We start from the raw sequence: 144,179 nt of genomic DNA, 5'->3' as shown, positions 1-144,179 counted from the left end.
GCTCGCGTGGTGCAGAAATTGTAATTACTATTGCCTGGCAGAGATGCCCTCAATTACAAACAAACTTTAGTGCATACAAATTAAAAAAAGCCGACTGGTGTTCTGGATTTTGCGATACGGATATCGTGGGTTGGTATGTCCCACCCCCTTTTTTTCCCTTTTCCTCTCTTTTGGATATTTATCATTGTACTGTTTTCACACCTTTAGGGGGGCCTACAGCAAAAATGAGCAGTTGACCTTACTGACTTGTTTCTACCTACTCTCTATTGCATATGTAAGTACACACAAGTGCACAACAGGCTACACACAGCAGATTTATTTTATTTTCCCTAAATGTCCAGCAACCAACTAGTCTTTCTGTGCCAACCTGGTCCCAGGTTACATCAGCTTGTGGTAATTTCATTAAACACTCATTAATTTAGCAATATGTACCATGGAAGCAAAAGTAAAAAGCTGATTTTCACAGGGGCCCTTTGCGAGGATATGCCTCATAATATAGTATTTATACATACTTAATTCTAGTGGTATCCACCAATACCAGTTTTTAATTCTATTTTTGTTTTTAATTTTTTAATGATTTTAATATATTTTAATGAAAATAGAAAATAAACATAAATCGATCAATATTACATATAATCCATAAAGAATGTTACTTACTAATTTGTCAGATTTGTTGTTTACCATCTTCATAATAGGGGCGGATGTACAGAGCAGCAATAGGGGGCAGAACCCGGCACCACCATGTGTGTGATGTCATGTTGGATTGTACTATCAGAAAACGTCATCTCCTTTAGGTCTCCCTTTAAAAAGTGGTTGCTAGCAACAATGTGATCTATGTGGCGGAAGAAAAAATATGATTTAAAATAATAATAAATACAACTAGCTCTGGCACCCTTTGCCACCACAAATCATTTTCTAGATCTGCCACTGCCTTCTAGCATGTCAGTGCAACTCTGTCTCCTAGAACTTATAACTCCTGTATAAACATTTGCAATGACGAAGTGATGAAGTGTGCTTTGGGGAACAAATTACAGACCACATTATAAAAAAAAGATAAAATCCTCCTAACATCGGTTAGCTTGTATGGAATAATACTGAATGCAATAGAAAAGACATGAATATTTCGAAAGTTATGGCAAAGCATGACATGATCTGTGTGGAACAAAAAGTAAGCAGTGCAAATAAAAGTTGGATGAAGCAGAGAGCCCATGGGAAGAATGAAGACATGAGATGCTGGACGGTTCTGGTAATTCTAATCAATATAGTCCCTTTAAAGAGATTGTATTTCATCTGAGTGCACTCAATTTAAACACTTAAAACTCTGATTTCTTTATTTCTTTATTTATTATTTATTTCAAGTGTCATTTTTCAATATGTCAGTGGTGGCAATCTCACACACTTTTTTTTTTCTTATTCGTGCAAACTGTCCTCTTAAGGCCAGTTGAGTTTAAGTTGCATTTGTGAACACATGATGCTAATTGCTAATGATAATAATAAAAATGTCTTTATTGAATTAACACTATGTAACTCAAAGTAGTAAATCTGCAGTGCACTACTGCTCAAAAAGAAAGTTAATTGTTCTTTACAAACACATACATATTACTGTTTTTAAAAAAAACCCTCTTGCAATTTCTCTCAGACAAATAGTTTTCTTTATATTTCCTCTCAATAACAAAGTCCCAGCAGAATTCACAAATAAACCCATTTCTTTATGATATGAATTTATTCACTCATTAGGACTGAACTTATTCAGGCAGGATAACCTTAACTGCAACTTTTTTAATTAAGTTCCATCAAACAGTGTTTACATGTCTAATTTAGTCCACTTTGATCTTCTGAGGTTGCTGCGAGAAATGTTCTGCAGTATCACTACAAAAGGAAATCAAAGTAAACAGTGCGATCAGGTGCCGCTATATGTACTGGAAAAGGTGCTCTAGCCTAAACAAATGATAATGAAAATCATTAAAGATTAAAGGCAGGTCCTCTTGAAGTTTGTTTCTGGAGTGGACAAGGAACTTCGGGGCCCCATTAAATGTTCTGTGCGGAGAGAAAATCACACTAATGGACTAACCAGTGTTGTGTTCACCATTGGCCACTGAACCGCCAAACCACAGAAACACCATATGGTCCCAGCTGCCGGTCTAAATCACTGTGCAAGCAGTTTTCAAAGTTTGGTTGACATGAAGGACAATGTGGACAAAGCTAATTCATCAAACCTTGACATCCAGTTAAGCTAGAACTTTTATCATTTCACTTTTTCTCTTCCTGTGTGCCTGATCTTTGGGAACCTGTAATTAAAATTCCAATAGGAACTGTGTTGTCTTAGCATTGCGGGTGCCGACATCCATGAACAAAATCTGAGTGATTTTTTTCTGTCTGGTATTAAGCTACAAGTCCGAACCCAATGAGAAATATTATGGCCATCTGGTACAAAGGGGAAGACTAAATTTCTCTGATTGCACCTTTAATTCAACTCCAATATGTTTTTGGCGTCTGGTTTCAGTCGAGTAGAGGATAGCCCTTGTTTTGATTCATTGGTTGCTAACACGGTGGTCCTAATCATGCACCATGGAGTGTATAATTGACCCCCTTTTGCAATTAGCATTAATTAGCGCCTCTGTTGGTGAATAGCACAGCCGGCAGAATTGCACCATAACCGTCCTGCCGTTTCTGCTGCGCACTGCTGTTGCGGCTTCAGCCAAATAACTGCTGGAACTTAAATCAGTCCCTGAGCCGGCCGGCCCCTTCACAGCTGCTCGTGGGATGACGGAAGCTTCACCCTGCTGGACGACAGAGTCAATCTCATGAGCAGATGCATGGGGCTGTGTTTGGATTATCTTTGTTTGACACTGCACAGTTGGAAGTTATTATAGCTGGTTGCTTTACAGAAACATGATGGCGTCGTGGGTCGCTATCTGTCGAAGAGAAATGCATCAGCTGAAATGTAGAGATTTGAGTAAAAGAGAAGCAACGCTTGTCGAGTACAAACCTATTTAATTGGCTTATGTTACAAATACTGCTCACAAATGATTAGTACTTCTTCACTTTATACACCTCTACTGCTATTTTGCGTTCAAAACCATGTAACAAAGCTGGGAAAATTCTCTGGTTGATCATAATTGGCCTTAATTGCATTGCTTATAATATTGTGTGTCTGCCTATTTAAGGGAACAACACTGTACTTTGGTACACAATAAATGATCACTTTTCTATTTTTATTTTGTTGATAACATTTCACTGTAAAGTACACAATTGAAAAAGGAATCACTATTAGTGAGGGAAAGCAAAGAATGGTAAGTAATGGTGAGGTAATCATGAAATAATGACGCATTACTGAGCGCTGCTCAGTGTGGTGCTCCACTTTACTGGAGGGGACACAAAAAAGTAACTAATAAGGAAGTAATGATTAGTTATTGGTTATGTGCCATTTAGCAGCTGATTCAGGGGTAATCAGGAACAATTCACTAAGGTAGTGGTCAGCATGTGGCTATCTAGGAACTAATCACAGGTTCATTAACATGGTGTGTAGCAGTCTATTCTCAAGTGTGCTTAATGCCTCCTGTATATCCTGCGCGAGCATTTGAGTATTGTTAAAGTAGCATTTTAAATTAGAGTAGAAACATTCTGTATATCACTAAACACATAGGTCAGGCACATGACCTAGACCCACATTGCAGCTTCAGACTGTGATGTACTGTGATGTACTGTGATGTCTTTGGAGTGATCTGTTTGTGCAAAGGTCTTTGCCAGAAAACTGTTTAGAACTGCCTTTTGCTTTTAGTTTAACTTCCTTCTGTGACAGATGGGCGCAGTTTGCTAAGTGGGCCAACGCTTCCAGAGCGAGATAGTTTAGACAAATCAAAGGGAAGTAAATCAAAAAAGTCTCTTCTGCATGGCAACTTATATGGCATTATCTGAATTTAAACAAGAGTAACAGAGCAATAAAAGGCGGCCTACTTGGATGTGTGCGTCTATGCATACAACAAAAGACCATAATGGTTGCTTTGCTGGCGTTGCCAGCGTAACAAGAAAAATGTTTGTACAGTGCTGGCATTCATGGTGCCCAGATGATGGATCCCAGTGTCTTTCACTGCACGACCTTTTTGTTTCACCTTGAGTGAACTCTCTTGGCAACAACTTAATGGATTGCAAGGAAGTTTGTTAAGACATGTCCCCTCAGCAAACATTTCTTTGGTGTTTACTGACTGTTCATCTACTGCGACCATCACTGTCAGATGTTTCATTTCTCTCTGTTACCTGCAAAGGTCGTGGAGTCCTCATCAGCCTTAACTGCATTTTCTGTTTAGTGTAATTAGCAGATGTTGCTGTCAGACTAAACATTAGCATGTTAGCATTATATATGTACCTCAAACCTCAAAGCACTGCTGTATGGTACAGTCCACAGAGCAGTTACAAAGACTGCCAGTCTCTTAGTCCATCCATCAATTCATCATCAATTCATCGACCACTTTCCTGTTAAGGGTCGCAGGGGTGCTGGAGTCTGTCCCAGCCGTCATTGGTTAAGAGGTACCCTGGACCCTGGTTACGCACAGGGTGCCAGTCTATCACAAGACTCTATTAGTCGTGTTCCCTAAAGCTACGAAGGGCCTTGCAGCTTGCCTTATTATTAAATTACAATAAACAAGAAGCTCCAAAACTTACTATGCATTTAGAAACTATTGACATTCTCTGACTGGTTAGACAGGAGAGCCTCGGCCAAAAACGTTTAAAAAAAAATCATAGACAGCTCCTGTCCACTATAGGACCCTATTTATTAATAAAAATATTTGAAAGATGTTGCATTATGTAGCTTTATTATTTAAAAGGGGAGTTTTTATAATTTTCATAGTTCTAATCTGAGAAGAATATGAATGAGGTAAATCCCTCCTTTGCTTTTCATGAACATACTGTATCTATGTGCCTCTATCTCAAATTAAATGCACTAGACAACATGTTCAAGTGTAAATTTTCAGTCCACATAATGTGCTTTGGTTGCTCATACTGTTGAGGCCAATATGCTCTACCAATTCTCCTCCGGATGATGTCATACATTCAGCTATAAACTGATATATTAATATAGGGAAGACAGAAGGCAGTTCAATTTCAAAGTTATAGACAGTGTAAATTGTACAGGTACAGCTGTTTTTACTTATCAGATTTTCTCTTTGAACACAATATTGTAGTGGATCTTAAACTCTTTTCACAGTATTTATGTATATATTGATGTTCACTAGCGTGTAATGTTGTTGATTTAAATCTAATATTCTTTTAACCCAAATGTATTATTCATCCTGTGAGATGTTTTGATGTGGGGAATGAAAGAGTTGGCAGGCTTCTATGTAGAAACCCTGGGGTAGAAAAAAAAAAAACAAAAACAAAAAAAACCTGCAACTAACCTCCCGCTTGGCTCGGTTATAAACGATCAATACCACTAAATTCAAATTCAAATCAAAGCATCTAAATCAAAGTATTCTGTGCATGTGGATGGGAAATAGATATTCTGATTGTCTGTTTCACTCTCTTTCCCTCTCTTGCACATAAACACGCACATGATCATCCACCTAAATGATGTCTCACTAACTCATTTATTTGTAGCATCTTTGCTTTGCACAATGACGCTCACGGTTTCAAGAAGCACATCAACTCCTGGTTGCAAGCTCTCGAGATGCCATCTCTGTTGCTGCCACCTTTGATCGTGATATGCATATTTCATGACCAATGTGATGTCAATGAGTCCTAGACTAATCCACCTCAGAGCCAGAGGGAGCACACCCAATGATAAGGGTGAGTGAACTCAAACAGTCTGAGATAAATATTGTATTTTACAAGAAGGGGAGCGAAAGACAGCGGCAGGGCTGAGGGAGGAAAGAATGAGGCAAAGGAGGATGTGATGGTGGGCAGAAAATGGAAGAGAGGTTGTTGTAGGCCAAGTGTTGCTGTCCAGAGACACTGAGGCCTGCGCGAGATGAGTTTCTGTCAAGTTTAAACTTTCCCCGCTGCGTTGACCCTGACAGCACACTGCATCCAGGTCAACACCACCTTGTTTCAAACACAACTCGAAACCATACATTATTTAAATAAATTAACATTCAACAACTGTTAGTTGATGAAACAGACTGAAAGTTTAAGGATTTTAATCTTTCATAACAGCTGCATGTTTTAATCATTACAAATATGTTCTCACCCCAAGATCATTTATTTTCCAATACAGCAACTGGGAGACGGATCTAAAGACACCCTGGCGAGCTGGCAAATGGCCGATATCTACCACGCAAAGGCAACAGCAGGGGGGTGGGGGGAGTGCAGGAACAGAACCGGCATCTAGATATAAAACACATTCATAGGAAGACTTTTTTTATTTTTATTTCTTCCTCACATTTTCTCCATCTTTCTCCTCCACCCCTCTCATTTCCTCTCTCTCTCTCTAATAGCTTGAGCACTTCACTTATGCATTTCCATGGAAATGTGTTTCACTCATGGAACCTTTTGATGCAGATGATTTTTGCCTCAAAGCGTCTTGTCCCAGCCCCTCTGCACATGCTCTTTGGAAGTGATGTGACACCGGATAAATGATTATGGGGTCCTCCATCGCCCCCGGCAGTGAAGGGAAGAGGTTATGTGTTAATACAGCAAGAGAGGTTGTATTTTATGTCCAATGATTAGCCTTCTTAGACCTAATTATGTCCCTGGGGACGACGGGACTCCTATCTCTCCTCCTCTTCGCTTTCAAACCTTTTTTTTCCTTCTTCTCCTCTTTGCTCTGTTTTACTCCCGCTCTGTTCAACCTCCTCTTTTACTCTACTCAACCACCCAGCCCCTCAGTTTATCCCTTTCTCAGATAATAATCGCTCTAGATTCCCTTCTCTTTCAAGATGAGCAGCATGCACATATTGAACGTTCCCCAAGTAAGCAAAGCCAGTCTGAACCGTCTACAGGTGGTGTGTGAGAGGGAGAGTGAAAAGCGAGCTATGGGGTGGGCAGAGTAGTATAAAACTACATGGACATCACTGATTTTCAGGAGCAACAGAGATGAAGAAAAGAAAAACCAGAGGTGTAGGGTGGGGGGGAAATGATTTCCACTACACTAAAACTCTACACCCTTGATTGGGCATCAATACCTGGCTATCTGTCAGCTGCAGATGTTATTGACGGGAACCCGATTCCACCTCCGTCTGAAATCTGAATAAAACATGCTTTCTGCTTTACAGAGCAAGGCTGCAACAAAAGGCATACAGACCCCAGCGAACCTCTAGAAGTGGGGCTCCTACTTAACGGATGCCAATTTTTTAGTTAGTAGATTTTAGGGATGAGTGTCTCGTTTCCTGTTTCGTTCATACCTAGTCCAGGTTTGTTGATGTAAGGTTTTTAAGGCTGCTTATTTGTTTGGAAAATTTAGAAATTCAACTTGTGTACCAGAAACAAAGTGCCGGATATTGAAAAACGAGGCAGTCATGGAAATAATGTGAAAGACAAATTCTCATGTTGAATCTAACAATTAGCATGGAACTAATAGGCAGCTATTGACTATTACTGCACCTGTAGCGTTACCCAAACCAAAATCTAAAATGTTCACATTTTACTCATGCACATCTTCTAAGAGGGAAGACTTTAAAAACATGACTTCTCAGACATTTGAAAAATCACCCAACTTTCGATTCCAACTGGATTAACAGTTAGCAGCAATAAAAAGGCAAAGACTGGGAAAGTCTAACTAGTCAAACTAAAGAAAAAAAAAATATTGTGAACTCAATGTCACAATCAGCTTTAGCATATAAACTCACGCAAGTAAAGTGTTGGAAATTATTGCATAAGACCATATGAGACCTCGGCTGTAGAGTCTTAGTGTGGAACAGAAACAGCCCACCTGGAAGAGATGTCACTACTTTATTTACTGATAAAATTTGCAATAGTACATCATCATGTATTGTTTGTTAAATCTGTATTAAAATCAAAGTAAAAGAAATGTAACATAAAACTACTCCAGTGAAGTACAACAACATTGAGTATGTATACAGTATGACGTGGAGTAAATACTGACTTTACAAAAGTAAGGTACTTGTGTAAATGTCACAAAATGCTGTGGCTAAACTGCAATATGTGGACAACCATGACCTGGATGTTTGGTTTTTTTTTTCAGCAAAAGCTACTCAATGCATATTGAAACACTGCTAAACATTGGAGCATATTTTTATATCTATGTGAATTCTATTTCATTCATTCTGTGTAAATTGGGTCGAATCTGTGATTGAGTTAAAAACATCTTTGTTTGGGGGTTTTGAAAGAAAAGACACTGCCCGTAAACCAATCATATGGCTTGAACTGGCAGTTTTATTGCTATTTCAAAGAAACAAAATAAATGCCTGCTATACATAGCTGCCTGTATATAAACATGTATGTGTATTCTGTGCACGCAAAGGAAAACATTCCATCATGAGTTCAGCAACTCGTGATTGGCTGTGTGGGTGTCAATTGTGATTACTTTGTTTTTTTGCAACAATGTGATAACGTTAAGCTCTGTGTTTTGTGAGGAAAAGAAACTCTCATGGCAGGGAAATGGACTAAAAGTATACTTTTTCTGGACTGGACTGGATTGTTTGTGACTCTAATCTATGAGGATTCAAATATTAGGCCTGTCTCCAGAATCTGCGTGAGTGTTGTCCAATGACTGTGACGATTTAGAAACAGTCACCATTCACTGCTTTCTGGAGAGTTAGCACAGTGAGTTGAATTAATGTAACAGACGCGAGGCACATGGTGGAGCTAAACCACACCCAGAGGAAAGACATAAATGCCATTTGACTTACTGTAAATGAAACAAATAAGAGTCCAAGTTATTTACTACTCTGTGTAACACTATTATATGTTTGCTCTTTAGCAATCCGATCTTTCTTCAGTAGACTTTGCAGCAACATGCTTTAAATTTGCACAAACATAGGCATGTTTATTTTATTTTATTTTTTATCTGTGTGGATTTCCTGCTGCAGCAGAAGCTCCCATCAACTTCCTTTCATTACTTTACATTTATTTGGTTCAGAATGAATCTGTGACTGAGTGGGCAAAACATTTTAGTTTGTGCATTTTGAAAGGAATTCTCATCTCTAATGGGCTGAATAAAAAGTGAAAGAGAAATGTGGATGACATGAAGCTGTGATAATTGCACTTTGATTGCTTTTTAACAGAAATCTGATGAATCCCGTGATTTGTCCAAAGCTAGGGGGTGGAGGGCGGTGGGGGGAGAAAAGAAAAACAGCAAACACAGATTTCAGACTGGATTACAACATTCATCACTGTGATCACAGTATAAGGGTATGTGACACATAAGAAAGCACATAAGAACCAGTTTAGCTTCACATTTAAATTTTAATTGTGCTCTCCTAGGTCTAAATGGCACACTCTCTCTAAATGCAGCGCTGGGAGTGTGTGGAGGGTGGAAGTACTAACTGATTACTTAGATGACTGCAGAATGTGCCATGAATTGGAGCGTCAGGCAGCAGAGCAGAACTGAAGTGAGCGTCCACTGATTGGCTAAGTATGCAAAGTGCTTCTGTCTCTGCAGTGTGCTGCTCTCCATACACACTACTTTTCAGAACAGCTTCAGATTTTGTGCTGTGTAGAATGCCTTTGTTTATGTGTGTGTATTTTGAAGGTCTACTATGATTTTGTACAGAGCACTATTATTAGAATTGCCAAAGAGTAATAATTTGGAGCAGTGTTTCTGATGAACTTGCATCTGCAGTGGTCATTACCACTTTTTTTTTTCTTGTTCTAGCTTATTATTTTGAATAGGAGGGGACTGTAGGAGATTATTTAAACGGAAAGCTCAATCTTTCAAAACCCCTCTGATATTTCAACCCTGTTTGCATGCTTACTGTGGGAGCATTTCCACCCACCTGTTGTATGAGTATTTTCTTTGTGTATCTGAAAACACCTCAGCTAAAATGAACAAAATTGAAAACAAACCTCAAGATGCTGCAAAAAATATATATTTAAGCTGTAATGATGTAGGATTCAGGAAACTACCACCTCAAATTAATACACACAAAAACACTGAAGTTTACTTTATCCAGTATATTTTATACGTTTGTATATATTTAATGGTACCCAACTAAAAAATAATTTCCATCAACTGTTTATGTCCAAGAACCAACTGTTAATATTCATAAAACATATGTTTCTATACAACCAAACTGAAATGCCAAATATGTTATTTTCAATTATTCCTACCAAAATGATGATACAAATGTTAATTTACATAAATAGCATCTGGGACTCATGCCCCCCGGCCGCCTTCTCGCGGCTTTGTTCTTGTTGTTCCTGAAAATGCAGTACTTGATTCAATAAAGAAAAAAAAAAAAAACACATATTGCATTGACAAATTATCCATCCAGCCATGTTACTGAGGTTGTAGTGTGGTCTTAAAAAACATGGTTGTATTAGCATTAAAATGTTTGTCCAAGAAGCTGTAGTTTGTATTTTGTTAATGTTATTATACTATTTGTTTGCTCACTTTATCCCAACCTACAGTGCAAAATATTTGAAAGATGTACTCAGTATGAACACGAACAATATTATCATTTCAGTGTTGCTACTTCAAATTGACTGTGTTTGCTCATTTTTATAACTTACATAATAATGTCAAATACTCCTGTTACTTTATCTTACCATTGTAAATATACGTAAGTGATAAATAAGTGTAAAATGAAGCCTAGATATAGATACATGATTCTTCTCAATATTGAAAAATGCAGCTTTGCAGCAATAGTCCACACAAAGACACACACACACACACACACACACACACACATTTATATCAATTTTAATGTGATAAAATGTATATACTGTATATATATATAGGATGCTGGATGAAAAAGCAAACACACTAAGCCAGAATTATCCTCACATGATCAATATGTCAAAGCTTTGGCCTTGGGTTTAATGATCAAACTGCGCTAGTATATTAGCTTGATGCATTATAAATCCAATATCTTGGTCCGCCACTGAGTGTCTGCCTTAACAAAAATGATAGCGACATAATAGAGAGCAAGCAGAGTATTTAGTCTTAATTTTCCACAGCATTGTTAAAAAAAAAACTGTGATTATTAATATTCCTGTGTAAGCACACTGTGTACATCTCAATACTTGCTCTCTTTTTCTCTGCCTCTAATTAAATGGGGTAAAACAGCCTTGTGTTTCACTTTTATGTGTTTCAATTTTGTCAGCAAGTTTCCCCACAACGCGCCCATCTGAATTTCAAATGATAAATGAAAATCTTGCTCTTAGTGAAGTAATTCCATTAAAGGTCCACATTATGGAAATAAAGACAAAAAACATACAGTATGTAATTCAATTTTCTGTGTTTGGTTTCTCATAGGGACCACGGTGGATGAGACCATCTATCGAATTTACTAATATTTAAGTGCCTCATCTTCCCTGAAAACCACATTACTCTGTGCATAAATGAAACATTTGCATTGAGTCATTTCTCTAAAATGTGTTTGCTTTTTACTTTACTTAGCCCGCATGAATTACATATTGGGAATTTATTTCCACAATAACCAAATCGCTGTGCCTACTCAACCAAATGCACTCTCTCAGCAAAGTTAAAAGGCTTATCTGGTTCAATGAAGTCAACTTTTGGCAGTTTCAAACTAACAAACAACCTCTCCATTACTCAAACGATTGATGCAGCCCACAGTGCATGTTTGAATAATGCGTAAGACATGACAGAGGCCACTGCCAGGGGTTATTTTCATGCTCCTGCTATGTGTTTGGCTGCAGAGGTGGCAGCCTTAACAGGGATATGGATCCCGGCCTGGGGAGATGTCTCAGCCTTGCTGTGGGATCATTATTCCGATGGACAAAGCGTCAGTTATAAATAGGTTCATGGAGTTCTTGGGCGGCACACTCTTTGTTTTCAGACTGTCCCTATTTGTCTTATTGATCTGGATATGTGTGGCCACAGAACTGCTCTTAGACAAAATGTGTGGAAAGATGTTAGGTGTGGTTTTAACTTTCAGTATGATACAGATACATTTGTTGTGTGTCAAAGTTTAGTTTTCTATTGCATTTTCAGATTTTGACTCAGCAGATAGACCCTGACCTGGTTCTTCAACTATACCTGCACTTAGTGCTTTTGATTTGCTGAACAGAAGCAGAAACATTCTCCATATTAATGCTATTGTTGCTCCATCTTTGCAAAATAGCTATATCAAGAGACATGGTTTATTAATCATGTGAAATTAGTTAAGTCAGTTAAAACAGCAAAAAGATACTGACCAGGTTAGAAAGGTGAGCTATGCTCAATAAACCAGAATACCTCTGCAATTCTGCCAGGATGTTTAATAAGTCACGTTCACACGAGGCTTTGACATCACCTCTCCAGCTTGAGGCGATCTTTGGAGTATACAGTATGTCTATTAAATGACTCTGTAATACAACCCATTTCCCTGACACTAATATAGGGAGCAAGCTCTGTATTTTCAGCTTTTTATGCGGTTCCAAACAACAACAACAACAACAAAAAAAAAACATTAATAATACCTATTATTATTTACACTAGCTACACTAGCAGTGTTCCTTACAAGTTAAATCAAAATCAGTACTTCATAAAATATTTGCTATGTATATTTTAGGTTGTAAAATGTCTCTGGCCACAGTTTTCACCTTGGAATCTTCTTCTTTGCTGCCTTTGATTGTGCTAAATTAATTTTAAAAAAATGAACAGCAGTATTCTCTAGAGAGCAAATAGCAATTTCCCGCCCCACTGTTGTGCCACAACACAAACCAAATGTTGGGCCAGTCTTTCAAACATTGCACAGCAGCAGCACTAGTGATCAGAACATGCTCAGGGCACCTTTAAGTGAGGAAATCCTCTGCTGTGATATAAGAATGTTGCAATTCTGCTAGACATACATTTATATTAAACAGGATTTAATTATCCTCACAGTCTGGTATGTTATCCAGTAACTACAATTTAAACCACTTATTGTGAACAGAAATCAAAAGATGGATGTTACTTTAACAACTGTTCTTTGTAAATCTCGCCTTGAATGAATGCTTATTAGCTAAAATTTGACCTGCTGTACTTCCCATAGTCACGAGTGCTTTGAAAAGGCACTAATAAGGCAATAATATGATCTCAGTAATCCACATGCATATAACCAGCACATTAAAGGGCATGACAAGAGACAGGCAACATGCAGAAGAATGAAGCTATATTTTACAGTGATAGTTTATAACATGGAATTAATTAATTAGTGGAGGTGGATGATGTTGTTAAATGTCGACATCAGGAATTTATTAAGAGAGACACTGTGCATCTGCATTGCTATTATCATTTCAATAGTGCAGCATTGTTTCAGTTTAGTTTTACATATTTGCAGTTTTAAGGATAAATTGGAAAAAGAAACCCTTGGTGGTATTTGTGAAAAATAGACTTATTATTCTAGCCATCCACAAGCGTGTACTAGGGGAGGCTAATTTCTGCTGCGCCACATGCTCTCAGTGAGGGCTGAAATCACAGATGTGCTCTACAGGGCTCCACATTGTTACACCAGCGTCAGCAACTTTCCCTACCACCTAGCATATGTGGAAACTCAGCCTGGAATGCATCCATGAGGAAGAGAGCAAAGGAAGCTTTGCTGACCCCAGACAAAATCAAATGGAGGGAGGTGAGGGATGAAGAGAGGGATGTGGAGAATGGAGAGCGCTGTGTGTGTGTGTGTGTGTGTGTGTGTTCTCAGAGTGGGTGGATGCTTCCATTTTCAGAGGATTAAAATGTGGCAGTAAAACTTTAATGATTCCCTGTCTATTGACAAAACGACCACGTTACTCTCTACTACTTATCCACTCTCCACACATCACACTCTCCCAGAGTTGCATAGTGTGCAGAAGCACAGCTACTGAGAAAATAATATAAACCGGTAAAGCTTCATGGCAACATTTTAACATTATGTGAAAACAATTTTGGGTTTTTGAAATGTATTTTAAATCAGTTCACTTTACAACCACAGATACCTAAATCGCTGTTTGGCATGTACTCGCCACTCATTAAACACTCTGCACACGCGTCGTAAACCTGCAGGCAATTTGAATTATTTTCGTGGAATTATTTAACCTCGTGACTGTGGGGGTGTGTACTGTACATATGTGCTGCACCTGGATAAATTAGACCCTTATCATTGCTGTTTTGGCATTATTTCTGGTCTAACTCTACCAACATTCATCCTGAGCTGTGGGCCGCATCAGCTGTAACCGAATGACCTGGGCTTGGTCATTAAAGGCATCTATACTTGTTTGCTCTCACCATAGGTGTAGGAAACCTCTAAGGCATCAAGCATTTCTAAAATATAAAACCATATTTCTAAAGCAAACATTTTTTGGAGGGGATACATGAGATGATGTCATTCTCATACCTGAATGTTAAAATCTGAAGACGACGCGAGCACTAGGCCTTAGCTGAGCTTAGTTCCTCCCATGACTCCCTCACTCCCCAGTCAGCACTGCATTAGTATCTTTGCTAGCTTCCTACCCTGTGTTCACCATGAAAGTGTTCATAAAAGAGCTAATACTAGCTTCACCCCTACATCTGTTGGTCAGAAGGGTGAGCCTCTCTTAAAAACCTATAGAAGGTATTACCTCTGTACTGCTGCCACTGCTGTTCAATGAGTCTATGTGCCGGGTGCCTTCACACCACCTCTCCACAGTATACTTTAATGTTCATTGCAGTCTTGTCACTTTAGTCTTTCGATGACCACTCTACTGCAGCTTGTTCCTCAGACATTAAGAATAAAAGTTCCATTTCCATGCAGCTTGACCGTTTAGAGGTAACGCTTACAACTAGGTAATGTGAGTCTATATTTGCATTTCTTTACATTTGCTCAGTCTGCCACTAAAAAACCTCCCCACTGTGATGAAATGTAGCTTTTAAGATTACGTCCTCCCCCATCCCCCACCCCACCCTGCATTAAAAGAGAAATGGGTCTCACCGGTCACAGCCAATATTGCCCTTAAGCTTACATCTTTTATAGCAGCCAATGAGCATCATTTTCATTTTCATTTCATGTCCATGACGAGACTGGCCAGGAAATTGTCTTGTGCTCTAATGATGCCATGAAATGAACCAGCGCATTGAAGTTTAACAGATTGTAACAAGAATGCAAAGGAGGGAACTAATAAAAGTGTACAAAAGCGAGCACGGGTCGTGTTTGTGTGTCCTCTTGTTGTGCGCTGTGCGTGTAGTGTGCCTCAGTGCTGCATCTACACGTAGTGAAAAAAAGCATGTTTGTGAGTGTTTTGTTTGTGCGTGCGCTGCGCTTTCTGTGTATGAATGCGAGGGAGCAGTGGGGAGACTGGCTGACCTTTCAGGGGACCTCTTCACTGAAGCTGTCCTGTAGTGGTATTTACATTACCATTTCAATACACTGCCAGGCCTGGCTGGCAATAAAATATTCAGCTGACCTTTAAGGCAAAAAAAGACTTAGTTAGAAACTGTCATATCATTTAACCTTAAGACTGTACAGTGTAAGTGTGAGCTGTGTCTCTGCGTGCCCCTCATTACCGGCCACACTCTGACAGAGCGGTCTCTTTAACTGAAAGCAAGGCCTGTGGCAAAGGAACTAACCTCCTGTTCCCAGTGAGAGCCATTTATTCCATCCCTGCCTCTGAACATTCAGCCGCCAAATTGAAGATTCAACCTTATGTCTTATTGTCATTCATCCGAACACTTCTCTTTTAAGTATTCATCAGATTTATATACACAGAGCACAAGCAGCACTTGTATTTACTCTGTCGACCTTTTCATAGTCGAGTGTTTTTATTTTATTTTTTTCTTCCAGCCTTTAGGTTGCTTTGCCGCAATATTTATTTGTCCTTACCCTCATGTCTCCTCACTCGATTTGAAAGTGATTTAGTCAAATTCAACACTTTCAGAAAAATAAAAATGCATTTATTTCTATATATTTGAAATAATAAGAACGAGAAATAGGTGGTTAAAATGAGCAATGAGAGCATAAATGAACACACTGGATCTGCAGAAACTCAAACTGAGATTTCAAATAAGACATTATCATTGTCTGATTGACAAGTGATCTTTGCAAAATGCAACGCAAAAAAAAAAAGTCACAGCAATGATGTCTGGCTTTGCATTAACAAGGTGGAAACTGAAGGAAAAGCTGTCGTGATGAAGATGCAGAGTAATGGTTTGAGTCTCTGTTGTTGTTGTTCCTGCTCAGGGATCACAAAGAGTGCAAGGGAAGTCAATAACAACTTTCTAATATGGTTGTCAGTCAAACACCCAAGAGATAGGTTCTAAGACAAAATAATAAATTCCAACATGGGCACAAAATAGTAAAGGTAGAGTTATTAGATTTGTATTTGCATTTAAATCCTATCGTTCCACAGAAATGAGTTAAGACATCTTACACATCTGAAAAAACAGCCTGAAAAAAAAAAAAAAAAAGCACAAGCTTCATTTGCGCTCCCACAGTTTACTGTAAATGGATGTAGACACAGTGAACACCTGTTTGTGTATTAAGACGTGTGTCTTCATTGCGGCCATTAGACTTGTCAAAAGCCATACTTTACTCAGTTTAGACGCATTCATGTGCATTTTAACCAAATCTTAAGATATGAAATACTGGATCATGTTTACTTCCATTCTCTGCAGTTGTCTTGTATAAATAACAGGAGTTGATGACATTGACATACACAACGTCAACTCTATACTGAACCGTTGTGCTGTGCATAGAGTTAGAGTTAGAATCAGACACAGTACTCACGAGCCTCCATCAAGTCCCAGCCAGTCACTTGCTGACTAGAGTTGTCCACCATGACATATTTAGTCCACCCTAGCTGTTGAGTGGAGCTTTGCTCTTGTTGCATTGTATAAAAAATGGACACATGCATGCAAACAAATGCAGATGTTGAGGCCGCTAATCTGAACCTGCATCCGTTGGTACACAGCGACACGTGCTAATGTGTGCACACCACAAACACACAACATATGCATAAATAAAGGCACATTTCAACACATGAAGCTAGGACAGTTACACACACACACACTCAGGAAGAGAGAGAACCCATCTGCTTGGAACAAACAAAATGTATGCATGCCCTTTGGGAGTCCTGGCAAATGAATACTGTTGACAGAACAATTAGCATCTTAGAGACAGGATAACCTTTACTCAATACATCATCGTTATTATTCTCGACCTTCATTCTCACTCTATTTCGTGCGAGCTCTGCGCTCGTCCGCGTGTGTGTTTTTCGCGTTTGGGTGCGCGTGCATATTGAGAAACGCGAGACTGTGCATGGCCGATGGTGTGTATGAGCAGTCTTCCGAGGCTGTGGTTACGAGTGTAAAGAACTGTGTGGAGCTGGGACCCTGAGGAACATGTGAAGTGTTTAATGTGGTGAAACAGGTGCAGCGAGACAGAAAGGGCAGCCTAGCCAGAGCTAGTAGGTTAGTCACACGCTGACCCTCACATCACAGAGCTGGCAGCGCTGTGGGCGGAGATGTACAAATTGCTTTTTGCTTCACTTTTTTTTTTCCTCTCATTCTGTCCCTCTGTCTCTGCTCCACTCTCTGTCACTCACACTCACCCATTAGCTGATCATAACCTCTCATGTGGTTCTTCGATCGCAGCAGGGAGGTCTGTTTTTATTGTTATTGCTGTTTGAGAATTTGGAGAATTTTGCTTAATAGCCTTAAAGTAACCTCCAATTTAGGAGAGTTGGGCAAATGCAGACCACTGCCACCTGCCGGTGTGTCGAGCCATCTCAGCTCACAGGCGTTAGTGTTAGTTTGCTACTGGCTGTAGTCTTGGCTTTTTCTGGGCCCAGATGAAGTTAATGTGAGGCAACACAATAGTTCTTCATTGCCACTAGCTGCTTGATGTTGGCTTGGTGTGTCTCTGCCCACTGACATCCTTCTTTTTGTCTGGACCTTTGCTGATTGGAGTCTCGGGTTCTTTATTTAGCCAATTCTGTATCTGTGATGAAACTGCTTTTGTGTCTCTCAGTAAACAAAGCTTGATGCATTGATCTTCTAATGCTGTGATCACTTGTACTCTGCCCGATGATGCTGATTTGACACAAAGTAAGCTCCTCTTCGCTTAGAGTAACAATTTGACTTTGGACACGTTCACTTGCATCTGATGCCTTGTTTGCCACTGTATCACAGTTGCTGGAAACTTAAGGCACATCCACATTTACAACAGGGGAACAATTGCTGCAAGTTGATTCATTTGAACAGTGAGGCCCCCTGATAAGCAGACCAAATCCACTTGAGTGTCATCTGAATGTTTGCTTCAATGGTCAATAAGATTTGACCTTTTGTTCACAGAAGCTAATATTAAACTATAAATGCAACAAACTAGCTTACATTTATTTGTGACTTAGAAATATAACTTCTTCTTTCTGTTAAGAGGCAGTCATCAGTCATGCCCAACTATTTAACATACTGTATTAGTTTACACTTACTTGGGCAGTGAACCATACACTCCCCTCCAAAAGTATTGGAATAGTGAGGCCAATTTCTTTTTTTTTTTGCTGTGGACTGAAAACATGAAAATTAATATGAGACAAAAGATGAATATTTCAGCTTTTAATATCAGGTGTTTACGGTTGGATCTCATAAACAACTTAGAAGATAACACCTTTTATTTGATCCCACCTATTTTTTTACATGTGCAAAACTACTGAAACAGATGGACTTAAACATAGATTAAAGTGAATAAGACTTTATATTTAGTTGGAAATCCTTAGCTCACAATAATCACCTCAATTGTGACTCATTGACATCATCTAACCTTTGCATTGTTCTCCTGTGGTGATTTTCCAGGCTTTCACTGCAGCCTCTTTCACTTGTTGTTGTTTTGGGTGGTTACTCCCTTCAGAATCCTCTTTAGCAGGTAAAATGCTCTAAGTCAGTAGACTGACTTGTCCAGTGTGAAACCTTCCACTTCTTGCCTCTGATGAACTTCTTTGTTGTTATGACAGTGTGTTTTGGGTCATTATCTTTTGCTGCATGATGAAGGATCTCCCAATCAGTTTGTTCACATCAGTCTTTAAATTGCAGACTAAATATTTCAATATATGTCGTTAGCTGCTGTTGTCTTCCTTAGTCAATCTGTTCGACATCTGTTACTTAGTACACCAGTGGTTTCTTCCTTCTTCAGGATTTTCCAAACGGTCGTATTGGCTATGGCCAATGTTTATGCAATGGCTCTGATTGATTTTCCATCTTCTCTCAATTGCTTGTTCTCTGGTTGAACAGACAAAACCCAAATCTGAAACAGAGTGTAGACATTCAGTGCTATTTATTGTTTGAATAATCAATGTGATAGGACACACCTGTCAGTCACATTTTCCAATACCTTAGCTCACGGGTGGGTTCAAACAAAGGGTGCTATCTTAAAAACTGAAATATGGATCTTTTGTCCATTTTGTCCGTATTCATCATTTGATGTTTTTAGTCTACAGCAAAAGTAAAACAACTGTCCTCACTGTTCCAATATTGTTGACGGGGAGTGTATTTGATATCTTGATTATTTATTTTTATAGATTGTTAAGAATTAACAAGCCATTAATCCTAATGCAGCTCCACCTTTGCCTGCAATGCATCCATATGTATTATAACAATAATATAATTTAATATTGCTACATACAATATCATATAAAAAACAATCAATTTTGCATAATTTACATTTGGTACTTTAGGAATTTTGTGGATACAAATAGTTTGCTTAAGGCCTCTGCATTTAGGATTTCTACAGTAATCACATGTGGATATACTGTAAGTCTGCACAACAGCATCAAGCATCAGTGCTTTTATTAGTTAAAAATGAAATAATACTTTGTTAACAAGAACAACAATAATGTAAATACTTTGTAAAGAATTGGAAGTGATACTGTACACAGTAGTGGTTTCTTTGCTTGAGTACTGAGTTTGTGTACACCTGTCACCTCTGGTTATAAGGAAGTTTTCTTGGCTGTCTCGTTGAGACGTAGCCGCGTTGCACCTCTTCAGCTTGTTTAAAACTGATTTCCAAAAGCAAACAGCCATTGTGTGTGTGTGAGTGTACTGTGTAATAGGAGGACTGGTGCTGAATAATCGTATTGCATCAGACCCTCCACTCAGCACCCTACAAAGAAGTATGTGCTACAGATGCAAGCATGTTAGGAAGTACACAAAATGATTCAATTGACGGATCCATCAGGGAGTTATTTGACATTATTCACCAGTTGATTAGTTTTTTCCTTTTATGCAGACTGATCAATCAAGTGAATTGTACATTCACTGCACAACATGGGGTACCCAGAGGAAATTGGGCCTACAATCATTACTTATTGCACTGCATTAATCTAGGAAGTGCAGATGTATGATTTCAATTTTTGAAATTTAGTTTTGTCGAGGAAGAGATAGATACTGTAACAGCCAATGAAATACTTATTGAGCTATCTTTCCTTCAGTGTAATTCTATTGAGGCTTTTTTTTTTTTTTTTGGCTATTTGTCCTTTAAGAATTTGTCCTAACAAGAATGGCTGTAGGGAATACATGTCTTAAAAGCAGTCTCTCAACCTTTGGACACAATTTGCTTGGCAGAAAAACTCTGAGAGACTGGTAATGTGATTCTTCTGAGTATATTGATTTTATCCCCTACTCCGGGCAATTGTTTGATTTACTTGCGAAAGCTTGCCTAGCACCACTGCTTGTATTTATTGGAGCCAGTGATTTACATTTCCTCATGTTAAACCACCCACTGGATGACTTAAGCGTATGAGAGCTGCAAATCGGGTGCCAGTTACACTCAAGATGTTGAATTGGCTATGAAAGCTGAAAGGCATTGTTAAAAACATGAAAAACACTCCCCCGGATGGTTGGAGTGATGAGTGCTCTCGCCACCTTGCATATAAAGTGGAGCTTATAAAAATAGTTAGACTGGTTAAAGTTCAAGGCAGTTTGATTGTGGCTGGCAAAGTCTGAGGGCAGAACAAGCCGATCTAGACTTGGAAATGTGTGTAACTCTTAAAATGGATTGGAACCCAGGAGAAGTTGGCATGTAAGTGGCTCCACTTGTGATGCATACAGGGGACTGCGAGCTCCCCTGACAACTCCATGCCCGACCTATGATGAGATTTAAACGCGGTGCATCCAACCTGTTTATCTACAACTTATCATTGATATAAAAATGTACTTTATAGGATTTGTGGCCTGTTTCGATCACAACTCTCCCTCAGCCTGTTGATAGAGTGGTATATCACTGCCAATAGAGAACTACTTAGTCCATATCTCCTCCTCAGCTGCATCCACACAGAAATGTGGAACCACCCAAACATGAAATGTCATAAACTCATTTGTGATATTTCTCTCTTAAACTGAACATGCAATAAAATACTAAGTAAATACAGTCAGGAGAAATCCAGCTCCTGTAAAGCTGTCCTTTTTTGTGTATTTAATTTCACACACATTTGCACAGGGAAATTACATTTTACTTATCTTATATAGTTGAGGACCACAGGTAAATACCATATTCCTGGATTTTCCCTGGGATATTGAAACATGAACATGACCCGAGACATTTTCTGCCTCCTATTCTTTTCACAGGTCCACTGCTCACACTGACAGAAACAGTAGAAATAAAAAAACCCTGTCTCTTCATATGCTACTCGTTTGCACGAGCAGAATACATGTTCAGAAGAATTATGTGTTTCCTCAACCTATCATACAGCGTTTATTACTATGCTGATGTGTTGATGATATTCTCCAATATATCTCAAAAAGGCAAACAATTTAGGGAAATAATCTACATGAAATAACTAGGTCCTTTTACAGTTGTCCATATTAAGTAACACTAATTAAAATTATTAAGACTCCTCCAAGTGAATCCACTCAGCTCTGCTCAGACCTCCCTGTCCCGGCAGCAGCTCCTCTCCACAATACAGTAATCTGGAACAGATTTCTTGTTAAATACTGAAGCTTTATGTGAAGTGCTGTAATATCCCAAACACAACCATAAAAATATGTTTAATAACACTGTAGACAAACTGGATGTTGTACTTCAAGATTGTGGCAGACTGCCCCTCGCAGTTGTCAGCCACAGCAGGCAGCTGTTTTCAGCACTGCTGAGTGGGTTTGGGACTCTACCCTGCCTGGTAGGACAGCACTATGTGAATGTTAGGAGTCTCACACACTGTTAGAGAGGAGATGGTGAGCAACATCATCATATTTCCTACAGGAAATTCGAAAGATAATTATCACACATTTCTAATAATGAATAGTAGCATATGAGGCTATATACACATATTGTGTTGATGTTTGCCATTTTGGTTCATTTTAAACCTTCAACGTTTCCCATTTATTGTTTTTAAAAGTTCTTTGTAAGAGATTTAGCCATGCATTCATTTTCTTTGAACACTATTCACTCTTTTTTTCCAGCCTGTTGTCCGCAGCAGAATGACAACTTGGCTGGAGAGGAATGTCTCTTCTATTGTCCAGTTATTTGGGGGCCCGGATGTGAAATTGCTTCTATGACAAGGTGTTTATAGGTGGCAGAACGATGCATACGACAGCAGCCCACCATAAACACTGCAGGCTGCGTGACTCGCACAGTGAACGCTCTCCTCCATATGTAGAAGCCAACAGATGCGGGCCGACAGCAGAGCATATGCACAACAACTACTGCGTTAATGATGTATAATAATTGCTGCAGTGGTAAACACAGTAAAATCGGGGTGATCATCACTGTGAATCGCAGCAACGTGAATAAAAATCAATTATACGTGCATTAAAGCTTTACCTGATGATTTTCCCTCTACGGCACAGAGAGTTAGAAGGACAGAGAGGTGTTATCCATTGCTCTCTACTCCTCTGGCCAGTGATGGTTAGAGCACGGACTGACAGCTTTTTGTAAAGCCTTCTTTCTCTAGTTTAGTTTAGGCGAGTGGTTCAACACCTGAACTTTACCTTACCTACTCCAAAAATGTGCAAAATCACAAACCTGTATACAGAAGATTCTCCATTTGGCTGTGTGACTTTCCTCTTTGGTACTCTGGTTTTTGTCCTATAGTCCAGCGACATGGACAATGGACCTGTCCAGGGTGTACACTGCCTCTTGATCTTGATCTGGGTTCACTTCCAGCAGCCTCTCCACCCTTGAAATGAGATGAGCAGTAAAGAAAATGGATGGATGGTGCATTTGATCACACTGCTGTCAACTACATGCAGTAATCATGATCGTACGGTATCATTAAGGAGGAGATGCTACAAACCAATCTGAAGCAAATGCACAGTAACACAGGATTAGGATGGATAGCATATCATCTGCTATTAGATTGTGTTGGTACTGGGCAACCTCCACAGGCATGAATGTATAGTAAGTCATCGTGTGTGGACAGGGTGCTCCTTCCCTCTGCTATCTTTCTTGCTGAAAAACAAAAGACTGTGCAGAATGACATCATTTGCTGGAGTATATCAGGTCAGATGACGTGAGATCAGGTTTCTCATACTACAGAGGATGTAGTCTCCTCCAGATGATCATCTGAACTGAAGAACATCCTTTAAATTTCCCCGTCTAAAGAAAGACATCAGCCAACTTTTTTTTTTTTTGCACAACTTCAAAATGCTAAAGTTGTTCCTTGAGAAGGGGTGTTTATTTTTAAATTATTCATTGACAATGTATTTTTCATGACAAACACAATGACTAAAACTAAAAAAAAAAAAAAAAAAGCCTTCCAGAAGAACTATAAAACAAAATGTGCTCTATTTTGCTTCAGCAAATAAAAACTAAATGCTAATGTGTAAGTCAGAGGAATGGACATGAGGTAATTACCATCTTAATGCAGCCTTATTCAGTGACCTGCAGCATCTGTGGAAGCACCAACTGTAGCTTGTGATAAATAAAACTGTTTCCTCCACCGCCCAAAAGAAGTTGTTCAAAAGTTGATTTATCCACTTGATCTGCTGAACCGCTGTTAATAAGAAGCATCTTACCTTCCATCTGATGTTGCTGGTCATTTATGAATTGAATTCACCTACAGTCCGCAACAAAAACGAGAACAGCATGCTAAAAAATATTGAAACTACAAGAATTGTCTAGAGCTTCCTCTGGATGCTCTCTAAAGAAATATGACCTACAGTAACATGCGAGTGAATCTAGCACTTAAACACTTGCAGTAGACTTGTAACCATGGTTACCATCACTAACAAGGATGGTGACAGCCGTAGCCCGTGAATGCTAAGATGATATAGACATTAAAATGTAGGAGAGAAATTAGAATAAAATGTCACAGAGACTAAAATATCTCTAGTTTTTATCAGAGGCTAATGCTAAAACACATTTTCATTCAAAGACTAATGGCTGCGCTCAGCAGGGCAAATCCAATCTTTTTGCTCCCAAGTGACTTAGATCAGATTTTTCTCACTGTAGTGTGAGCAAACCAAATCATTTTTTTTTTAATCTGTCATATTTTAGTATGTGGTCCTAGATCTGATTGATATATGATCTCTGACAACCAACCTAAACTGGAAGGACTGTACAGTACTGTGCAAAAGTCTTAGGCCACCATTAGATTTGTTGTAATCGTATAACGACCATATACAGAATATATTTACTTCCTAGTCTTTTTATTAGAATATAACTACAACGTATAGGAAATCTGTACACAGTATTAAACACAGAAATATTAGACAAAACAGCTTCAGCAGGTTAAAGTGACTAATACTGAGTGTGAGAGGTCAAGGACAAACCGTAGGATTGAAAGAAGTGTCAACCTCTGATGAGAGGTTTCCAGCAAGGACCTGGCTCAGCATCTGGCAGCTTCATCTGGATGTTAAGTCTGAAGAAGCACGATAAGGAACGGCCTTTGTGGAAGGATAGAAATCAGTTTTTGTGTTTTTAGTTCCCAAGCATGCGTGCCGCAACTGCATTCACAGCAGGTCTTTACCTGAACCATCAACATAGAAAGATCAGATTTGATTTTTTAAAAATGAGCCATTAGGCCTTAGACTAGCTCAAATTAGGTACTAACATTAACATTACTGGCAAACTGCTCTGAATTTAGATTCACCATCTCAGCATTTCAAAAGCTGCAGTATACCCTGCATAGAGCCTGCATCCCATGTCAACCTCTCCCTGGTGCTGTGAGTTTCCTCTGGGTTTGCTTCCATCCCACAGTCTAAAGAAATGCAGGGCTGGTTAACTGGTGGCTCCAAATTGAAGGTGTGAATGTGAGCACAGATGGTTGTCTGTCACCAAGTGTGGCCTTGTGATAGACTGACAAGCTGTCCACGGTGTACCCAGCCTTTCGCCCAATGTCAGCTGAGGTTGGCTGCAGCACCCTGCACACACACACACACACACACACACACACACGGATAGCTACTTCATTGTCTTGGGAAGTTTCTTTTTGAATGTGAGCTGTTGGTGTTAGATGAAAATGGCTTCAGGCCAGTGTTCTTTCACTCCTTTCCAGTCAGTGTTTGGTCCAGTTTCGGTCACATTATCACAGATAGATGATATTGATTTTCTGGTGCTATTTTCCAACTATTATGTGACCAAAGATGTGTCCTGTGATGACACCTGAGTTCCAGTTCTTTAACAGTTTTGTGGAATAGGCGAGGGGATTTAAAACTACTAAATGAACATTCATTTACAGACACTTTATCACAGCACTAAAATACTCCTCAGAGAATAAATGCTACCCACTAAATAATCAGATAAACAGAAAATCCTTTACAGTACATTGCAACGCAATGTAGTGCAAGAGTTTGCTGTTCTAAACACAACTTCTTGTCATTTAAAATTCACTGTCAACATTCAGCACACACAGTACCTCACAGGGCACCACTGACAACAGTCTAAATGGAAATTGCCAAAACCTCAGTGGAATTGTGAGACAACAGGAGCAACAGCAGTCTGATTTGCGACAAAGCGATCACCATTTTTAACAAGCTGCTGATGCCGGCGTTTCCTCTTGCTCATTGGCCAAATGAAAAATGCAACGACCGCCTAGCCGGGGTGCACATGTCGCAGGTTGTAAGGTGCATTTTCTGTTGCTGAAGTCAGCGAGCGGGAGGGAAGAGAACAGAGGAAGTTTTGGAGAAAAGCCACGGGAGGTCCCGCCCTTCCCTGCCGAGAATGTTATGAACTTGTCTGGGAGACGGAGATGTGGGTCCCACGGCTAATGCAATATTTATTATTCTCATTGTAGCAGCTGTAGACACAAACAATGTATAATGGATCAAATATCTTTGCTTAACAGCGCTCTCATAACCTTCACCTTGAGGGTGCACACTATCTGTTCCCTTTCAAGAACTTCCTCACTTGCATCCACATGTCGCCAGGCAGCAGATTGGGGACCACACTGGTCAAAGGTTTTTGGCTGTGACTTTGCAGCGTGTACGAATGCGTGCGTGCACATCTGACAACATGCACATCTCCTCTCCCATACCCACTTTTGCCTCAAGTAAGTGTGCATCTTCAAAGGCATGGAGAACTTGTTTTGAACTACAAGCAGGTTTGCTTTCTCCCATCCTTTGTTCTACAAATCATCCCATGGGCACGCAACGTCCATAACAAAGGATGGAACAACAAGCCGCTATCTTGAGAGAAAACAGGAAAGTAGATCCCCATTGTGCATAATTTAGCTCTGCTCCCATTTCTATTCACCAGTCGTTCAGAGGGAATCAGCCTGTACGCAGTGAAGAAGGGAGAATGGGAGACAGGGGGTTTGGAGGGTGCAGGGGGTGCAGAATGTTGCTTTTTTTTTTTTTTGTACAGCAGAATAGATAAGCCAATTTTGGTGGTATGTCCGCTTTGCCAAAGCCTCAAGCTTCATGTCATCATCAGTTACTAGAAAGTGAAGCTGCTGGGCTGAAGTAAGGATGCTAAAAGATTTAACAGGGCAAATACAAAACACATCAAGTGATTTCATACTGTGGAGGCAGATTTTTGCTTTGCGGAAATCCATGCAGATTCTTTAGGCATGTCGTGGTGTTTTTTGGAAGGCTGGGCCGCTTCAGATAAGCTTGTTCTAACAGTTTCACGTCTGTGTGTGTGTGTGTGTGTGTGTGTGTGTGTGTGTGTGTGTGTGTGTGTGTGCGTATGCACGTGTGTGTGAGGGAGAGAAAGCGATTAAGAATAAGAAGAAAAGGCGTCGGTACCGGTGCAAGTGAAAGAGATTGAGTCAGACTTGGCTTACCTATGGCAGATCGCTGCACATTGACTTACTGGGAGGGTAAAGCAGCAGCTCTCAGCCACTAAGCCAGACACCAGCTGCTTCACCCACAAACCTACACACACACACACACACCACTGCCAACTCCTTCCCCCCAAAAAAACCCCACACCAAGGACAGCTCTGAGCTTTTCCAAGGATTCTGAGCTGGGCAAGACGCCGCTGAGATGTCAAAAGGAAAAAGTCTGTAAGAAGACACCGCTCACATGCAAAGGCTCACACTGTGTACAGCACATACAGTATATGGTACACACACTGGAACACATATGCACACATAAATAAACCTGTACCCAACAGCATGTATACCTCCTCCATACTTCCTGTTCCCACAGTGTGGCGTTCAGTAAACCACAGACAGACGGCAGCAACTCAAAGTTAAATGTATAAAACTGTTGTTGTTTATTTCCTTTTTCTTTATCTATAAGAGGACATTCTGAAAAATGTCTAAAATTAACAGGTGACATTTATGTTTTTTTTACATATTCAGTCCAACACTGTGCTACAGCCGAGCAAAGAATAGTTTTACTTTTTTCCCCTCTCACTAAATAAAGGTTGAACTAAATTAAATACAGATTTTTGTAATGTCTATGACAGTCTTAGTCCCCGTTCTGATGCTGCGGCAGATTTTAGCCTCATTTTACTTGAAATGTCACTGCTGTTTGTTTGTGAAAGCAACAGATCTGTCTCTGTTCCACCTGATCGATTGAATTGAAAATAAGGACCAGTATAATGCAAATACATGAAACACAAAACATTTTCTCCCCTGTAACGCGGCAGTTCGAGTCAGTCGGCTCGAACAAAAGTTCGCCACTGAAACTCGCCTTTGCCAGAGTAGCAATTTGATACCTCCCTTTCAATTGAACTCTCAATGTCAAGGCATTGCCGTTTTGGGTTGTAAATAGTGACAGGATTCTAATAAACAATCTGCCACGCTTCATCCTGTGTTAATAACCAACTTTCATCTGGTGTCAATCTTAATATAAAACTCCAATTATCCAAGTCTTTATTGGAGTGGAAAGAATTGGCTTCTCCATCCTCGCTGGATAAGTAGAACAACACCAATCTACATTTGCACTGAGCTGAAATCATTTGACTGCTCTCTACTTACTCCACTCCACTAAAACTACCTTCTTTGCTATCACAATCGCACCTCTGCATGGCTACATTATTTTGGATGCTGGTTTTGATATTTTTTTTTTATCTGTTGTTATTGTCACAATGCTAATTATCACAATAACATGTCTCACGGCTGATTTCATAACTGTTTTTTGGAAACTGCCGGTTAAATGTGGCACAGAATACATTTCTTGGACAGTCTAAGTTTAAACCCATCCGCTTCCTTCATCCATGGAAGATGGTGTCTCCCTGCTTCAGAAATGATCGCTTGGCGCTTGTGAAATTTGCTTTGGCAGTCGGACTCGTAGACTTTGGAAAGACTTGCAAGTGCTCTTCTTCTGTTCAACTACTAACTGTCCAGGGCTGAATATTAAAACACTGCAGAGGTGTGATTACCATGTACAGTATGTGGGTTTATTTTAATTACTGACATTTATTTTTACTTTTGGTCTAACTTTAAATAAATAGTATATAGCACAAAAAATAGCAATAATTCCACTGTACCACTGCATTTACCGTCTAAAGCTGTTAATGCTTTGAATCAGAGTAAAGTCTGTGCAATAGACTATACAAGTGGCCTATACCTGCATGTTTATACTTACTCACTGGCAGGTCTGCGTTGCTCTGCAATCACACCACTTTTCTTTTGTGCACTACAAACAATGGTAAGTGAAATGGAGCACATCATGTTGGAGTTGGACTTAATTTTTCAACTTCTTGCTGAAAGTCCTGCAAGGCAGAAAAGAGAGGAAAGCTCAAAAACACAGAATGGATGGAGGCATAAGTAGGCTTAATATTCAAGGCTTGTCCAAGATGCCCAACTGTTTCATTTTTGAGGCGGTACTCGTCAGGCTGTAACAGGCTGTTAGTACGGCGTAGCCATGCCACATCTATAATGCAGACTTGATGCAGAAGCATTTTGCCCTTATTTTGTACATATAACTCAAAGAAAAAAAAAAAAAAACAACTACACAAAAGTGTACAGCATAAATTACAACTTAATAACTTAAAAACAGGCACAAAATCACTCATGGATACACGACTGATCCCTCGTTAAGTTATTTAAACTTTAATATAATATATATTTCTGCTCATTTTTATTTCAGTGGGCAAGAAATTAAATCGTAGTGTATTGATCACCCCAACAGAAAAAGATACCTCGCTGCTCCTCAAATGTTGTATTACAGAGTCAGTAAACAGTTTCACCTTATTAGAAAATATAAAGTAACAATCTAAACATGTTTAAATTCCTAAAACTATCCCTCACACATACAAATCATTTGTGTTGGATGTAGATTTTCCACAGAAAAGCTCAGTTATGTTGTATAAAATACTAAAATTATATCTAATCTTTCTTTCTCGTGTATACATTCAGAATTTATAAATATGAAATGAAAACTTTCCACCTCTTTGAAGGCACACACGTCATTCTTGGCCATAAAGCTCATATATCATGGTCACAACAAAAGAAAAAAACAAGTTTCTTCATTGGTGTGAGTGGTAAGACCAAGCAGCATCTGCTTACTCTTTATATTTATACGCACAAGAATATTTTATCATTATTGTTTTGTAAATCTTAGCCTACATATTTAATTAAGTAGATATAGCTGTTGTGATGGGTTTTAAAAAAAAAGTTGCTACTAAAAAAGGTTAAGTGAATTACTTTTCATAAGAGAATATAACTCAAAAACAAAACAAAACAACAGGAAAGACAAATATTTGTGGTTAAGAGGAAAAAAATCACACGCACCTTTAGTTAGTAATCCTTTATCTTATTGGTCATTCGCTGGTCAATCAAGAATACCTGCTGTTATTGGCAGCAGGTGAGGACAAGTGATGGAGAACAGCAACCATTAATAGTTAAAGTTCATTTGTGCCCTGCTGTTCTGTTCTCTACCTTTTTTCACTCACCCTAACCGGTCGAGGCAGATGGTCGCCCACCCTGAGCCTGGTTCTGCTGGAGGCCTCTTCTGTTAAAGGGAGTTTTTCCTCTCCACTGTTATCTAGTGCTGCTCAAGTGAGACTTGGGTTTTCTATGTAAGTCTGTACCTTAAGATGATGTTTATTGTCATTGGGCTCTATAAATAATATCAAATTGAATTGGAAAATTGGAAATTTAACAGATTAATTGACTAAACAGGTGAGAAACACTAGTTTGAGTAGAAGACGCTTAAAAGCAATTGTCCATCTTAGCTCCTTGGCATAACGTTCGGAGCTTCTGTGTCTGTGTGGGAGAGTTTGCAAAGTTGATAAGTTGATGAGCCATTACCTGCTAAGATAGTGGACAAAACAATGCTAACAAATTATCCACAAGCTGCTAGTTGCATGTTTTAGCTAGTAACATCGACTCAAGGTCAGACAGACCACACAGGGCCCCGGACAGCTGTGTGGGTCCTTTGATAAAGACAAGAGACACAATGGAGGGCTCAGGCTCAGACCGGAAACTCTGACAAAGATCCAGGAATCTGTTGCTGTTTTCTGCTCTTGTCCGACATGTGGCATCTTTCCAAGACTGGGACCGAACAGATAGTCAACTTCCTCCTCTTTGACTTTGTGTGGACGAAGAGAGTTGTAGCAGTAGCACTGCTTCTGAGCCAAATAGAGGCCAACTATGTTTGGTATTCTGAGGACATGTGAGTGTAGATGGACCCTTGTTATTTGTAGGAATAAACAGTGGCCTTAAGTAATGATCCACGTTATTTTTATAATTTATGTCTATTTAGTTTTAAAGTTGGCAGGCAGTTGCAGTTGTACATTTAATTTACTAATTGCTGCATTGCTGAATCCAATTGTTTTTGTTATTTTCTTCTGCATTTTTAAAAGGGGCAATTCTAAAGAGACTTAAGCTGCATTATTGTTAGTACTATTGTCTGTTTAATTATGGATGAATATAAATATTGTTTTTCTTGTTACACAGTCTGGGGCTAGTGATTTCAGCAGGTAAAGGGTTGAGTGGAATTTCCTGAGATTAAACATGTATTTGCAGTGAACAGGTAAAAACAACTTCAGTCTCAACAGGTGTCTCAACAGGTGAGACTTCATAGTAGCTACTTTGAAATAAAAACCATTAAAGTACGAGGAAAAAAAAAGCAGGATTTTAAAAGTTCTACTAAACAAATGTGTCCCAGCTGCTAAAAAGAAGCACTCTTGGATGAAACAGTACCACAATGTGTTTAGCATCTCAAGGTTTCCCTCTTTTACTCCATGTGAGTAATTAGCAGCGTACAAAGAACTGCAGTGAACCTGCAAGGCTGAATTTCAGTGCCACAAGTGGCTTCCCAGCCATTGGTATCATGAGCGGGCAAACGGTTTCCACCATTTAAAAGGAAATCCTGTGAATGTAGCTTTGTGAATAAAATGTCTCCAAAGAACTGTCTGAGATGCATGCTCCTTAAAGTATAATGTATAATGTAATAAAGGGTAATTGACAAAGTGTCCTCTTTTTGTGCAACATATGTTTTATTCAGATAACAATAAAAAGCGATATATGGTTATGAGAAAAGATCCACTGCGTGTTGGCGTTCCTGGAAACAGTTCAAATAAAATCCTTTTTATTTTGTCCTTTTTTGTGACTTTGTTGATGCATGACCTTGCAGATTGTTTGTAAAAAAAAAAAAAAAAAAAGTCAGAAAATAAAGAAACCACCTCCCTTGTCCCACATGGAAGATTGTAAGGCTTTGGGCTGTTTTCTGGCTTCCTGCTGTTGTCGTTGCAATGGCGCATCTGCCACCTGAGATATTCCACACGACATTTATCCAGGGGAGGGCATTGACAGATGCTTCAAAGCAGCTTTGTGGCACGGCCAAGAAAGGCCCCTCGTCACATTAGATAAGGCAGAGGACTATCATATTAACCTGCGTGCGGCGATGCCATGTTGAACCAGTCAGTGCATGCCAGCCTTGCAAGCAAGCCGCCTCACGGCACACGGCACCCTGACAAGGAAGGAAAAGAATAAACAGGTTGACAAAATGCTCATTGCCATGTGCATTCATGTGTTTACATGGACAGCTTGGTTTTTACTGTCCCACTAACGTGTGCTACAGGCTGACAGGCTGTAGTCTCTGAGGTCTGGGTGAAGTGTTCAACCTTGATGATGCATAGTTTCTTTGCAGTGTTTACAATGTTCTGTACAATACAGTGCAGCCACCCTCTTTTACATGTGGCCTCATATGCCATTAGCAGCTCCCGGTTCTGTCTGTGATAAACCAAATCAAATCCAAGGATGTGCTGTTGAGTCATGTCATACAGATGTGGACGAAAGCTCTGGCAAATCACATCAGCTCTATGTTCACGAATGTAAAAATGAAGCTTACAAAGAAAAGAACAATGTAACTACTGTGTAACATGGAGGAGGCTCGGTTATGTTCTGGGGCTGCTTTGCTGCATGTGGCCCAGGGTTTCTTAAATCTGTGCAGGGTACAATAAAAATCTCAAGACTACCATGTCATATTGGAACAAAACATGCTGCCCAGTGTCAGAAAGTTTGGTCTCAGTCCTCCAAACACAGCTACAAACACCCAAGAATGGCTCAAAACAAATAACTGGACTTTTATGAAGTGGCCTTCTACAAGTCTGATCTAAATCATATTGAAGATCTGTGGAAAAGGCATGAAAACATGACATCTGGAGAAGGCACCCACCAGACGTCTCATTGAGCGTTACAGAAATTGCTTGCTTGCAGTGACTGCCTCAAAAGGTTGTGCAACAAAATATTAAGTTAAGTGTACCATCCTTTTTTTCCAGGCTCTGTTGAACCACAACTCAAAAGCAATGTCTGATTTCCACGAATTAAGTTTTAGTAATGTTTTATTTCTTATTACTTTAGTCAGTTTCAAGTTATTTCAGTGACCTTTGTGGGTTTTCCTTTCTTTAAGAAAAAGGTGCCAATAATTTCGTCCACGTCTGTAGACCAGATACTTTTCTGTGGTGTCATTCTGCAGGGACAAATGCAGGTTGTCTTAGAAGACAAACCAAACATGTTCCTATGTGAAACAGTGCTCTGGGAGTGAGCGAACCCATAGTACATTCATACTGCTTGTGAAAGGTCACAAAAGAAAGTGGGACAGGCAAAGTAATTGGTGCATGCTGTTGACATGGCTAGTATTGCCAATTTATTATGTGGTGTCCCTTATATATTTACTGCCTGCCATTTTATTACTGTAAAGTTTATGCTCTACAGTTTCCTCAAAAGTATTGTCCTTGAAAAGCACAGTACTTTCTTTCACAAACCTAACAATGCAATGTTTCATATTTTATATATGAGGAAATGACAGTCAATGCAATATTACACCTGTCAGTGATGACATAAAATCTCTGTTCACTGTAGAGTAAAATATTGGCTGTCTGTTGTATAGGGAGCAAGGAATGAGCGAACGAGGGAGTTATTTTGGACACAGGTTTGGTAGCTTCTGCTGGTTATGGCAAATTCTAAGTCTTGACAGATGAAACCTGGCACCTGCATTATAGTAGGCAGCATTTATAATGCTTTGACCCCAGCATTTATATATTTATAGTGATCTAAACATTAGAAACCCTCTCAATATAATGCACTGCAGTACAATTCCAGACTACTGAATAATAAACATATAGTAGATTTTAGAGATTGTTCGATGATTTCAGACTCTGTCAGTAACTTACATCAGTAAATTCTCCTTTACTAGCTCTCATATGGATTCACACTCTTTAGGCACTTTCTGTAGATCCTAAAATCCTAAACTCTGTTCTTGTCAATCAGTTAGTTTCTTAGCCTGTTGCACCGGCATTATTCCTGCTACTTTGGTAGGTGGTTTGGTTAGGGTGGTTACACAGCTCGTAGTACCTTAGCATTTGTATTTTCCTTGCACTTTTATTTAAATCACAATCGTAATTGAAGTAATAACAACCACAGAGCAATGATTACAAAAGCTATATTGGGTTGAGGTGACTCAAAGTATAGCACATAAATTTTTTATTTGTCTCTTTTTTCCCTGGAATTGCCTCTGTCTGCCCTGCAGACACCCTCCAAACATGCAACACAGAAGACACAAAAACTATCACCAACACTGCACACTGCTCCCCAGGCACAATGCACCAGGTCAGCATTGGGTGCTGATCAAGAAACAAAGTCGAGGCTCATCACAACTTCTACTTCAGTGTTTACCAACAGCTCTGCCTGACCTTTACAGCCAACTGTCTGTATTGATCACATGCATACATCGCATTGTTAAAAGCCTGTTTTGTCCAAGGGTGTTCGGCGTGCCAGCTTCTGTTCTCCTCCAAGAGGCAGCCCTGCATGCACGTGCAGGATGATGGTGAGGTGACTTGAGCCAAAGGTCAGAATGACATTACTGGTGTTTCAAAATTTGCAATAGCAAAGGTGTATTGAGCTGAATCCAAAAACTAGAGGTTGTTTTATTCTCCCAAACTTTCTCTATTCAAAGCAGACTTGCCTCAGTTCTCTTCCTCACAGACTTTGTTTTGTATTTCAATTTTTAAGGTTCTTGACTATTGAAAGTGTTATATATATACACCGGAATCTCAATATGTATATATACATTATTTTAGGGAGATCGTATTTGTTAATTCTTGATCGTAGATCCTCTGGAAGCTCCTTTTGGCGAGGTATATGAGCATCTTCTACAAATGCAGGTTGTCTTATCCTTTTTTTGGTTTTTGTCTTTTTGTAGCTCTAGTCCACACCTTCAAAATCATTTTCTTCTAGCTATGGTAAAACTTGACTCCAATTAGCTTTAGCTCTATGAGATTTGTATGGTTGTTCTCAATAAATACATAAAAGATCAGCCTTTTTTTTTGTTATTATTTTAGGCACATTATATTTGTTATTACTCTTGACTTAGATGAATATCAGATCGCATTTTATGACAATAGTAATACTAGTTTTTCTTGCCACGGTATGTTTAATTTTCATTCTACTTGGTCATCACAGAGAATTAAACATAATTGGCATTTTCTGCTCAGAGCTTTGCATATAGATTTCCTGACCTGAAAACAGGATTCACACACTCTCTCTCTCTCACACACACACACACACACAGACATGAATGCCTTATCAACCTGTAAATAGCTCCTGACAGTACAAACAAGACCTTGATTTGTCTCTTTGTTTGAAACAGAGTGCTGTGCAATATTGATCATTCAGGTTTGCCAAAAAGAAGGGTTGAGACACCTTATACATATTTATCAGCAAAACACCCCTTTTGCAGCACCCATCGCTCCTGTCTGAGAGTGTTTTTCTTCCAGCCACACAGTCCTAGATTGTTATGCATAGAGTGACATGACCTGCAGGCGTTGCTGAGATTCTTATCGTCATGCTCTCATCTGATGGGAACGCATGCTCTGACAAAGGCTGGTCCTTCTAGATTCTGCTCATATCTGCTTTTTAACAATTCCATCAGTGCAGGATAAGCCGACTGGCAATAAAGACGAAATGGCAATACATAGAGGGATCTGGGCAGCATCTGTTCACGAGAATGACCGATAGCACGGCGCTGTTTGAATCATCAGAGAGTGCTTGGAAAAAAAAAAATGATGAGGGAGAGATAATACAGGCCAAGCTGACATGGGCTCAAGCTATGAGAAATCTTAGTGATGTGGTTCCTTCAGGTCAGGGAGCACTAATTGCTATTTAATGTTGATTTTTTTCTGATGTTTTTATATATTTTTTTGGTATTATACGTAGACGTCCTATAGCAGCTTTGGTCATTACTGGATACATCTTTATTGTATAAGTACAGGTCTCAGCCCTCTTCTACTTCTTCTTCTTAGCTTTTTGCTAAAACTGCTAAATATAAATCTATTGTATTAGGATACATAGGTTAGATACAGTAATTAGCCTGAGGCTGACATTCCGAGCACTGACCTTTACCACTCAAGATAAGCTAGTTAACTAACTGCTGGCTTTGCAAGGTTATGCAGTCATTAATAAAGTAATCAGAGAAATAAGAAAATAAACTTAGACCACATAATTTGATGTTTTTGGCCACTTGGCACCAACCAAGTGAATTATCACCAAAGTTCGCAAACACTTCTTCACTTCTGCTAGTCACTAACTGCGTCTGTCTGCTGTTTGCTACTGGGAAGTGGTTGTACTGGAGCACCTGCTGTGGCTGGAAACAACACTGATGAGAGCAGAGAGAGTAAACTATTAAACAAAATGCTCAAACCATAGGTCAGAAGACCTAAACGAGAAATTCCACATAGCTCGGTTGGACTAGAGGTAAGGGAGCACGTTGTTGTTTGATCTTTTAACACAAAAACACAGGTTAGAATAGCTTTAAAATGCTTTTGTAAAATATCTTATTCGCTATTACTTTATTCTAAATAATATTTGCGCCATGCAAATTATGGTTATAGCCAGACAACTAAATCAAATCAAAAGCTGCTCCTGAAACCAGGAGGCAGATGTGCAAGTATATCACTTTGCTTTCAAACCACCATTAGACTTGTATTTCTAATATATCTGATACACTTTTTTCAATTTAGTCTTTCACAAATAACCGTACAGTATTTGACTTTATTTTACAACTGTGTGTCGCTATTTTTATGGCTTGTCTGCTTATATTGATTAAATGTTCTGTTCTAAAGGAACATTTTAGATGTTACCACTGAAGTCAGACTCAGCCTGCTAATGTAATTTGATGTCTTTTCTTCTCCTGTTTTTTTTTGGGTGGGGGTACGTGCATGCCTTTGAGCGTGCTGGCATTTTGTTATGGACTGTCCCACTGCTGTCCAGCAGCGAGCAGTACTATATTGTAGCTTTTCACTCCTCCAGCGGCAAACTCTTAGTGCCTCCTCAATGCCCGACACACACGAGCCGCATCCTGAGTGACAGGCCACTCCCTGCAGAGCCGTGGAGGGTAATTGGCATTCAGGATCATCTGGATGATAGGGAGGGTGGCGAATTCCATGAGACGCTGCTCCCCTGCTTTTATCCTGCGCCACAAAGTTCTCCAAGATCTGTACCCCATTTATACAGAGAGAGGGAGGGAGAGACGGCGGCAGAGATCGACACACAGTGACACAGTGAGAGAGATAGAGAGGGAGGGAGAGACTACTTTGCATGCAGTGAGTTGGCAGTAGCATCCCCGGGGGAGACATTGTCGGTGAGGGGGAAACAGCTTTCTATGCATGAGGAGAAATCTCCTTCAGGTTTGTGTTGCAGCTAGCCCCCCACCCCCTGCCCCCCATCACCCCCTATTATCCTCATCACCCTCCCTTTCCAGTGCCCCACACCCTATGAAACCCCCATGCCCATGTCTGTAGGGATTTATGACCTGTCACCTCAGCAGCACATGGGGATGGGGAGGGTGAAGAGGAGGAAAAAGGGGAATGTAATGGCAGGGACTGTATAAGGGAGGGGGGTGGTGCACGGAAGGGGGCTTCTTACTTCACTTAGGCGAGTTCAATGTATCAATCTGTCCAGGGATTCTGTCCATTCAACTGAAGCGCAGCGAAAAGAATTAACAAGAGAGATAGAGGGGAGGCAAGGTTACTGTGATAGCTACCACACCTAAGCTGTCTCCCAAAACAGATCTTTCATTTCACACTCAGAAACCAACAGCGAACTGACAGGAACACTCAGCCCCCATCAACATATCATTTGCTCTGCTGTCAAGTGGCATGTGGTATTTAAAGGGAAGAAAAGATAAGAGAAGTGGCAGTAACAGAAAATGCCATGATACAGTTTTGTTTAGAGAGGATCACAGAGTGACTAGGGCATACTGTGCGCTGTATTGTTCATTTCTCGGTGGACATTACGATCGAGGGCATTAACCTGTAGATCTCTGCCAGCTCCCATAAATTACTCAGCTGTACCTGTGCCCCTGAGGTAGATCATTAGTGTGCTTGATAGGTATAATAACGTAGCCTGGTGCATTGCCATTCTGAGGCCATATAGTCATGACTAAAGAGCTCTCTCTGTGCAAAGAGAATTGAATTATGCTTTCTGTCATACAGTTACCACAAATTTAATGCATACTGAGTCGCGAATCAATAATTTGCAGAAAGCTACTAATGCCCTATTGTCAGCCCTACCAAGATGAAATTATATGAAGTTATTGAAAATAGGAGACAGAAGTCATTCTTCTGAAGACTGCCAACTTGCCTGCCCTACCAAAAATACCATTACATCACTCCAAATATAACAGGATGTAATACTTGTAAATTCTTCAGGATTTACTCTAGAGAAACCCTTTAATCATAATCTGCAGCCTGACTATGTAGGAGTATAATCACCTGCTTCCATTGTCATCACCTCATTCACTGTTGTTATCAGTCGTTACGAGAACTGCATGTGAGTGACTGAGTAGGGTCCTACTCCACCTCCTATTCAGCTCAGAATCATTTGCCCTCGTTTAATATGTAAAAGTAGAATACGGTATAAAGTTGGAAACAAAAAGGCTTATATCATCACGATATCAACCCTGTTTACACTTGGTTTTAAAATCTATTATGGATCGCAAGAGGACAGCACTAAATATGAGTAGAAACGACCTCCAGGATAGTCTGTCATCAGATCACTCCAAACCACTTACTGAGGTGAGGTGGTCTGGGACACATTTGAGATCTTTTGTGTAAATGCTAATGCGTGACATTACAGGAAAGTACATCATCAATGCACATCATAGGGTTTTTGATGGCCTATAGAAATATCTATATGTGTGTTATATTTATATCTACATATTGACAGGCTTGTATAGTTTGGCTAGGGTTTAGTTTTATTTGTCATTTCAATAGTAACATGAATTTGTGATATTTTTGTCATGATATCTGTATAATATTACAGGACTGTTGGTCTGTGCCTCCTGTCTGCAGACTCTCCAGATAACGGTTTAGAGATTTGTCTGCCAGTTGTCTGTCACAGGTGCTGCAGCTGTCACATTAGCTGAAATATTAATATCATACCCACATTTGGATCACCCAGTGAATGGCAGTTTCAGATACTGGCACCATGAGCTGAATACTGTAGATCTAGAGGCCAAAGAAGAAATTGCACTGCCAGTTTTTTTTTTTTTGTGACTTTGGCCATTTTGTTTGCCATAGTGGATATAAATGTTTACACTGTGTTAAAGCCTTTTTGGAGTGTGTTCTAGATAGGGGGAAGGGAGACAGACCATACAGTGGGTTAGTTTTTCTTCCAAACTTAGAGATATACATTAGTGGGTTATGTGTAAAGAAAAGGGAAGAATAGCATGTCTATATACTAAGAAAATGTAGTTCTTTGAGACTATGTTTATCTAGTGCCTGTAAAGGTTTCATTTTAAAACTGTAAAAACTTTAATACAGTAGAGATTTAACCTTTCCATAGTAAAAACCCATCTTCACAAAATACATGCTCCGTAAAAATCAGTGCAGAGGCAGTAATTTACATAGCATTTTACCGTTTGTCTTCTTAGAATTTTAAAGTAAGGTTCTTCAGGTGTCTTAACATCAAACTGCAGAGAACTGCAAGGAGATTAAAGAGCTCCAACTATTTCTTCAGCCTTGAATGTAAGATAGTGAATTGCTTGGGAAAATGCCACTATTTTAGATAAGAGCTATAACAGATGAGCAAGGTTGCAGAGAATCATTTTTAAGGCACGTAAGGGAGGAAGACATGGGAGAGGGACATATGGTTCAGGCAGGGTTGAAGAGAACGTCAAGTATTTCTGGAGGAGATACATTTTCAGCTTTATTCCAGAAGAGCAGGAGTTACCTCTGCTGTCCCGACTGGAGTGGGAAGGTCAATCCTTTGTTGGAGATCTAGGAGGGAGAGGAGCCGAAAGTGGAGCAATGACCAAGTAGCTGCAGGGAAGAGGGATCTGTAGGCAGGCAGTCACGGGAGAGCAAAGAGCCGGTGTGGAGGGCTCTAGCTTGGAGGTAGAGGAGGCGGGGGGGTGGTTGTCTACTTTAGCAGCCTCCTGCACCAGAAACAAGACTTCACATTTAAAATGTGCAGTCAGTGGTAGCAACTGGAGAGAGCAGTGAAAGAGGGCTGACGCAAGACAATTTTGGTTGAGGAAAACGTGGGCTGAAGCATTGTGAACGAGCTAAAAGGGTGAGAAGACCTTAGCCAAAACCAATTTCTCATTCAGAGCAGCTTACAGTGAGTTTTCTTACAGCTCAGGCTCACACAGTTTTTGTAAAACAGAGCTTCATGAGACCCGGTTGCTTTATAGGAAATTCTAAAATGCCATGTCTTGGACAAGAACTAAAGATTATGTTCCCACATCATGAATTGTACCATGGAGCTGTTGTGTCACACTTCAGATTAGCCAACCAGAACAACTTGTTTCAAGCTAAAAACAATAGTATTAGCTGTTTGTCCAAGTGACACTCAAAGAAAGTACGAGCATCAGGGAAGACGATGTTAAAGTCTGGCACCGTTGTTGAAAACAGTCCATTAGCTGGTGTTGTTTGATTTTGAAATTGATAGGACAGCTGCCATCCAATGTGCTACTAATTGTGGGTTCAGTGTCTAAGGACGTTTCGACATATGGCCAGGACAAGAAAGACACCAACCCTGAAGTTGGTGAACGACTCACTAGGAGGTATAGCCGCCCTTAAAATCCGGAATATATAACATATGAAGGAACTCTAAACCATTTTTTGTATTGTCATGTCGTAAACACTTTTCTTTCAGCTGGTGTTTATTGTCCTCTGGCATGGCACTTAGGCTTTGTATTTTTTACTGCCTCTTTATGGTTTCCTAAAGACTGCATTTATATACAACCTAACTGCAATCACAAATTAGTTCAGTCAGTGTCTGAACACTTGCAGTACCTTCCAGAAAGACGCTGCACAAAACCTGACTTCAGGGTCTTTTATTAGCAACATAGCATTAAGGACATAGTTACAGTATCAACATTTTGAATTGAAGATGGCAGGTGATTGCAGATGATTTCTAAGATTTACTGATTTACTTCATGGAAGCTTATTAATGTTTGGTGCATTTGCAAAAAGAGATTTGTTAGCTTAGAAAATACATAAGCTTGTCAAAGGAGGTTTCTAGACCTAAAACTGAATGTGCAAACCTGCAAAAACAGAGTTCGCAGGCAGAATCCTAAATCTACAAGCTAAACTAAACTCTATTTGTAAGGACACCCTTATGAATAATACAAAATTCCAGAGGGAGATGGGACCTGCCATGTGGTCACAAATGAAATGAAAGGAGCTGCAAGTTAACATGGAAAAATAAATGTTTAAAAAACAAATGACTGAGACCTTTGAAAACTGTAAAAGAAAAACAGAGAGAAAAACACTCACTTTTGTTAAAGTGCATGCAGCGGACACTACACCACTTGTGACAAGGGGTTGGGTCGACAGTAATTTGCTTTAAAGGGTCACAAGGCTTAATAGAAAGAAAGAAACCTATGACCCCTTTTTAATGACTTTATGAACAATTTTAAATTGCAGATGACTTGCTATTTTTTTTTTTTTCTTTTCCTAATACTTGGTCATTAGGACCAAGTTCTTGACTGATTTAAAATTGCATGTGCAGTTTTTTCCTTATTGTTGTGAAATAGTGCACAGCTTTTACCTTTTTCACGACTGCTTGCAAAACATGGAAAAAAGCAACCTCAGTGAAAGGTTTTTGCTCCAGTGGGTAACACTGGCTTTATGTTGTAACCTTTTGTAGCTTTTATGAATGACTTTATTATCATTTTTAATAACAGATGACTTTCTAACTTTTGCTGATGGATTCATAAATCCCATGCTGCGAGATGAGACCACCCAAGGGGTGACAAGATAAATCTATCTTCCATCTGCCTTTGTCAGTGCTCCAGCTTTCATGTTGATACAGAAGCTGGAGGTACACGTCACTGAGAGTAAACTATCCCTGCTACATTGGCTTAATGTCCCTCACCAGCTGACCTCTGCTGCCCTGCAAAGCAATCTGTGTGTTTGTCTAAGAAGAGACCATGAATATCTTCCACCTGTTTTAAACGGAGTGCCGTCGACACATGGCTGAGTGACGAGACACCTTCCGCTCCAGTGGCCACTGTGGACAGAATGATGGAAACCACTTAAAGAAGACACCCTCTTTCTCTGGCCTCAGTGTCAGGCTGGCAGGTGGTCAATCACCTGTGACTTTGTAATATACATTTGGATTCCCATGGCGTACCAACATCCTTTGGCAGATTAGACTGTGGATGACCTGCCATGGAGGTAGGTTCGAACATATTGACTCCCATGTATATGCAACAGCTCCTTCTCTCCCTCTCTCTCTCAGTGGGGTTCGGCACAGCAGAGAGGAAGTGCAGTCGCGGGGGCGTTGCTGGAGGGACCATTGACGGAGGACATGCAGCGTGCTCTTCTTTTCAGCGGTGACTCTCTTGAGAGAACCCCATCCACTCCCTTCAGAGATAATGCATGCATCTTTGTGGACTGTGCCGGCGCTCACGGCCTCGCCGCGAGCACACACAGACGCAGGATGTCCAGCAGTGCAGCGGAGATGGATTTAGCCCATTTTGCAAAACACTGCACTATATACATGACAGTAAGAAGAGCAATTCTTCAAACCAGGCTGTGAGGCAACAAGGCCTCCCACTGACTGATAGGACTGTCCAGGTTTCATCTGGGAAAATATTCCACACACTGATAGGTCTGTCTGCATCTCCTTATTCCCACACTGAAAAGCTGCTCTGCTTCTTATTTTTCCGTAGATCACCTCTTCTGAATTATCTGACTCTCTTCAGTGTGGTTATTGGTGTACAAAGGCACTCAGTACCTCAGAGTCTTCTGTTATCAGCTCCTCGGCTTTCTCAAGTGCCTTACCTCCTCATTTTTTAACACAAGCAATCTGTTGATAAAAGGACTGATGTTTTAGGCAATTTTACATTTGTTTTACCCTCTAAATTGTACCCTGTAAGCAGTTTAACTAATATACATTTTGGGCTATAATGGAAGGGATAATTTTGGAAGCTGGATGTCCCCGCCTCCTTTCCTGTGTCTCTTGTATTATTGTTGAATCTGCTGCTTCCGACTCAGTTTAGCTATTTTTATACCAGATTTTTTTTTTTCCCTATTCTTTCATCCAATTTCCTCTCACACACACAAAAGGCGTCTTTGTAAAAGAACAGGAAGAATGACAAGTCCTGGATAGCTTGAGAAGTGTGTCAGCGAGTGTCATTTGGAAACGTCATCTGAATATTGAGCAGGCGGACTGCTTTTGATGAGCAACCCAAAAGACGAAAAAAAAAAAAAAAAAACGGTCACATCCTGCTTTTTATTTAACAGCACGGTCGATCAGAAGTGTTTGTTTCAAACGGTGTCAATGACTCCACCAAGTATATATCACTCCAGTAGATGACACCTCAAACCTGACTGCTTTTTCCCCACCATTATGAAAAAGTGAGAGCAGAAAATGCCTGATCAGGGTGACCGTGTGATGCACACAGTGGTCTGGTGTTGGCACAGGGCCCTTGTGGGACTGACCTCAGTGGAGGTAGTGACACAGAGCCGGAGAAGAGAAAGAATGGTCCAGGTGTGACCTCTGACCCCAGGGGAAGTCATAACTAGAACACTGAGCTTGGTTGTGACAATTTATCTTAATTTAAACCCAGGGTGTCTCAGCTTCTTTGGCCTGGACACTGACTCTTATATGAAGGTGGCAGAGCTTTTCGCTACTGTACAGAAACTTCTCAAAGTAAAAATAGAAACAAGGTTATTGGGCTCAGAAGCTTCAGGAGTTTCAAAAACCTTGCTGAAATAAAATCTAGAGATACAATTTTGGATATTAATTAACATTATTACATATGTATCCATGCTGTTGTCATGGAACATTGTTATATTTATTATTATTTTATAATATATGTGATTTGTTTTTCTTTCATGATTTTCTTTAGAAGCACAGAAGTATTACATGTTTTTGGTTGGAAATATTCCAAACTCTGAGGTTGTTTATGGTGCCACAAAATTTGAATCTTAAGTCAATAATTTTTTTTAAATAATTGAACTGAAGTTGAATCAGCTTCTTAAAAGTTCAGTTGTTTTTTTCACTTTACCATGTTTTGCACATTCTGCCCTGCTCATCAATATCAGTGTGTGTTTCTGTGTCCTTACTGATAACACTTCTACTTGGCAGCAGGGAGAGCTTTTGTTTTTTTACCATCAACTCCTGGATTAATTACTCATTCGCTCTTGTCACAAAGTCAGCCTACCACAAGCACTGGTAAACATGCACACAGCACTACTCACCACTCACACTAATTACATTTACCCTTAATTGTACATCAGCTGTTGATTTGTGGAAACAGCTTAAACATTATAGAACATGAAGTAGAACATAATAGTGCCAGTAATAATGTTGGGACGGCCAAAATTAAAAGATGAGTCCATCGGTTTGTTGCAGGAAATGTTCCATACTTTATGCGCCTTTTATGGTATCTGGGACATAGTTGTCATCACCAAACCCTAAGACCATGAGGTTTGGACTCTGCAGACTTTATCTTGCATCTAAAAATGTGTGCCCACAGTCCCAGTGCAGTGATTGAGCATTTGATAGCAAATTAAACAACACTTGCTTCATAAATAGCAGCTAGTATTTATTTCAACATTTTTGAGTGCATGTACTTATCTTTCCTATTATGTTGGTTAATGGTTTAAACCTTGAAAGCAGCAAAATGTGCTATTAGGCCACAGTTTATATCTGGAGAATGTTAAAAATACTATAATTGATATCTGACACATTTGTGAAATATCCATAGATATTTAATGCAAGTGGCAAATGCAATCTGGGGATACTTTCAAATCTGATTACAAAAAATAGTCATAGTGTTGCTGACTTTATTTGTGTCATTTCTTTAGAGACTAGTTTTTCTCCATTTTTAACTGTTTTTCTCACAGGAAAAAAAAGTTATTAAATGTAAACGTAATAAACTCTTAAAGCTTTTATGGCAATAGCATGCAGCTACTTAGTGCTTTGATTTTACGAAAGCAGTGAATTAATTCCTCCCTCTGTGATCCTTCACAGTGTCAGAGGATTTCTCTGGTGTTTTGTCATCAGACAAATGCTTAAGCTATATCCTTGGAGAAATAACTTCATTCAGTTCAATTTCCTTTAATTAGCCACAAACACAATTGTGCTGTTTTCTAACATCGTGACAAGGGAAAATATCTTTTCATGTTTGCAAAGGATAGAAACTACCAAAGATTAAGTGCAAATTCTTTGCTACTTTGGAGCCAAACTCAGTGGAGGAAAGGCCTCATATATTATTGCGTTTACTTTCCATATCATAGTAGCTGCTCGTAAATTATCAAGACATTTATGCGCATACAGGATACAAGTTGAAGATTGGATGCCTCTTCCAGGTATTGTGTACTTTTGATCTGAATAAATATGCAAAAACCCACTTGCAGTGCAACGAGGAACATTTAACTCTGTTGTTCCCTGCCAACACTCAAACACAGGAAAATCCCAGGCTGATTAAAATCAAATGAAAACAAGCAAGAAGACATTGCCCAAAGCTTACTAGATGTTAAATCACTACATTTTCTCCATGTATTTGATTCTTACTGGAAGTCTACTCAGCTGGGAAAAAAAAAATGTTGAACTGTGGCTCATTATTGGTGCAAATGAGATGCACGCAATTAAAGCTTTACAGTGACTTGGTGGCGTTTAGTTGTAGCTGTGACTGTAGTTTATCTGTATAAATTCCACATGTAAACTTCTGCAACTTCTTCAATCAAGTGTCAGTGCAGTGTAATCGTTGATGTTTGTGTGTCAACCCTGTGAAGATGGGACATTTTGAGCACAGAAAGAGTTTTTGCACCCATAACATGTTGTCCTGCGTTTGTGCTTAAGTGCTAACTTGGCACTTTGCCCAGATTCTAAAATTGAAAAAATTGAAATGATTTCACTACATGAATAAATGTAAAATAAATAGAATTTAAAAAAACAAACAACAGTACTCTTGTACTTTTTTTTATACTTAGAACCCACTCAGAGCTCACTTGTCTCCCATCTTGGGGGCTCTGCATGACTTGCTGCATCTTGTCCAGGCCACTGGGTAATGGCATTCGCCTACTGCCTCCCGTAAGACTTGACCGCAGCCAAGCCACTGCCTGAGCTCTTCACACTGCAAAACAGCCCACCGTCAGCACAGGCCAAATGGGTCTAATTCTAGGTGACACATTTAGCGCATGATTTAGCTTGCAGACCTGCAGCTGTGTCCCCGACATTCAAGACAAGACCGCTGGGGCGTCTCATGAGCATAATTAACCCGTTCATTATGGAAATAAGCAAAAACATTCTAAATAATTGTGGCATGCTGGATTGGCTGGATTAGAGCAGATGTGGTGGCGTGCTTGGATGACTTTGGACTGCCCATTTCACCAGAGCCAGAAATGACATCATCCAGTGGTCAGGGACCTTGAAACAGGCAGCAAAATTGAGATGCAGTGGTTCAAAGGGGAGGAAACATAGATTAACACACTGAGGAAATGGCTCCAACCAAGGTCTCGGTATTTGGCTCATCACTCATCAGTCTCTATTCACCACTGAAATCTTACCTTGATATAGAAATAAAGTTATCCTCACATGCACGGTCTATAGCAGAACAAGTATGTGCTGTAAGTTACACACCCTAGAGAAGTAGAAACTGTGGTAAAGAGTATTTTGACAAGGCAACATAGCTTTAAATGCTAACCACAGGTGATGTGACGTTGGATATTAATTAGTACACAGTGGTGCAAGTAACAGATCAAGAATCAAAGCATTGGTGGATCAAAGTGTAATGTTCAAAAAGAACTTGTTTAGATGTCTGATACTAGATGTTTGACTCAGTCTAAAGGCTATAGACTGGCCTTTTCACTCAGACATAAAACAGCTGGATCAGAAATTTACGGATCTTTCTTGCTGAATCAGCATTAAGTTTTTCAACTCTTGATAAAGCAAAGAGATTAAGAGCATACAGTATTAGTAACCAATGGGTAAAATGTGCTCACTGTATGATCTCTGCTGCAGTTTGTCACCCTACCTGAGCTGAGTTCCAGCTTCAAGCTTCCTGTAAAAAGATGACAACTATTTAGCCAAGCTGGCAGTGTATCTGTGCATTTATTTGAGTGGTTCAACGACATTATAATGAATTGATATAAAATTGTGGACATTTATGGTCCCGGCATTTAAAAAGACAAATTATCCAATAAAAGCACTATTACACATAATAGTGTCCAGTCAGTTCTGTCTCAAAATAACACATGATGCATTGTTATTAACTGGTTTTGCCAACAATGGCTAGAGAACCTTTGTTTTCCAACTTGGTCAGTTCAGGTGTGACAAATCCTACTGACTTTGGAGACCCACTGAACTGGTGTTCAACCCTGTGAGGTGGACATGTGCAGTGTTGGATGGATTGAACTACATTTGGTGCAGACATTCATCTCACAGTGAATTGTAATGAAGGTAAATACTTTTATCTAGTAATTCATAAAGGCTGTTTTTCTCCAATACTTGTATGGCTGAAGCTAACCCTAACCCTGCTAAATTAAAGTTAACTGCAAATTATACCAGGCTGAGATGGTAAAAGGCACCTTGATTGTCTTTGATTGGTTCGAAGGGTGAGCCTCCCTTTTTAAAAAAAGGGAATATATTTAAACTGCTGCCAGGTTTTTTGACATCGCCTGTCCACATTAAGGTATGTTTTGGAGTATATATATATATATATATATATATATATATATATATATATATATATATATATATATAAACATCTAAAAAGCCACACACAGCAGGTGTATAATTTAATTTAATTTAGGATTTGGTGTATAATTTATGTTATAAATTATACACCAAATCCTAAATTAAAAAATCTATGTCCTGCATGTCCTATGTCCTGTATTTATGCTGTAGTGCCTACAGCATAGATAGTCATACTTTGTAATGTTTTACCACTCAAGTGTATACATTTGCATTGTCCTACTTATTGTCCTACGCCTTTCCTCAGTTAAACCCCTTTCATTTTGAGAAAATATACTACATGATGAAATTGCGTCCATTTGTTAAGAAGTACAGTTTCTAAACCTGACATGTAATACTGTATCACACACTTTACAGTTATTTCTCCGGTGTAGCTTTTGCCTATCTTTGAGTGTTTAATGACAATTCTCTAGTAGCACAGTGTAAAACAAACACTTTCCTCTATAGTGTTTTCCTCCTGTTTGTGCTGAAGAATTCAAGTCACTTGTGTTAACCTCTGATTTTGCATGTTGATTATTTATTATGCAAATGATGGACAAATTCGAGATTTATCATACTGAGCACAGTGTCAATGACATTTATGAATGGGAAGACACAGCTGGTAAGTAGCCCTTCAGCATATGCGTGTGTGTTGTGACGTGAGTGTATTTAATAGGGAGCATGGATGTGTGTTTGTGTGTTGTGGCTGTTGGAATTCAATAAGGCAGATGGGCCTTTTTAGAGTATTATCTTTATTGCCAAAGAAAGGGCCAATCTGTTTCTCCATTTTTGCCAACAATACACATCAATATGTACACTGCATATCCATTTTGCTTAAATTTTTTCCATTCACATGCCTTGTTTTTGTTTTATCTTTGCCTTTTGCTGCCATTGGTTACAGCCACTGATGAAAACAGAACGCACCTGAGCCCCTTTCACAGCCAGAAAATGAACTTGAGAAACTCAACGGGGGTGTATTGCAGGTTTCAAGAGAGAGGAGAAAGCGTGAACCTTCAGTGCAAGTCTTTTACTGCAGGGATTACTCTGTTCAGCTTGACAGTGAAACCGAGTCATGGAGCAGACAGCCGGGGTCTCGGTGGAGAAAGGAGAGAACAGAGATGATCCACCTGTACCGGGGCTCTCCGAGGGCTGACTGAGTCAGAGCTGTATGGTTTTCTAAATGACACGAGCACCTCAGCTTTAAATACCACTAAGCATATTCCTCCTGTTCAGGCTGCCAAAGAGGATTCACACCTGCAAAGCTGAGAGCATAAAAAATTACAATGAGAGCAGGGATGACATTAAAGAAGAATTTCTACTCCGCTCATAGGGATAATGTGGGATTCAAGTCAAGTTTTAGTACCAGATATACTTGTCATGTGAGGAAGGCTCCTGCAGCATCAACAGATGGATGCAATTTAGAGAGGAATAAGTACATACAAACAAACAGGAAAAGTGCATTGAACATTTGCTGACATCCTGCTGTAGATGAATCCAGAATAATGCCTTCTGACGGGAAAAATCACCTAAACATGTGGAAGGATGACGAAAAAGACTAAAGTTCTAAATCCAGTGATCTATTTTTCCTACCTGTTTATCATGTGCAATGACACATGAGTGGAAAATGTCAGGTGTGGCTCTCAGCACTCTTCATAATCAAAAACCGAGGGTTTTCTTTGTGGTTTCTTGTTCTGTCCTCATACAGTATGTTAGAATAGTTCCAGGTCTTTAAGTCATAGATCTTTCAGTCTTTCAGCCACAATAGCAACGTGGCATCTTGGACTGTGATGTGATTCAGTGAGTGCATCACCATCATCCAGAATGAACCAAATATGCAACCAATTGGCACCACCCCATAATAGTGGCAGAGAATTAAATGCTATGTCCATGTCCAGCTCATGGATATAGGATCTATTTTCTGGGCTGGACTGAGTGTTCATCCACTTTATGAGTGGCCTGCTGATTAGTAGGTTCTGGCCATGTAGAAATACTGATTAAGCCATGGAGTAAGCATTAATAGATTGTAGAAAATTAGTAAAAAATGCTCAGTGTCTACTGAAAACTGAAGTCAAAACATGCTATGTCATTCTTTGGTAGCTCGGGAAAAGCATTCTGGGTGAAGTAGGAAATCAGTAAGAGGAGACTCAGGTGCGAGGGAAAGTGGTCACACTGAAGAAATTAGATTTAATTAGAAGTAATTAACTAAATCACCACAATTTGTTGTAAAGTATCTTCTGCACTGCAACGGAACAGCACGGGAAGATCTGATTAATGTTCTTATAAACCGAGGTCACACGTGTCTTGTTGCGATTTAAGTGATTTTACAGCCTGTAATCAAAACCGGAACAGCAAACATAAGACATGACCATATCATTTGTTGATGCTTGTGGTTTCCCTGTAAAAATGTTCAAACCAGCTGTGTGTGTGTGTTTGTGTGTGTGTGTGTGTTTGTGTGCACGCGTGCATGAAATGCTGGCACATAGTATAGTCATGTGGTGCATGTTTGTAAATAGACACAAGCATGTATGAGTATGTTTGCAGGCATGAGTATTAGCATGTGTCCTTGTTTCTGTGTGTGTGTGTCTGTGTGTGTGTGTGTGTGTGTGTGTGTGTGTGTTTTGCACAACTGAAATGTTCCCAGGCAGAAAATGAGTTATGAATATGCATTGCCACATTTTACTGCATCTCATCATCAGGACTGTGTGCCAGTGACTCAGGCCAAATAAAGCCTGTGACTGACCCCCGCAACAAGCTGGAGCTAAGGTCAAATCACATCACATTTATTTTTAGTAGTATGTTCTTCTCCGAGTTGTTTGCAGAACAAGAAAAGGGAACAGCAGATACAAGCGGTGGCCTCCTGCAAAACAAACGTGTGGTCCCGCTGTGCTTTAGGAAGCAAAGTAGGTTAGAGCTCTGGTCATAATGACACACAAGTCCAACCTACAGTGCTCGGAACCAACGTGATTAAATAGACATCACACAGAGGTGATAAGAGTTTTACTGTGTATGATACAGAGGCAAATAAACCATCCTAGCAAAGGTTTGTGGATTTTCACCTTCTATGAAAAAAAAAAAAATGAGACGGTATACATCTCACAAAACAAAGAGGATACAGCTTGTTGAATACTTTGGCCATGAAACAAAGTTGAAATCAGGCTTGAAGCAGACATGCACATAGAATACAGCAGCTAGAAAAGCGGTAAGCCTTGAAAAACCTCACAGTCACTTAGCACTGGATGTTAAGTTCATGCAGCTGTAAAATGTCAATTATGTTAGTAGATAATAAAGGATGATGAGAAAATAGTATTTGTGCAGGAGCAGCCATGATTACCCAAGCAATAAAATTATGTTTATTAAATTGATACTTAAATATTTGTGTTTATGTTTCATGCTTCAGAGACTTCAGAGGATTACGTTGATCAGAAGAGACACAAGCACATACGTAAACACAGGAAAAAAGTAAATGAATATATTATTCTGACCACAGTTCAACATTGTAGTACACGAATAACTCATCATAGTTTTCTTTATTCAGTTTTTATGGGTTTCTTACATTTAAATTTCTAATCGTATTGCTTTTATTGTGGGTAGATAATATATAGTCACAGGTAATCAACAAATTGCACACAAGCAGAATAGGTTGTCAAAGTTGTTATTTTATATATGTTCAATTAAATTGCAGCCTTTAAAATTGCACAAGCTGACATTGATTAATTGCGATTGAATTCAGTTGTTTACATTCAGGGTTTCTTACCAAAACACTGTGCGTATCCTTGAAGCCTGACATCATAAAACATTGTAAAGCCTGTTTCTTACATCCCTTTCTTTGCCTGCTGTTTCGTTGGCACGTCCTTACGAAGATACGAAAGAAAATGCAAAATGAGTGTTTTCATGCACATTTAAAAACAAAACAAAACCCGGCCTCCCTCATAAAGCTGCAGTATAAAAGCAGGTGAATTGTGGCTTCTTTGGCGAGCCATGCAACTTTGAACTTCAAAAAAAATGTAGTCACAAGCAAACAAGTGTTTCTTAATGTTATGAAAAAGCTATAGCAGATGGAACCAGATAACACTGTACAATATAGTGAGCATTTTTACTTTACTTAGTCTACAGCGAGTCTGTTAGCACTAAAGGTGTGCCCTGCAAGTGCAGATGTCAAGTGTTCCGTACCTTCAGAAGAGTCTTTTTCTCAAAACAGCTGATGGATAAAAGGGTGTGGTCTGTTACACAGAGATGTCCTATGTTGAGGCAGACACATTACATAACAAGACAGAAAAATGAATAAATAAATAAATAAATAAATCAGTAGGAAGTACATTTTATTGTTAAGCAAGCAAGTGGCAAAACAATAATCATAACACAAGTTTGCATAATAACTCTGTTGGAGCTCAGTTATTATTACACACACACACACACACACACATTTAAGGCCTTATACAACTACATTCAAGCATGTTTTTTTTTTTTCTCTCCAAGGAGCTGAAGGAAAATTCACTCGAGCTACTTTCTCCAGAAAGAAAAGACAAAGTAAAGACAAGTAAACAAGTAAACAAAAGAGGGAAAACGAAGTGCAGCATTTACTCGAGCACCGCTGACAGCAGGGGGTGGAGGTGTAAATACAAGAGGGCACCGCTACCTGCTAGTGCCTCTAATAAATACCATTGTTTGTCTCCCTTTTATGCAATTAACAGACGCTTTGATCTGGGTGTTTTTACTTTCATCCGCCGTCAGTAATGAGACGTGAACTCCTGATATGCGCCGCATCTCTGAACTCCAGAGACCACTGCTGACAGAGGAAAAGGGAAACATCACACCAACACACACGGGGGGGAGAGAGAATGAGACATAGAAAATGAGAGTGGGAAAGTGACAAGGGAGGCAAAAAAAAAATAGATAGCATGGAGATGATAGGGCACCTCAACAGGGGGTGAAACCTTGATTCTATATAAAACAAGGCAGTTCTGTCATCTCGCCTCTGTACTTCGCTGCTACAGATGATGTTATTATCGATGTTCAAATAGCTGGCACCGTGTTGATGTCTGTGCTATATTGTGTTTAGTACATCATGTGAACATAGCAGCGCCAATGCTTGTGGTTAGTCCCATGTCCGACTATAGGCTGTTAAATGTTTGATTTGTCGGTGGGTGTTTAAAAAAACAACATTGTCTTTGTTTGTTTATGGCCACACTCAAATGCAGATGTGCAGATATCATGTGTCATGTTTTGAGAATAGGTCCGATGTTTTACAGCATCATTTCAGACACTCTAATAGTAAATTACTAACTACGAAGTATTCTGCACTTGCATACGGTGATAAACTACATGTATATGTCAAACGTGTGTGCATATCTCAAAAGTCATGTCAAATGTAAGATATTATATATGAAAAGCAAGACTATTTAACTAACCGTAACAGTGCTTTGATGGTTTATCACATATAGCCGTTCCATTTTAAAATACACGTTTGAACATTGAACACATTTCATCTGTAATTTATTTGATATTTTCCCTTGTAAGCATATTGATGACATGCATGATAACATATACATATAATCAATGTACACAGTTTGAAAACTAATATTATATTACCATATACAGATACAGGGAGATGGATTTTCACATTTGACATGGGATTGCGTATGTTTATCTTAATCTTAAATTTTGCATGTATTGTAAAATACCCTGTAACACATTCCAGTTGTGCAATTATAAAAAGGACAGCACATTTCTCATTTAATGTCACTTGTCAAGTGTCATTTGGGAAATTAACATGACAGGAAACAAGACCCCAGGTGAGATGATCTTAAAACAATGTCTTATGATTAAATGAAAATAATTAGCAACAGTGTAAATACTTACCTTAGATTTAAGCAGAAGTCTTCAGCAAGGGAAAGTGAGCTGTTCCAAATATATGGAGTCATTAAATGTCATTATAAGACTTTTTTTTTTGGGGGGGGGGTATCATGTTTACTCTACTTTAAAGGCGGCATCCATCTAACACTAACTAGCAGAAAATAACACAAAGGAGAGAATGATAAATCAGCACTGTGCTAATATGTGTGGTGCTTATTCATCAGTGGGAGAATCCCAATTATCCAAAGCTTGCATGAAACCTCACTCATGTTTGTGCCCATTAACACGGTCAGAGCGTGGCACTGTCTGTGTGAGTGCTTTCAAAGGGATCCTTTATTTGTTACTTTTATTTATTTATTTTTGATCTGCATGTGTGTATTTATGCCGGTGGAGTATTTGGCAGTGAGTTAGGCTTGCACTGATTGGAAAGTCCAGCGCCGAGCGTGGCTGGTGTTCCATATCCAATAGCCTCATGCTACTCTTACAAAGTGGCTCTTAGCTATGCTGCAGGCAACCCTGCACTATGACTTCAGACACACACACCATGTGAGGCATATACCTTCCAGGTATGTAATGTTCATCATCTTATGAAGTTATTGGAGTCACTGGAGTTGCAAACTTTGACAAAGTTCATAAGGGTGATAATGTTTTTTAGATTTTTTAAAAGTGAGGCCAAAGTCACATCCAGGCCAGCAACTGCCCCATTAAACATGTCTTTCATATTTTTTTGTAAAAACATACAAATTCATATAAAATAAAAATATTTCCTTTTGTATTTCAAGACAAATCACCAACCACTGCTGCACCAGCTATTACAAGTTGAAACCTTGCTGATTTAAGCATGTTCCTTATTGACTTAATGTTTCAGCATCTGAAATATGGTCTTTTCCTAAGTCATTCTTTTATGTTCTAGCTGCAATCTCACTGTCTAAAAACTGAATTGTGTCTTGATAATGCTACAGACATGGCTGAATTCACTGCGAACCTTCAGCTCACATTTTCTGCTGAGCTTGCACTATGTGTTTATAATATTGTAATTTAAAATTAAAGACAAAAATCTTTCCGATCTTAGTTTACTCTTAGTAGAGTACCTGCAATGAACACACAATGGTCGGACGTACAGTATATGAGGAACAAGAGCATTCAGGTGGCCTTTTCAAACAATTCCCCGGTTTGCTGTAAACTTTGTATTATGTTGTTTACTGATACTGTTCCTCCCACATAATGAAATTCGAGAATAATGGATGATCGATCCCAACCCACCATATTCAAAGGAGAGGGAGAAAACCATTGAGAAACTGATGAGTTCACACATTTTCAATGGAGATTTTAACATCTTGGATTTCAGAGTCAGTTTTGCCAGCAGACTGGATCCTATGTCAGTGTGTTCTATTTGGAACCCAGCTAAAAGCTGTTTGAGATCTCTTTGTAAAAAGAGCCAATTGATTGAAACGGGATGACACTTGGATGTTGGACGTGAATCAGTCTTCACACAAGGTTAAAGTCGGTGCTGATGTGAGGGACAAGCCAAGATGATGTGCCTGCTGTACAAGCACATCTTAAAAGAACCACGTGACCATATGAATGCTTTATGTAGCAGTCATAATCATCTCATACAAAAAAAGGTATGACGACCTTAAGATGATGATGCATCATGCCCTGACATCCCTCATGGAAACAGCTAATACATCTGTGTAATCCCTTTTGGAACGTGTTTGTTTTGCATTTGAATTAGCAGGAACTGTATGCCTCACTAATACCATGTCTTACTTACAGCTTTTCTCTTAACATCTTCTATTGAGTAAGGAATATTAGCAGAGCGGACAGATTGTGCTTGGGTTCATTGCAGAGTATTTTTGTGTTATTTCCGTGACAGTTTAAATCATAAGTACATATTGAGCTCTTTCTTTTTTACTTTAATGTCTGAAAGCCATTTTCAGCACCGGCTGCTCCAAAGCAGCAGCTGCCCGGTATGTTAACGACTGAAGCAAAATGAAGGTGACTGGTAATGGTTATTGTTTTGTCCCTGTCTGCCATTTAATCTCCTTTCAGAGAGCTTCATTAGGTGCTGGAAGAGCAAACGGCTTGTAGATAAAACTCGCTTACTCTGTAAGCCAGGGACACTCAGGACAAGCCATCTTCATTCACCTGCTGGCCCAAATTGCATGAGCACCAGTCCAATTTTCTGCCACATGAATACTCTGTCACAGATCAGAGGGTTTTTTGTTATTACCTTGTTTCTAGTGCATGATTTTGTTTTCCCAAAAGGTAGGATAATCATCTGTAGGCCTATATAGCAATTATTACAGGATGTTGATGTTCAAAATAGATGCCCAAAATACATGAAGAGAGAAGAGCAACAGCAATCAAAACTGTCTCACACTGCCAATAATAAAGTGCTGAAGTTTAGCAGGTATTATTATCATCCTCTTGTTACATGTCTTAGCAAGCTAACATTTGCTAATTAACACTAAACCAACCATGTCTCCTAAAACTGACATTCCTATGTAATTACAATCAAAAAGTGATTACATTTTTGTAGGGAACATAATGCACTGGGTGGAATATATTCCAACAAATCCCTTTTTAGAATGCATGAAGTGCTGCATTCATTAAAAGGAGAGTTGAAAGGTGGTGATTGGGAACACAAAGCGCAAGATTCAATCCAGGCTGCAATCTTTTCCTAACCTTAACTACAATATGTGCTGTGAAAGTGCCTCTAGGGGAGATTCCTGAGATATTGTGCTGACAAGAATGGAACAGACAGTCAGTGACCCTGACATTTTGACCACTAACACCGATTCATTGCCGAGTACAAGTGAATGTTTGTGCCATTGCCAGATTTGAAGAAATACGCTCCACAAGAATGGGAGGGAAGTGAGATAACAGTGATCCTAACTTGACCATCAAAATCGAATCAGTTTATGTCTTGGATGTTTGTGCCAAATTAGATTTTCAATTCAAATTTTGGCAATGCTTTTATGTTCAGAATAATCTCCTAAAAATTAATTCATACATTAGTTCATCTAGTTCTGTAACTTTCTTTTTTTTAAATTATTTTTAGAGACCAGGCTGTACAACAGAGGCTGTTGGGGAAGTTATTAATTTTGTTGATATTTGGCCATGAACCAACACCATACATTGGACAAAATGAAACTGTGAACTGATTTTGGCATTTAAAATAAGTGATCTATTACATAGTTGTAACATATTTCACTCTCATTTACAAATATCAATGTCATGGCGGACACAAAAAAAGCACTGGGTATCACCAAAGTTCGTATGATTAATTTTGTGGGCATCATGAATGTCTCTTCCAAATTTCATCCCATCTTAAAGATTTTAACCACAAACATCAGCTTTGTGAGGACAGTTTCTGACATCATCATAGTAATTCCAATACGCTGTCTTGGACCTATAACTGTTCCATTAAATAGGTTTCAATAGTTAGTTCACTGAAAACTTTGAACTCATAAGTCAAGGGGTGGGGAGTTTTTATCCCCTAGGGGTCATGACAATCTGTGGCAAACTTCACACAAGTTCATTTGGTGGTTGTTAAGTTTAGTAGTACAGTGTTGTAGTTTGAGAGAAATTCTGATGGATATTGTTATGTGTGTATATGCTAATAAAATGCTGTGCATAATGTCACGGGAGTTTAGTTTTTTGATTTCACAGTATTATATACTTTTGTAATCATTGGGCAATGAAATGTCTGTATGTCTCAGTGTGAAATATAAATACCTACCTTCCATATACTTTAGAATATAAACTATAATATAAGAATAGAAAACCAAAATAATTAGATTTCTTATACCACAGGCCCACTTAGATAACTTTTAAATTTCTAACTCTTACTTTGTTGCTAATTATTGGGTAATTAAAAGTAAGTAATTCTTTAGTAATTCTTTAGTAATTAGAGGGCTGTAAATTACTAGGTTACCAATACTTTAGTCAGAAACACAAATGTCAGAGAACAAAATTTGTGAAACAACTTTGGCACCAGAGGAAAAGTCAGAGAATCGTCAAAGTTGGTATGACATATCCTCTGGTGACCATAAATGCATAATTTTGTGCTATTCAATCAACATATGGTGAGAGAGAACAGGAATAGTGTGAAAACACCAAACTTATTATGACTCTTTTTCTAGGGTCTGTGAATATCTTATAATCTAATGTATTCAGTAGTTGTAAAGATAGTTCAGTCTGGACCAAAGTGCTGAACTAATCTAACTTACCATTCATACTAACAAGGTATAAATCGAAACACCATTGTACTGCCAACAAGGCTCAGACCAAAAACTGGATAAGAGGCTGAGTTGGCTACACTAGATCCAATCTTTCTTTGTATCTAAGCCAACCATGGCACTGGGAATGTAAATGAAACATGCCAATCTCCCCATCCCTATTTTAAATCCGCCATCCTTAGTGATAGAAGGGAGGAAGGTAGAAAGCACTTTGGCTGTGATTCCCTGCATGTGAGGCACCAGGGAAGTGTGGAAATGTTCAGTTGTTATTAGGAAGGACACGGAGGTGGAGGAGGAGGAGGAAGAGGAGGCGGAGATGGCTGTGGCTCCGGCTATGGGAATGGCGTGAGCATATCAGGCCGAGCAGATTGTGTGGTTTGAGTGGCTATTAAAAGTGACAGCATGGAGGCCTTGGAGTTGGTGAGCCGCCTGATTACACCTCTCTTCCCCAGTCCCCCTATTGACTGTGGTTAGGATGTAGCTTTCCATTTCCTGCCGAAATAAATTAAAAGTCAGAAGTAATTTGCCTGATGGGAGGATGCAGGTGTTTTCTTTCTTTCTTTCTTTTCTTTTTTTTTTTTTTTTGTATGTGCTTCAAAGTTTCTGAATAAAAATTCCCCTAGCCTGGAAATCAATTGAACCCTTGGCTCTTTGATAAGGAAAGGGCTTATTTTCAGCCTGTGACAGTTTTGTGGCAGGGAAGCAAAAAAGGTAGGGATTTGATTAAAGGGGAGATAGTGAGAGATTGAGGTCTTGTTCTTGCCATAGGAAAGATCAAAACACGTAATCATCTCTGCTACAATGCTGGCTCTACCGCCATGCTTCTACTCCCTCATTGTCTGAACCCACTGCCACACACACAAATCTGATTTCTGCCTCCCATATAGACACAGTCACACATACATACTGATATTTTCTCATGTGCACTTTGTTGTGATGTCTGATAAAGTATGCAAAGAATTAGGGGAAATATACTTCATTACTGCTCAGTTCGGTTCTGTCCAAGGTCACAGTTGAACATCCTTGAACTGGTTATACACCGTCTGAGATTTCTCTCTGGGAGACAAGGCGAACATGCAGTACCTACACAGCCTCTCCAGCGATATCCTCTTGCACAAACCTCTCAAACTCTTACAACTTGTTTTTACAAACCACTAAAGTGTGCAGCGCTGCCTGCGTAGTGAGAATTTTGGTAGTTTTGGATAGATGCCTTGAGAGCAACACAGTAAGGGCAAGATGTGAACACTCCCAGAGCTGTTTAAATTGGTGAACTGCAAAGCTTTCAGCAGCTAGCTGTGACAGTGACAGCTGTTTGTGGCTAGGATAAATATTGAATGAAGCTAAGCGGTGGCAAACAATATTGCAAGATGAGTGTTGAAAGTGTATCAAAAGGAAACTTGTGTTGTGGAATGTGTTGACTGAAATGAGTGTAATTACTCAACAGATGAGACGATCCTGATCCAAAAGCATCCCTTTGAGAGTCCCTGTGCCACTTTGCCCCTCACCTTAACATATGCCTGTCCAGAAATGCTCAAAAGCTCTGCTTTGTCACTTGTTGCTTGTGTTCCTGTCGAGAGCAAGGGTGAACCCCTTGAACATCAAACATGCTTTCATGTTTCTTTTATTCGAAATGGCAGAGTTTGTACAACACCGGGAATCTGAAGCCTCCCCCTACTCACGGCTCACGGGGGGAGCTTCCACATCCACCCCCTACCCCCGCTTTCCACCCATTGAGGCTGCTCCAGGACACCAAACCACACCGCCCCATCAAGAGAGGCTAAGGGAGGACTCACAGAGGCGCCTCGTGTGGGCAGAGGAATCATCAGGAACGATGCAGAGAGACGGGTCGAGTTGTTCCTCCTCGCTCTTTGAGCGGCACAAATGAAATTCGAATCAGGTGTGGCGGTGATCACAAAGCACATGACTCAGTGTTGGTCTGTGTTTAGATGCTTGGCTTTACAACTTCAAATGGCACACAGCCGCAGATCACACCAACCTCTCTTGCACCCCAGCACTTTCCTCTCCCCACCCCCTCACTTCCAAAACACTCATACACAAACACACACAAAGACACTCACAACTCTCTCTGGTGAGCCCATCTGGGAGTGAAAAGAGGCCTCGCTTGAAATGATTCCCAGTCTCGGTGACTACATAAATAGGCTACATGGAGGAAGAAGAAGAAAGAAGAGGAGAGGACGTGTTTGGGCACTTTCACCTTCGTTAATTTTAGATGTTGTTTATTCCTATCCTTAAAGCTTTCCCAGCAGAGAGCTTATTGCCTCAGTACATATTTCCATTTTTCACCAATGGCTGAGCTGCTTTGGGATAATTTCATCTGGCTGTGATTCTGGATCCAGTGATCTAAGTTTGTTCACTTGGAAAATGGTAAAAGGCTCTCTCTCTCTATTTAGACACGTCCGTACAAACACGCTCATGTTTACACAAGGACATCCAGAGGAAAAAAAAGAAAAAATAAGAGAAACAAATGTAAACTTAAAAATCACGCATTACACATACAGTTAAAAACTAAATTATTAGCCCCTGTTATGAAATCAAACAAAACCATTTTCCACAGAAATGACCATAAACAATTGTTCCAGCTCATCAAAATTGAATTGTTTTTGAACATGGGCAGTTGCCTTGAGCTCCCACTACAGATTCTCAGTAGCATTGAGATCCTGGCTCTGAGAGGCCCCATTTTGGTGTCCTTTAACATCTTTGGATATCAGCTTTTGCTCATCACAGGAAGACTCAAGGGCAACATAATATTACACTGGCAGCAACTTTCTTTATATTATCCTATTATCCTTCAAAATATCAACATAATCTTCTTTCTTCAGCTCTTCAAGGTTCCTGGTGTCTGAAGCGCCAAAACAGCCCCACATCATTATTCTCCCACCCCCATGTTTAACTGTGCAAAGGATTGAAGGCCTCTCTCTTCTTTCACTAAACAAAAGCAACATCCATGTGTCCAAACAGCTCAGGTTTGTATCATCAGACCAAAGGAGGGATTTCCAAAACGTATCCCTATGTTTCAAATGTTCATGGGCAAACTTCAGCGTGGCTTTGATGTGTCACTGAGTGAGCACATGCCCCTGAAACATCACCTCTAGAAGAGGCCAGTTCAGCAACAGCCATCTTGGCAGAAATCTGAGTATTCTTGTTGACATCACTGACTATTTTTAAGTTTTTGCACTTTTGACCACACCTGGGTTTGTTTCTAACAAAATCTTTCTCCTTGTACTTTGCAATGGTGCAAGGTACAGCTGTTTTAGACACTGTGTTTGGAATGTTTAGAAATAGCAATATAGTCTTCCCCTTTAACATAAGTATCCAACATCTTCTTTTCAAAGTGTATCATTATTTTTTGTGTAACTATTAGAGAAAAGTATTTTTATATTATTTATTTTTGTAATATATTTGGTAAATATCTAATCTTTAATCTTAATTTGGAATCTTCTTACTTCTCTCCTGCCATAGAGCCCTTGGTGCTTTCAAGGCATCTGTCCAAAAACAAATCACTAAGCCATAGTGACGTTGCTTTTCACTGTGAGCTAACTGAAGTTTATTATGACTGAATATAATGAACTAGGTGTCATCAATGATCACCTGGTGACCAGTTCACAAAAAGGTTCATTAATCCACAGCTGAAAAACTACAGGGTCCAGATTAATGTCTTCAGTAGGGGGCACGGGACTAAAAGCTGATTGGCCTTGATGATGGAGGAAAGTCCACTAGTACTGAGAGACAGAGTTCTATTACATATAATTGTTGGTTTTGGTCTTTTCGTTAAAAATAAAAAAAATATTAAAACCTCAATTGCAGTCTATTAAAACAAAAAGCATCCCGGTAGATTTTGCTGTACAAGAACAAGAGGTTTGCTGTAGTTGTTTAATTATGGTGCAATTAGGTCTTAAAGAACTAAAGAAATACTTTCTGGAAAGTGAGTCTTCTCCCACAGTAAAAAAAAAAGTTATTTCCAAAACTTGGCAAAGTTAGTTGGAGATAAAATAAATGTCTCTAGTTGTGTTTCACTTACTTAATGCTGTAAGCTGATTTCTCTGACTATTTTTGTGCAGGGATTCCACATTTGCATTTTAAATGATCATGCTCATTTCACCATATTACAGAGCGAGACCGAAGAGGAAGAGAGACAGAAATGAGAGGAGGGAAAGAGAGACAGACAGGAAGGTGAGAGAGACAGGGAGGAGAGACACGGAGCGGTGTGCCAGAGGGAGTCTATCTCCTCTTCAGCAGGAGCTGTCAGCTGGTGCCGTCAGAGTGGCTATAAACAAAAAGTGTTTTCTCCCTTAACAAGCTCAACAGGACCTTCAGTGGGGAGATGACACAGAAATGCTTACTCTCCAGGGGTGACAGCCACTGTCTGCCATCAATCAGTCAGACTCACTGCGCTACCCGCAGACAGTGCTTCAACAAGGGCACAGCTCAGATTCATCACAAAGAGGAAAAAAAAAAAACAACACAAAAACGAAACAACAGGCGTGATGAAATATACAAATCAGCACTGCAAGTCATTTGATTTCAATGTGTGACATGATAGGGTAGATTATGCAGGAAAAAAAATGACATCTAAAAATAAGTGTCATTTATTGTAAGGAGCATTTTTTCCCCTGCACGGCATTAGAATTACAAATGTCGACGTAAGCGACCTGCCGTCAGCGAGTATGCGCTCGGGGCTCGGTCACATTTCGTGCACAGATCAGCCACAACATTAACATCACCTGGCGGTTTTAATGATGTGGTTGGCAGCAGTCACCATGGGAAACATGTAAGGCTGTACATGATTGACAGCTGTCAGGACACATAGTGTGCCACACCTTCCTGCGTATGGGGCTGCAAAACCAGTCAGAGTGTCCACGCTGATCTCTGTCCACCACAACAGTGACCCCTCCAGATGCTGTTAATGTTGTGGCTGATCAGCGCACGTGCACCTACACACAGGCTCACTTAGGCATTGTATCATTTGAAGCCCTGTCAGTGTTTCGAAGCTATGCTCTCTGTCACAGAAATCATTTGAAACACTTCTTTCAGAATGTCACAACCCTGTTTGGGCTTTGATCAAAGCCAACAATGTCAATTTTAGGAGGAACTGCTGTGTAGTAATGCATGATGAAACTGTCAGAAAGTTGTTTCAGCCCGCTCCCCTGTGTGTCTTAAAATAATCATTTGGTTGCTGCCTCCACATATGTCACCAATTTTTTTTTATTGCAAGGATTCCCTTGATGGTTTACAGGCATTAGCTGACAGGAAACAAAATGGGTTACATTTGTAGGATAAAATATCCTATATTACTGCAGGTAATTTACACATGTAACTGATGTTGCTTCCTCTGATAAATGCTTGATGTGATGATTGTCAAGATGCCATTCGCTCCCGCTGTAAAATTCAAGTAAGCATGCCGGTGGCAAATCAGATTGTGATTGTGCGCTATATGGTAAATTTAACAACCAATGAAGAAGCTGCTACAAGCCTGCATGAGCACAGAAGAAGCTTAATTAAACGTACTCGTCTGGTTTGTACATAATACTATAAAACAGGCAGAGAATGGATTTACATCTGCTGTTGTGATCATTTAGCAATGATGATGCCTTTTCTAAGGCAGCTCAGCCTTTATCACAAATTCAACAAACACATTCCACAGATCACTTTTGTCATCTTTATCTCACACATTTGCCAAAAAATAAACTGGATACTTTTTATGCAGTAAAATCTTTTCATACTCCTGGAAGCAAGCATAGAACCGAGGCATTTTGCTTTGTAAATGGTGTCTTTCCTTTCTTAGATTGTGTAACGCTTACTGTAGTCTAGTTCAACCATTTGTTGTGGTGCTTCTTGCTTTGTTTCTTTTCCTCGACTAAATGGCGCATTATTAGAATAATGATCCAGCAAATTGTGTTTAATGCAACTATTCTCTTACCTTATCCTTAGCACCAATTAAGATGACAGGTAATTGGACTGGCAATTTTACCCAAGTTGTCTTTTGAAGCTTTGGCAGAGTTTTATGTGCTTAGAAGGAATATTTACTACTGCTATTTTATTCCTAAGCTTTGAGTGAAGTCTAGAGGTGATGATGCGTTGCTAGCCATTAATGAAACATAGGAAGATAAACTTTAGGTAACAGATGTATAAAATGTGAATGAAACACAAGCTAAGGAAAGGATTGTATAGACAGCTGGATTTCTATTCCATCTATTCCATCAGTTACATGCGAGACATGGTTGAGTAGCACTTTGGCTTCCTTACCAGTAGCCAAAGTGCTTTACGGTGTTGCTTTTCATTCAGTGGCCGGATGGACCGGCACCTTGCAATGCCATGCACATCAGGGTTCAGTGTGTCAGTCAAATACACTTCCACATGCAGAGCAAGAAGGAGCTGGGGATCAATTGTCTAACCCCCTGTATCATGTATGTTCCTACGCAACTAAATAGCAACGATGGTAAAGTCTTTATAGGGAATGTAATGTACTGGATCAATTATGATCTGAACCAACTTTCCCTTTTTAAAATCATGTTACCACAGAATGGAATCTGGTTGCAATTATCTTCCCTTTTCAAACCTATTTGCATTTGCATAAAAATGCAATTCTTAGTGTATTTTAATTTTTAGCATGAGACATAAGGTTCAGCTGAGACTAATGAGAAACTTAGGCTTGAGTTAGGTTAGTATGCCCACTGTTGGACTGAGAAAACAAGTTGGATCACCGAAGTCATATATAATATGTGACAAATGACAAATAAAGGTGTTTCTTCTAATAGGGCAAAAAATGAAAATTCTAACCTGGAGGCAATACAGAAAAAGTATGGTGACTACCAGTGTCATTCATCTTCTGGGGACCATGAATGTCTGTCCACAATTTCAAAGTATCTGCACCAAAGACAAAGACAAAGTGATGTTGCCATCTCTGGTTAAACTGGACGATTTCTGTCAGCTGATAGATAAATAATTTGAATTTAGATTGAAATGATAGACAGAAATACGCTCTTGTGGATATATTGTGATGACTAAATCTGTGGAGTCTAAATCTGTTCTACTTGTACAGTAGAAGTCAGTATCTCTTAAGTGCTGTCAAGTCTAGAGAGCTACAGGAGAGCAGTTTGGTGACCATAAGTCTGGCATGCACTGTATCCCTACTACTGTGACATCTTGAAGAGCTCTTGAAGTGATCAGAATTCATTTCTGTGCCCAACTGTGCCTTGATTTTAAAGCTGACTATGGCTTTTCTAAATACTGCTACTGTTATAAGTACAGCAACTGGCAATAACTAAACAGTCACTGTTCAGTAAAGATTATAGTTACTTTAAAATGTAGTTTCTATAACTATATCTATAAACTGGGTTGTTTTGATGATTCTGCCTTTTGCTACTACATTTTCTGTTTCATCCACAACAAAAGACATCGTCTGAGAGGATGTGTCTGCAGTATTATCTATCAATAATCCCTTCACATCTTGCTTGGCAGAACATTGCCCATCTGAGTCCATACATCTGATTGCTAAATGTGCCTTGCATTAGATTCCTATGAGCTTCTGTACATGGAAATTAATCCTTGGAGCAGCTGACGAAGCAGTATATCTAAATACACGACAGCACCATGAGCCAACATAATTTAACAACACATTAATCTCTTCACTAATGCAGTCAATAGCATATTAAGCAAGCTACAAAAGCAAAATTAATGAGAAGTAATGTGACGCCGGTCTGCAAAGCGCTTCAGTGAGATCCTGAGCAGTCAGAAGGACCAGTTGTGCCAGCTCATTTCTCAGCTCTGTCTCTTGCTCTTCTCGCAGAGGGATATGCCCTTGAGTGAAGAGGTGCTCAGATTCCACAGATGTCATCCACAAATGCCATCTTTCAAACGGCCAGGGAAGTGATCTTCAGCCTCACTAAAAATGCAATTCCCTTTGTGATACTAGGGCAGTGAAAAGACAAACCTGAGCCCCAGGTCTCTAAAGAAGGACTAGCTACGAAGAAGTGTACACTGCAGCTTTATCAGGTTTGCTGGAGATGTATGAAATAGAACTAATGATATTAGTCCCAGAATTTCTTTAGAGATTACATCAGTGTGGCCTGTGTACACCGTAGGGCAGTGACACAGCAAGCCCACGTCAAAGGACTAGCAGCGATGAAGGCCGACTTTTCATGTCACTTTCATCTGAGCCAAATAGTGGCATTATTCAACACAGTGCAAAAACTTCAGCCAATGAGCAGATAGCATGTATGTTTAGGTTCTTCTTAATTGTCAGATGGCAATTTTATCTGGACAAGACATTTTTACATTGTTAATACTTGAGGTATGCAAATTTACATAACATGTGCTTTTATATATGATTTGGATACAAATTACCTCTATAATTGTATTTTTTTCACTTGTACCGGTCGATACTGTAGAAAATGTTTATTAAAGAATAAAATATGTTTCTTGTTGCTATCTTCATGCAACGCTAAAGACTTATTATTCATTCAAATATACAATAGTTGTCTTCAAAATGAAAAAGGGAAAATGGTCTGTCAAAAGTTGTCATCAAAATACACAATAAACTGTCTGTGAACTTTGTTTTTAATAGAGCACTTGAAATGAGGTTATGAACTGAATAGTATGATAAAACATTGCAGACTCCGGCTTATATCTTCGGAAGACAACTTGTGATTACCACCTGAAAATCTGAGGTTTTTATGGTAATGGTCACATTATGACAGTATAACCTGCACTATATGCTATAATGTAATGTTTACTACAGGCAGATGATGTCTTTTGCCATTGATTGATCGTTTTGATGAGACATGAGGCAGGCAGCTTCTGTAATACTGGCTACTGCTTTACACTCATGTCAAGCAGCAGCACTCGTATTCAGATGCCATTATATGATGCAATGGGACGAGAATGTGTTGCCTAGTGTGCATGTATGTTTGGAATGATCTGTTTTTTTCCATTAATATAATGTGCATAGATAAGTAACACATTTGGAATGTTTCATGTGCTTGTAGAAAAAATAAGTCAACCTTTGGACTCAAGTAAATCCTTATATGGTAGCAATATCAATGACTCAAGCACAGGAGAGACTGGCTTTGAAGGTTCCTCATACTTTGAATGTGAATGAATTGCATTTCCTAAACAAACCTTCTTATCTCTTTTTGTATAGTGTGGTTCACATCAGCTGATGTTTGTTGTTCATACCAAACAAAAGGTCAAAGTAGCTTTAACCTCCAATCTCCATTGATTGAACTCTAGGTTTGCGAACTCCTGACTCCAGTTAGCTTTTGTTAATTAGCCTTGCATATGTTTTATAACCTGCTGTGAATATTTCATTGTTGTATTCAGTGTGGAAAAAAAACAATGTGATCATGTGCGGTTTATTAATTAAAATACATTATGTTCATTCAGAATTAGGGCAAATATATGCATACATGATGGTAATTCCAAATTATTCACCTGCTTTATCTTGCCACTGTGCAAATAACTCTAATTCCAGTATCTGCTTACTGTGTCCTGAGCAAGGCTTGTAAAGAACCATATGCAGATACTCTTACATTCTTACATGCCATTACTTTGTGTTCAGTGGGTTTCAAGGAGAAAACTTTACTTGTAAAAATGTGTTTGTGTATAATCAGACTGTTACCTTTGTCTGAGAAATGCCCACGTCTCTCTACTACACTTCCCTCCAAAAGTATTTGCAAAGTGAGGCCAGTTACTTTACTTTGCCGTAGAACAAAAATCTTTCATTTGACATGAAAGATGAATATGAAGGCAAAAAAAAAAAAAAAAAAGAAATTTCAGCTTTTATCTCCAGGTGTTTATTGTTTGATTCTTCAAACAATAAATAACACTAAATGTCTACGCTCAGCTTTTGCCCGGTTAGACTTTATTTACAGTTGAGAGGTGTAACCAACATGAAAACCAGAGAGCTGTCTATGGGTGAACAAACAAGCAATTGTAAATCTGAGAAGATGGAAAATCAATCAGAGCCATTGCACAAACATTGGCCATAGCCAGTGCAGCCATTTGGAATGTCCTGAAGAAGAAAGAAACCACTGGTGTACTAAGTAATAAGTGCTGAACGGGTAGACTAAGGAAGACAACAGCAGTTCACGACAGAAACATTGTAAGTACTGTAAAGGACTAATACCCTACTGTATATACTTAAATAACAATACTTGTTAACTTTAGGAAAAAAGGGATAACCATTTCTTTTATCTTGTAAAATTGTTACAGATGTGTTCAATTTCTTTATTTTTTCATTTCGTGTTTGGGTCAATAGAAATAATTTACATTGGGATTAATGTGTATAATGTAGTTAGGTTGCAATGTACTATGTACAACGTGTTTGTGCTTTGAACGACCAGCCATGTTTAATTCTGTTATTGTGATTGGAAGATGAAGTGTCGTGACAGTGGTTCTGTAGTCTGATTGGCTAATGGGCGGGAGTTAGAGAGGTCAGGGGGTCAGCTGGGGGAGAGGGTGAGAGGGAGTGGCACGCAGCGCTCGAGAAGAGAAAAGTAAATGAGAAGACAGAGACATTAAGAAAGAAAAGGTAAGTAAATATTGTGCTTGTTACTCCTGTACAGTGGACTGCAGTACATTAAGTAGCCGTTTTAACGTACATTGACTCTGCTGATGATTAGCATTATGGGCTAACAACCAGCTAGCCTGAAAAGAGACTTTTCCAGAGTTCCCAGATTTCACTCCAGGTGACTAAGAGGAAGCCTGGCAGGGTACGGTTCACCTCACTGATGAACTGACTCCTGTTGCTCACTGCGGTTAGCTGGGACCTAAGCGATGCACTGCTGCTGGATCGTCCCGACACCGTGGATATGTAGCCTTTGGACACGTACACTGACATTGACACTGGTTGTGTGAGAGTGTCCAACTTTGATTTCTGCAGCTGGAGTAAAAGGGCTTCCACGTTTTTGGCCACCACGTTCCCAGTCGTCGACCAGGCCTGCAACAGAGGGTTTGTTGTATTTTTATTTTGCTTATCTGCTTTTCTATTTGGTCGCCAGCTGGTGTTTGTGTGGGCCCACAAATTTAGGTTAAAGTGAGAAGATCATACCAACCAAATGTTTTTTTTCTTTTTCATAATATAGAGTTTTGTTACTGTGTTACCTAACTGTGGGATATATTAATTATTGAACACACATATTCAAAGATTGAACACAGTACCTGTATCAGTGTGTTATGTGACATCCATCTGGTGCTAATATTTAATTTGGCTCAACAAGTTCTTTTATTTGTTTTCTTTTATTTATTAAATTTGGCTTTAATTTGGGGACATATTTGCTTTTATGATTTGTTTCATAGATCGAGACGGAACAGTAGATAACTTATAAGGAGTGGGAGTATTTTACTAGCAGATTCCATCCTGTTGTTACTAAAAGGGGTGTTCATAAATCAACCTGTGGAAGTAAAGTTTATGATCTCAGGGCGCTACTCCTACTATTAGAGGGTGAAGGAAGCGCTACACCTAAAACAACTGTTGTTGTTGTAATTGTTGTTGTTGCAGGAGTGAAGGTATTACAATCTTCTGTTCGGAAAAGACTTCATGAACAAAAGTACGGAGGCTGCACCAAAATATGTAAACCACAAATTAGCAGGAAGAATAGGAAGGCCAGGCTGGAATTTGTCCCAGAAATTCTGTACTTTTTTGTAAAGATTTATAGACTGACGAGACAAAGATGAACCTTTACCAAAGTTTAGAGAAAGAAGGAACTCCAAACATACCAAGTCATCTGTGACATTTAGTGGTGGTAATGTCATGGCTTGGGCTGCATGGCTTCTTCTGGGACAGAAACATTTTGTCTGCAATTTAAAGAAACATGCAACCAAACTGATTTTTTGTCTCATATTTATCTTTTGATGTCAAACCCAAGTATTTTCAGGCTAGACCAAATATAAATGAACTGGTCTCACTTTTCTAATACCTTTGGAGGGGACTGTATATTTGGGTCATGTTGGAATTGTTGAATTGTTCATCCTGTGGACTGTGCTTCATGTTTAACAAGAAATAATGCACATATTAATTTGCTGTTTATCTATCATTATAGCGATATCTATGGTTTATGGGTTTTTTAATGATAAAGTGTTTTTGTTTGCGTCTACTTGTAATACTATAAATAAGAAACCATTAGCTATTTGAAAAGCAGTCAAAAGCAGGTCTTCTTGAAAGAACAAACATTTCATATTTAAAATAAAAAGTCGATATTATAATTTCATTATTAAAATTACAATATGATTTTTTTCATCACTTGAGGGCAGAATATATAAGCTTTAAAGATAAAACCACAACAGATACAGTGGGAAGTCACACACAGCACCCAGGGAGTGTCTTGCTCAAGGATACATCTAGTGACAGAGAGAAGGTTTGAATCAGGAACGTTCTGCATCCCTGGCTAATGCTCTACCCATTGAGCAAATATTATTGGCAAAAACATCCTCTGCTATCAACAGGTAGCTACTGGCTACCTTTATCAGTCTCCTGTTTCATGTTGTACAGTCACTGTAAAGTGAGTTTTAAACCTTTTTTTGGCTGAAGAAACAATCCCCTGCTGTGGCCACAGTGACACCGATTGTTGTCTGGAAAACCAAAACAATAAACTCAGAGACACTAAAATGCTTCACTGAACCCATGGGAACCGCATATGGAGTTAGATGATAATTGTCTGTGGGTTCAACATGAACAACTGAAAGATTGTGGTGAATATTTTTTATGTACTAATCAATATACGTTTGACTTCTCCAGTGAGTCTTTTTATGGAAGGAATCATGGAGACATATGTCTATATAAATATGTATAAATTGTGTGTGTAGTTTTGAGGAGGACTGAGGGTGGGAGGGTCTCTTTTTGTCTTCATTAGAAGGAATCTACATCATGTGCCCAACAGCAAACATACATCACAACAAGCCTGCAGTGCAAATGTGTTTACACTTAGGATAGAATAAGCCCCAGGAATAATGCATGCTAACTGTGATCTATAATATAATATATACTCCAATTAAGCATTCGGGAAATTTACATAACAGGAAAAAAACTTCAATTAGCATACGAGAAATGAGTGCTGGCATTTGATTGCAGGAGGGAAATACATAGGACAATAAACATAATTTACAAGATGTTTAATTTTGTGTTTGGAAAATTGAATCCAGCGGCAGTGAGGAATATTGTGCTTGTTTGTGGGAAGAAGCAGTGGTGATTGATTGGAGGAAACTAATCTGTGTTTGTTTGCCCTGCAACAGAATCTAACCTCTTGGATGACAAAAAAAAAAAAATAACACAAGCAAAGTGCATGGCTACAGCAGGAAGAATTCTTGTGTGTAATTTTGTTGCAGTTCAACCTAATCAAGTCTGCCTCTGTCGTATGCAGATCCCCGTGGAAATATAGAGATTCATCATCTTTTATGCTCCACGGTTCACCGTCCCTGAGTACGAGGAAATAATTTCAATTTCTCCTCTTGATGAGCTTCTACTCATGGGTAATTATCTCAACACAATAGATGGTACCTTGGTGAACAATTGTGGTGCTGCTGTCCACACTATGAAAGAAGGAAGGAGGGAGGGTGGGAGGGAGGGAGGGAGAAAGGGAGAAGGGAAAAAAAGGAAGGACGTAAGGAAAGAAAGGTTTAGAAAACTCTCACTTTCATCAGAGAAGTCATCAGAGTCCAGACATAAACATCACTGGTTAGGTCATTTATGATGACTAGACCCACTGTAATTTAAGAAAACATAAGAAAAAGACAGAAGAGCAATGACATACAACTACAGTATATATATATATACCACTATGCATTGAAAACAATTGAGAAAATTATGTTTGCAAAAGGGTAGAAAAGCTGTAGTTTCTCATACTAGAATCTTTCACTATCTAACACAGTCTGACACACCCTAAACATCTGCCTGTCTTATAGCAAACATCTGACATTGAAGACGTTCCGATACGCTCTCAATCTGATAGGCGTCATCAGTGCAACTGAACGGTTTAGATTGCCAAAGGATAATACACGTCGTAGAGCCCTATGCCTATCTTAAGAATCTTTAGAGCCTCAGGATAAGGTGTGAATTGGTGTCCAACTATAGGTGTAAAGATGTTCTGACAGCGCTGTGGGTAGTGGACAGTTGAATCAGGGAAGCAGTTGCCCCAGTCTGTCTGGGAATTCCTTGTTTTTTTTTTTCGGGGTGACATATGTAAAGGTCCTCCGAATCATTGGTTTTCTCTGTCCAAACAGTTCTCTCTTGAAAGTTGTGTCTCTGAGTAACGTAGGAGTTTAAAATATCAACTGTTATATATAACTGTAGCTGTGTGTATAGCATACAGTATGTACCCTCTCTGATACTGTACATACTCTATGCCTTCTCTGAGTCTGGCCATTACTGACTGTTCTTGCAGTTTCCCATTTACACGTCCTTCTGCTGCAGAAAACATTAGTGTCACAGTTTTAATTCTGCCTCTCCTCCCCTCACTTACTCATCTGGATCATTTCAACCAGTCAGTCAACTCAGTCCCTCTCGCCTGCATCGCTTTATTATGCTTTCCTGACTTTACCATCATTTGACCCGCCCCTTCTCCCACACTCACCAGGGTTCCTTACCTGATTTGGACTTTACTGCATGAGACCAGGCAGAATTAAAGACATGAACAGAATCAGACGCGTCCATCCACTGACCATCGTCCTGCCTGTCATTGAATGTCCTCAGGTAACATAGCAGACATATATTCTATGTTGATAAGTTGACTTACCTGCTGTTAACAGACTGAAACATGGTGTGAAACTAAAACCTGTATCATGGTCTCACACTCTTTCTGGTCTTATGAACCAACTTGTCACTTATTAACATTTATCAATCAATAAGTAGCCAGAAGTTGTGTTTGTTGTTATTTAATGAGTAAATCCAATGTTCACCCTCCTTTGATTTTTAAGTTAATTTCCATTAAACTCCATCTTTTAGGCCATCTGCTGTGTTCAACAGCAGGTTACTAACTCATCATCATGTCATTTGCTGCTGAAAAGGTACAGTGACTTGAACCGAGCCACAAGCCTTCCAAACAGGACTTTAAACAAATGTTACCAGCTCCCTAGTACAAAACCTGTGAAATTTTCAATGAATGTGACGAGAGCAGCTCATTGGAGAATTTAGTGAATTGGGCATGTTTATGACATTTCTGCCTTGACAAACAAAACACTGCAATTTCTGCTGGTAACACCTATCACGTAAACCAAACTGAGTACCTCCAGGTGAGAACGCATCTGACTTGGACAGTCTCCTGTTGTGTGCTACATGTGTGAAAGGGCAACTCTAGACAATGATTTTATTATGATTCTCACTCTCTAAGACACTGTTCTTAAAGAAGACATACAGGTTGTGATCGAGTATGGACTGCCTCTCAGCGCTTCATTGCATTTTTTATTTTTTTGGAAATGACATGCTCTACATTACCATGCCTGCCATAATCATAGGGCTCTAATGTAGACACGGTGGATTACATACAGCTTGTCAAGTGTGTAAAATTCATGAAGTTTGCATTATAGCACGGTTAGATATGGGCAAGAGGTATTTGAGCTGAATGCAATTTTAGAAATAAAATGCTGGTGCAGCAAATTCCCAGCGGCAGGGAGATCTTCCACAGCACAGGTCAGACAGAAGGGATAGGAGTTTGTATGAGAGCATGAAACCTTTATTCATTGGCCAAAGAACATTTGATACTAATCAACATCCCTGTCAGCTCCCCACAGATATATTACGTTAACTTTATCCTGTGGGGCATAAAAAAATTGTACTAATTACCTATTGAGTATGTGTACTGTATAGTAATTAAAGACTACAAAGCAGCTGTGTAACCGTTGACATTGTTGCCTGTTTCTGACTGCCCTACTGGTCTACTGCAACTGTCACAGGTGTCATAGATCACAGCACTAGCTCCAGCGCCTCACAGCCAAACTATTATTTTCTGCCAGTCTGATTTGCAGAACTTCTTCAATGTCTTGCATGTCCACACCCCAGGTGTGATTCTATGAAAGTAGCATTTTTGATTTACAGGGCCATTACCGACTGATCCGGAGACACTGCTTTGGTGTCAAAAGAGCATATCATTATTCTGTTGTATGACAAAGCAGTTTGCCAAAGGGGACTGTAATTACATCGTTGTCTGCTTTTCAGTTGACTCCCGGCAAGGGAATTATTGGTAATCATCCATGTAATGCAGTGCCACTCAGTTTTTGACAGCTGAGTGAAACCACAGCACGGTGGTTTTATCCTTTAGATGTAAAATCAGAGCTAAAAACCCCATCTGTTCCCCAGGCTCAGCATGCTGTTTCTTATGTGTGTGTGTGTGTGTGTGTTTTTTTTCCTCACCAGCATCTTTAGTGCTGGGAAGACAAAAGCCTTAAATTTATACATACAAATTTCCACCATATCAGCTACCAGATGTTCCCGAAAGGACAAACAAATGTATATAATACATAATATTCATAAGTGTCATTACTCCTGATCAAACCACACAAAACAGCAATAACTTCCGTCTGCAAGAGGACATCATTATTATTTAACTCACCCATCTCTGCTTTTACACACCTTCACCTTCTCCATGCCCTGTCCGCATGAGTGGCCTGCTGTCGTCGTGCTGCCATTTAATAAGCATCCTTTAACCTCAAGGGACGAAGTCTTCTACTGACTCTTGCAGTGCTAGACAGGAATGCTGTGACACCAAAAAACCAGAGCTCTTATCTGTCGCTTTCTCTGGCTGCAATTGTCAGCAAATAAAAAAAAAAAAAAAAAAAAGAAAAAGACAGAAGCTTCAGTGGAGTTTGTTTTATTTTCTATCCCCGAACCGGTGGTGCTGTCAGGTCCTATTTAAAATGTGTGTTTATTCTGTGCTCTGGCTTTTTATTTATTTAACAGAAAAATATGCGTTGACTCGCAGGAAGACATGTCAAGACACGTGGTGAAACCAGCAGTGTCAGGGCAGTTAACACTTCAGTAGACAGCACTGTTGGTTAGAGTGCTCACACAGTGATTGTGTCGTGCATCAATGTCAACAAGAAATTCTTTGGAAACGCCAATGCTTTTTTTTTTTTTTTTTTTTGGGGTTGTTTTTGCTTTTTTTAAGCCGTGAAGTTCATGCCTTGCATGCACTTTAAATCTGTATAGACAGAAGCAGCTGTGGCACATCATTTAAGAAGTAGCGTCAGTTTTGCAGTGCAACCACAATCAAGTATAACACGAATAGCTTCAATAATCCCCTGGCTTATTTCTCAGCACCTGAGGCTTTCAGATAGCAGATAGGCGAAAAGAGGGCATTTTGGCAATGCTTTGTTTGACTTTCAGTGGATCAAGCCTTCAGCAGAGGAGAGAGTGAGTCCGATTAATAAATAAAAATGCATAAAGGGTGAGCAGTGCTAGCGGGTCTCCCTTGGATATTGCTGAGGAGTCTGCACACCTGCCCAGACTGTCAAGCACCAGTAGGCTTTAGTGATTTGGTTTAAGGTAAATTTAGCACAGGCCACTGGGGATTTTACATCCAATTCTTTTTTTCATAATACAATAGATGTTGGGAGTGGAGTGGAAAGCCAAATAAATCATCTACAGGTGGCCAGTTGGGTCCTCACCCACTGACTTTGTCAAATTAAATAGTTAGGATTCAAAAGTTGCTCACCTCCACATGGTGTAATTTAAAGAAGTCATTCTGATGCAAAGGAGAATTCAATAAAGTGAGACAGGTGGCTAATACCAGTGATGCTGCTGGATTCTGTGGACCACTAAATGTTTTATTTTGGCGAGTCAATCTGCAAAATCCAAGATTGAAATACATCTTTTGGGCAACTGCATGTTTAATGATAAATATTGTAATTTAGACAAGAACAAGTGATGTGCATAAATAAAGGTAAAAAAGGATGGAACACTATCAAAAACTCTGTTCTCCATTTGTTGATACTTCGTGTTTACTTTTTCATTACATGATAGAGAATCACCTCTAATCAGGTCCACAGTAACAAATGCCAACTGGTAAGTCCTGCCAGTTTGTGATAAAAGTCACTAGGACACCAAGGTTTGTACAGCTAGCGACTCCCTCATTTGCAGCTGATGTGAACACTTGCGGTTTACTGAAAGGGTCTCCAAACTTATCCATTTAGGCAGCTGCCAGTGAGGAGAAGGATTTAATATCCTAGACGCAGAGGTTCAGTTCACACAGCAGGCCCATCTCGCTATTTCTACATATCTGATACTGTTGAATGACTCTTCATATTCTATTACAGAACGCGACTTTGTGTTTTGACTGACGTGAGGCAAGTCTATAACTGTACAACTACGTTTCTTTTCCTCTGTTGATTGTTTAAAACTCCAGAAGATTTGTGTTTTTTTATACAGCATGAAATATTAATCACTACATAAACAATCGCAGTTTCACTGCAGAAGAAAAAAACATCCTAAGACATAAAAAAAGATTTAGTAGTAGTAGATTTAATTTATGTTCTAAAAGACAAAGATTTCTGAAAAACATTGCATCAAGGCTTTGTGCTGCACTAATGGGTTTAATTGATAAAGCCATATAAAAGCCATATAATTCTTTTTAAAAAGACGTCTACCTTTCTGAACATCCTATTAAATTAGACTAAATTAGATACATTTTTTTTTTTATTAATTTTTTTTTACTAGTGGCCGATTGGTTAACACTTGAGGTTGATTACTCACTGTTTAATGTGCTGCTTTAGTCTTTTTCGTCAAAATAAATTAATCTCAGTATTAATACAGTTGAATGGGGTCTTGATATCTACTTTGGACCAGAAATACATTACGTTACCATTACATACAAGCAGTTAATCTTATATAATTAGCACATCTGTATTGAGCACGTTTCACCTTAACTATTTAACAGGAGGTTTGTCTACTACACACGTCAGTTTGCTGTTTATTTGACCAGTGGTGAGGCCGATGTGGCTCCAGAGTGCTAGAAAGAGAGAGAGGTGCTAGTGGTGGGCAGCTGGAGGCACGTACACTCGTTAGCTTTGCTCGCTCTCCTTTTCAAATGGGGCCTTAATGATTTATAGATGTTTGCTTTAAAAAGTCATTGGCATTAATCCCATGGCTCATTAACCATTTAATTAAAATTAAATTTTGTGTTAGGACTAAAGCAGATTGAGAGTATTTCCTCCTGGTGGGAGGCTGTTGAATCACCTCATTTTCGGAAACGCTTCATGTGAGGGAGACGTGTGGTAACACACAGCTGACATGTAGGAACAAATACTGGCAAAGTCAAAAGCAGGACTGACCGGACACATTAATCAAAACTCATATTCTCTTCACCACAGAGGATAAACTCAGAATTATACACAATAATACTGACATGATTACATGTGGCTTTTTGACCGAGAAAAGAAGTGTCCAAAATTTACAAGCACAAAAACATTAAATAGCTTTTGAAAGGCTGAGGTGAGAGGTTCAGAGTTGCACGAAGCGTTGTTTGTTTATTCTCATCAGCAGCATCGTGAAGACCTATAAGCTTCTTTTGGACAGCAGGTGAGTCATGACCTGGATATAGTGTCTTTCTCATCTGCTAGGAATTATTTGTAGAAACATGAGTGTGAACTGTGACACCACAGGGAGCAACATACTGACTCATATCCTCAATTTATGGAAATGTATCTATCTTTCCAATGTTTCTTATGTCAAATGCATAAAAACACTGTGCATGACTGCTATATATTACATCTTATGTTATATATAATGTCTTATATTATCTAATATTGTCTTATCAGCCTAAATCAAAGTGAGTTTGCATTCCCAGATAATGAATTACACCATAATTTGCCCAAAATAATTTCACTTGACCATGTGGTTACTTGTGACAATGTTAACACTTATAAAGTGACATTTAAGTCCCCATATTTTGCCCTTTTGGGGCCTTAAAACAGGTCCTTAAAGTCTCCAAAATGTGCTTGTACACTGTTATGCTGAAAACTGGTTTTGTGTGAAAACAGACGTGCAACTAATTTTGCCGGTTTTGTTAGTTATATGGTTTCTACAAAACCAGAAAATGTTACCAAAGGACAGAATGCCCTTTTGACATACTTGCTGTGTTTCTACATACACCTTAGAATCATAAATAATATCAAATACCAAAATAGCGTAGCCTACCTCAGCATAAAGAATGTTCTTTCCATATTTAATGAAATACATGAGTTTGGTATCACTGTTCTTATATACTCCCAGCAAAGAAGCAAAACAATCTATTCCCTAGTCTGTTAAAGTATTCTTTTCAAATGCTAACAATATTTTTAAAACAATAATCTTTTGTTAATTGATGTTTGTCATGTAAAACATTTGGCAGAGGCTGTAAAGCGATACCATCAACAAGCTTATATTACATATTTACATTGTAACACTGCATTGTATATTGTGTAAAGCTGTTTTAATTTGGCCTCGAAGACAATATTTACTCAAAAACAATACCTTTATTCTTCATTATGTCTGAGTCATCTCTTTCAGTATCTCCTGCTACCAACAGTAATGGCAACAAGTCATATTGGAGAGCTTTACTGCAATGGTGATACAGTATAATTAAGAGGCAACACTCCATCACTGGCCCCAGAATCTGTGTAGTACCTTAAATTGCTTTCTAAATGGGTCTATGTTACCCAATATGTGGTTTTCTCTGCGTGTTTCAACAAAGTGAGATGAACTTGGTGGGAGGATGGAAGTAAAAAAGCAAAGATTGATCGCTGTGCTCATTGGAGTAATTCAATCCCAGTCATTTTCCTCTGCAGGTTTTTATAGCATTTAAAATAGCACCGCGGTAATGGCCCCCCACACACACACAAACACATACAGACACAGGCGTGTGCATGCAGAAGTATAGATACGCAAGCACTTTGCAGGACAAGATGTGGTCTAAAAGTGCTGGGAAATGAAAGAGGGTCGAAGGGATTAATTCATGTCTCCAGAAATACGCCTTTTTGAAAGTGTGTTTGTTTGCCACCTATGTAAGCTGAGATACGGTGGTCCATTTTGGTTATCTGATCATCCCCTCCGCATTTCTACTAAGTAGAAGTCAGACGTTTTCCAGACACTTTTAAAAGCAACATGTTTTGTATGTTGCATATGTTTTACATTGAGCTTCTTACTGCCCGAGCAGTTGAGCACTGTTGAACTCTTATCTCTGGTAACCACAGGCCAACGTACACTCTCACTCATTCCAACTATAAAGCAAGTCGAACAGAGTGTAGCGGACAGTAAACGTCACACATTATTTAAATACTAGACGATTAATTGACTTATTTCTCTATTTCTCATATTGTTCAGGGTACTAGTTTTAAGGGTGTTTTATAAAGTTTGCGCTACATGTTGATCTCTCAGTGTTACATCCCTATGAAGACGACCTTTTTAAAGTGTAAAACAACCACTGCCAGGTCACTGATATGTAAAGTGAATTGTACAATCTCCCCACAAATTTTTAACAAAGTTGGTAAAACTAAATGTGCACAGAAGACGATGATGTCTTGACTTTTAGTCTTGGGTATGGGTGCCCCGAGAGTATACTGAAACCTGTATTTCTCATAGTTTATGTAGGTGGTTTGTCTACACAGCTGTGCCTTTCATATGTGTATGTTCCGCAGTGCACTCCCATTTTTATCAGCCCCACAGACTACACAACCTTACAGTACATGTCACTCACAATATAGGTACTCAAAGTTGCTGCCATTGTTCTGCTAACATGTTGCCCACTGTGTTGCCTTGATTTAGGCAATTGATTAAATATGCACTGGCATTGTCTGTTATTTAGCTGCTTTACGAGTCCGCACATTAAGCAGCTTAAAGACGTACCTGGTCTCAGACTATCAGTCCAATAGAGAGTTTTTTTTCTCACTAATAAGAATATAAACAACATTTAACAACTTGTGTTTTACATCACAATAGGGTGACTAAATGGGATTACAGATCGCATTACAGCACTGATTTGGTCGATAATTTGAATAAAGGACAAATCTCAGTTGAATAAGGTCAAATTAGTCTAAATGACAAAGGAAGACAGGATACTGGTTTTCTCTTTTTTTTTTTTTTCACCATGCAGTGTTACTGGGTGACACCGGCAGCTACGACTAAAACATGCAGCCCTGTTTTCACTCCTCATTAGACCAATCATGTGCTGTTTGTTAGTTGTAAATATTTGCCTTTGTTTGACATGGAGGTAAAACTCCTGAATAATGTAGATGAGAGACACATTAGCATAATGGAATGACTAACGTGGCTGCAGGTTACTGCTGTTGATGCAGGTGTGTGTGTGTGTGTGTGTGATGTAACACATCGCCTCGACGGATGCTGATGTCGGCAAACACAACTCGGAGAGTTTAAACTCTTAAAAATGGCCGCCTCACCTTGTTGTTTGGGCAGACAGTAACAGAGCTGCCGGTGGGTTATGACTTTTCCCACTAATGTCTTTGCTAAAGTCTGGCTAGTGGCCAGAGGGAAGAGGCAAACTGGCAGACGGCACCACATCAATATCCCAACTAGCCACCAGAGCCTGACTCAAACGATCGGGGACTTTAAAGGTAGCAGCTGGTGAGTTGATATGGGGCTTCCTGCATTCTGCTGAGGGGCTTTGGATTCATTAAATGATAGAGATTACTTTTAAGCGCTACACACATTAATTGATGTTGAGAGCTAGGAGATATGGAAGCTAGAGGATACAGGCTACTAGAGATGAACATGAATGGGTTTATCTGGTCTTTTTGTTTTCTGTGACTAGACAGACACATAGACAGTGCACGCTTTCTCTGTCTCATGCACACACACAAATACACTTCTCAAGGACATTTTGTTCCATCTATCTGTCAACCGCAAGTGGATGTATAAATGTAGATCTTCAAGTGTTCCGGTAGTTTGTTTCTTTCAAAGAGAGCAAAGAGATTTGTTTCTGCTTTGTGAATGTCTGAAGGACCGTTTTTTGACATTGTGTGCTTTTGATTTAAGCGTCAACGCGTGACCCCCACTGCTGTTTGTATTGTGTGTTTGGTGAAACTCACTTATCTGCCGCCTCTCTCTTTTTTTTTTACTGTCCGCCTCTTGCAAACCTCATTGTAATTCTTTCTTCGCTTGGTTTCCATCTTCCCTCACTTAGTGGCCCAAGAGGTGCTGCTAGTTCCCCGAGGAGCCTGCTGGCTCGCGGTCAGAGGCCCTTTGTGCTGCCAAGTCAACTGAGGCCGTCGGTCCCCCCGCTGTGTGTTCCTGCACCGAGGCTGCCGGGATGCTGGCGCGGGCCCATTGATTTACTGCCTTTGGCTAGGACACTCTCCAAGGAGCTCCCATCCTGGCTGGGATATCATTTATTTGGGACACATTTGGAAATGCTGGCATCTTGGCCCTCTTTGAAATGCATCGTCCAGAGACAAAATAAATGAACGGTATCAAAGACGTGTCAACCATGATGCTTTTATCCATGAAGGATGGGAGGAAGGGACAGCACACCAAGCAATTGTGTCCCCGTGCAGCATAGCAACCTGTTCAGGTTAGACAAAAGCTCAACAAAGCTTGACATGAATAAGTCTGTTCCAGTCATGAATGCACGTGTAAAGTGCATGTCAAAGTCATCTGATAAACTTATATCTGGCATTTCTGAATTTCTTGACCGCCACTTTATGATATTTTTATTTTGCCTCAGATCAGGCAGATATAAAATACACCACATACTGCCTGTCAAAAGCTAGTGGTAGGATGTGACTGTGTGACAATGAAATGTTTGTTAGTTCACACTTTGTCTACTGGGCACTGAGTCACAACCCAGGCATTCTGAGATGTCTTTCTGTTCCACTGTTTTCTAGGTAGAAATTCTGTGTTCATACGTATAGACAAGGGGTTGGGAGGGGGGTGGGGTAGGGTGGGGTGAAAACTGTAGTTGAGTGGCAGCATTTTGTTTTGCATTTGTCTCCAAACAGATGCATAGCTGTCATTCAAGGTCCCATTGAAGATTGCTATCAAATGTAATCGCTTCAAAGCTTATTCCCATGGATGCCCGCTTACAGATACAGCTTTTTCAGGTGTCTGTCAAAAGGATGTTTCAGAGGGGCATGCAGCAAAAGCTTCAAATATATGAATTTAAATATAGAAGGGGCATAGACATTATGATTCACATCAGGTACTCCTAAAGCAGCACAGTGCATTTGGTTGTATTGTGTTTTCAACTGTAGTGCTCCATCATTAAGGGGCAGAGCGGAATGGACTCAGATTTACACAATGTTTAAATGTTGATAATCATGTAAATTGTGGACTTTTCTTCTAATATATTCCAACATGATTTGCAGCAAATCAAGGTGGGAAGAAGGCAACAATTGTTCACTCATGTTTTCCAACTCTCACAACAGCTGCTTGGTCGGGCGGTTTAAATTTAGTTCAACAAATTGTCTCTGAAAAATCAATAAAATTTGACCCTAGGTGTTCGCTTTTGTAATATTTGGAATCAATCAACTCATGGCTTTGTATGGATTTGCAATAGTACACCCTTCAGTCCTCTTAAGAGCAATCATGGCCTTTCAGTTACACTTTGTAGTCTCCTCAGGGTACAAACATGTTGGCTCGGAGATGTTGCCATTTAAAAACTATCACGTTGTTCTTTCTGTGAAGTGCTGCAGAAAGAAGAAAATAGTTTTAAGAGCATGGGCAGCATATAAAAACATGCTGACACAAATTTGAGATGTGGAATACCTGATAAGTGAGGAAAATGATGTTTTTTTGCCTAAGTGTATGGAAGAAATGAAATGACAGTGCACTAGCTGAAACTGTAGACAGGCAGTTTCCTCACTACTCCTCAAATTAGTTTCATCATTTGCTATTATGACTGATCGTGGTTTTCAGTTAAACAGCCAGGTTTGTAAAGCTAGATAAAAAGGCCAAAAGAGGCTGTGATACAGGTACCTGATTTCACTCACTCACAGATAAATATGCTGTGACTAAACAGGTGAGATGCATATGTTCTTAGATAATGCACGGTGCAGTAGATTCTATAGAGGTCACACAATCACAGTTTCTTCAAAAAGCCTTTTATGTCTTTTGCTGGGAAATCTATAAGCAAATTAAAGTATTTAAAGTATGTTCAGTATTAAAGTGTCAATATAAACCACATTGATGTCACTGCAGTAACAACTTGTAACAGGAGTTCAGGAGTGTTTTGAACAACTCAAACTTGGCGCTAGTTCTGGACTGATGCTGATTAATGCAGCATCAGTTGGTTTTACTTGGGAACCGTCTAAGAACCAGTTTGCTTTTCCATGGGCTAGACCTTAGACCTTTTTAATCTAAATGTATATGTTATTGTCAGCCTAATTAGCTTTAGCCATTCACACCTAATCATCACCAGCTATGTTATCAATCACAGTGCTCAGATAAACAAATCTAATAAATGATACATTGATTTTTATCTTTGCAACAAAGCTTTAGTTGATACTGTTAGTCATGATAGTGCAGCCTCTAGCATGTGATGCAGTTGGTTATGTATCAGCAAAGAGTTGGTGCGATGCTAGAACCCGTGTACCTGGCCGTGATCTGTTTCTTTGGCTATTGAAACACAAAGAACTGCTTCCTTTGTGGAAGTGTGCACTAGTTTGTGCAACTTCAGGCACTTTCAGTTTGTTTCGGGTGTCCAGTGTCTTATTCAGGGAAACTTGACCATGTGGGGAATATCAACCATCAACCATGTGGTTTTTTAGGGACCCAACCTATCATCAGCCCCATGTTTTACTAAAACCTGTAGTGATGCAGGAAAAAAAGGGCAGAAAATGTATTCATTGATTTTATTATTTAAAGTGATTTATTGCAACCCGTCTAATACTGATGAAACGTTTCAACCTAACAAGAAGGAAGTCCAGTTGCCATGACTCAACTTCCAGAACTGGTCTAATAGTTGTTAATGTATTTCAAGTGGTGAAATGACAGAGAGCGGGAAGAATCCTTATAATTTTACAATTTTTGAAAAACATACTCAGTATCACTTAAAATAATTATGACCTACAGATGAAAAAAAAATTGCTTACCTTAAGATTATTGATGTCATTTAAAGAGATTTTAAACAAGGACATTTTGATTTTCAAAATGGGCATTCTTTAAAGTTTGGGCATCACAGGTAATGTTGGTGTATGATATTTTATCCTCTAAAATGGAGCATGTGGTGGTGGGCAAGGGACATACATGTGTTTAAGTAGATAAGGTAGATCCAAGGGGTTGACTGTAGTAAACAAGTCAGATTATGACTGCTCATCCCCTCCAGAGGACACAGGCAACTGTGGCACAAACTGAGGTGTCCATGCCAAGATGCCTCATGCTCTAGTCAAAGATGACACGTTGATGCTTCACACCACATATCTGTGTCACATAATGTAACTGCCGGTGACAGGCTGATGACCACAGTTACCCTGCAACCCTTAAGTTAGCTCAGCCCAGCCGACTGGCCCGCTCCGGAGGCCACAGTGGAAATAACACCAGACTGTGAGGTGTGTGTATGTGTTTGAAAGTGGACTCACTGCTACTCTCTTTTGACATATGCTGCTGTTGATTTAGGTTGAAAACGTACAAAACAAGCTTAGCTTCATGGGTTAGCCAGCAGTTCCCAATGGATTTTATTAAATGAGAAAGTAAAGAAAAAAAGATTTAGGTGGATAGATAGATAGGCTAAGCTAAGCTCACCAGGGCTCACTATTGCTTCACATTTACCAGGTGTGAAAATGGTATTGATCTTATCATCTATGTCTTGGCAAGAAAGCAAATAAAAATATTTTAAAAACTGTCAAAGTATTCTTTTAAAACTAAAACTGTTGAGCTTGCCAGGTATAAAAAAGGTATTGATCTTATCATTTATGTCTTGGCAAGAAAGAAAATAAAAATATTTCAAGAACTGTCAAACTATTCTTTCAAAACTGAAACTGTTGAGCTTGCTAACAACTCAGACCTCAACAAAAACCACTCTAACTTTTTAAGTTTGCTCTGCACAAGAAGAAGATGCTTATGTGAGCCATACCTCACCAAAAAAAGGTTTCAGAGGATCTACAATCAAGAATTGTTGATTTACATAAAGCTGGAAAGGGTTACAAAGTGATGTATAAGACTATAGAAATTCACCAGTCTACAGTTAGACAAACTATCTACAAATAGAGACACTTTGGGACTGTGGCTACTCTACCAAGATGTGGGTGACCCGTCAAAACAAGTGCAAGAGCTCAGTGCATCAGTGGAGGTCCTCCAGCAGACTAACCCATAGCAGCATAACTAAGAGATGGTTCAGAGTCACCTGAGCCATCTCTAACTAAACTAATAAGCCTTATTGAAAAAGCAAGTTTTAAGTCTAGTCTTAAATGTAGAGAGTGTGTCTGCCTCCCGAACCTGGACTGGGAGAGAGAGCTTGATAGCTAATGGCTCTCTCTCCCATTTTACATTTGCAAACTCTAGAACATTGGTGAACGCCTGACATTTGCGAAAGAGCACACTGATGCATCACAGCAGAATTGGCAGAATGTTTTGTGGACTGACAAAACTAAGATTGAACTTTTTGGAAAAAACACACAGCACTACATCTGACATAAAAAGGACACAGCATATCATCATGAAAACATCATCCCAGTCATAAGGTATGGAGGGGAAAAATGATTTGGGCCTGCTTTGCTGCATCAGAGGAAATTGAATTTCCAAGTGTATAAAAAATTCTTCAGGATAATGTGAGAATGTCTGTTAAATGTAATTAATACATACATACCTTTTCCAGTAGCACTTTGAGGTTTTTATGGCTGTTTTCAATAAAAACATAAAAGGTTAGAATTAGTTTGGTTATTATATTTATTATATTTATTATTGTATTTGTTAATACTCTTGACTTAATTGAAGATCAGATCACATTTTATGAGAAATGAATGCAGAAAACCGTGAAATTCCAAAAGGTTCACATACTTTTTCTTGCCACTGTATCTATCCTGCACTGCAGAACACTGCAAAGGCAGATGATACATCATAGTGGGGATCGAGCATAAATTAAACTGTGAGACACATTTAGATAAAGAAATGGCAATCTAAGAAGGCAAAACTGTGTTTGTCCACAGAAGTTTGTCAAGTTCTTGGCAACCTGAGCCCTGAACTTCAGCTCGATACCAGGTGTTCAGTGCCAAATGGATTATTGCCTGGTTTGAGGTCAGATATGATGCCTTATTAGCCCATGAAAGAACAGGACAGAGTGCCAGACCATTGTTCTCCATACCGAGATGAAAGGCTAGTTGGATAATGAACATCTGCCAACCAGCATAAGGACCCCGGCAGATGCACAAAACCTTGAATTGACCATTGCTGAGAGCAGCTGCTCTGATCAGAAAGATTTTGATGTAAATTTAGAATGAGGGTCCACCATGGAGCAGCTGTAATAGCCAAGAATGAAGCTTAGGAAGAAGGCATGCTGCGCCCCTCTTATATGTGTCTGAAATGCCAGAGTTCATCAGCCTAACCTCTATCAGGCTGCAGAGCAGAGTTCGCTTGTCCTGTTCGCCAGAATCATGATAATGGAATAAAAAGGGTGATGTAGATTTCAAAGTTACATTTACTGTCACCTTTTCTTGAAATTCCATCTGATTTTGATGTGACTCCTTTGAATCTTTTCAAGTGCAACATCTGTAACTTGTCAGTGTCCCATACTAACAAACAGAGCTTAATTCCTTATTGAGTTGCTTAATTAAGGAATAACAATGTAACTGGGAACAGTTGGGTATGGTTTATGCATGTAAATTATGATACAATGAACTATAAAAGTTAAATTTAAAAATAATTTAAAAAGACTTTGTTATGGTTTATTTAGATAACGAAGGTTTCAGCTTGTTATTTCTGGACCTAAGTGAAAAAGTCCAGTCTATGTTCACAGACTCAAAAACAAACTGAGAAGATTAAACCTGTAAAGGTCATACAGATCATCAGTTCAGATGTCTAAAATGCTTAAGTGTGTAAGTATTAGCTCATGAAAAAAAAAGTAATTAGCACTGGTGATGAATGGAGGTGTTGCTTATACAGTTAATGTATAAGATCACTTCATGAACAGTTGATGTATTTCCCAAAACATTTAAACCACAGAGATGATTTGTGATATTGAATGTAATTATATTATGAACATATAACTAATGCGTCATACTTTTGGATGAATGATGTACCAGGTTTATTAAGGAAATTGAGTCACAAGGAAGTGTATGAGGTTGGGATGACTGACAAACCGTGGGCCTTAGTTTGACTCAAAGAGTCAAGAGTCTGTGATTAGATATTGGCACAAAAAAACCCTTTGTTTAAGGTTAGAGAAAGATGGTGGTTTAGAAACACGTTCGTCACAAAACTGGATATTCTACTTTAGGATCGGATATTGTGTCAGAGAAGAAAGTTCTAAATGAATTTTGGCATAATGAAAGCTGTTGCTGGGTACATGTTATTGCTATGTTCGGTATCAACATATTTGCAAGTAGCAAAGAAGTCAGTTTGAAACGGAAAGAATTTGTTTTAAGTTAGGTGTGAAAAGCCCGACTGTATGTGAATATGGTTTGAGCCTAACTCGATTAACACTAACTAAACAGTCCACCAGCTGTCATCCAATATTGATTCAAATATTGATAAATTCCCACCGGTGCAGGGAAGGATGTAAGCCCCATCTGTTTCAAACCAGCGAGAAGAACACAAACAAAAACTCAAAAGCAGAATTGTCTTGTGAAAAAAAAAAAAAAACACACTTTCCCACTTGCAGTGCTCATAACAAAAATAATGTTGCTTAACAGCAAAATATGTAAAACTCCTGCCTTTCTGTCATGTTAAGTCCAACTGGTTAGGGACATCATTAAGTTATCTTCCACATGACTCTGAAGTCATTTACATAATGCAATAACTCTAAACCCTAAAGTGCAATTACATTGCTCATACCACCATGCACTAGGAAATGATTCCCCTAACTACAGTGTCAGAACGCATCACGAAACATATCAGAGAGGATCTGAATGTGGCAAAGGCTACAGTACAGTGTTAATTAGGTTACTGATACTTTCCACTGCACAATTACTCTGTCATAGTGGCTCATCTTTCATTTTCTCTGGTCACCTCCTTCCCTCTTTTCTTTAAGGCTTATTCTGGGAAATGTCTTTTTCTTCTGCTCAACATACATCTGAAGGTGATAAGTTAACGAGGAGGGTGAAGGCCTATGATTACATCTATTACCCCGTCTTTTTGAGGAAGTAGTAAATATGCACAGTGTTTGGCCAGATTCGTCTGGAATTTGGAAAAAAAAGTGAGGCTCTTGATGAGTTTTCGGGAGATAGGAGAAAAGGCAAATGGAGGCTTCGGGGGTGACTCTTGAAAGCCGGTATAAACAATGCTAGGCAGAGCCAGCGCTCTTACTTCTTGGACATATGTAAATAGAGGCTTACCCCAGGAGATAGAGAAGGACTTTGAGGTAATTGTTTAGAGATCCTCTGCTCACCACTGAAGGGGGGGATGACACATTTTATTAGAAAACCTCTGGGATTAAAGACAACGCAGACAGATTCTCTGGGTCACACAGCATGAACCATCCAGGCCTGAAGTGAAAAACAAGTCAAGGTGATGCAGTAGTTCAGTGGGAATACATGTGAACGTGGAAATGTGGGTGTGCGCATATGTGTGCATGCATGTAAACTTATCTTGACAAGGGAGTAATTGCTATTAGTGGCGATTGAGGTTACCTTGTGCACTCTGAGCTAATCTCCCTGCATTGCAGGAGGACCTCACTTCAGTCCTGCCAAAGCAGCACCTACCACAGCCGGATATAAGTCCATTAACTAAGGCCATCTCTGCCAAGCCTAAACCCGCCTGTGGGAGAGACTCAGCCTGTTACACGAAAGAGTAATTTGGGCTTAGCACATAAAAGTGGATCTGCTGGACAATGTGATGTTAAATAGTCTTTGTCTGTGAGATGAACACTCTGGTCTATCACAACTGTTTCCCTCTCAAATGTATCAATTCTTTAACTGCCTCAGCCTTCAGAGTTTCTTTCCATTCATTTATATCCCTTTACCCTTGGTTTGTCAGATTGTTTGCTTTAGCCGCACTGGATCCCACAAAGCATCCCCAATTCTACGTCACCTTTAAGCTAGTCTGACTTAACCGTGACTAAGTTGTGAAATAGTTTGAGACTGTTTCCAGCAGTTGATTAATCCATATTTAGTGATCTAGTACATATTTAGTTTGCACCTTGTTGTAATCATCTGCAAAGAGGCAATTTATCAGTCTGGACAACAATCAAACTAAATGGCACAGAGGAATAAGTTATATTAACCTTTGTCTAAATAAATAGTAGAAGCACTTGTTAGCAAGTTAATAGTTAACAACTGAGTGATGGTTTTAGTCATTCCTGTAGAAAGACATAGCTTGTTGCCAGCCAGTTCTTTTAATGGGAGCCAAGATAACATTCAAGGTACAGGAAAGAACACTGGCGGTACTCATCTAGTAACATGTTGAATGTAATTTAGTAAAAAAAGAGTCTGTTTCTGAAGTACTGGCGTTGTTCAGGTTAAGCTGTTTACACACACCTTTGATACCCTGTGATTAATGCTCCCTGTTGACATGACTAAACCAGCTGACTAAATATTCTCATCCACAGATAGAACCATCGGCCTGTGAGTATGAAACGTTACACCCACCAGCTTCCCACATTCTCTGAGTGAACAGGAGAAGGTTATATCTAATACATGGAAAAGAAATGATGATCCCTGTAGTAATATGCAGTGTTTCTTTCTCTTTTAATATTGGCATGAAAACCAAGCAAGTCTGAATTTCTTCAGACAGCAAAACTCAGAAGTCAAAGCTTTATGATGTTTTCATGCCAAATTAGTACGTTAAGATAAATCAAATAGAATTTAGTGAATAAGACGCATTAAAGTTTTAGTCATGTTGTACAGTTCTTTTGATTTTACATGAAAATGTTGTTTGTAGCGAATTCATTTTGTACCTACGTATATGGTTCTGTCATGCAATTCAAATGTTAGTACAATACATTATTCAACGATGGCAATTTAAAAAGGAGATATTCAGAATTCTTCTTTTTGTTTTTGTCGTTTACTTGCTATTTCTTTCAAGCAACCCAGAAATGGCCAAGAAATGTTTGTCTATTGCTGCATCAACAGCAGTGACACCCTAGGTGCCCTTTAGGCCAGTCCTCAATGAGGAAAAATTTCTCACTAAATTGCCGCAGACTGGGTGCTGGTCACCTCTGTCCCTGGATCAGTGACATTCATCTAAATTTGCTATTTCAGAAATGCTACGTGGGCACACGTCCTTGTAAATAAAATGTTTTTGCCTTCATCAACTGCCACATACCATTTTTATCTGAAGTTCTGCTTTCCATTTAAGTCACTTGTGTAACTTTTACCGTGCACTTCAATAGATCAAACTGTGTGAACATACCAGAAAAAAGAATCAATAAAAATGTTCACATTTTTATTAAATAGAACTTGTAAGTGGTAAGTTGTAAGTAACACAGATTCAAAAAATCAGATATCTCATAAAATCAACACACGCGTCTCAGTTTCTAGTCTCTAGGAGATTTAAGTGTCTACAGTTTTATTTTGGTTCATCTTTCTTCAGCATTGTCTTAAGGCATTTTATATTTAGTGCTAGTGCCAAAGTGGCAGTTCCTGCTGCACACTCAGGGTCTGAGTAGACTCGAATTTCTGCCCCTGTAGAGCACTCATTGAAAAGTATAAATGAATAATGTGTGAATTAGTCAAAGTTAGTAAATAAAGATAACAAACTAAGGCCAGGATACACCTAAATACAGTGAATGCTGAAGCCTGTGTGGTAATTAATGTGCTGCAGTTGTCATGCTCCGACTTAATATGTCCAGGAGTGATCAAATAGCATTTAATTGTACAGTTTATGAAAGGTCATGACCAGCATGACAGCATCCACAACACCCTCAACTATATCAACCTTTCAAGTGATTGGCTGATCAGAACAATGAATTTGTCTCAAACACTTAAACAATGGCAGTAATGTAAAGATAAATAACATGATCAAACAAAATGTCGACCATTCTCTGTACAAAATACTTTACAATTAGTTAAAACCCACATCTAGAGTTGACAAGCTCAGCCACGCTGAAAAGCTCTTTTGGTTGCTTTGGGTGTATGTTTGTGAAAAGTCACCATGCCTTGCTAAAATGCAATGTACAACACTAGGCTGCAAAAAGGAGGACACAGGGTTTTAGCTGGCCTCGTTTTTTATTTATTTTATTTGTATTTATTTACCTTAATTTTTCTTAGAGCCTGAAAAGTATTGTTCTGTAACAGCTGTTCCTTTCCTAACATACAAACACACAATCTACCATTAACTGGGAAGGGTATCTCAAAATAGCATCCTGGCACCCCAGTGGCCCAATGTCAGGGTTGAGATAAGTTCAGCTTCATGCAGATTTCCACTGACGCACAGGAGACAAACAAACACACTTGATTCCCCCGAGAAACTGAAGCTCATCTGCAACAACCATGTGCTTTCAAGCAAATGTGTGAAAAGCCAACAGTTTCAACACTCAGTATAGCGAGCTTTGAGCACTCGAACATGATGCATGGGAACACGTTGCTCTGGAAATTAACAGCACACTATAGAATAGTGACAGTGTAATAATAGTGGACAAAAATACGAGTTCAGCTTGATTTGTATATGAGCTGAGCAAGAAGGAATCGGCTCCTTTGAGTATCATGTGTGAACAAGGGTTCATCCAGACGCAGAGAAGCTGTGCACTATTGCCCACATCATGTTTACTTTATATTGCTGTTAGCATCTCTATTGGAATTGCAATAATATTACAATTCTATCTACTCTGTTTTAGACATCAATTTTTTTATTGTGCAACCCACCCACCAGTCGAACAAAGTTAATTCCTTCCCTTCTGGAAACATTTCCACTCACAAACATGTGCAGGTGAACTAGGCCTTGTTGCCTTAGAAGCCAGTGTGTGGCAAGTGCTTGATCATTCTGTGTGTGTCACTTATTGTACAGTCAATGGCAAAATGTATTTGTGTTTGCTAGATTTTTTTTTTAATCTTTCACCTAGATTAATACCCTTGGTATCAGATGACCCAGATTTTAAGTGAGCGAACATATTGAAACAGATAGTTCCATATTTATTGTTTCTAACAAATGCATCAAACCCGTGAATCACTGACATTTTCTTTTGAGATGCCTCTTAAATGGGCTTTCACTGCAGCCACCTACAGTTGTTGTTTTGTTAGGGGCTTTTTCCTTTCAATCTCCTTTTCAGGACATTAAATGGATGTCCAGAAGTTCTATGTTGAGTTGGCAGTTTTGGACTGTGTGATTAACATAACACATTAATTTTGCAGGGAACTGTAAGTCCTCATATTTAGTCTTTGATTAATCTTTTGTGTGTCTTGCAATTAGTTTTGATACATTTCTCTGTAATTTGTCAGAAAAAAAATTCTTCCATACACCTCTGAATTCATTAGGGGTTATCTGATCAATAAAGATTGGCAATTTAGTTCCAGGAGCAGCCACCCAAGTCCGAGTCATGACGCTACCAGTGTTTCACAGATCAGCTTGCATGGTTTGGATCACGAGCAGATCGTTTCTTCCTTCACACCAGAGATTGCATTAACAGAGAAGTATCTGTCATTGACAGAATTTTAGAATAATGTTGGGAACATTTTAGCCTGTCCATCATTTTGACAGATTATAATTAAAACGGTACAATCCAGCAGGACCTTAAAGTAGCCCACACCCCTGTCCAGTTTGTTGCGCGAGTCCACATTAGTTATGTTTGTCTAGTCTTCTGTGCATGACCTCGTTGTCTAGCTGGCTTTGGCTATTGCATTGGTTTGCTTTACAAAACAGTACTGTGGCAATACAGACAGGCACACAGGTGAGACTCACAGAACAGTTTAGCAGTGAAATAACTGCTTCTAAAAGTTTTTGAGCAGCCATCGCCTCTTTTATCTCTAGATCTGAATACCAGGAAGTAAAAGCTGAACTTCTGATCTTTTGTCCCATGTCTGTTTGATCTTAAACCTAAATGTCTTCAGTATAAAGCAAACACAAATTATTTGGAATTGACATTCCAGTACATATGGATGGAACTGAAGTCTTCACTGTGGCAATATTGTGTATGTCTGAAATTCACTAACTTTTAAAAGCACCTTGAATGTTACGTAACTTTTTAAACACTCGAATACTGGGTCGTTCCTGTGTGTGCAAATGGATAAATACCATGTTATTTCTGTAGAGCGGGCTCGAAGCACCACGGTAAGCACTGGCTTTGGCAGCATGGTACCATGAAAAACTCTGCTTGGTCTTTTTTGTTGAAAAGGAATTGTTTGGGAAATGAGTAGGAGAAAGTTGAAGAATGTAGTGGTAGGTTGCTTAACAAAAACTAGTTTTATTTTACAATTCAGCCCTCCTTTTGTAACATTTGAAAAGCCGAGGGACAAAAGTGCAACACTGACATCCAGTAGAGGCTGGATCGATACGCGATAGAGAACTTTTATGATGGCTACCTCTCTGTGTGTATTTTTGTGTAAGCGTGTGCATGAACACTGTGTACAGAGCGCGCAGGTGTGTGGGCATTCGCGTACGCCGTAAGTAATAAAGGCACTGTGGATGTGTTCCAGGGAGCCTGAATGTGTGACAGCCACTCTGAGACCACAAGGGAGCAGAGGACGGCTGCTCAGAGTTTGAAATATTGAGCTCTAGTACAGGCGCGTAAGCAGCTCGCCTCCAGCTTCTATAGTCATGACCCCTCTCTCAGCCCAAGGCAATTACAATGGATGAGAATCAGGAGCACAGGAGCACAAAAAGCCTCCTGCAGAAAAAACACAATAAAGAGTCATTTCTAATTCCACCTCCACTCACATGTATTGAAAACATATGAATACATTCTGTTTGCACTGGCTACTTAATAAACTCAGCAGTGTAGAGCAGGCAATGCCGCCAATAACAATGCACATGTTTCTTTACCATGCTTGAGTGATCAGTGCCAGTGTGCCACAGATAAATAACAGAAGAAGGGGATGACAAGGCTGCGCTGTACCTGGAGCAGCCGAGCCGGAGCCAGAGGGCTACAGGAGCAGAATTATGTTGCAGTGTAAAGAAGGAACCACCTCTCTGCTACCTGGCTCCACTCACCTGCTTTGATCACCAACTGGAGTGTCATTCATCACCTACAGTGGTGCTGAAGGCTGACGATTGTGTGTGTGTGTGTGTGCGTGCGACCGTGTGCATGAAAGAGAGAGAGAGAGAGGGAGTGTGCTCTGTTCCTGAATACCAGTATTGTTTCTCTACAGTATTTCGTTTCAACTTTACTTTTCTGAAGTCCACACAGAATGTGACAGGAGGAAAGAGGGAGGTAGACACAGACAGACCGACAGAAGGAGATTTAATTTGAAGCAGGTTTTCATTTGGGGAAGATTGAAAATCTAATTTTTCCACCGAATCAATATTCTGATCCCTGGACCAATTATCATCTGACATTGACAAACATGAATCCCTTCCCTTTTATTTGATTTCTGGGAAAATATTAGCATAGAAAATACATTCAGGAATTATGAATTCATTTCAGTTGACTAGAGAGCTGTGACTCACACAATGGAGGATGTGATTTGTCAGATCAAGGATGTTTATGCCTGTCCATTTGTGTCTTACCGCTGCTAATAGCAGATTACAAGCATTCTGCACAAACACTGGCAGTGACCTGCTAATGGAGCTGCTTCAAGAGCCAGTTCTAACATCTCTAAGATCCTTGTCACTTTTGGTTTAGTCCTTTGGTATTAAGTAAGTAAACCCAAGCTGCTGTTGTTCATTTATGAAATTCCCATTGAAGTTATAACTGCATGTTCGCTACAGTCTTCTGGTCAGATTTATAAGTATATCACTAACATTTCATCAAAAATGCCCAATCTATAATAATTATTTATACATGTTCTTTTTCCTCTGTGCCCCCCTGCACATGATGAGTACAGTGGGATATACATGGCACGATACACAGCCTTTGAGTGGGCAAGCTGCAAAATCATTCAGCAGTGAGACCACCCTGCCCATCCTCAGCTAAGGAGCCACAGGGGAGCTCAAGAGGCAGAGGGAGGCGAAGTCTCAGAAGCAAGGTGGGAGTCTTCAGCTCAGTGAGAAAGCCCTGGTGGGGAGCAGGCAGGATCCTCCATGTCTGAGTGTTTGTAATTCAATACACTTTCTCACCAGGAACCCCCCCCCCCCTAAAATTGATCATTGATATTTCCCCTGTGATAAGTGGTTGAGATTTTACTTTGAGTCTGGGTGAGAAAGAAATTGTTACTTTCTCCAGGCTGGTTCGTACTGTGAGATTAGGACTGTCCGAACCTTACACAATGTTCGAAGCAAGCTTGCAGCTATTCGTGCTTTCTGACAAGATGAGTACAGGTATATTAGAAAATGTAAGGCAACACGATACACACCAGTCAGTGATAACAAATCCTTACTGCAATGCTCCTTTACTTTCCTCTGTATCAGGGAAATTAGGAAAAACTCTCCGGTATTTAACCGATGCTACAAAGTTTTAAGCATTTTGCATCTAAAGTCACACACAAATATTTTACATACTGCTGATTCAGCATGATTTAGTCAATCCTGCAGTGGTGCAACAGAAGTACTAGAAAGGCTGAAGGTACAATTTTAAGGATGCGTCTATTTTATTTAAATAGATTTTTTGTGTGATTTCTGCATTTATCTCTAGTGCACTTTCAGAGAGCAATAGTGTGTGTTTTACTAGATAAACAGAGTCAGGTACAGCCACAAACTGTAAGGCCAATGCACAGACTCATCTGAAGAGCTGATACTATGTGGAGCATGATGCTTCATGAAATAAATTGTCCAAACTCAGATGATATTAGTTGTTTAAATAAATCTCAGGTATAGTTCACAAATAACTCAGGCAGCCTTGTCTTTATAAAAGTACATTTCTATGCATATCATCATGTTGTGAAGCAGTGTATTTCCTGAATGTGTTTAGGCATGAAAGTCACTTTGGTTTGGGTTAGAGACAGACTGTGGTTGTGTGTGTAGTGACTGTAGTGTAGCTACTTTACTCAGTTGAGCCAGCCCACAGTCTTTCCCAGACCTTAGTCAAGTGCTGTGAATGCCTGAATCCAGGCATCCAAAACTTTAATAACTGGAGTCACAAAAGTGGGATGTTGAACTGAGAGATTGGATATTCAGGCAGGAAAATAATATGTTGTCCTAATTAATATGTACTTCAGCAACATACTTGCGACTTGTCATTTACATTAATTGTCCACATATTCTTGTTATGTTTGTTATTCAGTTGCAGTTATGTTCCCCAGAAAAAGTATTTGCGATTGCAGTTTCGTTGTAAAGAAATGTAATTTCTAAGAGACAGTTTTGCTTCAGGTCTTGATTACATCCCCAAATATGATGGTATATTTTTTATTTTAACACATTTTTGTGAAAGAATTAAGTGATGTTTTTTTTATCCCTACTGAGAAATCTGTTAATAATAATAATATAATATTTATAGGGTCTATAATTCCAAGTGGCCATAGCTTGAGTTAAAAACCTTTGTATACATGATACAGGGAAAAACTGAAACGATTTCAAATTGAGAATGTTTCCCCTAGAACATATGTTTATATTGCAATTGGCATGCAAAATAATTGCATTTCTAAGTAGTTTATTGTATTCTGAAAGTAATAATATCTGGCATGCCCTACTAGGGCATGTAAAGGCCACTAGAGTCTGTAACCAACGGGAGTGAAAATTGCAGGAAAACTGCCTTAGATTCAAAAAGTTCCACTACTTGTGGCACGACATCAAATATTATTTAATTATGCAATGATATTGTTAATGTAATTATAATTTAACAGAGTGCCATATTTGTTGCAGCTCCTTTGTGCATTAGTTTGACACTTCCTCTGTGACATTAGAAACTGAACAAAAATTGTGCCCAGTAATTAAATTAACAAGGGAGCTTTCTGTTTTATTTTTGTCTAATATCCTAACTACAGAGTGCCTTTGAAATCCAGGCAGGCACCATGCCAATAGATTCCGAAATAATCACTCTGACAAAATATGCAAAGACATGCAATGTCACATTACAGCAGCGAGAGGAGAGGATAAGCAACCCTCAGACAACAGTATTAGAGTGCCAGTTGAGACGCTGGGAATGGAGAAAAATGCCATACCCTCAGGTACGCTGTTGCTTTGTTGCTCATTAAACTTGCATTGTTTGAAGTGTTTAGCTGCTGAGCTTGTTGACACAGAGGTGCGACGCGATGCATATAAGGCAAACAAGTTCTACTGCCAACCAGGAGCAGAGAGCCTATACCGGCGCAGTAATGAGCCTGGAGAAAAAAATATAAAGCAGGGGGAAGATGAAACAGACTGTGTGATCCATCAGTTGTTCAACCTCGTAGATTTCCAACATCTCCTCTGAGCTGCCATGAAAACGCTGATTGACGAGTGAGGCGGGTTGGACCGGGGCAGAACGGTGGCTGAGAGAAAAGATGTGGTATCAGGTGGGGGAGAGCCTCGGGATTTTCGCAGAAGCACATGTCTGAAATATTCAATTTAGCACTGATCAACAGTTGCCTTTTCAAGCTCAGATTGAATTATCCTATATGGCAATGCCATTATGTTGGGGATTATTACATGCTCTCCAGGAGATTTGGTTTATTCATCTTGCCTATTGTTGACGATGACTGGAGCACTCCCCAGAGTGCAGCCCAGAGAATTGATTTCTGACAATCCATGATTCACCTCCTCGAGTCCCCCACTCTTCTGTGACACTCCAGCAAATCAACTTAAAGGCAGACTCTGACAGCTTCTTGCATTGCACTCCATATAAACAGCCATTATTTCTTCAGAAAGCTCTTTTTGTCTTGTATGGGGGCTTCAAAGTCAGTACATCCCTGTTCCTACGAGCCGCGGTTTAGAAGGCGCACAGTGGGACTATGAAGCTGGAGCGACATGCACGATGTGAAGGAAACGAAGATGAGGGAGAGGCAGGTAACTTTCTCTTCAGCTAGATTAACAAGAGCTTTTACTGTTTAGGATCCCTGTTGGCAGTGGGACATGTTGAGGCGGGGCAATGACCTCTAACACAGACCTGTGAAGGTCACACTGTAGTTACTTCTCAAAGTACAGGAAGTGATGCTCAGTTGCTTTCAATTCATTGTTATCAGTTAGATTTTAGAATTAGCAAGCTTTGTCCTTTGTTTGTCCAGGCCGGTTAATGAGATAGTCTGACATTTTGGCTAATATGTTCATTGTTTTCGATGCAGACAGTAGAAGATCATTCCATCCATTCCCTGTCTATGTATGTGGTGGTGACTATAACGGAGTGCCCCTTTAACAAAAGCTAACCTGCCACAGATATGTGACTGGTATCAATCGTTTCATTCAGTAGCAAAGCAAAGAGGCATTTTCCCAGATTCTCCCGCTATTTCTATTAAAACACAGACCGCATTTGTGACTACTCGTCCAATATTACAACGGCAAGATATGAAGGATTTATCAACAATACAGCGTCTATGGAACAGAGCAAATCCCAGATCCTCATTTATGCCGTGTTTTTCTCTCTGTAAATATGTGTGATAAACAGGCTTTCACTCCAAGCAGATGCACTTAATCAATCACAAATTGAATTTGCCATGGTACAGATTCTTATTTAACGGTGTGGGGGCGATTCCACTGTGTCACAAGACTTTTTGTGATGGATAAATGGCATAAGAATGGGTACCCCCTCCAGTCAACGCCTCTATGTTTCTGACATGGCCATTCCATGTCACACTGCTTGAAAAATGAGCTCCGTAGAGGCATGCAGTCCAGCTATGAGATTGCACTTCATAAAGGGGAACAGCACACTGGGGTGAAATTCCACTGTAGGGTTATGGATTTTCCAGTACATCACTGATAGATTGCACTAATATAACCTCAATAAAGAGTTTGAGAACAACTTTATGGATGTTTTCCCTTTTTTGTCATCTCATTTTTCTCTCCTTTGATGTGTGCTCCAATTGATTTGTCTGTTTGTTTTTTTTTCTTTCTCCTACTTTGTCTGGCTGTCACTCATGGGGTGCAGAGTAGCACACTCTGAACACATTAGTCATGGGATGTGAACTATGGAGTGTTTCTTCCAAAGTTTCACAAGTAGAACCTCAAGCAGCTCATTTTGTTTGTTTTCGCTTCAAGCAGCAGCAAAGATGTTTTGGAGACTGTGATGTGTACATTGCACATAAATTCCTAAACAACAGCACTTGGCACAAAAGAGAAGAAGAGTTCTTTGCGGCTTTCTCGTTGAATCATCACCCTGAGCCATTTCTACCACTTGAGAGCAGCTACAGTTCTTTGTCATTACTGCAAATAATAATAAGCAGAATATGATTAGGTGAAAACAGAATTAAATACATTCTGTAGCTGCACTGGAGTGAATACATTTGCTGCAATGTAACATTTAAAAAGGTCTTAGTTCTATTCATTAAACAGGCACACAAGCACATGATTGTACAGTACATTTTAACTTTAATGGCATTTCGGCTGTATTTTTTTTAGCTCAATAGTAAATTAATGAGCACTTTTTCCACTTTACAAATAGCTGGTCATTTTCTGCTATTGCAACCCTACTGGAGGGAGGCATGGTGGTGCAGTGGGTTCGAATCCACTAGTCAGCCAGCTGGCTTTCTATGTGGAGCTTGCTTGTTCTCCTTATGTCTGCATGTCTTTACTCCAGGTATTCTGGCTTCCAAATCCCAAAAACATGCAGTTAGGTCATTTGGTGACTCTAAATTCCCCATAGGTGTGTTTGTCTATGCTAACCCTTTGATAGACTGGTGACCTGTCCAAGGTTTACCCTGCTGTTAGGATGATAGATGGCTGGATTATCTTATTCTTTTCTTCAATCTTGATTTTGACTGTAATATGTATCATTTGCACTTTTGCTACTGTATCAAACACTAGTTAGATTCTAAGCTGTATTTTGCTTTACTGCTGCGCCATGATGAATCCAGTCTAATCTAATGAGTGTTGTACCACATCAGAAAGTCTTAGCCAAAAGGTCGGGATGGATAGTAGTTCATTCCACTGTGTCACTGTGTCAACAGTGTTGAAGTTAGCGAGGACATAATCAGAACTGTACAGATGGCCTGTCAGCACAGGCTACTGTGAGAACTGTTTACAAAATCCCCAATATGTGTCACTGTGGAACACACTAACATCCAACCTATTTTGGTATTTAGCACCATTAATGATGTTAGTTAATATACAATTTTAAGGGACAATGACTGCATTTTACTGATGAATTTAGTTTACTCAAAAGATGGTTACATTAGTGGAGCTGAAACAGTACTGATTAAACCTCACAAGGCAGGGCTAATGTACAGTGTATCTTATTTCAAATAGTATAAAAATCATTAAAAGGAAAGTAGTTCAAATATTGCTGACCAACTCATGCAGTGATGCTTTGATATGAGGTGATAAACCATTTGCAGTACAATTCTGTCTGCAAAACTGGAAACTTGAATCTTTGTAGTCTCAAAATAAGCCAGTGTCTGTGGTCTGCCCATCTGAGGTCCTGCTTGCTCAGTCACCATGTGTTACCTGCTGAGTCCATCTCCAAGTTCCCTGACCACTTGCTCCTTATGCACTCTTCCAGTCCAAGGCTCTGCTGTGCCCTTTGTCAACCCGGTCAGCAGGACCATGTGCCCCTCTGCACCACACAGCAGCCTGTTACTGCACCACACAACCCTCCATCGGTCTCTCTGCTTTCTCTCTATCACTGTCGCTTTCTGCCACCTCAGGGAACGATTCAATCACCTATGACCCTATCCATCTTTTAATGAGGTCCGCACACTCCAAGGCCCACCTGCGCCCTATGAAAGGCTCTTCATACAGATCGTATTCTCTCCTTGGCACATCCACACAAAAACTGATCCTGCAGGGTGCGCGTGTGTTTGTACGTATTTGTGTGTTGGGCCAGATGCATGCGTCTGTGAACATCCCCTGCAGCTTTTCCCCATGTTCCTTCTCATCTGAGACCTTGGCCAATTTTTGGTTTGTTTATGAGTGCGAGAGTGAGTCAGAGAGTCCAGAGGAGGCAAGCCATGTGCCAGTAAAAACATATGGCACTGCTGGGATGCAGACACCTGCCGCTGGACTGGTGAGAGCGCTTTGAGAATCATTAGGACTTAAAGGAACTTAATGACTTCACAAACAAAGCAAAATCATTTCCTGGGTGGTTCCTTTTTCCCCCACATGGGCAACTCATACCTTTTGTAATGCAGCTTGGTGTACCTTTGCAATAACTCTGTGTTGTGTAAGGCCTTATGGTGATAAAATACATAAATGTAATGACCATGTTGTAGCTCTGCCAAACTGATTATTTGAAGCCCTGAGCCCTAAAAATGGTGCAAATCAGATTTGACAGAGCTGTGGAGAAACTGTACTGTACTGAAAACAATTGTCAGTGTGTAGATTGGAATATTGACATAAAGATAAAGTGATGGCTATTGAGGGAGCTCAGTGCACATTAATCAAGAAAACCTTAACAGCTGCAGTGCATTAACATTAGAAAAATAGTTCCTGCTAGAGTTTAATGTTTCTACCTCGTAATTCTAGACAGTGTTGTCAAAAATGTCAGTTGACTAGCTACATAAGACCTGACTCATGCTTATTGTAGAAATGGGTGCAAGATGCTGTGCACGCCCACAAACCTGTGCTATTATGTCAACATTATTACATTATACTGTTATGGTGCAGGCCTCTCTATTTTTAAAATGGCATGTTTTCTGCCTCCTTCCAAAGCCCAGAACAGTGAGATAAACAGTGCATTTACAGTATAAAGACCAAAACCAACATAAAATCAAGTAGAACTCCAAACACTCACTAAATCATTACCAAAACTGTCACTTTAGGCTTCCTCTGCTTTCTTCTTCTACCGCAGCTCTCCTGTATGCCGCTGTGAACTGGTAAACGGTGTTTTAGTCGCTCACAAATACATCTTCAAGAACAAATATCAACAGGTCTTTTAATATATGACAGGTTATGCAACCTGACATGGCACGTCAAAAATGCTGCTAAGAGCAAAATGGAAAGCACGAAATATCACCCCATCATATATATATTCCAGTTAGTTCTGTACATTTCCAGGTACAGGTTCATGTTTATATTATGCTCAGTTAAAAATAGATGCATGAGTGATGATATGCACTGTATCATATACAGCACCTGGATGTTACTGATGCTGCAGCTGCTGCTGTGTACTGTGTTCTATGTGAGCGTACTGGTGTCAGGACATGTTGCCATAGAAATAACATAGAGCAGTAATACTTATTTAAAGATTCCTCATTACAATCAGGTAAGGAAACCATCATTCACAGTATTGACTACTTCAAAGCCAACTCAAATTGTGATTTGCAATAGTACTAGTTGTATTTGTGCTGGTAGAGTAGTTTTGTCGTTGAATCCAATACAAAAGACCTTGGTTATATTCCTCCTTTTTTAGCAGCACCCTGAAATTTCAATTAATTACTCTTAGTGATATCAGGCCTAAATTGTTTTGCCAAAAATGGGGAAAGATTCCAAAAATGGACTCGCTTCGCGTTGCCTTTAATATGTAACTAACAAGTTCATTAATTAGCTTTTAAGATTGTGAAAAAGTTATCTTGCCAGCAGAGCTGTAGTGCTAAGTAGCATTTTGCTCTACTGGATGCCAAATAAGATTCATGTATATAACTAAACAAACTCCAAGCTCCTAGTAACAACACCAGTGATACACACTTTTGCATTTTAGCCAGGACTCAAGAAGGCTGCAGCCCAAATGCTAAAAAGCTTATTGCTTGTATTCAAGCGGCCCAACTCAGAAACACTATAAAGGCTAGTGTCCTTTAATGTTTATTAAACATAGGTAAATAGGTAAAAGAGTAAAGTAAAGCATGGCCAGTGGCTGACTGGTGGATTCACGAAAGGTCCAAGCAGAAGAACAAAAGGAGTCCGTCAAAAATGCAAAATCCAAAACCAGGCAATAATCCAAGAACACTGGGAACATTGTGAGACAAAAGAAAAAGCTAGGAAGCTACAGCAATAGAGGAATAATAGACAATGTGGCAAAAGGCTGGCGTATAGAACGGCAATTAGGGGAATGAGCTGCAAGTGAGCCGGAGGGGAGGGAGAGGCGTCAAGTGATGGCAAAGGTGGAAACCAGGGTTACTAGGCAAAGCAGGAGGGAGTAGCAGGTGTGAAGTGACAGAGATGTTAGTGGCTTGGGGAAAACCGAGAATGGATGTGGAACATTAGGCTGACACTGGCCATTTTTTTCAAATGTCATTTGCGTGCTAGCAGTGAGGATTGATCTTAGCGTTAGCCCGCTGAAAAGTCGGTCAGTCCACCACAGAGTGAAATAACACAACTATTAAATGGATTGCCATGACATTACAGACATTCGTTGTCCCCAGAGAAGGAATCTCGCTGACTTTTATGGTTTACTCTAGCACCTTTATAGTTTTAATTGAAACGTCTTGACAACTTGGAGACTAACTGGGTGGCGTGCAATGAAATGTGGTGCACATGCTTATGGTCTCCTTTGGGTGTGAACTGTGGGGGGGGCCATAAACATACAAATAGCTTTTTTTAGGCAAATCTTAATCAGATTTGGGTCACGGGACATTTGGCAAAAGCTAAATTTAAAAAAATAATAATTTTTCCTTTTTGAGCACCATATTCATGCATGTTTCATATTTTCCTGCTGCAGCCAGATGTGTCAGCTTTGCATTTAGTTGTATTGAGGTGTTGGTACAAATAGCGAGGTGTCACTTGCTTGCAAACACCACCAATTGTACGAGTAAGAAATCGCTTCCTTGTTCGTGCTTCGGTTGTCCAAACCTGCTTGACCATGCAAAGCACAGGATGGTTACAGTACTGTACCTGTGTTAGGAGATTTGTTGCAGAGATTTAGTCTAGACCATGAGTTTGTGCACAGTGGCACAAACAGAGAGAGAGAGAGGAGGCAGGCTGTTGTGAAACAGAAGGAGAGTCAGTATTTTGATTAAACATTCATGAAGCCTCAGTAGGAGCCACTTACTGTCAGGTGCTAATTGAATAAAGGTCAGCCACTCAGGTTTTGTTTATTGAAACAAGTTGTTTCCTAAAGCACTGTACAGGAGCTTACCTTTGTGTTACTACGCCAATCAGCCACAGCATTAAGGCCACCTGGTGGCTTTAATGTTGTGCTGAACAGGGGTGAGCATGGGCTGTTGGATTAGTCCACAGCTACGCAGCCCAACACACAACAACCTGAAATGTGCTGTGTTTTCTCACAATTGATAATGGTCAGCATTACATTTTTCCTGATTCCCTGGCTGAATAATGCATGCTGAATGAGAGCTAAACAATATATACTGAAAAAAGGTGAGCAATAATTAGGAAATAAACTTTTTTTGTGTTAGATGGCAGTTAGATCAAAAGGTAATTACAACTTTCATTCCTGCATGTTAAATATAGGGCTAAATCGACTGATTAGCTTAGCTTGGCATAAAGATTGGAAAAAGGGAGAAACATAAATCTTGGGTTTGTCCAGAGGTAATAAAATCCCCTTAACAGCACCTCAATCGTTGACTAATTAAAATGTTATATCCTGTGTAGTAAATAAAATAAAATCAATTGCCAAAACGACATGTAAATAAGATGTAAACGGTAAAATAAATAAAATACAAGTTTAAAAAAGAAGGTTTAAAAGATGTTACTGATTCTGAGAGCCAAGACAACCAACAGAGCAGGGCTTGACTTTCCCAAAGAGCAACTTGCTCCTAAGGTGAAATATTTAGGGGTGCACAACACATTTTTAGACTACTATATCAAATTAGTTGCAGTATTACAACATTAGCACAACAGATGACCTGTCAGTTTCAAAACCTTAACATTTTATACACTCATCTGCTTTTATACCAATACGGGTATAGAATGGTTCAGTTCTGCTACTAATTAGTACTCCTACAGTCCAGTACTTTATCAATTACTATCTTTTGCAGCATCTACAATGTGCATTCTCACCTTTTATTAAATACATATACTGAAGGACTGTTGGATTATACTATTTATCTACTACCATAAGTATTAGCTGTAGGTGTCTCTACTAAACTAACAACAGAGTGAACGTCATCATAATTTAATCATTTGTTTTATTTCCACAAAAATAAATAAATAAATAAAGAACAACAAAGTCTTAATATCGGTGCTTCAGGAGCTGTAGCAAATTAGTCTTATTGGCTCGTCTCTTGCTGTGATTTTATTGCACATACCTAGACTCTGTCAGCTCCAGGGGCCTTGAATGTCTCACTTCAACTAGCATCCGTCTCTGCTGCCTGCTGAGCTTCGCCCTTAGTCCATACAGAGCAGGAACAGACAGAGGAAAAGAAGAGACTGCACCATAAACACCATAGCTACTGTATATATCTACAGATCAGCTAATCTCACCTACTGTTCTCCTCAAGAGCCAGTAAAATGATTCTGACAACCCCCCGCTGTGGGCTGCGTGTATGAAAACACAACTCCGCACATTGTCTGGACCCGAATCTCCCGACGCTGTCTAGAGTTTCTAAACGTCGACATTTTTCAAAACGTCCATCCTGTCTAGTCATGAGGTTGAGAGTTTAGTGTCCTGTGATTCATAGTTTATACAGATGTCTAATGATGTTTCTAGAGGATGTGTGTTCTTTTTTGTGCCTGCCTTTGATGAAGGGACTGCGGGTGAGACTGATGTGCAGGCCCAGTCTCACTGGAATAACAAGAGGAGATAGAAATGAAGTAGAACAGCTGAGAGACAACATGAAAATGTGTCATTTATTAGTTATATGGACTTTCAAGTTGTTCTTTGCATGAAGGAAACAGAGATATAACATGTTAATGTGACAATGCCGGACTAACTGTTTATCTTACAAACATGACAGTGGTACGCATCTTCTTGTTCAACTCTTGGCAAGATAACAAAGCCTGTTTCCTAGAAAAAGATGAACTGTTTAACCACCGTAGATGCCCTCATAAAAAAAGGCTTACTTTCCCCTCCCTGCCTGCTATTCTACTATTCTATCACTACTCAACCTAATGAGGAAATGAATGGCAGTCAGCGCTGTACTAATATAATACAAATGACAGTGTTTATGTGTGGGAGGGAGAGATTTCTTTACTGACTCCCACTCAGTGCTGTCTGCACTTTTTCTCTGTCTGCACTTTTTCTTTGTGTTCTTGCACTGTTTGCACTAGGTTGCACAGGATGCACTTTATGTGTTTTGCTAGGACAACTTAGCAGTCCTCAGCCCCATGTTTGTCTTGTTGCCGTTTTATGTAGCACCATGGTTCTGGAGAAACGTTGTCTCATTTCACTATGTACTGCTTCAGCTATATGTGGTTGGAATGACAATAAAGCTTCTTGACTTGACTTGACTTGACTAGTGCACATACTGTTGCAATTACAGTACAGTATGTGTTATGTAACGACTTAGTGCGGCTGTAACAGATCATTAAAACAAACGAACAAAATTATAAATAACACAGAAGAAATAATAGTAAAATAATACTGTGAGCCAAGGGAACTATTTAGTGAGGCTCTCAGTGGCTGCATTTCACTAGCCATTATTTTAGTGTAGGGCTCAAAGTGGTAAATATCAGATTGGTTACAGATACTATTAATAGTTAACAGAAGCTGACCAGCCATCCTCCATGTGGATGAAGACCAGGAGCTGATGGAGCATTGGCTCTCCGATTAAGTGCTCTTTTTCTGAGTGTATCGAACTGATTCTTGATTAACAATTGTAATCAATCGCGAGCCTTTACCCCCTCGAGCCCACTCACAGTAGGAGCCAATCTGGAAGGCTGTGCATATTTTTGAGCACATTCACCACATGCTGCCCGCTATCAAGAAACCACAGCACTTACCACCAATCACATGAAGGGTCATGAATGCGGGATAGTGACAATCAGCAAACTGACCCAGACTGAACCCAGGGAAGAAGTGGTCTTAACACGCGCTGAATCTTTCACCTCTCATGCTCTTGATCGTCCTCTCAAATTTCCCCTTAGCTTTTGTTAACTTTACTAAATCTTTAGCCAGTCACTATAACCAGCAAGCGCTTGTTCCTGCCCTTAATTGAAGCTCACTAATGGTTAGGTCTGGTACAATATTGAAACCCAACATTTAACACTAGGCTGTATCACCTTATGTTGATATCTGTATAAAATATATCTGGAAGCATTGAGATCTATGGGAATGTTGGTGAGTGAACAATACTGGTGGAAAAAGACCCATCAGTGCACAAGAAGAATTTTCAGGAACACAATCCCACTAACTGATTTGATTTCTCTTATTTAAATCTTAGTCGAGGAAGTATTTCATCTTTCAACTCATGTGACAGGTGGTGCTTTTGGGCTCGCAATAAATCAAAAGGCAAACAGCAGAGTAAGCTAATCATTCCTGGGTTTTAGGGATTGCATGCTCAGAGCTGCAGACCTACGTACAGTCTTTCTGCATGCTCAAATATTTGCTTAGCGATCATGTTTGTTTGGATGTGCAGCCATTGATTTGCTGTGGAAACAAATTCCATGAGCGAGACGGAAATAGCACGTTCCACTTCGCTGGCTGATTCGCATTAAAGGAGTGGCTGAGGAGGAAGAAGGAGAAGGAGGAGCAGAAGGAAGTTGTATTGACACCATATCTGGAAAAGCCCAACAACAGATATGGGGCTGGGGTAATGTTAAATGCTGTTGCATTCCACCAAGGGTCTCCCTGGAAACACAGAGAGGAGGGGCTCCATTTAATGGCACGACTAATTATTAATATGGTAATATGTAGTTCAGTGGCAGAGAAGTAGCTTTTATTCATGACCACATTAACCCTTAAAGGGGCTCTTTGTTAAAAATGAGCCCATTGACCCTGCGTTCTGGCCACCTTCAAGTGCCCATCAAATACCGTACGCACAGCAGACTTCGCATGACGGCTTAATTATATTTTTTACCTTGCTCAGAAATAAACTATTACTCTCACGCTTGAATTCCACCTGGCCTCAGGTTTGTGAGCTATCTACTAGTTTCTGATAATTTAATTAAACACTTTTAATTTGTAATATGCACAATGCAGGAAATTCACACAGAACCTTTGCTATTTTAGGTGATATTTTAGTACAATGGCATATAGAAAAGACAATAATATATATGACCTACTTCCAGGCCCTTATCAATTAGGTTGATTAGGTTGCTTTACAGGTGCACATACACAGTCAAAACACTGGAATTCATTTATTGGACAACCGTTAACCCACAACCGGTGATCTCACATCAGTTGTCTGCCCAGTCAGTAATCTGTTTAGAACTGTGATCTTAAACACAAATAATTCTCTCACTATTAATATTTAATTATTCTTTTCTCTCGTCTTTCCTTATTCATACTGTATGTGCACAAAACACAAACAAGAGTCCCACTGCCATATTTGACCGTAAATGTGAACAAATGTGGAAAACATTTGTAGCTGAGGCCCACTGAGTGTCACATCGGCCGCTCTGCATACAAATTATGTTCTGAAGAAGTCTCTGTTCCACAACCCCCCTTTCTCTCTTTCTCTCTCTGTGTCTCTGTCTCTCTCCCCACCCTTCTTGTCTTTGGTTTTTGCAGTAGCTGTCGCATTGCTCTTAACATTGCACTCACATTTTTCAGAGACATCACCACAAGGGAAAGGTTGAAAATCATGTTAATAGGAGATGCTGGGACAGCTGGGACAAAAGGCAAAGGGGTATATTTATTCATTTATTTTATATCTAATTAAGAGCGGTTCTGAAGGACTTGCCATAATTGTCTTTACAGGTTGTGTATACCCTTGGTAGTATCCAGAGGTGTCTTATTGTATAGTGTGTGACAAAACATTACACCTAACAGCCACAACATTAACACTGTCTGGTGGTGTTAATACATAACACACTGATTTATCATGTCATCTTTCAATCAAGGCCAGTATTCAGTTTTTCCCAGTGGAAATGAACATGTCATGTCAACATTGGGTTTTAAATTTATTCTTTTGGAAGTTTTTATTTGTTTGTTTTTGCTGAGGCACAATAGTTGTACAACATGCTGTACATCTTTAACAGAAGAAAACCCTGAGAATTTGGTGCACAGGGTTTAATTCATGTTGGGTTTTCTTAAGTCAACACAGGGTCAAAAAAATATACACACGCCCACTTAGATGATTAATTCTGTGGTGCTGAAAGTTCCAAAATGTCTTCTAATTTGCAAAGCCCAAGGCCTCTTAACTTCCTCTTAACAGGAAGTCAAGAGGCCTGATAGCCTGCAGCTGGTAGCTTCTCTATAAAAAGGGATGTGTTTCATTGCACTCATTGGATTGACCAACACACCATACAATGGGGAAATACAAGGAGCTTAGTGCAGATCAGACAAACATCTGACTTAAGTCAGGACTGTCTCTTGGAGCATTTTATAAACAGCTGCAGATTCTAAAATCATCAGCTGGAACATGGTCGCAGAGCTGACACATAGACAATCATTCACACACACAATTACACCCCTGGCAATTTAGCATCACCAATTAACCTAACATGCATGTCTTTGTATGGTGGGAGGAAGCTGGCGTACCCTGGGAGAACCCATGCAGACACGGGGAGAACATGCAAACTCAACACCAGCGTGGATTCAAACCCAGGTCCTTCTTGCTGTGAAGCGCCAGTGCCAACCACTACAGTGGCAATGCTATCAAAGATGGAATTCAAAGCCCCTACGTGGCAAAGGGACATCTGCTTCCTGAGAAAAATCCTTTTACAAGGCCTCTCCCCTTGTTTCAGCCCTCATTTGAAACATACAAGTTGTTGGGAGGTGTAGCCAAGCTGTCACCTTCAGAGAGGAAGTTGGTCTAAATGGTCAGGAACAATCCGGGATCATCATGGTACAGGTCTGTTAGAAACTGGTTGCTGCTGCAACACTTACTGCTGTCTGAAAAACTGTACTCAAAGAAGCCCATGCTCCAAAATCAGCACCTTCAAGCTCACCTAAAGTTTCCATCTATCCACATGGGCAAAGAAAAAAGCATTCTAAAAGAAAGCTTTGTGGTCCATCCTGTTCTCATCAGTGATGTTTTGTCAAGCCCTTGGGTTTTTCATGTGGACACTAAAGGCGCCTCTCTGTATTAAACATGAGAATGTGTTGGTCAAGCATTGGATTGTGGGGTAATAAATGCTTTATTATGCTATTTGTTTGAGTCTGGGAAGTTTAGATTCTGGTAACCTGTCCCAACCATAATTTGCTTGTTTAGGACAGTACAGAATATTTATGAAATATCTATGTAGCTATAAAGTGGATATGTTATTTTACAGCTTTGTTTTTTTAAATAGGTAAATCTGCCTTCATCATCTCCTTATTAAATATGTGGCTTCTACAAAACACAGTCTTCCTCTAACCCTAACCAAAGTGCTTTTTTTACCTAAACTTATATTCACATGGACTAAAGACCACTCTAGTCTGTGGTTTGCCAATCCTGCACATCATACTGTACGCCCTCCATCCACCCCTGCCATCTTCTAGCGACCTGTTTTGTTTTAGTAAATGTAACACTTCATTTGTTGCATCATTAATATGTTGCATCACAACATAACGTTATTATGAATAAAGCAAAGGTGTTGGAGTAAATATTCACGATATTTCCCCACTGTTCGATATTCATTAAAAACTACCTGTACATCTCACCTTCATGTCGTCCCCAGAGCTGAAAAGATGTGAAAGTGATGTGACTTTCCCCGTCTCCAATGAACAAAAACTTGTTTGAAGGGAGGGATCAAGTGCACCCTGTGGGTAGAATCATCTCCTTAGCGCAGGCTCATGGCAGAAGCACTACCAATGCACAGTTGTTTGAAAGCGTTTCTCACTTTGACTTTTTGTTTTTCCCTTTTGTGCATGTTAGGATCCTTCTTGGCATGTGTGTCTGAAAAGGTCCCCAGAGTGAATTATTGCACCTCACTTGTCTTAATATGTGATGTGTGAAAATAAGTCAAGGCCGGCTAATTGATTTAGTTCCTGTCCCTGGAGTTTCCTTTAATCCAATTATTAGACTGAGCATAATGAGTTTTATTTAGTTTCTGAGATGGAAAGTAAATATTGTAATTTATTGTGCAGTTAGAGAAGCAACCAGTGATGAAAAATCAAGTGGGAGTCACACAGAGTTATAGTTAAAAGAGCATGCACCCACAATATCGCCAGACAGATGTGATGTGATTCTGCCATTATAGGTATTTCATGAAATAATTGTTAATTCTTGTCACGTATGTCCAGTTTTTTCCCCCCAGCAGCACAGAATCAGGGCTCAGGTGGTCCAGAGAGGTGCAATTCAACAAGACAATTACCGCAAAAACCTGACCAATACTCTCAGGGCCAGTAAGTGAATTTCCGCTATTATTGCACTCCTGGCAAGAATTTTTAATAACTGTAATTCTGGCTTTTTTTCATGGAATAGATTAGTTAAATGTCATGCAAAGTGTAAATTAATTAATAAACACAAGCTGTGGATTTTATCCTCTTTGTTTTATTCCACTTTGCTGCATTCAATGCAGTGTCCCATACAAACACTGAGCTCAGATTTCTTGTTTGGCACTCTAAGCTGGCGATGCGAAGTGATTGGCAGAGTTAAATTTTTAGTGAGAGGCAAGAACAATGAGAACCAAAGTTGTAATAGAATTTTTTTCCCAAATATTTCAAGGTCTGAGTGAAACATCTGACAATCACGCACTGTTTACACTGGACCTAGACTTTTGAAATATTAATGAAGTTTAATTAAGCCCACATGGACTACTGCATACTGAGTATCTTCAGAGTGGTTATGCCGAATAAGCGCTCTAGCAGCGCTACATGTTGGACCTTTTCTGGTTGTTAGCAGGTGAGGAGGATAAAGATGAGAGGGGGGTGCATGGCCCACTCCCTCCTACTCCCTGTGTATTGTGTGGAGTGTTTTATATGCTGAAACCACCTGCACCCATTTTGCAGTATGGTGGTTTGAACAAATCCCAAATTAATTTGGGAATATGAAAGGGAGCAAGATGAGAGGTATGGGAGTTGGACACAGTTTCAGCACCATTGCAGTATTTTAGGACACCATTGTCTCTTTTCCTAGACTAATTTAGGTTTACTCAGTTGATAGTTCATGTGGGTGTTGGCAGTGTTGAAGTGGGTTTTTAGTTTTCTGCTTTTAGGTTAGACCCGATGCCAAATATTATTGAGAAGCAGTAGTATTTCAATAAACAAATACTCATGCTGCGACGGTGCCTTTCATTGACCTGTCAGTGATAACGTTTTTCATTTATCTTATCTTTATCTTAACTGACTTAAAGCCAGCCTCTATCTGGGCCCAGCAAAGCCCTGCATCACACTTTTCTCCCAATCGATAGACCCTGAAGTTCAAAGTGCACAGAGCAACAAAAGAAACACCAACCAAGAGCTTTACTCAAATCTATACAACCAATACTCTCACAAGAGGGACTCAGACAAAAAAAAAAAAAACACTGACACAGACAAATCTGTACCAGTGCAAAACATTCAGAGACACAGAAATGTAAAGTGCCACAGGGGAGCTTGTCCTTTAGTTCCCTGACACAGACAGTTCAATATGAAACAATGGAATTCTTGTGTGCTGTTGTTGTTTAGGCCTCTTTCAAATGCACCAGCGATAATAAATTATGAGTGTAAAGCTTGTAGGTCTGAGTGATGCTTTCAGGAGTTCTTTTGTTGCTCTTCATCTCCCTTAACTTTACTCCTATCTATCAGAGCTTAAGAATTAATCAATGTATTTATAATGGCCTTCAAGCCCTGTGGCATCTCTCACGGCTAAGCAACCAAATAAGATGCAAAGCTGTGATCCTCAAAGAATTTCCATCACTGGAATAATGCGGTCCCAGGGCACTGCTGCAAACGCTTGCCCCGAGCATTAGGCACAGATAATTTAAACACATAAGCAGGTTCTTAGCGCACCTTAATCAATGCCAACGGTGTCTTTTAGTTGGGAGGGAGGGGAAGGCAATAAAGAGATAACACTGGTATAACCTGGGGACTTGCTGCAGAAGAAATATGGAGCGCTGAAGCCCTCTGGGTAATGAGAAACAAAACTCCTGACAAAGACTTCTCCTCCTGGAGTTTTTGCACCACAGCAAAGTCACTTAATGAGCAAGATCACACCGCATACACTCACCGAATTCTTACGAGTACAGGAGGAGCTTACCGGAGCGCCATTTGACACGAAAATAAACAGCGCAATAAAGTTAACATGAGCATTCACAAGATCAGTGAGTGGCACATGATGTTTGAATATAGCTGCTTCGGAGAAGATATGTCAGAGCAAATATTGGCAATCCTCTCCGAATCCCATAGCACTGAAATGTTTTATGGTGTCAGAAATGAAAAAAAAGAGCAAACAATGCAGAGTTACGTTTCATATTGAGGTGCGCAATAAAAAAATTCAACAAGCATAATTCAAAGGCCCTATCAGGAAAGTGAAATCCTTCAACGCATCGCTTCCTGCTGTAACCAGGCATCCACATCAACAGCCCCTTCCCCCATCTCCCATGAAACTGATATATGAAACCATTTCCCCAAAACCAAACATGCCCGAAAACATTATTAGTGCCATTTCCTCTTCCGTATTAAGGCGAGAAGTGCTGAAGGCAGATCGGAGAGAGCCTTTCCCGGTGATGAAGTGCCTTCCTCTTTAGGTCTCTCTCACATCACAGAGGAAATGTGTGAGATTTATCAGTGTTGGCCCTCTCAGGAGCTTTCACTGTGGCAGAGCGGCTCTCCGAGGATGCCGCTGTGCTGCTCTTTCTCAGGGAGCAGGTGTACCTTTGCCACGTAGGGGCTTTGAATTATATTTTTGATAGCATTGTCAAAAACACAAAATGAGAGACGGATAACTGGAAAACAGCAGGCGTGTGTGTCGAAATAGAATGCATAAAGCCACATTATAGAAAAAAATTGCAGCAAAACATGAATCGATTTGATGCTCACGACTCCGTCGATGTGTAGCTCGCTTTAATAATGACCTAATTTGGCACGGTTCATACATTATAAATGTTTTGCTTCTCCCTTGACCTTTGCAGGACTTGTATTCATAATGCTGCCCTTGCATGTACTAGGCCAAACTGTACACCACTTTATGCACCTTAACGATAGCCATGAGGTCACAGTCTTTACACACTGCAAGTAATTAGGCTGGCAGGCCATTATATTGAGACCTGCATAGACAGACTTCTAGTTTGAGCTGCAGAGGCTTTCCAGCTGCACCACATGTCCTAGAAACCATTTTTTACATCCAGAAGAGGTGATTCATTCAGTGTTTCAGTGCATTCAGGAAAGCAGGGAGGTAGTACTTAGCAGATAAGGTGCGTTTTGTTTCACAATTGATTATTGTGAACTATCTCTAGTCCTTCAGGATCTAAACTCCACCTGAGTGCATATGTAGTTTGTTTAGTCTGAGCATTAGTCTTTGAGATTTGTTGCCTTGCTAACTAACAACCCAAACAGTCAATGCTACCATGTGACAACAATGAAGTCACCAGTCATTGTCAGATAAAGCATACCATCTAATTATATGATAATCGACATGTAGTTCCGCTGTCTGTTCATTTTCTAAATGATCTGACCATCTCAGGCTCCCAGAGGGATGTCCCAGGATGCACTTGGCACAAGGCAGCTTAGGACACCAACAGAAAATATGTTCACAGTCAAATTCACACCTAAACTCAATTTAGTCTCAGCTTCACGGAGCAAGATGTCTGTGGACAGTGGAAGGAAGCTGGGCTCCCTGGAAGAAACCCACGCAGTCATGATGAGAAGATGCAAGCTCCACATGGAGAGCACCCACTTGATAAAAGGCTGATATGATGCTATATGTTTTCTAATCCAGCTGTTCCCAGATTTTACCTTGGTGAGCAAAAAAAGCAGATAAAAGGAGGTTAGCTTTTAGTCCGTCCATACTGACAATTGCCCAAAACGGCACATGTGCGAAAAGTCGTTTTCAGCTTTGATTTGCAGTGTGTGGCCTGCTATACATGTGCATCAGTAATTCTTAGTCCCACCTACACCCATTTGTCCAACAGACTTTACGGGACGGTCGGTCAATTTGCATGTCAATAACCAAACCAAATAACGGTGCTATAGGAAAAGCTGAGGGATTAGCGAATTGGCTGCAATTCATCCAAGGGTACTTCACTTGAAACATTTTCAGTGTATGCTAATACTGGAGCAGAAGTCAGGGAATTACCACAGTCATTCTGATTGATCATCTGAGGCTCGTAAACGTCTGTGCCAACTATTGTTCCAGTGACAAATGACGTGATGACTTAATGATTTAAACTTTGCTCGTACTGGTGGGGCAAGATGAAAAGTCAGGGAAGCATTTAACCTTGTTAGGATTCATCCTGTGGACACCACCAACATCATGTCTTCTTTTAGATGTTCACAGCTACACAGGGCTAAAGGCCCCTCACATGGCAGCCTGAGACCTCCATACTGAGGCCTCCACATACCCATGGCTCACATTCTTAAAAACTGATCAAACATGTACATCAGCCATATGTCTTCCTTTATAGTTTATGTAAAGTGCTGTAAGATGTTGTTAGTATTAATTAAAAGTTACTGGACTGAAACATCAACTCATCTCACTGGCAGGTGGGATAAACCTTGCAGTGCTCATTAAAAACGCCTGTATCTAATGTGAATATTTGTTGACAGCCTACAACTACAAGTGTAACGCTATCAGTCAAGAAAACAATCAAGAAATACAACAGCCGAGCGACCGCACACACATCTCAGGAGTGACTTAACAAAGCTCCGTCATAGAGGCAAGTGAAGCAAGATGAAGCCATCCCTCATTGAGGCCGTGTCCCGGGATTACATCCGCTCTTGCTGGGAAGCATTTAATTTCTCCTTTCGGCACAGTGACACTTCAATCTTTTCCCTGTAATTACACATTATTAATGTTATGTAATTTGGCAGGACAGAACCTTGGATGCAGTGACACACTTATTGACATTAGCTGCTGATGCTTCTTTCCTATGGCTTGAATGAAAAGAGCGTGCCTAATTATGGCCGATTAGGGTTTTTATCTCCGAGTGTGGTACAGCTGACAGCGCAAGGACACAACTCCACACTCTGTTTCCACAGCCAGGAAGCTCAATATTTTCATCATGTCAGACTACATTAGAGCTTGTAATCTTTGGAGTACATCATTTATTCCCTGGTTGTTGCACAGAGCATACATTATTTATACATGTCATCTGTCAATTTATAATCTGACAACTGAAGAACATGTGATTGATATCTGCACGGTGAATGCTGGTGTAGACTTAAGAAACTTTAGACTTTATTCATCCAAAGGAAAAAAAAAGACATAACTTTTTATCATCTTGCACTTTCAGGAAAGAAAACTGAAAAGTGCTCACCATCTTCAGAGCCCAATGAAAGATGGCATTCTAAGATGTCATTTCTACCAGTAATGGCTTGGTAGCTCAGGCGTCTTAGCTGTCTATTGTAAGGTAATTGAGGTATTATTACATTGTGAAATTGGGTCAGTTTTATCCTGGGAGGAAATAGGCAACAAGACAGCAGACCTTTCTGTCACAGAGATTGCCATCAGACGCACAGAGAGGGGTTTCAAAAGATGATCAATACCCAGAATCAGAAGTAGTGACTGCGGGTTGCAACCTCTAAGATTATTTCATAAACTCAGTGGTTTTTTTGTGACCTATGGGAATATGTCATTTTTGTCATATATGGTCTGCTTGCATTTTATTTTTATACATCGGCACTTGAAGTTTTCTTCTTTTTTTTTTCTTCAACCTATAATTTTGCCAGTAAAGAAAAAATAAAGCTGCATTTTGCATTGTTGGAATTGATTATGAAACAGCATGGAATCCAATTATAAAAAATGCATTTCTAAGTTTAATCTCCATATTTGTTGATGTCTGAATAAGACATTTATACTTTACCTTAATAATTTTAAAATGCTTTATTCAATTTGAAAAATGTATTACAACAAAGCAAAAAAGCAGGACTGGTTTTTCAGCTAAATTGTAGTTTAAAGGAAATAAAGTCATCATTGTTGTTATTTTTAAATTAGGTACAGATAACATATTAAATCCTTCATAAGAATTCAATCTGTGCACACTGTACATGTAAAGTTACCTGTCCAGCCTCCATCCTGTCTGTCACTTGGATAAGGCTTTGGTGATGTGGGAGGCTTGAATAGCCTGAATAGGGTACTTCAATGCTTACTTACAAGTTAAGGACAATGAGAGGTGTCATACTGTTGCTAGGGAACCATGTACAGTAATCACCTGTCTGTCATGTGTCTGTCAGTGTGGTACTCTGATATTGTTAGTTACAGTTAACCGTCTCTTAGAGTGATCAGCAGCAGCTATGTTCAGGCAATCAAAAACACTTTAGTGACAGAGAAAAAGGGCATCACGGTGGAGGAGTGGTTGGACGGATGACAGAGAAAGAAATCTAAAATGTTTCATGTTTGTCTTGTCCGAGTGTATAGTCTGTCTGGCAGATCAAATAGCTCTTGGTAGTCAGCATCAAGAACTTTTTTCTTCTATGTTTTTGATGCTGAAGGTTGCTTTGGGAAGGCCCACCCTCTGCTCAGAGTTTGACAGTTTTTAGCTGGAGGCACCTAGTGCACCAAAAACACACAAATTGCAGGCTAAAGAAATGTGAGGTAAACAGCAGGACTGCACATATCTTCAAACCTATTAGAAGCATTTTAAAGACAATCATAAACATATCCAGTGTGTGAAGCAGAGAGGGCTGAAGAGTTTAGCAGCCATACATATAGTCCAATTACACCTTTTCTCCAAACAGAGAGCATTACACCTTAGCAGAGCAACGGCTCAGGTGGTCCACCTGTGTCTGCAGAGACTCTGCTTTTTGAGAAGTCCTACAGCAATGAGGACTCAACAAGGAAAAACAACCTCAATGGAGAATAGCAGAATTATAGTTATGGCAATGTTGATGATGATGGTGATTAGTATCATTACTAATACAGATTATATTCATAGCTATAAAAATGTTAGTTGTAATAAACCTGCAGTGACTTCACTCAGTGTTTTTAACAGTCTGCAGTTCTTTACTTTGGCTGCGATATTACCCATTGGCGTTGTTACTTATTTATCATTTCCGCTTGTTTCATATCGTGGCGTACCTTAAAACCTCCATGTCCCACTCTTTGGGCGGCGCTTTCTCGACTATGTAAGTCCAGTGTGAGGAAAGCGAGCTTGCAGAGCTCCAAAACAACACTGAAAAGCAAAAGCTGCATCCAAGAGCGAGCGGCCAAGGGAAACTCAGATCTTAAGGTTGCACCTCCACAAAAATAAATATGCTTATTGCTGCCAAAACATGTCTTTGGGCAGCTATTGCAAGAAGATAACATGTCAAAATAAGACATCAACCAATATACGATGGAAAAAAAAAAAAAACAGACACTGTGATATGTCAGAGGTTATCAGTATATCTTTTTCAAGCAGCAGTGCACTGTCATTTTCAAGCCTGTGTGGGCCAGAAAACAACACATCATCTAACCTGTGAGAGCATCTAAACATGCCTGTGCCAGGGCAGCATGAAATCAGCCACTTTATGTGTAAATGGACTGGACTGTCATTTTGAGACAGAAAGCTTCCAAGCCAATTGGCAGGCTTACAACAGAAGTACTGTACTTGTGAGTCTTTGTTTCTACACCATTTCCCGTGAACAATTCCAGCAGCATGCTCCTAAAGTTCCAATAATTACCTTGGCAAAAAATACAGTTTGTATGCTGTGAAAACTATGGTCACGGTATTGTTTCTTTACCAAAAAATGTGTGTTTCTGTGCGGCTGTAGCATGTCGGGAAGAATAGCTCAACATTTCGCAGCGTATGCTGTGCATATACTAGTACTGCATTTGCTGAGGTGAATTAGGGACCCTTGGTTAAATTTAAAACAAATATAGCCTCTTGGAATTTTTGTTTTGTTCTTGATGAGTCCAGTTTTACCCTGTTCCAGAGTGGTAAGAAGAGAGGCGGGTGGAGTGATGCACCCATCATGCCTAGTTCCTAACTTACAAGCTTGTGGGGGCAGTGCTATGATCTGGGGTTGCTGCAGTTGGTATGGTCTAAGTTTAAGCAACATTATGTGCCCAAAGAATGAGGTCAGGTGACTACCTGAATATACTGAATGACCAGGTTATTCCATCAGTGGATTTTTTTCCCCCTGATGACACCGGGCATATTCCAAGATGACAATGTCAGGATTCATCCGACTCAAATGGTGAAAGAGTGGTTCAGGGAGAATGACACATTATTTTCACATATGATTGGCCACCACCGAGTCCAGACCTTAACCCTATTGAGAATCTTTGGGATGTGCTGGAGGAGACTTTGTGCAGCTCTAAAGGCTAGCCAATGAAATATTAGAGTGTGTGACCTTTTTTTTTTCTGGACAGGCAGTGTATCTCAAACTTTTATGATGCACTTTGCATTCTGGGTTCCAGGAAAAATACACTAAGAAAACCTAGTTCACTATAACCTTAACCTTGTCAGTTATAAGAAATCAATGCTGTGATTTTGTTTACAGTTAAAGCTACAATATGCAAAAATCGAAGTCAGTCCACTCAGCTATGCTCTTTTACTATCCGCTCTGCTCCACCACGCACTACACAGACCTTCAGTTGTTAGTCATTATGAAATTACAATAACTCAGAAGCTTCCAAAACCTAATCATCAAGCAGCAATGATTAGAATTCTCTGACTGGGTATTAGCTGAGCCTCAATCACTATCTCTGCACTGCTGACATGGGAGGCGTCCTCTTTCACAGTAACGTAAGTTTTGTAAATCATGTCTGCTGAAAAATATTTACCAATGGTTACGCACTGCTTGTGTATACAAGGTTGAGTGTCTTAGGAGGTGAATTCAGTGTTGATGTGATGAATGTCTGAGAGTGTGTGAATGCCGTGCGAGAGATGCTTATTTCCAATCAAACAGACGATTAGATATTTTGTAACACTGACTTATGAGGGATGGATAGAAGATAAGACGTTTCTTCTCTTCATGTCTACATTGTCTTTGTGAGGCATTCAGAGACTATACAGAGTGTAGGTCATTTGTGATTTGAAAAAAGTAGAAGTTTGAGATCAATTCAAATTTATTAATTACACCTGTACAATCTAATAAAGTCAGAAAATGCAGCTCTGCCATATAATTTCTCAGTTCAGACGTTTTGTAAATAAGATGGACAAAACAGAAGAAGCACCTCCTAATATAATGAACAGATCAATTAAAGATGTTTAGTGATGACATCAACTTCGGCTTTGCTTTGTATTTACTGCTAACATAAGGGGTATTATTTTGAGCATGTTGCCATGTTTGCTTAAGCATTAAGCTCGAATCGTGCCTTAATACTTTCTGCTAGCATGGCTTTAGTGTGATTGTGTATATTCTGTCCCTCCCTGCAGCTACATTCCCATTTTCCCAGTTCATGCATTTCTTCTGCCATTTTCCATCTATCTTGCAGATGTCATCAGTTTTTATCTCTGGTCCCAGCTAACCTGATTCAACACACCTACTCATTCACCTGTCCCCTGATTTGCTCATCAATTTCCTCAGTACGTATTCAAGGCCATGTCCACGCAACCCATGACAGATTGATGTGCTGTCCTTTATGCTTTTTATGTTGTGGACGTCTTGCCAACTCGCCTTTTATATGTTTTGTTGTTGTTGATTTAGCATGAAGTTAGTCCTCTTGAAGAAATAGTCTTCTCAGAACATGTGGGTGCACTCACTAGTTGAGAAACACACACACACAAAAACTAACAAAAAAATCAAATAAAAATCCTCCTAGTGCAAATGTCTTGAAGGACAATTGGATCTTCACAATAGGCCATTTCCCAGAAAGACTTATAGCTAATGGTTGAATTAATGAAGTCCTGTTAGGCTCTCAAGAGAGAAGAAATAGTACTCAAGTAGCAGCAGTGGCCATTTCCTGAGCTTGAAGTGGGCCCCTGTGAACCACTTGTATCTATAAGTGAATTTTTTCACGCCAAACTTTCATTGTACATTTTACTGTACAGAACTTTGCAATCTGTCCCACAATCATGTTTCTTAATCAGAACTTTATGTAAAAGAAATCATGCAAAGCAGACGATGTAATGGAGACAGTGTGGATGATACAATAAATGCTTTGGGCCTTGGTCCCACTGATTGCATGCTAATAGTGTGTGAATTCAAACAGAATTGTCCATTCAGCTGCTTCCTACAGGCTTCTAAACTTAGTTTCTCTGCACTGGAACCTGTCAATCAGTGCTGCACTGTGGGCACTAACCATGTGGGAATTAAAAGCCTCCATTTGTTGAGCTTTGAAATTGAGACGTCTGCCATGTTATACTAATATACCAAATTTAATAAATAAAAAATTGTCAGGACATGCACACGACGTGGCTCTTGAGTGTAATGTTAAGATTTGTATTTATATTGAAAATAAAAAAGTTAAAAAATAGTTCCATAAGCTTGTAAATGTCCAAAAAAAAAAACTCAAGCACTGCTACGTTTGTGCAGGATCAACGAAACGCATCAAACACAGACACTGACACCTTTCTTTTTAAATGGTTGGTTAAAACAGGATAGTCCATCATGAAAGAGCTTCATGTGCAGTCTTTGATATTTGCTCTTTGATATTGACCACGCAATCAATAGAGCTTTCCTATAGCAAGGCTGAAAATATTACTCTCAATTTTCACAGTTAGGTAATATTAGTCCCATAAGAGACAGTCTATTGATCTGACCACACGCATAACTTTTACTACCATGAGCACTCATCAGGATCCACTATGGGAAGTGTATAGTTAGGAAGACGGCAGCAAATATTCAGACTTCACATGCGATAAATTAGTTTGTTAATATTTCACAGTGTCTGATGCTTGCCAAAAGCAATTATATTGGACTGGTATCAAAACAAGGCAATGTTAATCAAGTATGGCTGATAGATATAATTGGATTAAAAATCAGTCTGAAAAAATGCTTAATGCAAAAGTAGTTTGTACATTGTATTGATAAAATAATTCTTAACAGTAAGAGTATATCTTTACATCTGTGTTAAGGTGATGCTATACTGTGGCATCAAAAGAATGTTACTCTTACTTCTTAAGTAATGCTACATAATTGTAATGAAATATTATTGCACTTTCATTAGGGTTTATACTGTGAATTTGCTCTTCTAAGTACCAAAGTGGAAGTCCCTCTTCACCTGAAATCACTTCACCAATGCATTTTGTCAATAAATAAAAACGTTATAAATTGAAGAAAGGAACATAATTGCATTCCTTGATACAATAGCGTGCGGGATCGCTATATATTCTGGTGCTGTTTGTCTTTGTCAATGCATGGCTGGAATCTGAGAGTTTAATAAATATTATAAAAGAACCTCACATTTGAAGTTACCGACAGAGGCCAACTATTCATATTTTTTGTGCGTTTGATGTTACAGAAGTCTTATTGCTGTATTATAGACTTTTTTCTGATGCCATTCATTATATTTATAAGGTCATTTTTAATTAACAACAGGAAAGCGTAAACTGGTTGAACTGAGCAAATTTGTGTTTGCTCAAAAAGCTCTAAAAACATTTTAAGTGACTTAACAGCAGAGCTTCTGCACTGAAGAGAATCACTGAACTAAATATTTACCTCTGTGCACAGTTGGATTTATGTTGCTGCCTGCTCCATCTGCTGCATGTCTACTAGCAGAATATCTGAGAAAAGTTATGCATGGATTTCCAAAAAGTGAGTGGGAGCATTATCTTAAAAAAGAAAAAAAAAAAAAAGGTATAGAACTTTCCAGAAACACCATCTAACTTGTCAGTAAGAAAAAGATCCTGCCTCCAGTACTGGTTCAGTAAAATAAAATTACATTTAGCCTTCCTACATCTGCGTGTGCTACTGGGAAAGGAGATGGAACAACAGCCCTACTGGCCACATGTAAACATTGGAAATGCTTCTATACTTTTGCAGCAATATCTGTTGTTTGTTTGTTGTTTTGATTTTTTTTTAGGAACAGTGCACTAGTGAAAGCCTCTGGTGCATCATGTGACCTGCTATTCTGGCCACAGCCACTATGCTTAAATTGTCTTCACACCTTATTTCTTGGTCTGCTACTGCAGCAATGACTTTCGGATATTACAGTAACCTAGCAACAACTTGCTTATGCTTCCATGGGTTAGCTGCCTGTGGTGGTTTTTTAAAATCTATTTTGATTTCACTTTTGCATGTGTAGTTTTTTGTTATTTGTATTTTAACTGAATTGGTGGCTTTAATAGCTGTGTACTGAACATGCACTAAAAAAAAGAAAAGCCGTTTCCACTTGGGGTGAGCAATATAGCCTTAAGATTACATCATCAAATTTCAAAGACAATTTTACAATTTTTTAAATGATGAACAGTTAACATTTTATCAGCAGCTGCAGTTTGCATGCAGCAGTATTTTTTGGTGCTGAAGAACATTTTCCATCCTTTTTCCAGTCAGTTGCGGTAATTGATGACAGGCACCTCTGTCTAATTAGAGGTGTGAATCTATTGCCACAAGGTGGTTATATATGGTTCCACAGTTTGGCTTGACCAAATGTGCATGGTTAAATAAAAAAGAGCTTTTTAACTGATTGCTTAGAGCCCTCATTTGGCAAAGTTTGGATTGGCATCATATCACTGGCAGAACCATGTTAGTAATTTGCGTCCAGCGCTTGTGCTTCCTGTCATAGGGAGTCACCTACAACGAGTCCTTCTACGATCTTTGGTTGAGTATTTACTTTTGGACTCCACATGACCAGCTGCTAACTGATCATGTGTTCATGTTTCAAGTGGTCAGTTTTTGTGTTTCCACCTTAAACGCTGTCTTTTTTTTTTTTTTAGTATTGTGCTTTGTTGGAGGTCTCACCTCTTCTAAACCACTTCCATACTATTGAAGTACCTCTCCTATTAGTTACTGAACTGTCATCAGAGGTTTCTCCTGGGCTTGTGTTGTTTTGTGAGCCAGGTAACATAAATCACATGTCATTGCACATCAATGGCACTTTTTCATCAGGTAAAAATGTATACTAGTGTTGTCATGCACAGTATGATGTGGCACATCAAATGTGCCTGAAAAAACTAGAGAACACCACTGTGCGTGTGTACATTTTACCAAGTGGACAGGAAGCTGACAAGTGCATCAGTATGCATCAGAGTTTTTTCAGATGGTTCATCACTTCAAAACAAAGTTAGCATGTCACTTCTGCTGTCACAGACAGAAAGTAAACTGGAGGTCACGCTCCTAATTTTTGCAAGGAATTACTGGGGATATGAATAAGATGGATAAATCCAGCAGTTTGAGCAGGAGATAAAGTGGGTCATCAGCTAATTGAACAGTTTGGGGTTTGATCCGCAGCTCCTCGGCTCCTTCAGTCCATGTGTTGAAGTGTCCTTGGGTGAGACATTAAACCAACTGCAAAGTAAAGTGCCATAGGCTCATTTGTGCAGTCAATTTCCCATTCCTTCTGACTTGCTTATGTGATGTACTGCAGTAGATTCCTGGTTGCAGACAGCGATAATCTAAATGCGCAGCACAATCAAGCCACAAAACCATAAGAAGAAAAGGGGAAATTATGTACCACACGTCTTTTTCAGTGCTGCACTTTAAAGTGAATCCTGACAAACCTGCAAGTGCATTAATTGATTTGATCGGGAAATATATGTTTTAAATCTTGCAGTAAATACTCAGATATCATCACCTCCTCGTCTCTATCGGTTAAAAGAAGAACAGCCAATCCATGCGAGAGGACGGTTGAGTGCGCTTGTGATAAATTAGAATGAAATGTGAAGCAGCTGGATCCAGACTGACAGCTCCAAGTCAATGAGCAGTCAGGTATACAAGCGTAATATCTCCTAAGAGTCTATTTTTCTGACTGACAGACAAGTTCACCCAGGTTACTGTTTTCACAGCGTAAGGTGATCCTTCAAGCGTGCAGAACGACGACCCTCTCAGGGAAATAAGAAGAGACGATGCTGTCAGGCTGCTTGTTGAGTAATGAACACACAAACATGAAAAGGAAGACAGAGCCATTTAAGGGACTGACACAGATGCGCTGACTGACAACCATCAGCAAACTGTTTTGCAAGCAAACCACCCCTTACGAGATGTACACTGCTCAAAATAATTAAAGGAACACTATTTAATCAGAGTTTAGCTTAAAGTCAGCTGAACTTCTGGGATATTAATCTGATCGGTTAAGTAGCAGAGGGGGTTGGTTATCAGTCTCAGCTGCTTTTGTGTTGGTAAAATTAACAACAGGTGAACTGAACGGGCAACAAACCCCCAAAACAGGAATGGTTTTACACATAGAGTTCTCTCCTCAACTTTTCTGACAGTTTTTTCACTAGTTTTGCATTTGGCTTGGGTCATTGACACTACTGGAGCCCGATTTGCCATAGAACACTAGAACTGGCAGGTCTGCCACTGGGCCCCTGTGATTTTCACTGATCAGAGCGGGTTTACTCCGAACACATGAGACAGATGTGACTAGGCTCTGGAGAAGCTGTGAAGAACGCCATGCTGCCTGTTGCATTGTTTAACATGATCGGATTGGTGGTGGGTCAGTCATGGTCTGGGGAGACATATCAATGGAAGGATGCACACACCTCTACAGACTAAACAACTGCATCCTGAATGCCATTAGGCATTGGGATAAAATTCTTTGACACACTGTCAGTGGTTCCTTTTGTTGACAACAATACCTGGCTTCATGTGGTGAGCGTATGCTGGCAGTTCAGGGATGATAAAGGAATTTATAGCATTGACTGACCCTCACGCTATCCTGACTTAAATCTAATAGAACACCTGTGAGACATTATGTTTTGGTCCATCCAATGTTGCCAGGTTGAAACTCAGACTGTCTGGGAGCTCAGTGATGCCTTGGACCAGATCTGGGAGGAGATACCACTGGGCATTATTAGTCGTCTCATTAGGAGCATGCCCCGATGTTGTCAGGCATACAAGCACGTGGAGGCCATACAAAGTACTGAGTACCATTTTGAGTTGCTGGAATGACATTTCAGTAAAATTGACTGACCTGCTGCATTATTTTTCCACTTTGATTTTCAGGGTGTCTTTGAATTCAGCCCTCTGTAGGTTGATAATTTTAATTTCCATCAAACAATTTGTCATCCTTTCATTCCTTACACATCACTCAGACCACATCAGTATAAATATCCAGCATGCTTTTTCCTCGTTGAAATCTGACGTGTTTTCTAAGTGTTCCTTTAATTTTTTTGAGCAGTGTATTTCCTCCTGTGAACAGCCGTTTACACTGTTCACTGGATCAATTAATTTTATTCCTAATGGTGTCTATGTGGGAAAAAATGAGCAAAAAGATCATCAATTTCCCAAGGATTTCCCAATGGAAAGTCTTCCATGAATCACTGGGCCTGTCAGGAAATCAGTGGCCAAAAAATAACAAAATACTTTAGCTAACAAAGTTGTGATCAGAAGTTCAGAATATCTTACATCACTGTTAAACTGAATAGGCAAAATAAAAGAACATAGAGGCTGAATAGGTTTGCAATATTGAAGATGATGTTGAATGTCAAATTAAGGACATTTTCCAATTATTTTTTTATGTTCTACAGCTAAAAGATCATTTGTAAATGCCATTGTGTCTATGCTCAGTGACAAATGACACTTTTGTTGTGCAAAGAATAAAAAATTATCAAATTGTGAAAATTAATCAGCTACTCCAAGTTAAAAATATCTTCTTATTTGGCTTTGACAAGGCCCCTTTCTGTTGCAACAGCTTATTTCTTGTAGCAGCATTTGACTAATTTATCTCGTTAGTGTTTTGTGTCATAAACACAGGTCAGTAACATGTCTCCCTCTGGTCCCGCTATAACCACAGTCAAACCCATGTTGCCACAATGCAACACATGCATGAAAGCACTACAACGACAGTGCTGTGATGCGTTCTCACCAATACCTGCACAAGAAAGTAATACATGTTGGCACGCAGTGTGTGCACAGTGATTACAAGCAAAAGAAATAAAAGCACAACACAGGAGGTGGAAAACTTCACACAGCATAACACATACGAACAAACATAACAAGTTTACTTGTGAGGATGTCCCACATAACTGCTAGGCCTTCATGGATCGTGCAGTGCAGAAGACAAAAGCCTCAACTTTGAAGTTTACCGGAAATCCACACATATAGATCAGTATTTATTCTTTGACTCTCACCACCCTCTGGAACACAAACTGGGAGTGAATCCTACACCACCGGGCAGAGAGTGTTCCTACTAGGACAAAAGGAAAGGAGAAAGAGCAGACAGACGTCAAAGAGGCGCTCAAAACTTGTGGTTATCCTAACTGGGCTTTTGTCAAATCCAGGAAAATTCTAATAGGAGTACTAGCACAACGGACAGGAAAGAAGACAACAGACATAACAGCACTGTCATCCCTCATGTTGTGGGAGTGTCAAGAAACACAGCATCCGTGTACATTTCAGACCGAGCAACACTCTGAGACAGAAACTGGTCCACCCCTAAGGCCAAAACACCCAGACACAAACAGAGCAATGTAGTATAGGCAGTTCAGTGCAGTGAAGTATGTACAGATTTGTACATAGGAGAAACCAAACAACAGCTTGACAAACGCATGGCACAACACAGAAAAGCCAGATCCTCAGGACAGGATGAACTGATGAAGCCTTCTTGTTAGAAGGCAAAAACGTACTGTGTGTTGGTAATATCTTTGTTATAAACTAAAGGTAATTTATATAAAATAGTGGTAGTGAATAATTTAAAACTAACAAAAAAAAAAAAAATCTGTTTCATAAAACACAGTGTAACTTCACTTTGTATGGGGATATTTCTCTACCTGACAGATTTCCCTGCTCTGTGCAAACCTGAGGGGCCAATAAGAAAAGAAGGACTACAGATTTATGTGCTGCATAAAGTCAAGAGTCTACTATTTTTGAAGGGCATGAAATTAAGTTTTAAAATTGCAGAACCAGTAGGAAAGCAGTTTTACTCGGTAAATATAGAGACTACATCTCAAGTGGTCGCCATCAGACAAAATTATTCTTAATCATTCGATTGCTGAGCAAAGTACTCAGGTGATTACTTGGAGCAGATTGTATCATGCACTACTTACACACACTGCAAACAGGTTTATGGTAAAATGCAGTCTAGTCTAGATACATACACAGCATTTATTTTAAGATCACTCTGTCCCTACCTGCTCCCATTTGTACCATTAAAAATAATGTTTACCAATCAAATTACTCACTTTGTGAAGCTTTTCAGCCACATTTTTTCAGTCTTCTGTAAAAATGTCTTTTTAACCCAGTGCAGCCACTGCGTCTACTGTATCTTTTTCTACACAATGATTTGTTTTTCCTACATGCATGTGTAAGAATATGATTATGTAGCGTTATCAGCTCTGTCTGACAGCGCACAACTTTACTGTCATTGAACAGATCCGAAGAAAAACACTAATGCTAATACATTTATGGTGCACAGTCCCTGTAGACAAGCTGTTAAATGCCAGTGCAATGACAGGGCGAGGATAGGCTTTTACATATATACTCATATATACTTTACTGTGATGAAACAGCTTATGTGAAGTGTGTCTGTATTCACAAGCCACTGTGGCTGAGTTAGGTAAATTATGTTTTTTTTTTTTTTTTTTCTGGTTCATTGCCTTCGAGTTCAACCTTGTAAAAAACGTCTAGCCATGCAAAAATGCCTACATCTTGCAAGCTCAGTTTTTGCAGTCTTAGATATTTCTCTGGAAACCATTCACTGAGAATTGATCAAATCACAAGATCGAATCAGGTGGACCAATTAGGATTGCAGAAAGTTGTGAGATGATGACAATGCTAATGAGAAATGGTGACATTTTGAGTTTGAATAAGGAGACATTCTGCAGTATTTAAACTGCAAAAATGTGGACTTCTCAGTAAATGTCTGAAATATAGGAGAACTTTCACATCAAATTTATTTAGAAAGCACATTTGACATCTGGTCATGTGGAAATTCCATTTTTAAATACAGTAGAGTGCCTACTGTAATAATCTTTCTTAGCAGGTTAAAGATCTACCACACTTCATGTATTTACATACATGAGGAGTGCAAAACATTAAAAAATTTAATATAATTCGTTTCAGTTTAAGTCCACCACCTACTACATTTAAAAAAAAAAAAATAGACCTTGACTTTAATTAATTTTATCTTCTCTATAGGTCCCACGAAATTAAATTATATTACATAACACTACATGGTATGTAATTTAATAAGGTAAAAGCTATAGAATATTTGCTTTCAACTGAGATTATTCAAGTTTGTGGAACCTGTTGACGGGATAAAATTAATTAAAGTCAAGGATTTAGTTTTGTGACTGTATGATCTCCGTAATAAACATATAGAAGTATGAACTCTTAGTTGCAACAAAAAAAGAGAAATTATAACCTTGTGAAAGTAGAGTTTATGGCAGAGCTTCTGTATTGGACTGCAATGGATTGTACAGGTGTACCTAATGAAGTGGTCACTATAAGTATATATTTCTCATTTCAACAGTTTTGACTTCTCTGCTACAGACCTCCCAGTGTATCTTCCTATACCTGGCTGCTCTATATAAATGATTTGATTTAGTGGATGGGGCCTTTGGTTGAGTGTTCAAGCTGTGAAGTTCTCTGTATTCTGTTATTGGCCTCCATCCCCAAGCTGCAGCTGCAGCTGCTGACATCGTCAGAAGTCCTGATAATCTCCTGGTTATTGAGTTGGCTGTTTTTAGGTGTGTGGTAATTCACTCAACCTCAGGGATCAGGGACTACAAGCCACTTTTGGGCCACTGGCCAAGCTAAATAGGTAGGCAGAAGGGAGGGAAAATGGAGCTACAGTAGGTAAAGGCTGCAATACACGATGCACAACAAGACATGGGAGGAAATGTGAACATATACTACTATTTGTCATAAAGACAAATAGTGTGTGGCCTATGTGGAAAACTGTAGTCAAAAACATCTGTTTAAACCATAAAATGGAAATGAAGAAAACCCAAATTCTATATACAAGGTAATGCAATAACATTACTTCCCTTAATAGCCTGATAAAATAATAGTTTAATTTTGTAACAATTATGTGAAGAGCTGAGCAGCATGGAACGCTAAATAGACTACAATTTGTGTCAGCACTTACGTGCCAGCGAAGGGAGCACAGCCAACTGCTGCTGTGTATGTGAATGGAGCTGTATTTCTACAGCGCCAAAACCACCAGCGAACATCTATTAGTGAAATCAGCAGCGCTCACTGGCGCCTTTGTCGTTATAGAAGATGGAGTTCATATATACACACTAAGAAGTATACATCAGCAGCCCCATCTCCGCACATTCTGTGCTCCCACTCTTTTGGTAATGCACGGTGCGATGTTCATAAACGCTGAGTGCCTCAAGTGCACTACATTTTAAAATGTGGACTGGCAAAATAAAGCATGATCAAATAATCTATGAAACACAGGGATCAGGTGACTAATCACGATGCGTCATGTAGTCAACGGTCATATCATCATTATATGAACAAAAGAGATCAACTTAGATTAGTTTAGATTAGGAGACTAGAGATTTTCCTGTTGACGGCTACTTTACTTTTACCTTTTTAGAAAAACTGAGTAAAAAATAATCAGAATGCAAGAATCAGTTGTGGTTGGTAAACTCTTAAAGGGAGCATATGTGGCTGTATATAGAAACATATACCAACACCAAGTCCATTACAGCTGAGGCTTGAATCTATTGTCCCCACTTGTGGCCACTTTACTAGTGTGTTTCATGAATTTTTTAAACCCACTCTCATCCCTTTGTGTCCCATTTATAAGTGTCCAGGTTAATTCGCCCTCTCTCCTTTACACATTGGTCCTGAGCAGATCATTTTTTGTGGCACAAGATGCAGTGAACCTTTGACTTCAATTTCCTGGTGCTGGCAGACGTAAATTAGAAGAATGTTTCAACGGTGAGTACAGCTCCCTGGCCTCCACAGTGAAGGCTAAGATAGAAGCTGAAGGAGGCCGGTGGAGCTACTGAAGGATGACCCGGACCCCTCGCCATTTAGTCTGGTGTGATATTGCCTAGGGTTTGGTACCTTGTCATTTGAAAAGCTTCAGCTTTTCACTAGAAAACAAGATGCACAGAGACAGAAAATGGATGTTGGTAATAAAATCCATAATTCAGATTTTACAGTATAAATACTTATGGTTAGAAGAAATGACATTATTATATGTTTTATATAAGGATGTATCATGTTCAGTGACTTGCATGTATTACTTCTACTTCTACCTGAAGCAAGAAAAACAGTAACACTTCAAGTATTGACATGTTGCTGTGCAAATTGTGTCTGGCATCTCTAGTAACATGTTACCTGGAAAAAGGTACCAACTCATTATTATTATTATTTATTTATTAATTATAAACTGAATCATCAATTTAGTAAAGTCCTGCTTAGAACTGTGTGAAAATATGAAAGACCTACCACCCTTATTATCACTGTGACAACATTATTCCTTTCAGTTGTTTCTAAATTCTTGACACAATGTCATGTGTAGAATGTAGCTCTCATCATTTAATCTCATCATATTTTTTCATGTATGTTTAAAGCCTGTGAAGTCAATATCTGCTGCTAGGCTGATGTCAACAGCAACCTCTCCACAAATAGATTAGAGAAGAGGTTTTGTAGGTTTGTCATATATATACTTAAAAAATGTTGATGTAAAATACATAGTATACATACTGTAGCTTTAATTAGCTACCTTGCTATTGCCGAGAAAATGTGCCATTTTAATTTCAGCTGACGCAAGTGGTGTTTATTGGCTGTAGTTCTAGTGATAAATCTGCCACCGTCATGACTTAGAAGAACAGAAAGCATACCTAACAAATGTCCCTATCAGTTTTTACTACAAAAACTGTCTTGTAAGTTTTCATACAATACTATTTTCCAGTGTAATGGACATTTGTGAAGGATGTTTCAAAAGAGCTGACCTTTCACTTGTAAATAACTTGGTTTTGATAATGGGATTTTACTAGGGGCCTTGTTTACCACTGTCTGATGGTGTGGCATCTGTTGTTGCTTGCCCTCTGGGGCTTGGTTCTCTTCCTGGAAGAGTCTTCTTGCGTCACAGCTTGTACTGCAAGTATGACAAGAGGTTGCTTTTCCATCCCCACGTGGGCTGGTCATAGTTTCATTATCCATCATGTTGTTGTTCACAACTGCCCCCCTGCTATTTGTCGTATTAAAAGATTAGCAATCACTGAGGCTCTGCTGCTAGCAGACAGCTCATCAGGGAGGGAGTCATCGTCCCTCCCTGTAGTATCCTGCAGTCCAAGTTGTGGTTACACTTAAAACACTTAAAAGTGTCATTACTGTGTTCTCACACACTTGTATTTGGAACAACAGTACTGAAAGTTCTTAAAAATGTAAAGTCATTTTTGTAGATTTAGTTGAAACCAGAGAATGATCATACACCTTTTTCCAAGACCTATAGATTTTAGGTGCACATTTTCTGCTTTTAGTGAATCACTCAAAATAGTTTCTAAGATCTTACATTGTGTTTAAACACATTGACACACTGACAAAATCTCATTTTGCTCTTGTTCTTTCCAAAACTCCAAAAAAGCTTATTCCTAATGGTAAAAAGCCTTTTTTTTAATATAATATAAAAATAAAAGGCCAAATACTTTCAACACCCACGTTGAACTACCAGGATAGCTGTCTCAGACACTGATGCATACACAACAAAAGCAGTAGCATATTTATTAAATTGTTGTTGTGGGAAGGAATGTGCCAGGAAATAAAATGACAAGTGAAAATGCAGAACACTGTAGTGCAGCTTTATATAAGGCTGAAATCTCCCATGATGCTGTCTGTACCATGCTAGTGAGTCACTCAGATATTGAACAGGTGTCTCTCTCAAACCAGGGGAGGGAATCATGTATTATTCAAAGGGAAGAGTGCCGGGGTCTATATTATTGTAACAAAAAAAAAAAGTGGCTGGAGGCCAGTGCTGTAATAAGGTAAAAGTGTAACTATTTTATTGCATGCATCAAAGAGTGACTTCACAGATTTTCAACTACATTCGTATGGTTGTAGCTTGGAGAGTACATGTACATAATACAACAAACGTAGGTACACCCCCGTGCAAAAGCAATATGAAATGTTAAATGATTCAAAACTATACCATCTTAGAAGGACTGTATTATTTTTAGGTTGACATGTAGGGGTATTTGAGCTATTCTATAAATAAACGGTGAGACAGGCTCCAATGAAAGTAAAGGCTCAATGTGTTTTTACTTGTGATTACCAATTAAGGCTAATTGCACGAACGAGGACATAAAGAAACCTGAGAATGGCCATGACCTTCTCAGGTTTGAGCTGGGGTGCAGTTAATGTGGCCCAACATGGTAAGAGGCTGCCTGAAAATGTGACTCTTATTCATAATGATAGGGAGAGAGCACAAGAGCAGCAGGTAAAGTGTCATACCACCAGTAAAAGAGGACCTTTAGTAGCTCTCCTGAATTGACAGTCAATTCATTATTCACCTAGCTGCATTGAAAAACAGATAAGTGTTTCTGAATGCGCACAAGGATTATCTGTTTCAGTGACTGATCACACAGTGTGAAGGACGTTGCTTGAAGGTAGCCTCTAGAAAAGAAACCCATTTCTGCCAAATTCAACTTTGCCAGAGAACGTGAGAACTTTGCCACAGTGACCACATGATGCTCGCTGTGAAACACGGAGGTGGGAGTGTATTGACAAGGAGCGACACGAGTGCAAATGGGAGATGATATTATTAGACTGTGCCATGAATACAAATTTGTAAACCCAAATTCTGAATGAATGAATCACTCTCAGTCTCCTTCTGAGGAAGCCTGGCAGGAGAGGAATTTTCCAACACAATGTAAGAAAAAACAGTAAAAACCTATGACCCGGCCAAGCATGCCCCCTAATAACTAATAAAGTGTGTACGAACTTCTGTTTCCATTCTTTGTACAAGGGGACTTCCCAAATCGTGACCATGATCCTGCAAGGATTTAGAAGACGTGATCAAGGAAACACTTGGAAAATTAAATCTCATTTATTTCTAATAAACTGAATGAAAGTAATTGGCTTAATTCCTCTTGTACTTTGGTTAAAATCAAATCACACAATATGAAATAGACAGGATTTGTAAATTCTTAAACCTACTAGTGATAATGACCATGGATTTATCATTCATTTGCTACAGTTTAATATTTCCTTTTATTCAAGGATTCAAGCACATTAAATGTTGTGGCAAATTGTCTAGTATAAATACTTTAAGACAGACAAGATGATTGAGGGTAACAAAACTGATTTAAATATTTAAAATAGGTCACAGTACACTTTAGTCCCTACAGGAATTTGCAATGTTGAGCAACAGTTAACACAAATTCAACAAATCTCCATGAATCCTGCATGATCTTGCAATCTTTTCAAACTACACATCGTAATGCACCTGAACGCCTCATCTGTAACAATGCTGATAATTGCTAGGTAACACTATGTGGTGTTACACAAAGGCAAATGTTAGCACTAACCCAATCACGCCAATCATCTGCAGGAACAGGAGACTCTGATTTTAATCTTGCTTTTCTGGATGATGGTCTTGATGAAAGATTAGTGGCTTTAAACTAAAAGGTAACTTATGTAAAATATGAATATGTACAGAATACAAATACCTACTATGATGGGACCAAATATTGAATGACCTTGTTAAATTAGATAAAACCACAGGAGTAATAAAGGTCAAAAAACGCAGTGGATCGTGGAATGAGAATTTTTGTTAAACTCGCTGTTGTTCAAGGTGAAAAATTTGGATTCCCTCTTAACTGCAAAATATGCTATCTCCTTGTGTTATAATATAAAATATTTGTTTTATTACAAAATATCTTTTACCATTTATTTGCCATACAGCAAAGGGCTTTTTGATAAAGCGTAAAGCAAAAAAACTGTACCGCACTTCCTTTTACGTGTGCTCGTGCACCACAAACTAATTATCAAATGTGAGTGTTGCGCCAGAGCAACAAAAACACACTAAACTTTGTTCTTCGATCCCTCAGGAGTGGTCAGCATAACAGAATGTCTGTGTGCACTGAGGCTGCACTAATGTATCAAACACTGGGGTAATTCATTGCAATTAGCAGCGACTCATTTAGGTAAGTAATGTCACCACAACCCCTGATGAATGGGAATCTAGTCGAACACATGAATCAGGCCTTCTGTGTCTTAAAGGGGTAGACAAATGATATTCAGAGAGAGAAGGCATAGCCAATGCCGTTTTCGACACCAGCTATGTTTAGAATCACTTTATTAACTGTGTTTGTCAGTTTTCAGTGAGCGTGTGCAAGTGTAATATAGTACTTCAGGAGCAGTGGGTATATCTTAGTCTGAAGGCTCTGATGGCTCATTATGGGACTGATGCCTACATGTAGCAAAATTTATTTTTGTAATTAATACATGAAGTAGGAACCTCGGTCTCACATTGTGCGACCTTGTGTTATTTGCATACAGATTTTCTATCACTGTGGTCAAACCAAGACAATCAAGCTTGGTTCTTTTCCATTATTCCTTATTCTGCCGTTCTTGATCACAAATGGATCACCAATAGTAATAGCTGGATACTGCTGTACCAGTGTGGCTTTCTACTGCTCTTACATGGGCCAGTGCTGTTGTTAAGCCTCCTAAATACATTAAAACGAACCAATAATCTATAGTAACACTGTGAGATTATAACAATGCACGCTGGTATTTTAAGTAAATACTAAATGATGTTCAGCAGATGTGTTGAGTCCATTTGACGGCTGACTTAAAGCATTGAGGTAGGGGCATGTTAGGTGCATCTCATCCATCAGCAGCTCTTTGTTTTTAGAATCAGGTTTTTTAAAATGCTCATGTGTCTCTGTCTCTACTTTTTGTCAGTAACTAGCTGAGTAGCTATCGGTTTGCTTTTGTACTTTTGTAGGAAAAGGAAGTGACGCACCCCATGACATGTTCTTGATACAGTCAATAATCGGTCTACCACTTACCTCTTCATTGTACCGCACCATGGTGTTTGCTCTGTAAATGTGTCATCCAGTTTGCATCTGTTGACCAATACAAGCTGTTTGAAAAAGCCTGCAGAAATCTGACTAAGATGTTCATATGCCCCATTAACTGGAAAGATTTGGCTGATGTCTGGGCTCTGCTTACCCCAATTATGACATTATCCTGTTTAAGATCATTCCTGGAGATGGAAAATGTGGCGTGTCTTTATTTACTCCTGTCTCAGCGTGCACTTCACCAGAAAGGACATGCACGTATACATTTACAGACAACCAGGGAAGGCCTCTTACCGATTTCATCAGACCCTGAAAATCCTCTCTGTCATAACAAAGCAGCCTCTCTCCTGAAATGGAGGGGTGGAGCGCGCTTCCCTCAGGTAGCTACCATGAAGAGCTGGCAGATGGAGGCTGCAGCTGTTCCCAGGTAGGAGAGCAGGCTGGAGATTGGCTTGCATTCCCTCTGGACTGAGCCCATCTCAGTGGGGAATTCACAGTCGGGCCTTTTCACATTGGCAGCCTTTGAGGCTGGGCTGCAACCGGAGCTAAAAGTTCACACTTCTCCCCTGTACTGTTCCCTCCCGGTGCCTTTTTTCCCCCTCATTTGAACTGATTCACTGCTGCAAAAGCGACAGAAAAAGCAAACACCTTTGAACCAGTATTTAATCAGCGCAGCGTGTCACAGGAATATTTATTCTGTGTTCACAGAATTTGTGTACATTTATAATCTAATGTTGACATAACCTGGAGCATGTTTCATAAGTGTAACACAGGATGTCATTGTAGCTGCAATACAGTATTTAGTTTCAATGACATCAAACTCAAACTAGCTTCTCAGCTGTCATACAAGTAAGAGCTCTTCAAGGTAAAGTGTGTGTGGGGGATAATCATAAAGGAGCAAGGACACATGGTGTATGAAGCAGGAAACAATAACAGTTTGAAATACCAAGAAATGACTGAATTACTGTGGCTAATTATTTTACTAAAGAAAGAAAAAAAATTAATAAATTAAAGGTGAATACAATGTTAAATAAGTGTTGCATTACAGAGACTCAGTCAATTCAATCGAAAAGGTAAAATGAAATGCCACACTAGAACTTGAAGTGACTTTTCACATTTGAACTATGGTGACTTTTGGAGCTACTACATGCAACTTGAGCTAGCACTAGCATCATACTCAAAATCAATCCACTGTGTATTCTGCCCAGAAGTTTTTAATACATAAAAATATATATGTAATATGCAAAATCATCTTATTTTCAGGAGTTTAAATTCAAAAACATTGAGTGTAAAGGCTTAAATTATTAATATAAATAAAAACAAAAGAGCTGTAAGTGACATGACAGCATCCTTTAAAGTCAAGATTAATCCTTTCCCATAAATTTTCTGCAGTTACAGAAACAATGTGATGGAGTGACGCATCCTGTCGTAAATATAATCTTTGTTCGGCTCCATAGCTACAGAAAACAGCACTAAGGTTCAGTACTGACATTTGAGCAAATGGGAGATTTCCAGTAAGGGACAATGTCAACACAGGCTAAAAATGAGGGTCAGATAGCGTCAAAGTTCAGCAAATCAGTATTTTACCAGCATCAGTGTCTGATCTCACTGTACAAATAAATACATTTTCATAGTCACGCATTCAAATTTCTCCTCTCCTCTGCAGCTGAATGCTGCACCTTAAAGCCTGCAAGCCTGCTGTGAAGGAGAGCAGCAGTACTGCCAAACCAGCGAGCTGAGATGTACAAAACACAGTAGAGCTCAGAGAGGAAAGGACCAGATTTGTATCAGCTTTATTTTTGCCAATATTGAACATAAAAAAAAAAAACGGCTGAATGGTTCTGACCACCTCTAACAGAAACAAGGCAACGTTAGTCCACCAGTCGTGTTCTCACGTGCTGTTGAAGTCAGGTGAGAGTCTCTGTTCAGTCGGTTCATCCATTGTTAATATAAAACTATTGATTATTGCAGCTTTAAATGAATTATTTATTCATTTTTCTTACATTGGTGTAAATTATTCAAGCCACTGGCCTCGAGTTAAAAGAAATGTATCACAACTTCAAATGCTCCGATGTTCCACATAATAATGGAAGAGAAGACGTCACCGGGACTGTTTCTGGAGGTGACTGTCATCAGGAATCTCTTATTGTGACAGTATTAGCAGAGTTTGGAGGCTGGGCTGCAAGAGTAATTCTCTGAAAAGGCGCCACTGATATTTTAAGAATCGTGGCGAGAGGGCTGACACAAATACCATCCATTACTTCAGATGCTGAAGCTGCACTGTGGCTAATTTCCTGTCAGCAGGAAAAGACTTCATTGAATTTAAAGGTTAGTATAATAATAAAAACCTATGCTGTTAAAGCCATATTCCAAAAACTCAAATTCAATATAAAATGCACAGACAGTACATGGCATGCTGCCTTGCCATGTTGTAGCACTGTGAACAAATTAAATATTGCCCAACTGCTGTAAATCCTGAGCAAACTTACAACTTGAACTTATATAATATTTATGTGGAATACTTTGAATATATTACAGACAATAAGAATAATCCAATTCACAGTGAATGCACAAACAGATCGGGAAAGACAGCTGCAACCCATGTATCTTTAGATCAAGACCCTTTTTGCACACTTCACATCTGATTTGTCTCGGAGCTTAAAAGTCCTTCTGTAACTGTCGGCTGCTCTCCATCTACATCTCCTCCCTTGTGACTAGGAATAGAATTAATAAGGGGAATCGGTAAGGGATATGGTTTTTAGCAGGGTTCACCTCATCTGTCTGCTTCTTGGCAATAATAAGGGTCCATAATAATTTGTCCACTTGTTATGAGTCGGGTAATGGTTGGAATGGAAGTGCTCTTGCAAAGATGTGGACAGGATGAATCACTGTTGGCAATTTTACTGTGTCTCTGTTTGTCATCAAATAATGTCATCACTGAGAACAACAGCGCTGATCATTTATTTCCATAAAACAACAAGCTATAATTTAAATTTATAGTCACCAGTTCTAGCTCACAGTGTGAGCTCTGTCCTGCCTGACTGACGGCTAACCACTGCTTTGACAGTCAACGGCAGGTTAGAAGCCAGAAGAAGCAAAAAGGAATGGCGTCGCTTTTGGAAATGTGTTTTTTTTTTTTTCTTGCCAAGTATTGTGATGAAACAATCTATATCCTTTTTATGCAGTGTACATTTGTTCAAACAAACTTTGTCTGCAAAAAATGACTCCTGCTTTTACAGGCGGTCATGTGGGGGATGACTTACAGGCTTTTAACAGACTTTCACTTTTGTGCCTAATTTTAAAAGCTACCCAGTGAATACCAAGTCAAACCTCACCCTTGTTCTTCTGTTGTCTTTTTATTCACTATTTGCATCAATACAACAACAGAGTCATGTCATACTCCATTTCTCTTCAATAGAAAGGCTTGTTTTTATTCACCAGTTAATTCCAGTCCTTTCACTTTATAGTTTTTCCCTGATTGATGTTAACCTACCATTAATGCAACTTAACAATGCAGCAGATTGTTCAGGTTATAATTATTCCATCCTTTCCATTGTTGGTAGGCTTTTAATGGGGGCACTCTGCAAGAAATGTTGACTTTCACTGGTGATGGCTTCGTATGAGCTGGAATGAAAGGAACATAAAAGTGAATGTAACAGGTATTTCCAATCAGAATAATACAAATCTCAGAAGAGCAAAGTGGTGAGTACAGCCTGACACTGTACAGACATGAGAGTGGCATCAGATTTTCTAAAAATCGCTGCTTCAAAATGTGAAATCACAGTGTGTCGGCATGTAGCTTCCTTCGACTGTAGGGCTCTTTTTACAATGGTGTCGACTCGTTCTGTACAGTTATGACAGTAGTCATATGTTTATTTCAAAAAGTATGAACATCGTGTTATATAGTGTTGTGGCATTTAAACACTAAGCAGTATAACAAGTGGATATAATGCAATTCATTGTGTTAAATTGGTCACATCAAATGGAACAGTACACTGGATCAACGTTGTGCCAACTATCCAGCGGTGCCTTGCTGAGCTCAGTTACATCAAGTTACACATGGAGAAACACAGGAGAGGTAGAAAATCTAACTCAGGTACTTGAGGCAAATGCTGCACCGCAGGCGTCCAATCAAAGAAAGAAAGGAAAAGCTTGATGGGTTTTAAAAGTCTGAATGAATTTTGGCAACACTCTGAAGAGTTGTGTGGCCAGTGTGACTTTAATAACTTTATTAGGACAGTTATTAAAGTTTTATAGACACAGCTATAAAACTGCGTATCAAACGGCTAATCCCGTAGAAGTACAGCTCCAGATAACATCTCAGTCAAATAGCTGAGGTGCTGCGTGGGGCAGCGGTTTGATATTCTGTGGTCTAAAATTAAACTGACATGAAAAGTGAAGCAACTTTTAAAGCTGAACAGACACCAGCAAAAACCAGAACTCTTCCTTCAATGCATCACATTATATGTTCCACCTACTTATCAATGTAAATATACTTGACTTTGACACAGTAACGATGGTGTTCTCATGCAACATGCTTAGAATCATTCCAGTGAAATCTAATGTAATTATTCCTGTAATTTTCTCAAATGTCCACTGAAAACAATATCATAATGTTATAGAGAGTATTATACAGTAAGATCTCTTTTTATTTGTGGCTGTCTTTCAGAGTACTGGAGCATAAAATTGGAATATCATTCCATGATGGTACGGGCAGAAAAATCATTTGATGGCTGCAACTCAATTGTATATTTTGTAATTACTATAAAAGGTACTGGGGAAGAACCAAAGCGTTTAAGGTGGATGGCTTTTTCATTTTCTAATTTGATGGCTTTTTCTTTGCTGTCAGTCCTTGTCTGTCAAAGCAGCAAGTCTGGAGGAATTTACTACCCACATCGATACTCATGCGCATGCTGTATGTTCTGAAGGAAATGAATCTGCTCAAAGGTGCCAATTAACAACGTTCAAACTGAATGCCGACAGGTCAGGGAGAGCATTTTCATCGATTGTATCACTCAAAGATGACCTCATACAAGGAAAGAGTGTGAAAGATGCTGCACTCCATGACGAGTTTTTCTCGTGTTTGTAACAACAACACAGCCGGGGTCGAGTCATAGCTCGGGGGTTGGAACACTGAAATGTGTCAAGAGCTCTTTGGTATTTATTGAACTGCTAAGTGACCGCGGGTCCTGTAGGGAGGACGTTTCTCCACTCATTTATTCAGGTTTTTTCTTTCCTTCGAGCCCACGTACTTTACATTAATCATATTCACTTTTGAAATACACCACTGTTTTCCAGTCTTCACAGTGCCTCTAATTATCTTGTGAAGATATGTAAGTTTGGACATTTCATGCTTTATTAAGTGCACTGCACACAAGATTACAACCTGGTCGGTTCCACCTTAGTTGTAAAAAAAGTGCTCTCAGCTTATCTGATAACTGTCATTATAGTCGTCACCATGTACATAACAGACTGCCGGAGTCTATGGGCCATAACACACCAAGCTGACAGTCGTCCATCAGCTAATGTTGAGCCATCAGTGAGCGTCTGCAAGTCTGGTTTTTGCATTGTGCACCAGTCGGACTCTCAGCTGTGCCTCTGCAGTTGATTCAGCATGTTGAATCAGCAGTGGATCCTGTGAGCCAGACCTCCAGCTCCTTCTGTAAGCTATTCATCCAGGACCTCACTCAAACTCTGTACTCTTTTCCTCTTTCTGTGTGTGTGTGTGTGTGTGTGTGTGTGTGTGTGTTTCAGTCTTTTGCTAGTCTTAGTATGTGCAGGCCTTTAGCAAATCACTGCACAAGAAGAACAATGAACACTGTGAACTGTCTTTGATGAGCAAGAGTGGTGTGAAGATAGGAGTATATCTGCAGTTCTTGGTCATATCTGCTGCTTCCTCTTTCAATGACACATACAGACTACCGCCAGTTAATTCTAGCACACATTTGGACCTGATGAACGCTGACTAAAAGACACCTCTAGCTCTTTGATGTCAGCTTGCTTTGTTACAGCCCTACATCATCGCCTGTACGACAAGGATAGAGGGTTCAGACCAACTGATCAACTGATCTGTTCATATCCAACCTAACAAAAACAGCAACATGTGGATTTCTATGCACGATATGAATTCTTTCTTTCTGAAAAAGTCACTGGTATGGATATCACATGTTGGGAATCTCACATTTAGTCGTTTACCAGGGTTTTGTTTTTTTATTTAAAGCAACTTAGAATGAAGGAACATGCCTGGGTAACTTGGGGTTCAGGCTCCACCTCCTGATCCACAGGCAGCCCCTAGAACCCCAGGGCTCAAACTGTCTATCCTTGATCTGTAATGCAGAAACATAATTTTGCAGACCTGCCTGGGATGGGCTATCCATCACAGTCAGCATCATTTTTGTCAGAGCTACATTATCATTGCATGGTAATGCAGTTTAAAGTGCATATTGATTTGAAAAGCCTGCTGCTCTGGTGCATGTGATGTGCCGGTACTCTTGGCAGTCTTCCACAGTGCATTTCAAACTTAAGAACAGGTTTAAAGAATTTATTAATGAACTTACTAAAATTAGTTAACGGAGCAGTTCACAAATTTTTTATGCAACAGGAAATGTTCTGCACACCCAAGATAGTCTGCAAGTCTGGAGACAGTGTCTCTCTTTTTTTATTTGTCATTTGTGCAAGTTTACTTTTTGTCCATTTCTGTCATTTGTCTTGCCCAGGATAAACTGTTGTGACTCAGTGTTCCTGCAGTTACATTGTTTAACACGTCGAGCTGCAGATTTACAGTGTTTGTTCGTGAACTGCTGGAGCCTCAAAGTAATTAGTGACGTTTTTTAATATTTTTTTTTTTTTTTTTTTTAGACTGCCAGGCCTGCTGGCTCAGAACGACTGAAGAGGAGAGAGAAGAGAAGACCCTGTTGTTGAAATGCACATGCACATGAGGCGTACTGTGAACTGGAGGCAATAATGCATGACAAATTATCCTGATATACATTCTGTCTGACATTGCAGCGAGTCCCTCTGGAAATGAGTAATTGGCTTCTTTACACATTTCACTGTATACCTTATTATGACTTTATATATTATTATGAATATACTCTATTATTGACTTCATTTTCACAACTTTCTACACATTCCACTGTACAGAAAAAGGAAAAAAGAGGCAAGAGCAAGTTTAGCTGCAGGAACCAAAGATCATCTACAATCTAATGTGCAGTGGCAGACATTAAGCCCCTGTCTTGGGCTTCCTTCTCAGATCCTGATAATGCATCAGCATCAGAGTGTCTCTGGCTGAGCACGGCTGCCCACACACACAATCACACGACAATGATAGCTTGATACGATATGTGTCATATAACTACTGTGATGAAATGGACTTAAAAGATCAAAGTATAACTCCAAGGATCTTTATTAATGTCTAAGATACTCATGAATTTCTTTAAAGGTTTGCAGCAAGATATTACTAAATCTGACTTTCTAGGTGCCAGAGTCTTGCATGACTAACTTTTCCAGCTTTGGATGCTAAACCAACATAACCTCACTAGTGCGCGCTGTCCTCAGGGGCTTGACTGGTGCACAATAACTTAATCAGAAAGTGTTTAAAAGTAAATTAGCGTGCACACTAAGTTTTGTCTTTGATGATTGGTGATTTTAGTCTTTGGCGATCAGATTCCATAGCGGGTTCGTGTTATGTAGAGGTGAAGTCAGGTTATGAAGACAACAGGAATATCCCCTCAAGGAATCTAGACACTGGAGGAGGTGGTTAGAGATGTGTGTGATGTGAGATGTAGGCTCAACAGGAGTCTAGAGGACCCGTGTGATGATAGACAGGTGATGTCTGAAGATGTGAATGGAGCAGGAGTCTGATGGAAATGCTGAAGGACCTCAGGAATGCT

This window comes from Anabas testudineus, chromosome 3 (assembly GCF_900324465.2).
Source record: "Anabas testudineus chromosome 3, fAnaTes1.2, whole genome shotgun sequence".
NCBI lineage: Eukaryota > Metazoa > Chordata > Actinopteri > Anabantiformes > Anabantidae > Anabas > Anabas testudineus.
Note: the sequence above shows the minus strand (reverse complement) of the source record.